General features: G+C 42.0%; 1 protein-coding gene across 3 annotated transcripts; it reads right to left on the bottom strand.

Annotated features, from left to right (window-relative positions):
• Positions 1 to 9010: 9010 nt before the first annotated feature.
• On the bottom strand, positions 9011 to 91627 carry TMEM131L (transmembrane 131 like). 3 transcript variants are annotated; one of them, XM_064148683.1, is made up of 35 exons: positions 91472 to 91627; positions 91043 to 91113; positions 83891 to 83934; positions 55719 to 55790; positions 54703 to 54826; positions 53555 to 53671; positions 51508 to 51618; positions 45551 to 45628; positions 43557 to 43710; positions 41300 to 41358; positions 40882 to 40990; positions 39808 to 39910; positions 38357 to 38510; positions 37579 to 37749; positions 37212 to 37281; positions 35070 to 35187; positions 34219 to 34360; positions 33119 to 33228; positions 30282 to 30354; positions 28171 to 28313; positions 27403 to 27545; positions 26886 to 27072; positions 25698 to 25883; positions 24001 to 24150; positions 22795 to 23414; positions 20362 to 20516; positions 19069 to 19193; positions 17380 to 17537; positions 16184 to 16369; positions 15033 to 15111; positions 13886 to 13971; positions 12519 to 12639; positions 11806 to 11894; positions 10842 to 10984; positions 9011 to 9422 (listed from the first exon to the last, which is right to left on the bottom strand). In XM_064148683.1, exons 1-35 carry the CDS (start codon positions 91593 to 91595, stop codon positions 9144 to 9146), a joined length of 4854 nt encoding a protein of 1617 aa, XP_064004753.1. In that variant the 5' UTR covers positions 91596 to 91627; the 3' UTR covers positions 9011 to 9143. The 3 variants fall into 3 exon arrangements, with proteins under 3 accessions (XP_064004753.1, XP_064004755.1, XP_064004754.1); XM_064148685.1 differs by having other exon boundaries at positions 13886 to 13968; XM_064148684.1 differs by having other exon boundaries at positions 34219 to 34357.
• Positions 91628 to 111812: the final 20185 nt, after the last annotated feature.

Here is a 111812-nt window from a genome sequence, read left to right as displayed (position 1 = left end):
GTGGCACTTTGGCCAAGAGAGCTGCTTGCCAGATCTGTAGATGGGGCTGGTCAACCAAAAGACTACTCGAATGAAAAGATAAGGACAGGAGAAAGGGACCTTTCACTCATCCCTCAAGTCAGTTCTTCAGAAAGAGCAGTGCCTTGGTTAGGCCCCAGGCTTCTCTATTATGGCAAATGTTCTCAGGTGGCCAGCGCCAGAACAAGAGGACACAGCCTCAAGCTACACCAGGGGAAATTTAGGCTTGAGGTGAGGAGAAAGTTCTTCAGTCATTGGATACTGGAATGGGCTGCCCGGGGAGGTGGTGGAGTCGCCATCCCTGGAGCTGTTCAAGGCAGGATTGGACGTGGCATTTGGTGCCATGGTCTAGCCTTGAGCTCTGTGGTAAAGGGTTGGACTCGATGATCTATGAGGTCTCTTCCAACCTTGGTGATACTGTGATACTGTGAAATGAGGTTCTTGCAACAAACCCCAAACCTGCCACTTACTGTGACTCAGGTATGTAAATATTTTTTGAGGACTCTCAAATACTTATATTTCACTAAGAAAAATAATTAGTAACAGTTAACAAACACTTTGAAACATTTCGGTAAGCCATTGTTTGGTCCTCAACAAAGTATGCATGATAAAATACTTTAAAGCCTTTCAAGTGAACAGAGAGGTTTTTGCTTTGCAGCAAACCAAACTCACCAGCGAATGTGCAGGGCACACACTGCTGTAGGCTCCCAACCTGGCTCACAAAGTTCAGCTATTGCAAGGGAAATTCATAAATGTGAACAGTGATCAGAAGGCAGAAACATTGACAGGCAGGAAAAATGTGTGTCATCATGAGTCCAGCTCCTATAGGCAACCACTTCTGGCATCTCCAACAGGTCTTCAATTTGTGCTGCATGTTTCTGCTTGTAATTGAGAACATCCCTCCCTCCCCTAAATCACAGACAGCTCAGGCTAGGCCACGCAGAGCTACAATGTTCAAGGCTGCAAGCAAAACCACAAGCAAACCCTGCATGCCAGGAGAGAGGGAGATCAGTTGTGCTCACTGTGACGTGGCAGTGGTCAAAGTGATAGCAAAACACCAGGAGTAAACTGCTCATGAGAGCAACAACCTGGGAATATTGTACAGCTGAGCCTTGCTTAAGCAGAAGATACCTGGAGTCTGCTTTCTTGCAGCCCTGGCAAAAGCATTCCATGCCAAGGGCATATGGATGGGAAAAACTGAAACTTGGTACTCAAAGTCATTAGGACATGCTTGATGTCCTTAGCTATCAGGAAGGGGTGGTTGGTGCCTAATTAAAAGCTAACAACCAAACGAAGAACACAAGCAGAGACTTTCATCAGCAGAAGCAGGGTTGACATCTCTGGTCAGCAACTGATAGTTGTTTGTGGAGAGATTGGCCAACCTGCAGGCAGCTATGGATATCAGATTGATAGGAAACCACTGCTCAGCTCCAGAAACAATTTCCACCACAAACTGTTAGTCATGCTGATGAAAAGCACGAAAGTAACCAACACAGGAAGAGAGCTTCCCACACTGCCCCAGAAACAGGGCAGCAATGAGGCTATTTTCCGTTCTCTCATGAGTGCCACACACCCTGTTCAGAAGATGCACATACACTGTCATGAGCTGAGCTGAAGGAAAGGTGAACCAGCCTGCATGCAAGTGGCTATGGCAACACTGCTGAGATGCTGCCTTGCTCATGTGAGCACTGCTGAGAAGAAAGCAGCAAGTTACTATGAGCACACTGTTGTCTTACAGGTCTGAGGAGAGTGGTGGGAAGGGTCCCTATCAGTCTCAGAATCTGGCTTGCACTCTTCAGCATTTCCTATGTTCCACTGCAAAACACCTTTCATCTAACCAGGTTGTGTTTCATTCTCTAAATCAGGACTAGCAATCACAGCAGGTTCTTGTAGAGTGCTGGCAGACAAGCACTTCACTGCAGCGCCTGAACCTTGTGTAAGGCAGTTATTTCTAGCTTCATGACTGAGCTGCTCTTCACAAACTGTACATTCAGTCAAAAATTAAACCCAGACAGCTTCCAAGCAAACTGAGCACTTTGTCAGTGCGGATGGAAAAATGTCACCTCACAGCTAAAACAGCCATACCTGAGGACAGTGGGAATGGTCAGGACACAGACCATCGCCTCCTCCAAAACACTGCACAGTGGGAGCTGGGCCTACTAAAGAAGATGAGGGCTTTTTGGTAACTCACTGAGGCATGCTCCCACCATGAGATGTCTATGCACAAACTTAACTGCAAGCCAAGCCTAGCTGCTGGTAGTTTAGCTGACAATGACTTAAGCTAAATGAGAAGCTCACCCATACTAACTAGAACAGCTCATGTGGCACCAGTTTGTATATTGGTAGGTTAAGGCATATTGGAAAACTCCAACAAGAGAAACCAGGACTTTCCTGAAAGTTCATTACAGAATGCAAAGAAATTAGAGCATAGGATGTAAAAGAATAGTAATGATAAAGTCTATATCATCTGTTGGTTTGCTAAGAGGGATAAACAGCAATGTATAAACAGTTTTGTTCTCTTGACTCACCGGCTCTGGCTCTGTCACTGTTCCTTCTCCTCTCTGACTCCTCCATGCTGTTTACTAACCTTTGGCTGAGAACGTGAGACCTTCTGGTGTTCTGTCTGTGGGGAGAGAAGAGGGTGGCATTGGCCCCTTCTGGACTTTCTTTGTCCAGGGAAGGGAGGATTTGATTTCTGTAGCGTTTCTAAATCGTACCTGATTGTAAATATATTTTGTATACATGCCTGTAAATTCAGCTTGCTGAAAAAACAAAGCTTTACCTTACTTCCAAACCTCCTGAGCTAGCCTGGTGGCTTCAGTTTTGTTTGTGGGGGCAATATCTCAACCTGTCACAACTGGGGAGGCCCCTCTCATTCCAGGCCACCGTGGTCTCTGCTTGTGCGGATTGCTGACAGCCTCCAACCAACAAAAACTCCAGAGAGGTGTATGGAGCTGCACAGAAATGCCAAATTGCTATTCCCTGCCAGGGAGGGCTGCAAAGTCCAGAACAGCCCAGGGAGCAGCTCCAATGCACAGGCAGGTGGAGCATGCAGGCCCAGCTGCCACTTCAGAGAAATCCCAAAGCTAGGAATGGTTTGAGAGTTTGTGCTGCTACTGTTGTTAGGGAAACTGGAAAAAATGAAATACAGCAAAGGTGATGGGGAAAAGTGAGCTGCATGGTGTGCAGCCCAGAGTGACAAGAGACATTCTTGTCAGGCAGGCATGGACAGACTGCTCCTGCAGGGAAGCCTGGTCTGGAGATGGAAGGAGGAGCAGCAATACTCAGTTTGCAGCAGCAGGGGAGTACTTGTGTGCGGGTACCAGCACACGGCGCCCAGGACCTCAGCCACACCACCTTGTAGGGCCAGGACAATAAATCCTTGACCTGCTCCACTCTTGTCATTCACAGCGCACAGGCCATCCACCACCTTCCCCCTGTGCTCCAGTTCTCCAAGACAGAGAACGCTGCAGAATCTCACCCAGCAGAGCCTCCTGCAGCACTGGACATGGCAACTGCCCCAGCCAACAACAGGACCTCTTCCTCCCGCTGGAGCAGACCTCTGCCAGTCCACTCCCTGTGAAGGCAGGGTGAGTGTTGCATTACCAATGGAACAGAGCAGGACTGCGCCAGCACAGCAGTCCTGGGGAAGCAGTGACCCTCAGCTCACCCCAGGGTGCTACAGAAGAGGGAGTGCCAAGTCCTGCCCTCACAGAAGCTGACAGACTTAACAAGGAGATGGAACAGTCCAGCGTTCAGCTACAAAGCGGCCACAGTGACAGCCAGCTGCCACCACGCAGCCTTTCACCAACTGCTGAAAGCAAAGCGAGTACTAGGAGAGGGCAAGCGCGGGTGGAAGCAAACTAACAGCGGTGTTCCCTGGGGCTGGGGAGCAACGCGCAGCCTGGCACCGCGCAGCCTGGCACCGCGCAGCGCGGCCGAGAGCTCACCCGGCGGGACGGCAGCGCAAGCGCTGCGGGAGCCTACATTGCTGCTGCGGCCACGGCTTCTCAAGCGGCACTGGAGTCCCCCCCGAGGCAGAAAGGTGTTGGATGCTGGAACTGAAGGCACTACCAGCCCCAGTAGAGGTGGCGAGCACCTCCTCCGCTGTGTGCCTTCCGCCCTCTTCAGCGGGTGGCGATAGTGACCCGCTCTCTTTAAGGAGCTGGCCTGCCCGCGGCCCTCGGCTCTCTCAGCTTGCGGGCTGTTTTCTGCAAGTGCAACAGCAGGCTGCTTCCTCCTCATCACTCCTTCAAGCGGCTGCAACGCTCCTGCACACCCACGTATAGCTGCAGCAGCTATAGGACAAGCCCTCGCTTGCCACCGTGCTCAGAGGCAGGAACGCCTGCAACGATCACAGTCCCCAGCTGAGCCTGCCTTGGGGGATCTGCACGGCACCCCACAGCCTTTGAACCCCACAGGCAGTAATACAGCCTGGTCTGGCCAGTCTGTTGCTCCCAAGAGGTTCAAATCCAGCTCCCAGTCCGGACTGGTGGTAGCCAAGCTGCTGAGGAGTCAAATCACTGCTTGTAGAAGCAAGCTCAACACCATACCAGCCCCACTTAGGAGCAGGGTGCCGGTGGAGCACCACCCGTTCTCACCATGGAAGCCGCAGTAGGTGCTCCTGTCTGAGCTGCAGCCTGGCGAGGGTAGGGCAGCTGAACGCCCCTGCGGCATGTGCTGGCTTTGTCCAAACGTACCTGTAAACCTTCACAAACGTGCAAGGAACGATCACTGGCTTCAGGACAGTAATACCGGACCAAGCAGGCAGGCTTATCCAAGGTGCTCTGTGCAAACTGAGGACAGAGATAATTTGGTACGCCCAGCTTCCAGTGCACATCTAAGAAGCCGCAAACTTGCTGCGAGGGGGGAGGAAGGGTGGCTGTTGCCTCTCGCAGGTCTCTTCTCGCTAAAACACTTAATGTAGTAGTTTATGTAGTATACATAGTGGGATAGAAAAAACATGAACACATGGAGCTGCCCATGATTTTTACTTCCCCAAGCAGGAGCCCTACTAGTAGACCTCTACTGCTCCACTTTTAGAGGAGATGTTTGGTGAGGGCTTTGTTCGTTTGTTTGGCGTTGGGTTTTTTGTTTGTTTGTTAAGCAGTTATTGGGTTAAGCGAGAAGTTTTCTTGTTTAAGTTACGGGGAAAAGCAGGAGGAGAAGGGGAAAAAAAGAAAAGTGGTACCAGTTCCAGGCTGAGCAGTGACACCTCTGATCATCCTACAAGGAATTTCTGGTACCAAGCAAAAAAATAGTAATTACTTTAGTCATGACAATTAAATGTCTTTAGAACAACCTCTCTAGTTTCACTCCATGATTATAACCATTTTGTTACAAAGAAATTTACCGCGGAATTATTTATTTTACCTTCCCCTATACCGCAGGAGGAAAGATTTTTAACTGAGCCCAAACCCATCTGTATTCAGCGGACCGCTAATTAAGCTACAGATGTCTCCTGATGGCAGCAATTATTTCTGGTAACCTTAATGAGCTTGTTACATTCCTTAGTTATTGTTATGAAAACTTGTATGAAATACTTCGCCTAATACTACACAGCTCCCTGGGGAATTACTTCTGATCTGTTCTGGTTTGATTAAAGAGAGTGATTGTTTTCTTTCTTAGCAATATTTCTCAAGTCATTTGCAGCTCATTTCCCTCGCCACTTGCTGGCACTTCAACGATTCTGTCCAACTTTTTCACAGGTCTTCTTTTCCACGCTTTTCTGACTTTGTTTTGTGGTGGTTTTTTTTCAGTTTGGGGTTCCGTTGTTGCTGCTGGTTTTTTTCTCTGCTTGAACTCTGCTTGTTTGTTGTTTTTCTTTCTCTTTTTCAGTGATCTACTTGGTCTAGAACATGCACATTACTTACAACGGGGACTCAGTACAAGTCAGAACCCTCTGAGGTGTTGTTTGTTGCACATGCAAGTTTGCTGCATCTACTCACACTCGTAATTGAAGCTTCACTTCAGTGCACAGAAAGTACGGACCTTCTTTAAACAATGAACAGAATTAGCAGAGTAGGCAGATAAGATGAGCACAGCTTATGTAAGTAAGTCCTCTCTTCTCTCCTACACTTTGGCATGTCCATCGAATTTTAGACCTGCAATATTGCCTGGATAACGTTCTTGTAAAGAACTTACTTATATTTCAAACCAAATAATCTCTTCTTTGTTTTTTCCCTCCATATCTATTGTGTTTGTACTTGCACTTTATTGCTCCTGAAGTCTCTTGCCATAGGCAAGGAGTGCACAGGAAGTATGTCAGTGGTTATGAGTACTACTCACAGCTCAGTGCTGATTCCAGGAGTATCAAACTTCATACAAATACATGAACTTTCCTTCAGAAAAACAAGCAATTGTGATTAAACTCCAGAGTAAAACATATTCCTGCCCAACACAATGCATCATGGAAAGCAGCCAGAGTCCAGGTTCTAGCTCCTGATCAAGCCAGTAAAAGGATTCAGTGATGAACCCATTTTTCTGACATCTAAACCAAAGGAAAGTGTAAGAACACCTTCCACGTAGAGCAGTTAAGGCAGGTAAATATAGCATTTTTTTACTATCCCACCTAGCTGTTACCTCCTTAAGCTAACCCAGCTGCATGGGAAAGTGTGATCTAGAGGTTGGCTTTCCAGAGAGCTTTCTTCCCAGAAGTGTTCATTTACTGAAAGCATGCTTTCTGCAGACATCTGCTGTTTCTGGTGAAATATTTCAAGACCTGGGATGGCATTTCTGGCTGAAACCAGTAAGTCAGCAGAGCTGATCTGATAGGTTAGCAATGCAGTGAGACTGGCAGGGCAGGAACACAGGCTGTCACCTATTCCACAATGCCTTTTCTGCTTTGCCTTCAAATACAAATAAACATGGAATGCCTCTAACATATCCCTGTCAAACAGTTCTTGCTTTCCACTCAGCCTGTGTTCAAAGGGCATTTAGTAGCATGAAGTGTGGAACTTGGTCAAGTTCACAGAATCGTTCAAATGGTGGCTGGACTCTGGTGGTCTGTAGTCTGACTTCCCGTAAGACACAGGACTGCCACCACCCCTAGAACAGGTCACATGTGGCTGAATCATGAACACCTCCAAGCACAGAGGTCACTCCTTAAGTGAACCTGCTCCCCTGCAGCACCACCCTCCAAGGCAACTCCCTCATTTTCCAACTTGAGCCTCCCACGCTGCAACTTGTGACTGCCATTTGCAGTAACGCCTGAAGCATTACTGCAAATGGCAGTAGTAACCAAAGCGTTACACAGGCTTTGGTTCTACCATCTTTATGGCTCTCCTTCAAGCAGCTATGTAAGGCTCCACAGATGTTGTCTCCTTCTCCAGGCTTAACAAGCCCCCTTGTGGAGGACATCTCTGAATTTAAGAGAGGCCTTCTTTTTTTTGATGCCTGAAAATGCTGATGCCCAGACATGCTCTGCCATGCCAAAAGGAAATGCTCTACAGGAATGGTCAGCAGGGACAGCTTGAACGGTGGATTCAGCTCTGACACAGATGGCAGCATTTCCCTGGTTGCCTTTCTCACTCCAAGGAGTGAGAAAGTGTCCCATAAGACAAAGCTGTTCTGTTTTGGAGAGTGATGTGAACTCTACTCTCAAAGAAATACTTGTTCCAGTTCAAGCTCTGTCATTTTAAACAGCAATTACAAAACTGCTATTGCAACATGAAAGCTACAAATATAAACACAATACATCAGGACTCACTCACAAAAGAAGCTCCTTAAATAAGTGCCCACTCACACTGCACAAGCATAGCATCATCCAAGTGACAACTTGCATTTTTTTAGCCAGATAAACAAGCCACAACTCAGTCTTTTCTCTATTGCCAGAAATTTAAGGCCACAAATGACATCAGCAGTAGAAGTGCCACTACTTGGAAAAGCTCTCACTGGCATCAATAGGTAGGTCCCCTATTACTGTTTGGTACAGATGTGTGATGGGTGCACTTAAACACTAGCTGTAGTTTGGTTCAGCCTAAAGAGCAACAGGCCTTATGTCCTGTGGTGAACCTGAGAGCTGGAAACCTCCTGGCTTGCATACAAAGAAGTGAAGGTGCCTTGGAAAAAAATATTTCAGAAAGTAGTTTCAAAGCCCCAAAATGCAAGATAACCAAAATAAAGACCAAGATACCAGAGCTGAAATTAAGACAACTATCTTGCCTATACTACTGATCAGCAGACAATCACTCTATGAATACTACCATCACAATGTACCCAATCTGAACTCTCCCAAAATGGTGGCTGGACTGCACAGCAGATGACTTTCTCTTTGAGCAGGGATGCTCCTCAAGATGTGAGATCCCTTACTAAGAGATGCTCCCTTGCCCAAGCTGGAGAGATGCCTTACTCAGAGCAGACCCTTGGTAAGTGACTGATAGCATGCTGAATTAATACTAAGGTGACATTACTAATCCCTGTGCCTGTTTGATATTAGTTTTTATAAACTTAGTATAAATAATTCCCTTAGACATAAACCCGTGTCCATGTCTGACATTAAGACTGGACCTGGCTGCATTTAAGTGCCATCAGTTTATAAAGCAAGGGGATCCACTCTGAGCATTGTGACTCGGTGGGAGGGTCTTCCTTACCCTTCATGTCTCCAGCCTCTGCCTGAACCACTAATCTGATTCCAACTCAATTTTCCTTTGTATGCTGAACTCAGTTGAACTTATTGAACACTGAGAAATCATTTACCTCAGTAAAACTTACTGCTGCTTCTCTCTTTTGGGTGAGGCACACTCCACTCACCCACAACCAGATGTGCCTGCTTACAGGTGTTAAATTTGCACCTACAAAGATGGTACACCACTCCAAGTTTACACCACAGAACTTGAGAAGCAACACACAGAGTACAGGTCCACAGATGCTTTTAAGAACCTAATACTGTCTTTACTCTCCAAAACAAGACAAGTTTTAAACCTGCAGCCTTCACCTGACAGTAACAGCACCCTACTATACTGTGCTCTTTAAATGCACTGAATGCTCAGACTTCAGTAAAAAAATTTATTTTCAATATAAAAGTGCCAAAATATCCACCAACATTGTAATCTATTCAACAACCAGCTTACTCTAGTAATCAAAATTGCAAGCATCTTTATTCACATTTTCAAAACAAATTCCTTTCACACATTTCCACAGTAACCCGAGTCCCTCGAGAGGGGGAAAGTTGCATTTCGATTGGCTGCTGTAGTCCATATGTCCAAGTTCATGTAGGCACGGAAGGGGTTAAACCTCGGATAGTATTCCTGCTTACACATAACTGCCTGGTTCTCCACGTGGGTCGAGTGTTGTGTCGTGGCACTGATGGGGCAGCAGCTTTCATAAACATCACTCTGAGGTGCCCAGATGGAACCGAAAAGTCCAGACATTGGAGACAAGCTTCGGGTGCTTGAGAGGTAGGGCTGCAGGGCAAGATAAAATCAGTATGGAAAACTGCAAAACCACTTGCGGAAGAAAATGTGGAGATCTAGTACTAAATGGAAGGAAACAGCATTTATGCAGACAACTTAGCAAACACATCAGTAGAAAAATACACACAAGTTAATAAAGGAATATGGTTGCTGAAAATACTACAGCAGCCTTAAGTGTGTATGTGCAAAGATAACCCTGCTAAACAAAGCCATGTGAGCTCCTCCCTGCATGGCATCAACATTACCGTGACAGGAATACAATATTCAGGTCTGGTCAGGCTCTTAAGTAAGGTAGAAATGGAAGTCACACACACCAAAGTTAAAATTAAAAGAGGAGGACACCTGAGAAATTACAAGAAAAAGTCACTTTTTTCACTACTTTCAGTACATGTTGGTACTAAAATGGGGAACTAGGGAATTTAGTTAGAAAGCTTTGAAAGCTTATAAAGAACCTCCTGGAGGGCAAGATATATTAGTCTGTGAGGAAGTCTCTTGGAGAGGGTCATGGAAGTCTTGGGACTTTTGAAGTGAATGAAACACTGAAATGTGTTGTGGGGTGAAGCTCACCAGGGAAATGAACTGAATTATCTAATGAAGTTTCCAATCCCTGCCTTCTGTGTTTCCTGGCATTCCTGAATAAGATATGAAATAAAGCCACACTGATTTTAGCAAATGGTCTTCTGCCAGTTTTGCCAGTTTGTAACACAGCAGAATTTCCACTTTTGTACTAGGCAATGTTTCTTGCTTTATTTGGTTAGTTTTCTTCTAAATAAGCCTACTGTCAATAAAAAGAAATAAATTCCAAAGTAAAAGATTTTGAACTCTGAGCAGATGAGAAAGTGGTTACAGGTAGAGAGCACCTCGAACTGAAGTCACTACACTGCACTATGGTATGACATAAACACAGCTAGTCTGGAGTGTAAGAGGTCAAGTCAGCACTGAGAAACCTGCACAGTTCCAGCTTAAATCACTTGGTTTCCTGGGGAAAAAAACCCTGTCAAAGTCACTGAGAGCAGCTGTCCATTAAGCTCTACAATTTCCAAATCTCTTTGGGGTTTGGTGTCAGTATTTTTTGTGCTTCACTCTCATCTGGAAAGGCTGATTTTGATAGGAAAGAGTCTCAGCAGACTACCTACAACCAAAATGGTTTTCCATATGTGAGATTATTTTAGTCATTTTTTTAGGCAAAAGGATCTGTTTTAGGATGTCCCAGACAAGGTCCAGTAACAACATCTATCAGCAGCTAGGAAAAAGCCAGGCCACCAATGTCAGCATCAAACAGGTACATCAGGTTACTTAAAGGATTCATGAAGAACTAATCCAGAGCAACTGGTAGAGGAAAGACAGGAATGTACTGGGAAGGTTTTGAAGAAGCACACAAAGGCAGTGGCCTTCAGTGATAACACTTACAGTGGAGTTGACATAACTGGCAGGCTCCCAGGTAGGTGGCATGTTGGGAGGTGCATTCCAGGTGGAGGGACAGTTCTGGTCAATGAAGGCTGTATTCTGCACTGCCGCAGTACCAGGGAAACCACTGGGGTAGTTCATGTTTTCTGCAGTTCATAAAAGGAGTAAGACAAAACAAGGTATTTGCAAGAGGAACAGTACTGACACTTCTATGCAGGAGCATTGAATCTTTCCGAAGTGAACCAGGCTGGAACTGACCTGAGGCTTCAGTGACTTCAAGCAGCTTCAGGGCAGCAAAGCATAAATACTTTTGTTAACGAGACTACCACTCTGTATTAGGGACCCACTAAAAAACTGCTATCAGGAGGACAGCATAAAGAGTTGGCAATCTCTCTACTGGAAACCACTCTTTATTAGTCACGGAACGTGCATGGCAGAGCCTGCCCAGGCTCCACTGCCAACACACCTCAGCTCTAAGCACCCAAGGGATCACAGTGCTGCCTGTGATACTGTAGCCTGACCTTTAATTATTGCTTAGGTAATGCTAAAGAATTCTAGGTTGCTGCCAGTGTGCTTTCTGAGCCAAGAAACTCTAGCCTGGAAAGGTAATTGGTCACAAGAGGCATTCTGTTTCACACACTGGAAGGCAGAAGTCTGCCAGAAGGGAAACAAAGAAAATTGTGCAAAGAGATTTGTGTAATACTGTGGTCACAAGCATTTCTACTCCCTGTCAGAGTCTTGTATACTGACATTTCAAGCTTAATAACACCATATGAAGATTAATCTTCTCATCCACCACATGCAGACATTGTTTATTACTACAGAGCACCCAGTCAGCTGGAACCGGTAAAGTCCACTTAAGCAATGAATGTCCAGATGTTTATAGACAAGTTCAGCCTTTTGTTCTACAAAAGGTAGGAGAAAAAAACATGCTGAGTGATAATTCATAAGCTTTATTTCATCCTACCTTCTGGGAAAGCACCATACTCATTCATCTCTACTGGACAATACATGTTGGAAAACTGGCTGTCACAAGCTGCATTCCAGTCAATGAAGCTGTCCCAAGAAAAAGCAAAAGCTGCTGTCAGAAATAACTCACAGCATTTCTGAAAACGGTTCTTAAAAGTTATTTACTACAAAGCTGTTGAATGCAAAATGTCTGTAGCTGATGATGAGGCTCTTCACATTCTGCTTGCTGCTTCTGGCAGTATTTACTCTGTGCCAATACATAATCATAACTTCCTCACTGAGCTTTTTTTTCTCCTTTGGCAGGATGAGCAACTTGTAATGACAGCTATCAGAGTCCTGCAACACCTAAGTGGGTAATGTGTGATTTGAAATAGAAGGATAGATGATGGTAGTGCAGTGGATGTGGTTTAACTTGATCTCAGGAAAGCATCTGATGCCATCTCCCACAGCATCCTTGAAGTTAAACACTGAGGCAGTATGGTCTGGATGTAGTGGTAGCAAGGTGGATTGTGAACTGCTTGGAGGAAAGAAGAAAGCTGTGCTTGGTGGAACAGAGCCTAGCTGGAGGCCTGTATCTAGTGGGGTCCCTCAAGGGTTGGTACTGAGATTCAATATATTCATCAATGACCTGGAGGTGAGGGCACAGAGAGCACTGTCAGCAAAACTTAGGAAAAAGTGTTATCCATCCTGTTTACATAAAACATAACTTACCTGTTGTGGACAGAGGGAGTTTCTTGGATCATGCAGGGTATATTATTCTCAAGGTTGTAGTTTAAACTGCTTGTCACGCAAACTGGTTGGGCAGGCCACAATTCTCCTGTTGGGTAAAGACCTAAAAAGGGAACAGGAAGTGAAATGCAGAAGAGCAGGGGACACTCCATGAACTCAGAATATCACAATGACACTTTATACTCATATCCACAAAACAGACTGCATGCTAGACAAAAAAAAACCCAGAATTACTAGCCAATCTATTTTCACACAAACCTTGACATTTCTACTTGTTATAGAAACACATGTAAGAAGTCTTGGACCAAGAAGCTGAAATTCAACGAAACAGGGCATGGAATCCTTACAGAGAATCTTTAAGTCAGGAGCCACCAACACCAAGGCTGCACTCTGCCTCGTAGCGGGACAGAGAGCGGGGAGGTGGATTTCCACTGGCCTCCAGCTAATTGCCACCCATCAGTCAGAAACCACTTCTGAAGGCCAGCTGCACGAATGCAGCAGGAACTGGGCTGTTAAGAGCCTCTCCTGGCCAAACAACAGATGAACTCGCTAGGGCAGTATTTAGCTCACAGGGCAGATATTCATTGTGCTGCTCGCTATAGACCGAGTGCCCGACTGCCCACAAGATATTTGGTTCCTATCGACTGTGAGAAACAGGCAGCTGAAAAATTCCAAACTAGCAGAGACAATGGTTGCAAAGTTAGCTCTATTCCATTATGTACGTGAGAAATATCACCGATGCTGTTACCATGGAAGGCATTTAACCGGCATTTGCATCCTACCAGACACATGTTATGCCTAGAGCAGAAGGGACAGCCAAAAGGGGGACAGATAGCTCAGCTGCCCAAAGAACCACGTGTCCTAACCAGCTTTCAAACTACACCTCACCTTCTACGAATCCCACTCAACAAATTAGCGTTACTTCCCTTTGAGATGTAAACAATGAAAACTCAACATCTTCCATAACCCAACCTCTTTCAGCATTGCTTTCAAAGGTAAAGTCCCGATTGTGGAAATTCAGAGGGAAAAACGGTCACGTCTGATTTGACACCAAGCTTCATTTCAACACAGCAACCTACGCTCCTGACCTCCCAACCACATCACTTTTGTACATAAACCTCAGCAAAAGAAGAAGAGGAAAGACAAAGGATATCTGAAATGTGAGTTGAAAACTACACGCTGTCTTCACACAGAAGAAAAAGTGACAAGGATATAAGTTTTCATTTTGCTAACTTGCCTAGAAGTGAATCAGGCCTATAAATCTTGTGTGTAAAAGTGTTTAAGTACATTACTGAAACTGCCTGATAAAGTGTGTAAAGAAAGATTCAGCTGTTAATAATGTAACTGACCTTTACTTTTGTCAGGATCTGCAGCTAGATCAGTGAAAGTGGGACACAACGTTTCAGGATATTGGGGGATGCTGTTCATGTCTCTGCTGAATGAAAAGAGAATTTAATTTCTTAAGTCTAGACACGTTTATGTTTCATAATCCAAAGCATGCAAAGGAAATTTACAGAGATGTAAAAAATATTACAGTGAACACTATGATTACTATTGCTTTCCCACTCTTCCTTGAATTTTCTTATTTTGAATTAACCTCTGCCAATTCCTTAAAGCTTTTTTTTTTCCCCAATTAAAAGCAAACTAAATGCAAAATGATTAGACTTAATAACACCTTTAATTACTCCACCTCTATTATTCAACTATCAACCCACTGCAGATTCATTCAACAGCTCTTCTGTAAAATTGGAAAAGAAGCTATGGCCCATGAAGATGAGCAGGATCTCTCATAATGTTTCAGTGCTCCCACAACTTTCAGACAGGTTTACTTTTGTGTTCATTGAAGACACATAGGCACACATGAACATCAATTTCATACTCATTGAATTCCAGCAAATAAAACAGTCAAAATGAATGGAAAGGGAACATTTTCAAGCACCAGAATACCACAGGAAAAGGATTAAATTACTTCTGCTAGTGAAAACAGAAAGTCATGAATGAGAAGTGAAATGAGGACTGGTAGCAATAGAAATTTGAGATGCTATCTCTATCACAGTACAGAGGTAGAAAAGAATGTGGGGAAGGGGGAATCAATTTTCGTGCTGTATATCCTAGGAGATTAAGAGAACAACATTAAAAGAACAACATCAACTCACAAGTGTCGCTTCCACACTGCTATTTTAAACTATTACTACTTCACTATAACTAAGTCATAATGGAAATGTAGTAAGTTGGGGAGATCTGTAAAAAATGAGAAGGGGGAAAAACAATTTCCTTTTTTCCCCAGTTTCATTTTACATTTGGAATTGTCTGCCATATTTCCCCAGTATAATCCATTTTGCATATATTTTCTCATGTACTGAAAAAGATCCTTCTTCCAACGAGTAAGTACAATTAGATGATCTCAAAACCAAGACAACAGGTAGGTATGATTTATCAAACTGAGGTTGGTGTTGTTTCTTTAATGTCTTACAGGTGTAGATTCAAAATTTTTACCTGGTATTGCAGATGTTATGAGACAGATTTAAAGTGATAGGAGTTTCAGATGGAAAATCATTTTGTGAAATATTCTCTCCTAAAGAAAAGAATGGCTGTGAAAATCAAAAGATCCTAAAAAAAGAAGCTTGCACAGAATATGCATACACACAAACAGAATGATCAGTGGTGTTTTCTCTCAGACTGGAATACCATTAACTGCATTCATTTCCAAGGGTGCTAAGTCTACATGGTCCTAAGTGTATTTCATAACTTAAAAGGGATGACTACACTCTTAATGGAGAAGTTCCTTGTTACTATCAAATTCATTCTGAATTTGAAATTACTTTTTTTTGTAAGAGATATTATAATTAGAACAAGCAGAAAAGTCATGTACATACAATTTGTTTTCTGTTAGATTGCAGGTTCAGATACACCACATTATCTTTTGGTAAGGTATGATTAGATTACACAGAGAAATATGCATGGAAGTATATCCATTATGCAAAACAGCTTCTTTGGGGTACTCAAGCCTGAGGTTACTTGGGTCACCTTGGCACTGTCTTTAAAGTTTACTTCTAGGGTTATGTCAGTTTGGACAGTGATGGCAGTGACAGCATTTAGGCTTTCAACTAATTTAATGACATTTTAAAAACCTGCATTAATGAATCACAGTTCCCATTTCTCACACCAGTCAAGTGGCTCAGGTCTTAGCTACTCATGTCTCAAATACCGCTACCCAGGTCCAGTGTTCTCGGATATGAACTGCTCCTATGCATTCCTCATTTGTGGACTCGTTAAATAGCTTCAATTTTTTAATGAGAATAATGTGATGGAACATAAACTCAAAGGCAGAAATTGCTTTCACTAGTGACTCTCCATTTTTCCACCTTTCCATGAAAATTAATCGTGCAGTTTCCTCAGTGAGGAGCCTGACACTTTCTCTGTAGCCTGACAGCTCATCTCCATCTCCAGAACACCTGTGGGTTGGTCAGGGCTTTTTGTTTAATTTTTTTCCCAAGTACTAAGTCATTTAAATCTGTCCTCGTGTTTCTGAGAGGTGCTCTATAGAAGGCAAGTTATGTGCCCCATGCCATGGTAGCTTTTTCCATTTGGAAGGCAGGCTGAAACTCTGCTCGCTACTGTGCAGAGGTGATAGCTGCAGAACTTACTGGATGGAAGAAAATGCCTGGCAGTAATCATGGGCTTTTTATCTCCATCTGAACTGCTGGTACTGCTCCAGCTTCCCCAGCTCCCACGACTGGCACGAACACTTCCAGATGAACTTCCACAATCTGAGCTTGAATCAGAACAAAACTTCTCCAAACACTTCTTTTTGGACCGTTGATAAAAGCTTTCTAAAGACGTTGAAAAAACAATAATAAAAAACAACAAAATCCCCAACACAAAACATCTTTCAGCTGAGGATTCAGTGGAAAGTCAACTGAACTCTGAACTTCCATGAATTCTCTGGATCTACTGATGATTGGACAGAAAATAGTATTTATTGATAGCCTCAGGATAAACACACCAGCCTCTAATATAAGGGGCTTACCATCTACATGATATTCCCAGCATAACAAATGCAAGTGAGGATACAGTGCAATTGGAGGCAGTAAGTCTGAAACAGGAATCCTATTCTGCTCTTTGAAATATGAAGTCAGTATGTCAAACATGAAATGTACCCTGGCTATGGGAACATACATACTGAAAGCAAGTGACAAATGCTGCAAGTAATGAACTCATATGAGTGCTAGATTCTCCATTCTCACTATCAGGTCAGGGAGGCAAAGGAAAACAAATATTGATACTTTCTTCAACCCTCCTCTTCTCAAAAGCCAGGGAAAAGGAGTTGATTAAAATACCAATGAAAAAGCAAGAGGCAGGAAACCGATCTAGTGGTGTTTGAAAAATGACCTATCTATTCTAATGGTGGCCTCTGCAGTACTCTGCTTTAGCTAGCACCAGTTGGAATTGGAACACAAAAGCAGACTGCCAGTCCTTCACTCAGGACTGATGGATTATGGCTTCAGACTGAGTTGTCTGGTCATTTGTATCACAAATCAACCCCACAGAGAAAGCACACAGAGCCCTTCAGAAGTGAGTGGGTATTATTTCAGGCACTTCATCGTGCCAGCCTGTCACAGCTTGAAAGGGTGAAAAATCATAGAACCAACCAGGTTGGAAGAGACCTCCAAGATCATCCAGTCCAACCTAGCACCCAGCTCTATCCAGTCAACTAGACCACGGCACTAAATGCTTTACCCAGTATTTTCTTGAACACCTCCAGGGCAAGTTCCTCAAGAAAGAAATAGAGTTCTACCACCCCACATTTCTTCCCCTGTTTAAAATAATTAAGATTGCATACCTGTATCTCCCTGTATGGACAAGGTCCCAGCTTTCTGGTCTGCTTTACAGTTCTCACCGTTAACCTGAGGACACCAGGCTCTTATTCCAATGTTTGCTCTTAGATCCGGCCTTTCAAATTCACTGCATATATGCTTCAGCTCACTTTGCTCAGGGACCCTAGTACAACCACACCCAGAGAAACATCTTTGTAGGTCACATTTCATCTGCATTTTTCCTTTCCAGGCACTAAACACTTAAACTCACACAACTATTGAGGCAGAATGCAGGGTAAAAGAAGAGGTTTAGGGGTCTTATTCCCTAACTTTACCAAAAACTAAAAACCTTTTCCCAAAGTGCACCATCCCACCACAGGAGCCTCCCGCTGCTCAGGTGGAGAAGCAAAACAAAGTGTGTGTGTTCAACTCCACTCTCTAATGCACATGCAGAAGAGAGAAGTGATAAGCACAGTCTAGCACTGTATGAAGATGCACATACTTAGAAAAATGTGCCTTATGTCTATTTCACATAGCATAGAATCATAGAATCAACCAGGTTGGAAGAGACCTCCAAGATCATCCAGTCCAACCTAGCACCCAGCCCTATCCAGTCAACTAGACCATGGCACTAAGTGCCAATTATCACTAGAGCAAATCTGAAGTGGTCTTGAGTTTTTGCTACTAAAACTGAACTATCTGGATCCAGTATTTTAATCAGAGAGTATTAATAGGAAATTAGTAAAATCCAGTTGTCAAGTTTCTATAGGAAGGAAATGGTTGCATCAAATTACAGTATTTTACTTCCATTTTTTCCTATGTACAAAGATGTGCATCCTGCAAAGATTTACACATGGGCTGACTTCCCACATCATGAAGAGCAATTTGCTCACAGCCCCTACAGATTTAAAACCTCCTTGGTTAAGTCCATTGACCTCACAATAAAAACTTAGTTTGTAAAGTCTTTGTAGGATCATAACCTTAAGTCAAAGGGCTGGGGGATGGCAAGAAGAAGGATTTTCTGCCCACGAGCATTTCTAACTGTTATTTTTTAATAAGAATCCAAACATTCTACATATATATTAAAAAATCAGAAGTAGTCTACAGCTGACTTCAGAATTGCATTTACACCAACCTCAGGATGGGAAGAAAAAAAAAAAGGAGTCTCAAAAAGTGCTCTCAATATTCTTTTGACCCTAATCTTGCTCTAAGCTTTTTAATCATTGGAGAAAAAACCATAAACTACTGCCTACATCTTTATTTTTCTCTTCCAAAACTACTAGAAGACAACACTCCCTCAGTTACTCAGTGTTGCAGATGATTCTCCTGAAGGTGGAACTGCTTCAGTAATTTTGTTTTCCTTTTTCCTCTGAAGAGAATACACCATGGATTTTAGCCATAAAATCACGATGGGAAGGAAGCTCATGATCCAAACTTCAGAGATGGCAAATTTCAGACTGCAACTGAGAGCAACCACTACAGTGCAGAATGGGGTGAGTCTGTGTATATGCAGAACTACAAATGGAAAAATTTACCTTGTTTTTTTTTTTTCTCCTAGTGATACTTAGTACTGCATATTCTTAAAAAGAAAGGTTCAGGCAAGGATTCAGTATCTAAAAACAGATAAAGCAATTCTGCCTAATATACTATGCAAAACCTGCAGAAACATTACAGCAGCTCTGGATTTCTTCACGCTTTGGTGAGGCAATACCTACCTTGTAGATATATTAACATTCTTCTTTTTATTTTTTCTAGTTGTTCTATTTCTATTCCAATTCATATTTGGTAAATTTCCTTCCTTCTTCTCCTGAGGCTTCTTCTTTCTGTACACATCTTCTTGCTAAAGGTAAAAACAGGAGTTGAAACAATACAATACATTATAAAATGAAGTAAACGAACTCCACTGGATTCTTCTAGCTAAATTTCTCTGAACAAAAAACCCTGACCCAGATGTATAGTTATTAATGATTTAGTGCCTTTCCACAGCACATCCTCTTTCCAGCACCATCAATTTGAACAGCTTTCCAAGACTCTGTCCTTCAAGACAACAACTGCTGATGAGAAAGCAATTTTTGAATTCCCAGTGTTAGCATTTCCCCCCTCACAGCATCTGACTTCAGAGAAATAAAAAAATAATAGGGGAAGAAAAAGGAAAGTAGTCATTAAAATTCCCAATGTGCTAAACCCAAAAAACATCTGCCAGATTTATGATCAGTTTGTGTGCAAGTTCAACAACCATAAATCCTCCTTTTCCTCAGCAGCTGGGGGTGGGGGAGGTGTTCACTTGAATTACAACTGAGGAAATTATGGGGTAAGTTAACCAACAAATATTAGCAAACTGAGCACCATCAGCCACACATGGAAAGAAGCTTGTAACAACATTTCCTAAAACAGGACTGGCTGCCTTTTCTGATACATATTCCTCAAGTACATTAAGCAATTCCTTCTCACACCTTTTAGCCATGGGATTCTCATCAGATAGACAGGAAACAAACCTAATCCAAATTCTTGGGCTTACCAATTACCAGATGAAACTCTTCAAGTGTTTTATACTGTCTGCCATGAAGGTACAGCTCTGTTTACTGTGCTCAGAAACAGGGATGAAGAATAATCCTTCTCATCAGCTTCCAAACTGTCTGCGAAGGAAGCCTGATATGCTCATCTAGGACACACCCTCCCCCCATTCCCAAAGTATGTTCCCACATCATTACTGTGGCTGACAGCTGGCATTAGATTCCAGCCTGCTTGTGCCAGCTGACAGTAGGGAAGAGTATCTCTGGTTGTGATACAGATGATACCACAACACGTCATGCTATAAAGCAGCATTAATACACAATGCACGTGGGACAGCATAACTGCACACTTCCTCATTCACCTGATTCACACTGTTTCAGATCTATGGTTACAGGTAATAGAATCTACAGAGATGTACACAGCTCTATGCGTATACATATACACAACAAAAGTGTAATTTTAGATTTGAAAAGCAGAAAGATCACAATACAAACCTCAGAAGAATTAATCTCCTCCTTTGTGCAGCATGGAGTCTCTTCCTTAGGTCCTTTATTGACTTTTTTCTCTGTGGAAGGCTTGAGGTTGATCTGCTTTTTTAGAGAGTCACAGTTTTCTGTTTCATTCCTGAGAGGCACTTGCTGGCTATTCCCTACAATTAAAAAGTATCATCAGTTTGCTTGGAAGAGAATGAAATCCCAGTCTTAACCATATTATTTTCTACCTTTCTTCAATAACAGATTTGTAGTGCTTTCCTAAATGCAGGGAGACTAACCTCCAGGCCACTGATGCTGAAAATATCAAAACCAGAAAAGCTAATGCTGCATACAAATTCTTACAGCAACTGCAAGAAGTAACTCTTTATTGACTCATGCTTGTGGGCACAACCACTCTGAGAAGACTGATAAATTACCCAGGTCCTGCTCATCTCATCTAAATTTGAGCTACTTAGGTCTCAGGACACAGGTTTGTAAAGCAGAATTTGAAGCCAGAGAATACTGGCCTAAATATTGGGTGGAGAGGAGACTTCAAAGGAGATCAAAATAAGGACAGTCTTTACTTGGTGCTTTGCTTCTCCATTCGGCACCCTCTACACCGACTATGAAGAAAGGGGAAGTGATCCTTTCTTTAGGATGAGTGCTACTTTAAAAACTTATCTTTGAGTCTCGTGAGGAAGAACAATTATTCTTGTGTAACAAACTCCAAGAGATGAAAAAACGTCAGGAAACGTGTCTTAACAACTAGATGAGTTGCCCATTCAAGTCATAGTTTTCCACGTGGGCCCTGCCAGTGCTGGACAGGACAGAATTAACTTCAGCTCTGACTAGTTTCCACTATCTCAGGTATCCAAGTTACAGACACAGTGATCCACTACCCAGATCTCAGATGCTCTGCATGAGAAATGTCACCTCTTACTGCACTGAACTGGTGATCTTCTTTAATGAGAAAGGCACACTCAAATGTGTTTATCATTTCCTATCTATCACAAACTACATCTTCCCAGCTCTGAGTCAGCTACTCTCCTCCCTCTGGAGCAGGCAGTCACAAAGATTACAAAAGGAGCCCATGTGAACGAAAATCCCAGAGACACCAGGCAGAGGCAGCTCCTCTGTGGTTCTCCAGCACACAAACATGTGAGTATCTCAGAGTCTGAAGGTATCACATGCTTAATCATGATTTCCACAGCCTGTATTCCAAGTTACTTTCCTGTGCCCATAAACACAGTTAAAACATAATTACTGATTCCCCCTCCACCTTTAATTTCATATTTCAAAGGAAAGAATAACCAACAATGCTGTGTAGGAGCACGTAAATAATCTCCAAGTACTCTCTAAGTATGAAATCCCTCTGTGATGGTTCACTCACTAAAACTCTGCCACAGCTACAGGAAGTGGCAGTACTCAGCGTTCAACGACTTTGCCAAGTGCCTATCTAGAGCCCTTGCTCCAGAGGATGCACTCTCCAGCTGCTCCTAAAATTTTGAGTTGTGAAGTTAAGAGGCAAGGTTTTCCAGAAGTTCCACAATTTAAACAAACAAGAAAAAAAAGATTACAAAATAGAGCTGTACAGTAACTAAGAGAAATCTTCATCTGCTAATTCCTACTGGGCCTGTTTAGCCTGGAGAAGAGGAGGCTCAGGGGTGATCTTATTACTGTCTACAACTACCTGAAGGGGCATTGTAGCCAGGTGGGGGGTGGCCTCTTCTCCCAGGTAATCAGCAATAGAACAAGGGGGGACAGTCTCAAGTTGTGCCGGGGTAGGTATAGGCTGGATGTTAGGAAGAAGTTCTTCACACAGAGAGTGATTGGCATTGGAATGGGCTGCCCAGGGAGATGATGGAGGCACCGTCCCTGGGGGTCTTCAAGAAAAGACTGGATGAGGCACTTAGTGCCGTGGTCAGGTTGATTGGATACGGCTGGGGGATAGATTGGACTGGATGATCTTGGAGGTCTCTTCCAACCTGGTTGATTCTATGATTCTATGATTCACAACACTCTGATGTATGCCAGCTTCTGTTATTTTCGGTGGCTTTATCAAAGGAGTTCTGAACACCCAGTACTAAACACATATGTTTGGTGACTAAAAATCAGGCACTGGATATTTGTTGCACTTGAAAAATTTGAAACTGGGATGTTTCTAAATATCTGTCAGGGGCAATTTGTTTCTTATAAGCAGATCTGTGACATCAATTGTTTTAACCACTGAAATGCTACAGCACAAGCTTTAGCTCTGTAAATGAAAGCAAATTTATGATTTCTGAAACAACTTTGAATGCAAGCTGCTCCTTAGGAACATGAACAGATAAATCAGTGAGCACACTCACACCACATCTCCTTGTCTCACACAAATAACAAAATCCTGATTACAGTGAACTCAGCAGAAGATTTCACCCAGTAATTTCAACTGACAGAGACTGAAAAAATACTTACCAGTAGGTTTCCTAGAAATTTCTTGCAGTTCTGGCTGTTGCTGAGGTGAATTTCTGGACAAGTGACTTTCAGGTAGCTTCTTGGACATCTTCACAGGACAGAACTCCTGTTCTTTGAGCTCAACTAGACTTTCTGAACTTTTAAGGTTAGTTTCCTTAGGAAACATACATGTTTGAATATCTTCTTCCTTCAGACCACATTCTGAAGAAGTATTTTTAATGAGAAGTGTATTTTTCAGTGCACTTTCTTCTTTACCCAGAAAGTTTTCTGGACGAGTTAAATTCTTGTTAACATTTATGCCATTTGCATATTTTAGAGTTACCCAGTTCTCACTGACAACATCAGTGCATATGTCCTCTTTTGGTGCTGAGATTTGGGTCTCTGCAATCTGATTTTGTTTCTCATCAGTAGCTGCAATGGCACTGCTAGCTGCTGTGTTTGGTTTCTGCTTACTGTAGTAAATTGAACATTTATGTTTCTTCTGAGAGTGGCTGTAGGTCGCAGGACTCCTCTTAGCTGCATTCTGACTTCGGCTGGACGAAGAGCCTACAGACAGGAAGCCCTTCCCTTTACCTTTATCTGAGGAACTGTAGGAATCCATAAATGTTTTGCAGCTTCCTCTGGAAAGAAAAAGAAATTATTTGTTGTTTTTTTAATCTATGAAGCCATTATGAACTGTTTTACAAGATGTTTTGTAAGAGAAGAAAGGCAGACATTGACAAGCCATGAAATTGCATGACAGCAGCCAACAATCTTCTGATTTCAGTGGGAATTAAGTGAAACTCTTAAAAGTATGTGGTCAGACTTCAAACACAGGTGTATGCATCAGTGACTATGAACCTGACAATCTAAAAAGGTTAGATATGAGGATATTAATGTATTTTACCATTCTTTCCATGGCAGCTGTTCATGGTGCTTCCTCTATTTCCATGACACAATTTTTACCTCATGTACTACTGACAACACACACAATTAATAAACCCTCAAGTTCTTTCATTTCTCTTTTGTGGAGATGAATACACACCACAACACTGAAAGCTCTCTGAAAGAGACTGCTTGGAATGCTCTCGCCTCTCAACCAGGCCACAGTAAAATTGAAATACAAACAGATAGAGAAAAATACAGGGAGACAGAAAGCATCACTCCATAATAAACAGAGTACAATAAAAGGCAATTTATAAGAAAGAAAGGAAGAAAGATTTTTACTTGTATGAATCAGAGCTGATTACATCAACGGAGTTGCTGTTCTGCTGCGGTGAAGGACTAGGGTTTGATCGCTGTCTTGATTTCATGAACTCTGCTAGAATGTACTGGGCTTGCTGGAAGGCTATCAGAATCACTCCAAGTAGGGACAGACTGCCAAAGAAACAGGTATTGGTGTCTACAATTTCCAGGAATATTCAGTTAAAGAAGTTAAAAAGCTTCCAACAAGATGTACTTTTCAAATATTTGGTGGGTAAATTTTAAGTAAGAAGACAGATGTGAAAACTCAAAATATAGTTTAAAATATCTACATTTTAATAGTACTTTCCTCTTTTTTCCCTTTTGTAACCTTTGCTTGTTACTATCTCAATAAAATTACTCAGTTGTGGGCTTCACAAAAAACAAATTATCTACAGAGAAGAAAAAACATTCTAAAAAAGCCAGGACTTGAAGATCAGTTAATCAGACGCAGACAATATACCACAGTATAATACTTATTGGTCCTCTGAGTGGCTTCTGTTCAGTCATGATAATTATGTCATTGTTTTGATATTTATTTAACACTGTCTCTTTCAGTTCCTAGACAAAATGCACCATATTTCTGAACTAAAACTCATGCTGCAAAATACCCTCTCTTTCTTTCTAGTCCATTAGACTTATAATACAATACAGATATAAAGTGATCAGAAGGACAATCTCTGCAATTCACCAAACCACCTTCTTAATCATGCAGCATAAACTTTGTCAGCAGGAAAACAGAAAGTGAAATTCCCAATTTTTTGGTTCCCTTTAACCTTCTTCCATTGTCTAGATATCTATAGTCTAGAAGACTATAACGTGGTCATTATTGTTGCTTCATTTGTACTGACACTTTCAGTGTCAAAAAAACAATGGAAGCAGAACTACTGTGAGCATCAGGATCTCAGTTAGGTATGGACTGGCCCCTGTTTATATCACCATGACCGTCACATTTACTGCTTGTTAGTACTGCAGGAATTCAGAGCTGGTGTGACAAAAGCACTGAGTAGCACCTGTGACACACACAATATTCAGTTCACCCTACGCTATGTGAAAGGTTAGCAAGAAAGACAAAGAAGAGAACATGTGCTGGAGCAGAACTCTTAATAGCTGTACAAAAGTACAGTCTTCTTCAAAGCAATTTACCACATGCAAGCAATGAGTCAGCTAACACGAGCCCATGGAGATGAGGATACACAGTGGGTCTAGCAAAAGCTAACAACAAACAAATATATTTTAACAAAAAGGAATAAAGACCTAGAAGGAAAACCAGATCCTCACTTGACTGACTTATATTTTGTAAATGAAATTCACAGCAATCTTTCAGAAATACCTAAAGATGACCTACTAGTTCACTTGATTTTATTTATGACATTCAGATGCTAGTATCTTACATGTGTATCTCTACTGCAGGGATATCCATCCCAGCCCATTTTCTTTAAAGTCTTAACATAGAAGTTTATCAGGACAAGCAATCAACAAATGCTTGACAACTTCATCACCAGCAACTGCGTTATTGCATCATGCCCATGATGTCACAGTCAACCAACAAGACTCATGTGAGACAAATGCAGCAGAAGTTCAGCCTGTCACAGCTAAACATCTAACACAAGCCAAAGTACTTGCTGATCTTTCACTGGCAGGTTGCTTTTAAACTACTGCAGAGGCCCCAAAAGCATTACCTTACAAAGAGGACAGTGAGCCTCCAGAAAGACTCTTCCCAGCTGGGTCCTGGCACCACATCTGCACATAGCGGTAACAGATGGTGTGGAAGAGTTACATTGAGTGTGAAGTGGAACTCCAAATCGGCAGCAGTCACCAGTGTAAGCTCCCGGATTACCCACGAAGATGTGAAGTCTGGAGTGAATCTGCCAGAAAAAGCAGACAGAGCTCATTTTCCCATTGTTGGGCTGAGTGTTAATTTTCTGGTCACACTTCTTCCCAAAAATGCAAAGCAACCTTGACTTACTAATACCAAGAAAAAGGCAGTTAAGTAAGTGACCACTGTCTGATTAGACTTTGATGGTATTAGCACCTAACAGAGCAAAGTCTTTGAGGTGATCTTCAAGCAGTAAAATATGTGTTTTTACTGTGCCTCAACACAATACTCCCATTACTCTAATTTTCCTTTTCTCAGGGAGGTGCACATGATCAACTCCGGCTAACCAAAACACTCTTTACCAAAAGCATGCTTGTCAAGCATACAGGATGCATTACTTCAGAAAGGGCCAGGTACTAGAGTAAGTCTAGAACAAGGCTGTGAAGATAGGGAAAGCAGAAGAAAACATCAGGTTTGTCTCTTCTTCCATTTATTTCCCTGACCCCCACCATTACTGTATTTGACTGCCATGCGTACTAGTAGAAGGCATGACCTGCCTTTCCTGTCACTAGAGGCAATACTTGGCTATTAAACCACAGGTACTGTAATACAGTAACTCTGCTTTTAAGACATGACTTTCACTCAACAAGATTTTAATAAGAATCAGTCTTAGACTATGTTAGGAAAAGAAGAACAATTCCTGGTCAGGCTTAATTATGGAATCGGATAGAGAACACCATTCGACTTTAAAAGCCAAGACAGCAACAAAGCATTTCTTAGTCTTTTATTATAACAACTCTTTTGCTTTAATTTACTACTTCATAATGCATTGATAAAGCATGTATGATGCTTTCTAAAAATAATGGAGTCTTATGAAGAAACATTGTATTATCCATTTGTTAGTTCCTAAAAAGAGGAAAGGCTTATGAAATTTATAGCCACAGCTCACCAAATTGTGTGTGCGGGTGTGCTACTCGAGTGCCTGTTACTGGAATTAATTACTTCAAAATTCCCCTCAAGTTAATTTGTCAGCAAATTTGTTAGTGCTTACACAATGCTGATCTCCCGTGATGAGTTTTGAGCCAGGAAAAATTCCTGACAGTCTAACACTTCAAATCCATATCCTTGGCAACTGTAACCATTGATTTTCATTGATGAAATTGTTATAGGAAGAGGCCCAATATTTTCTACTTTGAAGTTCTTCGTAATGGATAGAATTTGCTTGCTGTCTTTCAGTTCTTAAAAGAAAAAAAAACACAAAACCACAATTATTGTACAGTGCTTAAGAATTATTTTTGTAAGTTTATAAATAAGTTGCTGTTTTTGTTTTCAATAAAAATTCAGATGTGACCAATACTTTATTTAATAGAGACTGTTTTGCAGTATTGTATTTCTAGAAATTGTAATTATTCTCAGTCAGCATGTAAAGAAAACACAATCTAGCCTCCTCATCACCAAGCTCTTCAGCTTTTCATATTTCAACAGTCTGTTTACTTAACATTACCATACCATTACTATAGGGTAACACAGCCAACTACAAAATCAGAGACCTGTTTCTTCTTACTCACGTCGTCTGCAGTCCATTAGTGTAGCTTCTGGCACCTTGAATCGAAGCGATCCTCCTGCACCAGGTAGTCTTCCCCCTACTTTAAGCAATTCTTTGGCTCCAAAGCCTTCTACATTGACTACATCCAGAACAGTTAAGTTGTTTCTGTCAAAATATAAAAATCAAGCAATTGGCCACTAAAATGCAGAAGAAATTTGAAAAATCATTACTTTTCTCTCTGCGTGCCAATCCAAGGCAACAGTGTTTCAGCAACAGAATCACTGGCAACACGTGGATAAATTTACTCTAAACACAGACAAGGTGACACGTGGATAAATTTACTCTAAACACAGACAAGGTGACTGTAGAACTATTCACCAGTGAACTTTACCCAGTGAAGGAACAAGTCTTGTGACCACTGCCACCAGATAGCAACAGTGCCTGGTGAAAATGATTACTGCTTCCAGAAACAATCTTTTCCTCCAGAGATAACCAATGTGTGGCTCACTGGATAATTAAATCCCATCTTTACGGAGTTAGGTTGAAAATAGCAAAACCACTCAAAGTGTTGTGTTGCTCTCTCAACTCTAAATAGGCTCAGTACATTCATATGCATTTCATCGAGAACAAAAAAACATTTTAAATGACTAAAGCACAAACACCTTTCATGCAACTTTTACAAAACTGGAGGTATTCTTTCAATTTTTGGCCATTTGTCTTTGCCCCAGGACTTGGAAATTAGTTTTTTACATTGAATTGCTTCATTCTCACAACTGAAACTTTGCCTTACCTGATTAAGATAAGGGAAGACACTCTTTTGTAATCGACTGGTGTAAAAATGACACCAACTCTTCTGGTTTCCAGTGGCTGCAAATTTAGCCAAAGCAGCTCAGAACTGCATTTCTTGTTGATGAGATCCTCCTGACGTGCGTTCTGTTGAACAAAAATGCACTCCTTACTCTACAGAAAATGTGTGTTTAAAAACTCAGGGTAAAGACAGCACTACATCCTGACTTAGCACCACATAAGGTATTTTTGGCAAGGCGCAGTTAACTATCTTGTTATACAGAAGTCTTTCAATCTGACAACATAAAACTTATGTGGAATGCAGTACTTCAGTTTTTTAAAACAGCTTTTATTTATTCAGATGGAAAAGAGATTATACAATCTCTTTCATAGTCAAGGAATCCAGAAACACTTCAAATCACAATGAGAACAGGCAGTATACTGATTGCAGAGGGAAATGTGGCAGCCATTATATCCTCAGCATAAGACTTGCAAGTTTATTCAAGTGAGAAAGGGATTGTTGGCTAGTATGTTAATCATTGGAGTCACTGGAAATAAGCCACAGTGAACGCCCTACCATATCAACTGAAGACCAGAACTACCAGAAGTTCACTGAGTCTGGAAATAATATAAATTACTTTGGCTTTTTGTGGGTTTTTTTGGTGGTGTGTTTTCTGTTGTTTTTTGTTTGTTTAGGGAATTTTTGGGGTCATGGTTGATTTTGTTGCTTTGGGTTGGTAAAAACAAACAAACAAACAGAAAATATCCCTGAAACTTCCTATACCAGACCTGGAGGTCTCCTCTTAGAAGGGGTGATCAGACACCTACAGCCATCCAAAAAATCACAGCCATTACAAAATGGACTCTTGCTTGGGTTTTTTGTTGTTCGGGGTTTTAGTTTCAGTTCACACACTCAAATGCGAGCCAAACAATTCACTACACGTGTATATTAAGTGACTAGGGAAATGATGACAAACCCAAAAATGTAAAGATTAACAATTAACAAAGTGATTTGGCTAACAAGCCAAGCCCTGTCTTGTACATGCTCAATACCAATCTGATCATACATGTAACCTCTAGCTCTTCCAAGTCTCTAATGAAAACCAGATAACACACAGTAACATAACCATCTACCTCTATTTTTCCATTTGGTCAAGAGTATAGCATATGTGACTGTGGAAACTTAGTCCTAGCCATGTACTGGTGGAAATATCTTCTCTTTTTCAGCACATGCCTACAGGCTGTGATTTATGAACTGCTGTCTCCTCTCTTTTACAGCAGTTCTTACAACTGCTGCCAGAAAAGTAAGGTCTGCTTTGATTAGCATAGTAAACAGCCTTTCCTTTTACAAGGCACTAAACTTCCAACATCATCTTAAAGCATATGTACTCTATGTATCTACACAGCACATTAAAAATGTGACTGCAGCATGCCCAAACAGCAAGGAAAATATGTGATTTTCAGGCTTCTTACACAAACTAGAAGAGCAAGAAGAAATTCTCCAGGTACCTTGGATGGTACTCTAGACATCAGAATATGGCGGTATCCCTTGATACAGCATCTTCTCTACTTCTCTCACCCATGACACAATGGCTCAGGGTATAGCCACAACCCAGCACTGGTGAGGCACCGTCAGTTGTTATCACACACACGTTAAAAATGAGGGAACCAGAGGGAGTCATGACATTCCAACCTGACTCCAGCAGCTGCAGTGAGACTGAGGTAAAGTTGTCTCCTCCCTTTAACTAGCAGCCTGTGTTTTCTTCTACTAAAAAGATCATCATCTAGCTTCCAACTCAAAAGCCTACTACTTCAGGGTTAGCTTAGTGCTGTATCAGAGTCCCAATACAGAATGCAAACGATAGCCTCCTAAACACCTGCACATAAGCTTGCAGGCATGGCACAAGCTCCCTCCCTAGAGCTGTTTTCAAAACAGACTCAAACTTTGAAAAACCCCCAAAAATGAACTGCAAAGATACAAGCCTGACCAAGAATCAAGAAAACACTATTAAACGGCTTTGATTAGCACCTGGGAACAACTCAGATCCACACAGCTTAACAAAGCTTTTTCTGGTGTGTCAAACCCACTTTTCCTATCAAATTGAGCCATCTTACCTTGTGTGAACATTCGGTCAGCAGCCTGAATTCAGTGGTTGTGAAGTTAATAGCTTGAGTATTTATGCCAAACCTAATTAAAACAAACAAAAAAAAAATGAAGCTCCCCAAACTCAGTCTGTCAGCAGCACAGTGACATTTACTTTTAAGTGAAGAATACTTTTTAAACTATTTTGGCAGACGTGAAATACAGTGGAAATGTGGGACTGCTCTTTAACAGAATACACTACAAACCAGTCCAATGTGGATCCCACACATTTGGAAAGCATACAAATGGACAAGCATCTTGGATCTCTCAGCATACGATAGTACAAGAGATCATTATCAAGAAGCACAATTTCTAAGCCACACACAAAGACAAATGCCCTAAAGCTTTTTCTGCCTACATAACTGTTAAGAAATAATCATTATCAAATCTCATCACTTACATTACTGTAATATTCCTTGTTCTGCCTAGCATTTGTTTGGGACAAATTAATGTTTTGTTTCATATACTTGACAAATTGAATTCACTTACAAGCAGTTGATTATTTGCCTGAGAGCAAATTATAAGCATTTGGCATTAAGATATTAAAAACAGACATAAGAAAACCAATATTCACAGATTGGTTTAGGTTGGAAGGGACCTTAAAGATCATCTAGTTGCAACCTTCCTGCCATGGGCAGGAACACCTTCCACTAGACCAGGTTGCTCAAGGCCTTATTGTGCAAAGACATTTTAAAGAGGATTACGACACTTAAAGAGTTTGCAAACGCTGCAGCATTAGCACAAAGCTAGCAAACGGTTGCAACAGAGAATCTGTACCAGTACACATAGCTATCTGCAAGAACGTGGCCAGGACCAGGGAAGTGATTATCCCCCTGGTGAGGTCACACCTTGAATGCAGTTCAGTTTTGGGACCTCCTTTCCTAAAAAGATACTAAGGTGTTGGAGTGGGTCAAGAGAAAGGCAATGAAGGTGGTAAAGGGTCTGGAGAACAGGTCTGGTGAAGAACAGCTGAGGGAGCTGGTATTGTTCAGTGTAGAGAAAAGGAGGCTAAGGGGAGACTTCCTGGCTCTCTAAATGTCCCTGGGAAGAAGGCTGGAGCCTGATGTGTGTTGGTGTCATCTGCCTAGTGACAAGTGGTAGGACAAGAGGAAACAACTTCAGGTTGCATCAGCAGAGGCTTATGTTGAACACTAGGAACAAATTTTTCACTGAAAGGGTTGTGAAGCCCTGGAACAGGGCAGCAGGGAAGCCATCATAGAATCAACCAGGTTGGAAGAGACCTCCAAGATCATCCAGTCCAACCTAGCACCCAGCCCTATCCAGTCAACTAGACCATGGCACTAAGTGCTGCATCCAATCTTTTCTTGAACGCCTCCAGGGACGGTGACTCCACCACCTCCCTGGGCAGCCCATTCCAATGGCAAATCACTCTCTGGGAAGAACTTCCTCCTAACATCCAGCCTTTCCTTCCCCCAGCACAATTTGAGACTGTGTCCCCTTATTCTATTGCTGTTTGCGTGGGAGAAGAGAGCAACCCCCACCTGGCTACAGCCTCCCTTCAGGTAGTTGTAGACATCCCTGGAGACATTTAAAAGCTTTGTAGATGTGGTGCTGAGGAACATGGTTTAGCATTGGGCAAACGGCTGGACTCTGGATGGTCTTTAAGGTCTTTTCCAGCCTAAGTGATTCTATGACAGCTGAGGATGTACCTCTCCAGTAAACCGACAACAAATATTTGGTGAATTATTAAGTAAATGTGAGGCTTCCACCTACACTGAAGGACACCTGAGCATCTGTAAAATTTATATTATAAATGACCAATGGACCTCCAGTCACTGAACTGGAAATTCACTTCTAATTTTCTGTGACATCAGGTAAAAAAAAAAATCAACAGTTAATGCACATGATTTCTGTAAAACCAAGATCCATGCAAACAAAGAGTGTGCACATTCAGAGCAAAGGTAATTTCAAACCACTAGAAAAGTCTATGTGAAAATTGTATTTAGTATGCAAACAGATGGAGTTATTAAAGTGCATATATATACACACACAAACACACAGAGGTACGTAAAGAAGTTAGGTTATGGCAGCAATTACACAGGAATTTATATCCCAAATAAGCAAGTTACACCTAGGCATGTGAGTAGTCCCTGCTGGCTCCAACAAAGCAAACAGTCCTACCAAATACACAGTTACTCAAAGCTACATGTGACATCTAGGGGCTTATTTTATACCATACCCTTTTATACTATTCATCCAACTCTTATCTAGATTTCTCATTAGATCTTCTCATTTCTAAAACAGGAAGTTCAAAATAATGGAGAAACATTTCCTTAGTTTATTCTAAACATTTATGCTAGGGGTCCTAACTCCTCAATTGTAATTTTTTTTCTGGCTCCTGCTTCTTCTAACAAGAGGTTTTACCTATGAAAAAGCTAAAAAGCCTTTTTCTGGTGGGAAAAAGCTCTTTCCTCCTCACTCAGTCTACAGATTCTGTACACCTGGCAACCGGTTGTGCAAGGAGATGCACATCTTTAGTTCTGCAGGTTGCATCTCTCACTTGGGCACCTTGCACAAGCTTGCACAAAGCTTTGGATCTTAAAAGATGACCAATTATAGTCTACACCTGCCAGACAAACTTACAGAAAACATGCTCAATTTGATTTTATTAAGCTCCCATCATATAAGGAGCTGCTCTGAACATATCTTCCAAAATAGGTTGGAACATTGTCTCCACCTCAGTTAACACTTTGAAAAATTAAAACAAACAATAAGCAATAATCATAAAGTGTGGCAAATACATCTTTTACAAGTGAAAACAGTATCCCTAAACAGTTATACTCATTACCATTTGTTGAGCAGACTCAGTGAAGCTTGGGGATCTGGGTAGTAAGAAAGAGGCAGAAGCTGCAACGTAACTGGGAAGGATGATGGGTTTCTTAGTACGAAATAATTTACCTAAAGAGTTTGGAGGGGAAAAAAATAGTTTAAAAACTAAACACTTGAGAACTGGAAGGCAAAACAATTCAGCACTGGCAATATGATCTGCATTTCAAGGGACTTCAATCTGGTTTCTGTCTTAATGCAACATAACCATGCGTGTGGAAAACTGCCTGGAGCAACAGAACATGCCACCACTGTCACCATTTGATAAAAGAGGAAAAAAACAACCAAACAAAAAAACCCAACAGCTAGGAGTGCATGAAGAATTACATGTACAAAAACACAGATCTCCTCCACCCCCAAACAAGCCTTTCATTTGAATTTTGATTTACACAGGCAGACATAAAGAAAGCTCTTCCAGAAAAGAAGGTGAAGTTAGTTAAGCGCTACCCTTTCTGACAGAAGTGTGAAGTACAGGCAGGTTATATGCGTTACTATAATGATTGACAATTAAAAGTCATGAATGAAACATTAAGATAATTCACAGTATGTGCACATAAGAACTATTTCCATGTGACTGGTTCTGGCCCAGGCTAGGTTAGTAGTGACCTAAACCTGACGAACAAGAAAGAAACAAGTGTCAGTGTGGTTGGAAGACACATTGCTCTGCTGATCTCTTAAGTGCTCAATGTCTCTTGCAAATGTTTTATTCACTTCTGTTATGTATAAGACAGTGGCATGACGAAGGTCATCCCATAACCAGAGGCATCATTACTGACAGTACATCCTATCTCTAGTCCCAAGTTCATCTTTTTACCACAATCATGTACCTTAGAAAATGATGCAATTACTAGTTAACACCTACACTGCTTTACTCCTCTCCCTGTACTAAAATGCTGTCAAAGAATCAAAGGGATACAAATCTGATCTCTTAGATTAGATTTCAAAGCACCTATCTACAAGTAGTATGAAAATGCTAAGCATCATCAACTATTAACTGCAAAATTTGCTAAACAAGCTAACTACACATCAATTAAGAAAAACTGTAACAGCACCCATCCTTACCATACTGTTTTTAACTGCTGTGGCACTGAAGTTGAGTGTAAGGCCAGGCTCTGTAGTCAATCGTGGCAAGAAAAAGGCAAAGGACTCCTCTTTAGGCTTCTTCTGGTGAATGAAGTGAGCCAATCCTAAAATATTTCTCCTGCTTTATTGGCAAAACCAGAAAGTTTTGTTAATTTATTTTTTCCTTTCAAATAAAACCCAATACCTCTGCTATGATTTTGCCATGACCTCTAATTACATCAATGAACTTTTCCCTGAAAATGGTCTTCACAAAATCCATAAAGCTGTAACCTAGTAGTAGTGAGTCAGTGTAACTTAAGTACATCCCTCCAATCTCCACTTTTCCACTTGCATCACAACTGTTGTTTCCACAGCTCTGACACACCATCTCTACAAGAATTGCTCAGCCACAGCAACTGCCTCCTCCCCAACATCCCCAGTATGCAGTATCCATCAGGCCAGGGACTAAAATCCTAAAACTGATTCAAAGACCTTGCTTCTGAAAAGACTGCTAATAGGATCTGTTGAGGAAGGACTCATGCAATCCCATAAATGATAGAGTAAAACATGCTTTGACTGCTTCTACACTATGTAGCTGTGGTGGTGTTATTGTAGTCAGAATGTTATTTACATTCCTAAGTTTGGGCATCTCAAGTTTTTATTTTTGGCTGGCAATGCCTTGAAAGGTAAGCTGGGTGCTTGGGGTATTCTGGACTCCAGGCGTTGAGATAACTGAAGTGCATGAAGGGCAAAAATATTTGTTCTAATTAAGAATACCTCAGAACAGCAATAGTCTTTCTTACAACAGTGTAGTAGCTTAAATTAAGACACAAAACAGATTCTGTACAGACCTGCAGGCTTCTCCATGTCTTACTTTTTGCCATCTCTCATAAAGTTCAGTTGCAAGCTCAGAATCCACATCCCAGGCAGAACGGTTCAGAGAGAGACTCTTCTGCCAAAGCAGATTTGCTGAAACAGTTAACAGAGTTTTCATGTTTTATAGAGATAACATTTGGTCCTCCATTGATTTAGTCCCCAACACAAGTACACAGTATATGCAGAGGGTGCTGACACACAAACCTGCTTTTCCTCTTCAAAATAACTATGTGAGGGTATATGTGTATCTATCTATTATTGTTCATACCTGATATACTTAAAAAAAACCCAAACACCAGCTACAAATACTCTTCTGTTCTCAGAGATGTCCCACAGAGACAGCAGCTCTACATGCAGACCACAGTATGGGTATTGTACAGGCTTTTCATGTTTCAGCAAGCCCTTTCAACTGTTGCTGTTTCTAATGGCTTACCACTGAAAAGTCATTATGTTATGAATAGTCTTTACACAGAACTCTCCACTGGTGCCAATGAAGTATCATGATAATATACTGTTCTCTGCACAGTAGTAACAACAGCAATACCAGGGAGCAAAACAATTCTCATAGTTTGGCAGAAATGTTGTTTTCATTTTAGATTTTCTTTTCAAGTTGCTAATAATTTTCTCAAATTCTTAAGACCAAACTGCAAGGGCTAAAGATTAATGTCTTTTAGAAAGTTGTTAGTTCAAGCATTTTCACATAGCTAAAAGGACTTAGAAAAACAATTTTGGAAAGAAAACAAAAATGGCTTATTTTGGAAGTAATTTATTTTATAATCCTTAGCATTTAGAGTAACCAATTGAGATTGATGGTGACTGGACTAATCCAGCTTCAGGTCAGCAGTTTCAGGTTTGTGACTTAAGACTTTTCTAGCTAGCAAATGCTAGTATCCTAAATTAAAAGGTAGGTAGAATGCCTGTATGTGAAAATGTGATTATGGCTATCACTGGAATGGAAAAAAAGTAAGCAACAGGAACTGACTTGCAGCAGCAATATTCCTTGATACAAATTTTGAACAAACAACCCCCACTTGCTTTAAAGATATGTACCTAAGTGTGCACACGCATCAGTAATTCTTCAGGTCACTTCAGCTCACCTTTGTACATCTGACTGACTGCTATTGCCTTCTTCATATGAAAATACATTTTAGGACAGCATCTTCTTAAAATCACAACAGGGGAGCACTCATCTAATCATTTAAAGCCTATAGCTGCCTACTGAAACTCCTTAGTGTGCACAGATTAAAGAAACCTCACTACTCAGAATCAGCTTTTACCAGATTCAACATTCTTCAACCAGTAGCATGCCCACCATATTGGCCTAATGGTATAAAACACTGTATTTTGGTAAACATCAGTCTGGCACTTAAAACAGTTCCTGGGATTGCAGTATTTCGAGATACATGCCTCAGTTCCAGAAGGAATGAGATTCCTTCTTTCTGTTTCACACAGCAGAGCATTAAGTATGCCATTTTTATAAACCTGCTAAATGGTCTTTTGTAGAAATCCATGATGGCACTGCTGTGAGAAACAGATAAAGAGAAGGCCTGGAGATCTAACTCTGGCTAAAGGTAGGATACTGATCAACATTTCTCTTTTGTTTTCTATCAAAGACTCGACTCTCCAGACTCTGGACACATATTCACATATTCTAAGCATTTTAAGCTAGTTGAGAGGTTTATTCCACCTCAACACCTCCAGAGAACAGGCAAAGAAAGCAAGCAATTTTTGAAAACTTCTAGAAGAGTCTTAAACATTAGGTAACAAATGGGTAAATTTCAAGACAGAATGGAATTAGAGGTCTGAGATACTGCATAGAGTACTCAGTGGAGGTTACTTAAAGCTGTGTATATACTCCCAGAAAAGTGGATGTTTTTAGATGATATAGAACTAAGTACTTCAAGTGTACCTGAGACTGGATGAGGCAGTTAGTGTCATGGTTTAGCTCATTAGAAGGGTTAAGTAAAAGTTGATCTTGATGATCCTATAGGTCTTTTCCACCCTGGTTAATTCTGTGATTCTGTGAATATTCTCATTACAAGTCCTGCTACATTAAAATGAATTTTCTACAGTAAAACTACTGCCAGATGCCTAGGAAAAAAAATGGACAAGCCTACCTGCATCAGACTTTCCCAAGTAACACTGAATATCACAGTGGGCAATCACTTCAAAATGAAGATCTCCCTGCTGGAAAACCAAAACAAAAATGGTAATTGACCATGTAACAAAACAACAGGATAAATTCCACTTTCTCAGTTCATATTTTCGATGAATCACAGAGGATAAAGATTGCCTGGAGTACTGCAATTCATTGATGTTCAACTCTGGGGGCTTAACTTCTCAAGCTACAGAATGGTTTCACAGAATGGTCTCGTACTGAGTTCTTCTTTTGGGACAAAGAGTCAAACTTCTATTCTAAGAAGGAGGATGCTGCAGTTCGATTTGTAGTGCATAATAATAATTCAGCACAACTGAATACAATACCTTGGACACAGTTGAGTATATCTGCAGAGGTATTTCAAACATTACTCCCACATTTGTAGCCAAATAAATACTAGAAAGCACATTTGTTACAGTGTCTTTTGCACTGAGCTTCAAAGAAAATACATTCCAGCAGCCTGGAGGTAGAGTCAAAGGTTCAGCAAAGTTCAGAATCTAGAGAGAATCAAACAACTGAATTAGAATGGGTATAGTAGTTTTGGTGCAAGTGATACCTTAAAGAATGAAAACTTTTTCTTCTTTCGTGATTTTGCTGCTCTTGCACACATATGTGCACATAACTGATCCATCCTATCTAAATATACAAAGAGCCAATTAGATGCTTGTATCATGTGCTTATTCATAAACCAGATTTGTCTGGTTTAAATCAAGCAATTGTGCAAGTAAATTACTGGCTTTGCCTTCTAAACTTCAAAGCTCATCTATGTATTAAAGACTTCCATTACAGCCTATGAAGAAATGCTGAATCCTATGGAGCACAAATGCTTCAGTGGTCTGTAATTTGATGCATCTGTAGCTGCTAACTCAAATGAAAGCACAGTTGTGAATAGAACAATACAAAACCAAGCTGGACAGTAAATAATGTCTATTGGAAAAGTCAGCTTTTCAGGATCTGAGACTTACAGGCCTTACATATATCTTTATTTTTCACTTTATTTCCATCAGTTTTGATAACACCAAGTACTTCAAAGAACCTTTTTTGTACGACAAAGTGACATATCCTTAAAGACAAAATATTATATGAAATAACAGTAAAGCTTACCTTTAAAATATTTTTTGTTTCTCTGGCTATGAAGACTTCATTCAGTTCAACACTGAAGTCAAAATTGTTTGTAAACCATATAGACCAAAATCCTGAAGTATTACGATGTGGTTCTATATGAAACAATGCTGCAGAAGGATCTATTTCAAAATACCTGTATACAAACACAGAAAAATATTACATACATCTGAGACTGTTCTTGAGCACGAGTGTCTGCACATGAGGTAGTATTCTTGCATAACAAGATTCTTTTGAGGTTTTAAGGAGAAAGAACATCATTATTTCCTTTGGAATACTGACATAAAATATCAGAGGAAAAAATTACAAGAACAATGTCAAGGATGTAGGCAGGTAAATCACTCTACCCTCCTGCTATGTGACAGTACAACATGGTCTACCGTTCTGTGATTTGGTAGTTTGTAAGAGATTGGAAAAGACTGAAGTAAAGACTTAATTTTTTTTGTGTAACTATTCTGCTTCAGTGTCAGATTAATAAGGGTGGTGGAAGTTTTATCACAAAGTGAAAGCAGCATTTAGATGATATCTTTGATGAAATTCCTCCTGAACAAAATATACAGAACTCTTGCCTGAAGTGTCACAGGTCTGTTTTGGCAAATGACAGAGCAACAGTAAGAACCATGGAATCGCACAGGATGTCAGGGCTGGGACTTTGAAAGATCATCTAGTCCAACCCCCATGCCAGAGCAGAATCGCCGGTACCGGATCACACTGGAACATATCTAGGCGCATTTTGAATATGCCCAGAGAAGGAGACTCCACAACTCCCCTGGGCAGCCTGTTCCAGTCTTCCATCACCCTCAGTGAAAAATATTCTCCCTCATGTTTACATGGAACTTCCTATGCCCTGACTTCCACCCATTGCCCCTTGTTCTGTCATTAGGCATCACCAAGAAGAGCCTGATCTTTTCCTCTTGGCACTCATCCTCTACATATTTATAAACATTGATGAGGTCAACCGTCAGTCTCCTCCTCTCCAAACTAAAGAGCCTCAGCTCTCACAGTCTCTCCTCATAAGGAAGGTGATCCACTTAATCATTTTTGTGGCTCTGTGCTGGATTCTTTCAAGCAGCTCCCTGTCATTCTTGAACTAAGGGCCCCAGAACTGGACACAGTATTCCAGATGCAGCCTCACTAGAGCAGAGTAGAGGGGAAGGACTAACCACACCCCTTGTAAATACGTTCTAGAATGGCACTGGCCCTCCTGGCCACAAGAGCACATGAAGCCTCTTCATTATCCTTGGAATCATTCCATGACAACACAAGCTAACCTCATCTCCTAAAGTAGGGTAAAATATTGTTCTTATAGACTCATCACAGAATCAACCAGGTTGGAAGCAACCTCCAAGATCATCCAGTCCAACCTATCACCCAGCCCTATCCAACCAACTAGACTATGGCTGTCAACAAACAAAAATCCACTGTCAACCTACCCTTCCATCACAGGACAGGAAAGACAGGCTTTTAGCGTTGTAGTGCCTTCCAGCTGATTATTCTTTCTGTCAGTATAAGGACTTCCACTGTCACAGGATGCAGCTGGGTAAAGAACAGACATACAGAAGAATAAAACAGCCAGAACAAAAGCAAATCCACCACTATTTTCATATGAGTACTTGGAAGAACACTGAACCAGGAATCCTTGCCAATTCCATTTTCACACAGGTGAGCAAAGCACTTGATTGCTTATTTTCTTATTTTCAGAGGATCCAAACTTTACTTTAAGAAAAATTTCTGAATCCTACACACTTGAAAACAAACATATGCACAACAAGGCTGCAAAGAGCAACCTGACCAATTTTAACTGCATGCCCCTGGCACAGCAGTCCTACTAACTGTGCATACTGCCTCCTTTCAATAAACAGAAAAAAAGAATTGCTCTGGAAAAAAAGAATCACTGAACATATAATCTCTTCTTTCTTATTTGCCCTTTTCTACTAGGAAAAAGAAGTCCCCAGGTCAGTATGCAAGCAGCCTGTTTCATAAACGTTTGAAGTCTATGCACTGCAGTCTAGTGGTCAGAATAAGAAACAGGCTGCAGTCAGGAATGCTTAAATGTAAATCTGTGCTCTTTCACAAACATGCCTGGTCTCAGGCAAGCCTCTTCAATGATGCTGCCAAGAAATGTCATAGGAAGTGACCACCCAAGCACAATAGCCTTCAGAAAATACACTGGAAACAGAAAAATAACCACAAATTGTAAAAGGATGCTGAGAAGCACATTCAATAATTATGCTTATTGTAAAATCAGCTAACATTTTAGCAAATGTTTTCACCTTCTTCTTAAAACATGTATATCTTAGAGCCTTCCATTGGCTTAAGAGGAAGCACAGATGTGCAAAAATGGTGGAAACAATTAACAGAAAGAACTCACCCTCCTCCTCAGAAAAGTCTGGACAAGTTGAACTGGAGAACTTTCAAGGGTCTCTTATTTGCTGAGAAAAGTTACTATCTTGTAATCGAATCCTGTTTGACCATATTATCTATATGTGTGTACACACATCCCCTACCTTTACAAGAAATAGAAGCAACCTTTGTAAAGTTGGTAGACGATGAAGATAGCAGTACTGGCTGAAACTCCAGAGGTGATGTGTCTTTTGCTGATAACTGACGTATTTCCTGCACAAAGATAAGACATAATGACCCATGTAATAGTATTAACATTACTATTGTAGCTCCAGTGTTATTGTGTCTTCTTGCCAAATTTGCAAATCATTATCTGCCACTTTTTCACATCTCCTAAACCAATCTATGGATTTTTATCCGTGTTCATAGCTATGCCTTAAAAAGAAATTGCGCTTCAGTGATGGGGATTTCTATCTAAAAGACCTATTAGATGATTTGACACATTTTAAACATACAGAAGTGGCATATTTGGTAACAAAATGACTCTGTTACTACAGAGTAAGCCAGTGGCCCCACAGTTACCTGTATATGCACAAGGCTGTTCCCAGAATGCATAACGTACACATCTACTGAAGAACCACCTGTCCAAAAGAATGAATGCTGAGGTAAGTTCACCAAGAATGGATGCACTCTTGCTTTGTCAGATATTCATATGAAAAGCAATCCCAACTTAAATTTCAAAATCTTTGTGTGACAGCTACCCTGGTAAAAAGGAGGAACTATTCAATCTTGAGTTGGCAATTGTTTCCTACAGGAGTAGAAATTTCCTCGGTAGGCCTTCTGGCCACAAGGATGAAAAGTGAGTCTCCTTTCATTGTCTCCTAAATCCATGATGAAGCACAACTCCCCCCTTTCCCACAGGCTGCAAGACAGGAGGCACAGTTGAAGGGAACAAGGACAGCTGATGCTGCCATAACTTTTCAGGTGTAAAGGCCAAGCTAGCAATAGCACAAGAGAATCTAGTAAAAACTACTCTGTAAGCACACAGCTATACAAGGTCCTGGCTCACCTAATTTGCACAGCAAGCATTCTCAGGAGACAATACAAAGCTGGACCTACTGCTCAACACCTTTCGGGCTTAAAATATGAATGGTCCCATCATCTGCTAGTATAGTAACATACTGACTACAGCAACAGAAGATAAGCATAATTTAGCTGTACCATCTTAATGGCAGGTGAAAGCTACACTGGGTACCCAACCTTTATTGCTGGCAGAGCTACATTCCTGCACACAGGACCAAAAGCAGAGCACCAGGACAGAACAAGATGACTACTATACTGAGGTGGTCATCACATTTCATAGAATCATACAAGTGCAGGATCAGGCACATCTTTTCATGAGGGAGGATGACCTGAGTCCTTGTTCATACTGGAGTTACATCAGCAGATGCAGGCTGACAGAAAAGGACATTCTCCCAATTCACCAGGCACAATTTCTGATGAGTGTATTTTACTCAGCTTCTTAGACACAAGACTACAGGTACCAGCCTCCAAAAGAGGGTTCAGGAAGTTGATTCTGAGCAAACAAAAGCTCCACATACCCACAGCTGTTGAAAGCACATACTCCTCTTCAGCCTGTGCAACCTTGTCCACCTGCTGCCTGACTCTAGATGCTGACACAAGTACTGTACGCTGGCACAGCACCATACTCCCTTACTGTAATCTTTTCCTCCAGACTGTTTCTCATTTAATTATACCAGTGGAAGGCATGCAAGCACTGAAGTTTGATATATGAAACCACACCAGTACCAATGCAGCAAGATTTCCAACCAACAGCAAGTCCAAAGGGCCTACACAAGCAACCACTAAACACAGTGAGGACTCTTCCCTGCATTACATTTAATAAAAACCAGCCTTAGAAGCATATTTCCAGTACTTTAAGCATGACAAGTGTTAACAGTGAGCATCCTGTTCACAGATGTGAACAATTCTCTATCAGCATCAGAAGAAATCTATGTTCCAAACATAACAAATTGCTATCATCTTACCAGCAGTGAATCTAGGGTTAGAGTGGGTATTTCAGTTTCAGCTCTGTGTAAACATCACAGAACAGACACAAGGGCAACAGCATATACTGTTTTCACTACATCTTGAAAAGAATTTCTCAAAATCAAAACAAAAAATTTTCTTTCTAAACATTGTTGAAAATATTATTTTAATCTGGATTCTTAAGTAGTTCCTTCTTCAATCAGAAAGTCAAACTGGCAGAAATGTGTAAGAAAAGCCATTCAAATAGACTGCAAAGTTCTATAAATAATTTTAAATCCCCTGGATTCAAAGGATTTGTTCACCTAATAAATGTTGCATAAAGAAACTGCAAGGTGTTGATTGTTTGGACTGTGGAATTTTAGCTTACAAGGATCAAATGATGTTCATATCTGCATTACCTCATTACCCTACTTTCCAAAACAGCCAGTATCCCCAGTACTGTACAAACCACTCTGCCTTCACAATTCTAATATGATTAATTAATGAAGTTATAGAAATTGAAGGGCTATGACATATTTGCATACTATTTAAGCAGATGCACAAGAAAGAGGAACTAAAGAATTAAAGAGATGTAGTTTACAACTTTACCATCATCACCCTTATAAAGAGGACTGCACTTACAGTAGCACTGCCCTAAACAACGTGGTTGATAGGCTCTGTTAACTGATTTGTTTCCCCTTACTTGCAAAATTTAGCAGTCCTTGAATTTGACTCAATTTAGCACATGAAATTACAACTTAGGCATTAAACCCACGTTCTATTACAATTAACAGTCATATTCACAACTTACCTGAGGTCTTCGTTTTTTCCATTGCTACATAAACTACAAAAAGATTCTCCAGTAAGTATTGTCTGTGCTCCACAAAATCTTGTTGGGCATTTTCCATTCTTACCGTTAAGGTCATTTCTAGCAGCATTGGGTCGTCGGACATAAAACAGCAACTCTGGAGAGAGACAAAGGGACATGGTGTGTGTATGGTGGGGAAGGGAATGGAGACGATTTACCATAGTTAAGGTACCTTGAGAAGTTAATCACAGGTATTGTACATGTGTGTTTCCAGCACCTAAGTGTGAGCAAAACAAAGTAATTCAGACCTCTGCTAAAATCTCAGCAGAAACTGAAGACAGTGCAGGCAGAGACAGCACAGCAAAACCAAAGATAAACAGGTGAAAAGGACAGTGAATTTTGAATGAATGTAAACTTATAAACTGTGTCAGTCTCACCTCAGGGACTGCAAAACAATTGTTTTGTTAAATCCTGCCTTCAATAAAATATGCCATAAAAGACTGGTGCATGGGTCTTAATGGTAGGAAGACAGTTCACATTCACTGCTCTGTTTATAGTTCACTTCTACAAATCCTATGCTTTTTGACTCCATTCTTTGCTGAAGTCATTAAAAAAACCCACCATGCAGGTACAATTCTGAACAGGAATCACTGCTGCCTGGCTAGAATAATTCAGGTAAATACAAATAGGATCTTATTTCCTTCTGTAAGGAGTGGCTGCTTTTAGATAGCTGAGTTTCAGCAGCTACCAAGACACAGACATCATCTCACAAAAAAGTGAAGTCAACCAGGCAAAACAAAACTCAGTAATCAATGGCCAGTAACAAACTTGTCCCATGTCACACCATGAAGATTGCTCAACTCAGCCTCTCGTGCCCTACCAAGAGGGCTAAATTTGCTCAGGAGAACAAGAAAAACTCCACTCCTGGCACACAAAACAACTCTTTTGAAGCAGCAGCAAAACCCCTTCAGCCAGTGTGAAGTGCTGGAAGGAGGTACAGTGTGAGTAGGGAAGCATCTCTGAGAAAAGATGCCAGCTCACCATTCACACAGCATAAAAGAAATCCTCAGCACATGAAATGGCTGCCAGGAACAGAAGAGGAGGCTGCTGTGGAGACTCAAGCATAGGAATGGTTTGCCCTTGGGAAGCTTGCATCAAAGAGCAGGCAACGGCACTATGTGCCATCTCAAATGTTCATGTGCATCTCAAGCCTAGCCTTGTCCATGAATGCAATCCATGAATCAAACACGGGAGTAAAACAGCACAGGATGACTGTGACGTGTAACACACAGAAAAACAGCCATCTAGTCTGGGCCTCATAATGCTTGATGAAAGAAAGGTGCCACAGACCATGGCATGGGCTTGTATATTTCATGCAATAAAATACCTTACCAAGTACTACTGTTGTTATGAACCAATACCCATTTACTGTTTAAGGCTCTTTGAGGAGAGAGGAGATTTCGGTGACACTGCCCAGGAGGAGAACTACTGTCCTGAACCCTATGAGCTCTTGAAGGAGACTTTTCTGCTAACAAGTTTGCCTCTCCTCAGCTCTGCCCAATGCCAAGGCCACCTTCAAAGCCTCCTGAGCATGTGGCCCAGGCAGCCCAGACAACAGGCTCTCAGCTCAAGGATGTCTTGTCAGTGTGAACCAGACACTTGTGAAACATTTCTGGAGAAAGGAAACTACAGGACTCCAATCACTTCTGTACTCCATGAAATAATCACAACACCTACAAATTAAAACACAGCCTGTTGGGCTGGTTTTGAGGTTTTTTGGAGGGGTAGGTGAAGCTGCAATGTAATATATGTTACATTTAATTTATACCACTGAGTACTGTTTTACAAGCACAGATAAAAGAAAAATTCCCTTTCAAACTGAAATACTGGAAATGGTATCATTACTGAAACTTCTAAGCTCTGCAATGTGATTCTGTGAATGTAACCCTGTAAACATGGATTAAAATAAGAATACTGAGACAGATGGCAAAACATACCTTAACTTGGTGATAGGCATCATTGGGTAAACTGCATTCAAGTTGAACACGTAAGAGACTGGCATTCATAGTTTCTGCCTGCAAGAAAGTGAAGAAAACTTCAGGCACATTGCTTCAAAAGATGTTACGATATAAAATTGATTCACACACCACACCTCTGTGACTGCTGACACATATCACAGTATCACAGTATCACCAATGTTGGAAGAGACCTCACAGATCATCAAGTCCAACCCTTTACCACAGTGCCCAAGGCTAGACCATGGCACCAAGTGCCACATCCAACCTTGCCTTGAACTGCATGAGACAGCAGCACAATGGAATTTTTTTAAGACAAATACAGCAATCAATCTTAAATTTTCATAAACTCCATCGTGAGCTACTCAAACAACTATTATGATACATTATTATTAAGTATTTATAAGGCATCAACAGGAACAACCCTTATAAACTTTCACATATCAATAAACCATATTCAACAGAGCCTTTTCTGTACAATATAAAAGCTTGTTTCCTTTCTTACTGTATATTTTATTTGCTGATTGGATACTAGAATACAGTTGCCATGCCAAGAACGTAATGCTTCTTGGATATGGTTTTATATCAAAATGGACACAAAAAAACCTGTTTGCCTTTTTATTGATTGGAAAGGGAAAAGACAACATTAAATGTGCCAGTCTGTAATGCACTCATAAATCTAACAGGCCAACAGTACCAAGAAAACCAAGCACAGTTCATAAAAGCTGCCAAATTACTTGTACAAACTATTCAGACAGTGTATCTTGATTCTAAATTACCTAAAATTGGAGCAACAGCTCTGCTACTTTACCAATGCCTTAATGATAGCAAAAGTACCCACTAGTTTTGAGACTGATGTGGACACACACACAAGAGTTTCTCTTGCCATACTGAACTATATATCTGAACGAGGTATCTACAGGTTCAAGTGATCTGAGTGAGGTATCTGCGGGTTCAAGTTTCTGGAGATGTCAATGCCACTGACTCTGAAGAATTTCAATAATTTGATGCTGAAGAGCAAAACTGGGAAGAATTTTTTTTTAAGCGTCCAACATTCTATTTTGCATCTTCCTGAGACAGGCAGAAGGGGGCAGGGTGCACCTAAGCAGAAAGCAGATCACAAGCGTTTTTCCACAGAGTCCAGTTTTAAACCTACGCTGCTAAAAGGAAGGCAACCTGCACTCTGCATTCCCGATTCAGAAGAGTTTCATATCAAAATGACTGGAGTTTCACACAAGAGGGCGATGTAACATCTGCAAAGGTGGTTAGCAGCAACTCAAAGCCTGTCCCCAGCTCAGCTCTTGAAGGGGAGGCGAATATCTACCACCTCTTTTCTTTTTTCTAAATGCTTTAGTACTTACCAGATTTTGAGAGCAGAATAAAAGCCCCATTTGATTACAAAAATATGCACCACTTACTAACTTCTCATGACCATGACTGCTAGTAGAGTTCTAACAAGGCAGTAAGATTATATAAAGTACAACGTAGGGGTTTGATTTTCTGGTCAGATAAACCTTGATGCTTAGACTTCCCTTCTCAGTGGTTCTCTAGAGAACACACCAACTGTCACGGTCCTAAATAAGGAGTTGTTAGCCTTCATTCAACGCCACTGTTCAAAGAAGTTTAATAAAACCCACACTCCTACCAACAATAATTTAAAAAATGATCAGATGAATCATACTTCTACTTTTTTTTAAATTCTTTTTTTCATCTGGCATAAGGTCTACAGAGGAAACTGCTGTCACCCTGAAACTGAACCTCACAGAGCAGGCACAGAGAGGCAAGAAATGCTACTGAGATCTATTTGATGTTGATCTCTATGGGAATGTTTTTATTTCTGTTTGTGAGGCTATCTTCAAAGCAGGAAAAGGCTCTTCATTTCTGTAAAGCATACAGTAGATACATAACTGTCATGTTTTACTCTCTTACATCACTGCTAGGATGGCTGTGTAACCATAAAGAAACGATAAAGCACCTGAGAAGAAAACACTGCTAGAAGCAGAGCTCCCAAGACAAAGCCAGGACCACATACACACCTCCCAGCAATGCAAGTACTCCATTTGCACCACAAATACCACTATCTAGGAATCGGAGCACAGGACTGAGTTATGCAGCATATGTTTGCACCAGAGGTTAACTAAAAGGAGAGGCACAGCACAAGGAGTAAAATCAGCACACTGTGGAGCAGTACAACCATAGTTCATCTCTTGGTGCCTCTACTCTGTATAGGTTCACATACACACGCATACACACTCAAATCCTGCGCAAATCAAATGGAGAAGTCTGATCGAAGCCACACAAATGAATTTCTTACCAGTTTTAGCAAGTACTTACATTTACATTTTAAAGAAATGGAAGCTGCTTTAATTAAAAAAAATATCCTAAAACCTGAACAATCTGATCTGCAAGCACCCCCACTGTCCTCAGAAAGATCTGCTTGCTGGGGACAGCTGTTTAGGGAAGAAGAATTCATCAATCAAAAGATTAAGGAAGCACCAACAGGATAGCTGGAACAGGAAAGCTCAACAGCCACCAAGAAACAATGGACCCAAAGTCACTTTTCAAGGAAGAATTAATTATTCTGCCTGAGGTGCTCTGTCAATTAAGTATGGCTCTATGCAAGATTTTCACAGATATATCCTTGCACCACTATCAAGACTGCAGAACTCCAATCACTTCCTGGACTTTGTCTACAGAGCAATTAAAGAAACAACCAAAAAACCACATAAGTATTGAACAAGCCTCCCCCTCACAATGCAAGCTGATACTTCAGCCTTTCTGTACTGGACAGTACCTGGCCCTAAAGAGCTCTTTCTACCCTGAATGGTGTTAATGAACTGTTTCTGTATAATGATTCAGCAGTTTCATCAGGTCTTTTGCAGGCAGTTATCAGTATGACACACCAAGAGAACTGCTGTACCACCTTCCTTCCATACACCCAAGCACCACACTGACACACATTTGCCTCTCTGATCCTCTGTCCACTGGCACAAAACACAGCTTTAGGAGTCTTGGGCTGCTGCCAACATATGCAGTATTTCCCATGTCATTGGTTCTCTGGGAAATCATCAAAGCATTGCCTGTGTCTCCTAAGATAAGACCTTCTGCCCTGCAGATCACCCCTCTACTAACGTTTCCGATGTGTTTGTACAGCATTTTGAACACAATAAGGCAGGGATGTACCTGCTCAGTTAGTGCTATATAAATACTAAAAAATGCCCCAAAGAGGCAATTGGAGTAAAGACTACATCTAAAAGCTGGATAAACAAAAATGACCTATATGGGCTCCACCATCTGTTACAGCTTAGTGGTAACTAGCCACGGCTGGATGGCCACGTGGACATACTATGATTTTGTAGCGTTGGACACAGTTCTTCTCTCCTCCTGACAAGCAAGCCAGGAGCCTGGAAATCCTGGGATCCAGGACTACAGCCAGAGTATGGCACTCCTGAACCTATGAAAAAGTGGAAATTGTTAAAGAGTAAAAGAAAGAGGGTGAAATGCAACAGCAGAGAAGGCAACTTGGTCCTTCTTTTTCTTATTAATCACAATGATTTTTGCTGAAAAAAGAGACCTAGAAGAATGATGTCTTTTTTTACGGGTTGGACTGGATGATCTTGGAGGTCTCTTCCAACCTGGTTGACTATGAAAAACAAGAGATCTCCATACCTTTCCCTGTTAAAGGTCAAAAACAATTCACAAAGTCGATGAACTTGACAATGAAGTTCCTCTGCCACAAGAAAAAAAAAACAACACACAAATCTGCTGCATGTTGTATATTTCCAGTGGAAATATTACTGAAGAGGCAAAACTTTCACCTCTAAACCCGGGAGACATATAGTCTTTTCCACACAAATACTCTGTAGAGGCAAAATTTCATCCATATGCCTACGTATGTAATTCTGGCCATTCACACTCAAAAGACATTTTTACAAATTGGAGAAGTTGCAGAAAAGTGTTTTCCATTTGGTTAAGAAACAGACACCTCACCAATGAAGAAGGTACTACAGAGCATGGACCACTCACCTTTGCAAAGCAAAGGCTGAAACATGCAATGTCACCTACTTCTACGTGCTCCTAGGTGTGTCAGAAGCAAGAGAAGTTAACAGAAACTAAATGCGTATGTTAACAAACCAAACCACCCACAAAGCAATTCAGATTGCAAGCCAGGCACAGGTTTCCCACAATCAAAGGAATAAGAACAGGTATCTGGAGCTATGGTAATAATATCAGAACTTATGAGAAGCCATTTTACTAAGCACCTGGTAAGACTAAACAATGCTACCTTTCTGGCCTTACCAACCTAGGGTGTCAGTATTGCCAAAGAGCTTAAACACAAACACCTTTAAAACAGGAACAATAGAAGCTTTCTTACAGGTTTCCAAGCAGTATCAGTAGACTTCAGAGGTAAGGATACCATTAGCATATTGAACTAGATATCCAAGATTACAGCTCACCCATCCCATGATGCAGCTTATGCTACTCTGAACTTACACTGATATTTCAATTTCAGTTAAAAATAAACAGGGGAAGGCAAATGTGCACTGTTAAGTGTATGACTGCTTTGTTTTCAGTGCTTTTACATTACAGACTTCCATTGTATGTTTAAGAGTTGCACATCCTTGAGCTTGCACATGTAGTCAGTCACTCTTAGACCTCAGTCTTCTTTTCCTTCCATAGCTACTGAGCCTAAAATATGAACTGCACAAGACAGACTCATGCCAATTCTTACAGGATCTGGACCAGTATATCAGTAGGTTGAATTGAGGGAGGTACTTCTGGAGAGAACAGATGACTGCAGAGCAGTATTTTTTCCAAAAGAAACCCCAACTTGAGCCATAAGCTCCTCTGCAGCACTGAGATCTTGTCTACCACCTTCACAGATGAGGAGCCTGGCTCACTGCTGCAGCATTTCTGTCGGAACTGATAACGTTCAGTCAACAAAAGACTAAGTCCCCAGTTATAGCCCAGCACAGGAAAATTACACCCACAACTAGGAGAACTGAGTCAACACTCTCTCACAACTCATGTCCTGCAGTAAAACTAGTGCCAGGTGGTACCATGCTGCACTGCCAAACGTGACCTCATGCTTGCACTCTAGAGAAAGAAAGCACAGGAAAATGTTCCTCAGTACACTGTTAAGGAAAATGTCAAATGCTTCCCAAAACTGCTCTACTTAAGAATTCAGAGAACTGCGAACTAGCAGTTCACATCCAAACTTCAGACCATATCTGACAACAGTGCACCAAGTTACATGTGAAGATGCAGAGAGACATGTCACAAACAGCACTGAAAAAGCTTTTCTTAGTTCTACCCTAGCACCTTAAATTACAAAGCCAGGAAGTTTTTGGTTCCTTCACAAGAGTCTGTGTACACCTGTATGATTACAGAAAGGGGACTGGTACATGGGAAAAGAAGAAAAGGAAATTGTGCATTGTCCTCAGGTAAAGGCAAGATTGCCCTAAAACACACGTAGCAGACCAAATCTGAGCTACAAATTTTCTCAGACAGAAAACATCATGAAGGCAAAAAACGCAGTGTACACTTAGATAAAGATTGAAGTGTTATGTGCTAAGATTTTCTAAATATGTTTCCAACAAAAATGAATTTCTATACAATAAAAAAAGGCAAACTTGAAAAGATCCACTTTTCCAGCTAGTTATTCACTTCAAAAGGCTCTGTATGGCCTGGAAGACTATAAAAGTACCTGCAGTTGTAACCAAATGACATAAATAAAACTTCTCTAAATTGAAATAGTTATGCCCTTTAAATTCATTCTGCTGCAATCACACTGGCTCTGTATCATGCAACCTCTCTCCTAAAGTTACCAGTAGTTGGACTTTCCATTAATGTTTCATGTATCTCAGCAGCCTGAGGAGAAAAACATTTTATGTCTTAGAAGATTTACATTTCATCTCCATTTGAAATGTATACTGTACCAGTGTATGTGACGCCTGGATGTTTTGAATGTGTGGAAGCAGTAAGTAGGCATTTGCTAGCTGCACTCTAGGTTCCTCTGGAGGAGATGTTACAGTTCCCATTCCAAAAACCTGGTGTCAAATAAAGAAGTAATCATGAAATCAACATCTAGTATTTCAGTGACCACAGTAACACACAAAACTGTTCTGTTAATAATCTTTCCAAGAAACAGACTGGATGATCACATTAGGTTCTTTCCTAAAAGACAACCTCTACAAAGTTCCAATGTAGAAAGCATCTATACACATAAATGGTACTCAGGTATCTTCACTTACTCAGGCACTGCTACAAAACCAAAACAATTTTCATCAGAATCAGGTTATATCAAAAACTCTCTTTTTATTCTTCAGACAATTACAATACATGATACACATATTTGGCAATGGAGTAACTTCTGGAAAAACTTTGTTACTAGTGCAATTGCCTATTGAATTCAAAAGCTTTTCCTCTAAAATTAAGTAAAACAATTTGTGGTAATTTTCAAAAGCCTCCAGAACACTGCAAGATTTGCACACTGAAGATTTCTAGCACATTCATACTCCACCTCACCAAGATCAGTTTATGACAGTGAGATGCAAGATAATGGGGTGGAAAAAAAAAAAAAGAACCAACCACTAAAATCATTAGAGGTTAAGAAAAATGCCTTGAGGTTTTTCACCAAGATTCTTTTTTCATGAAGGGAATAATATAACATGTTCTGCGTTCACTGAAGATCTCTGACTACTGATAGAAAATATCAGATCAAAGGGAATATGCTTTTTTTTACAGAGGTATTCACAAAGTACATTTGACTGTGGTGGTACCACATTCTCCAATTGGGTGAATCTTCTGTACGTGCTCTTTCATAAATGTATTAGAAACACCAAACATATTTCAAGGCTCTTGTGCACTCAGAAGAACTCTAACTGTGCATCAACCACTGAAGTTATGCCTATTTTTGAAACTCTTAAACTTAACCGGAGCTGCAATCATGGGCAGCTACTCCCTCTGTTTGAGGTGCTTGGTGAAACTGTCCATGAAAGCGAGTCCATTACCGATCTTAGCTGCAGCCAAACAGGAGACAAACTGATTTTTCAGTGACACTTACAACTGCTTCTCTGCAACTTGCTGATAAAAGGCTCTAGTTGAGCTGACTGGGCAATAAATCAAAGGGTCAAGAGTGCACGCAAGGAAAGGAAAGATGTCAAAAACAAAAGGTCAGTCCATAATGCACTCTTCTCTCATCCTTGATGAAATTGTTCCTGCCAAATGCGGCATTACCTCTAATAAATGGAAGACAAATGTAACTTTTGAATTAAAACCCATGTATCTAAACTAAACTTACTTACACTCCACTTTAAGGAGCTTTCTTTTCCAGCACAGTATCAAAGCATGAGAATGGAATAGCTGGATGGTTGATTAAAGCTGGCTTTGTTTTAAACCACTGACTTCAGAGCCAGATTTTTCTTTAACAAATGAAGAAAAGCAAGGAATTTGGAGTATGTAACACCTCTTGTAACAATAAAAAAAACTCAATGTTTGCTTGAATTCACCGATTAATGAGACAATAGACAGCTTTAATGCACAACCATTAATTTGACTTACATGTTATAAGGGTCTAAATCTCTTACTCTGGTTAAAGTCTCAAATACATTTACATAAAATCCTGCAAAGCAGCCGAAAACTACCTAAAATATTTCCTAAAAAGGTTTTTCATGACAAATGCATTCCAGCACAGTGCAGTCTAGACTACAGTACTAAATGAAACCAACTAGTAGCGACAGGACCATGATCTTTTAAGAATACATGTATGAATACACTTAGTTTTACTACCACAACCAGCCCCACTATCAATAGTAATTTTTATCGTATACATATATGGGAGATCAAGAGACTAGCAAGATCAGGCAAAAACAGATGAATTGTAAACATTAATCTACAGGATTTGTATCAAGAACTCAAGAAACAAAGTCTCTATGATCAAAATGCATGAAAATACAAAACTTAGTTAAAAATAAGAGTAGTTACCTGATATGAAAGTAATCCATGAGATGAGGTATTTATAAATAATGAGCTTTCAATACTGCCTTCTTCTGTTGGCAGGAAGAGGACTCTGAAAGAAATTTTTCCCATTGCTGGAATCACCTGCAAGAGACCACAAAGAAGCTTGCCTGTTCAATTCCACTGACCACATCTACCATTCAAGCCTCACGGCCCAAGAGATAACTTCCATGCATACATTCCTATCTGTACATCCCACTAAGCAGAACCTCAACTCTGTGAAGCTTCATCTGTCCACAGTTCTTCACTCTTACTATGGAGAACAACTGAGACCACGCAACAACTTACCATATTATGGCTGGAGTTCCTCATCTAGTTCAGGTCTCATCAGTCAACACTCCTTTTTGTATGAGAAGTTAACTGTGTAGCACCAAAAGCTTCTATATCCACAAAAATGCTTTCCCACAGATAGACAGCTATCACAAGGTGAATCAATCCCCACTGAGATACAGAGTCAAGTGAGTCAAAGCTGAACTTTAGTAACCCAATATGTCTAACTGAGAGAATGTTGGCATTTATGTCTGCATGCCCATTCATAGACATAGTAAAAACAAAATCAGATGAAAACATAACAAAAACCATTTGCACATCAGCAGAGGATAAAATCTGGGCTTCAACAAACTGAGATCACAGTGATTCAGTCTTAGTATGTGTTACATGTTATAGACCATGCAAAAAATCAGAGTTAAAATAATGTTCTTAGATTATATGGTAAACATGCTCATAACTGCAACACAAAATGCAGAAATGCAGGCTTTTTTTTGAGGACTATGAATGATCATTCAAAAGACTGAAAAGTCAAGGCTGTAAAAACACCCACATGCCTGCAACTCTGTACAGAGCAGAGTAAGTTTTAACAGCCTCTTGAACAGAGAAAAACTCCTTCTCTGCTACTGTAAACCACATTTCCTACTGTACGTCTTGGATGTCTTCTCCCTTACCAGTCTAAATAGAAACAAACAAAAATAAAATGCAAGCAAGACAGAAAAAAAGTTGCAGGTCCTAGGGAAAAAACCCACTAAGAAAAAACATAGAATGAAAAGCTTAGGCCAAATGCAGCATGAAGGCCTGGCACTTGGCCATTACATAGTTTCCAAAAGTACATCAACACTCACCCGACTATGAGTAGGAGACACATGAAACTGTCTAGTAGCTGTAAACACAGAATTCACTACAACTTCTCTATCTCTACTAGGGTTGTAGGCATGCAGCATTTTAGCTCTGGGTAGCCCCAGTAACCTAAACGGAGGGAAGAGAGAAAGAAATTATTCACTTTGTGGGTACAGGCAATGCACAAAAAGCAACACACACGAATCACTAGAACATGCTGATATGCAACAGCTTCCTAGTTGTAACTCTTCTTTGGAAATGTGCCAAGCAAATTTTGCCCTTTTGTATACACAGACAAATAAGCAACATCAGGATGTGAGAGGTGCACTTAGCCAAAACTCACTTAAGTCAGCAGGAGTTCAATGAAAAAAAAACAAAACATCACAACCCTTATGAGACACAGAGTCTTGATCAAAAAAAATTAAGTAATTAAAATATTGTTTTATCAGCCAAAGCAATGATTCAGTTAAAAGCTTTTGCTTTAGCCAACACATCCTACAACCCATGATCTTATGTGGTCATCCTGTGCATCCTCTGAAACATCCCTTTAACTAACAGAGGAATCATGTTTCTTTCTGGTTATCATTTAGGAATATTTTTTTGAAGTTTTCTAAGAGAGAAACTTCTATTTAAAAAAAAAAGTATTCTACCAGTACGTTTTGCCTGGGATTTTCTGGATTTTAATTTAAGTCAAAGGAAGCAACAGGCTTCCACTCCACTAAGAAGGTCATTTTTCAAGAAAGGAATGATCAGCATGAAAAGCTGATTTGATACCCATGCAAAATCATCTGAAACATACCCAGAATGCATTATGGTTCTCTATTCCCTTTTCAGCCTTCCTAGAACTACATTCATTTTTATTTTGAAAGTACAGTTCTAACCCTGCACCCATTATCTACTGTTTCTCTTTTTTCAGAGGACGGCGTCATCTCAGCTAATGCTCTTTACCCAAATATAACCCAGTATAGCTGTGCCTGCCTGCTTTGCTATTAGTCAAAATAAAACCACATAGAATACTTACTGCATTCCAAAATGCAGAACTGATGGGTGAAAATGTAAGGCATTCCCCTTTGGAGGCATCTTTGCCGAGAAGCTGACAAAAAAGGGAAAAGAAGCCACAATTAATATTTAGCGGGTATGATGCTACATATTGCAGGGAAGGAAGATATGTTACAGGCTCTGACTTTGTATTCTAAACACATTCAGTTTCCAAATCTTCTCATACATTCCTCTGGATGCCATAAGCCTGACCTTTTCAGAAGTTTTCCAGACAACAGCACATGCTGGAATACTTATGCCAATAAAAGCACAATTAGAGAATTATCCCATTTTAGAGGCAATGCTGGCTTGGATAACCTCCCTTCCTTACACATATCCCCTCAGTCATGCTGATACACTGCTCTATGGAGCTGCAAAGTGAACTACAGACGAAACACAATTTAAAGTCCCAGGGAATGAAAATTATGCCATCATGGAGCAGATTCCCAGTCTCACCAATTTAACATTCACATAAGCACCAGTATGAGCACACCTGAGGGATGCTGAGGTAGTGAAATAAATAGCTTGTGTGGAAGCCAACATCAAAAGAGCTTGCCTAGCTGTGGCTTTAATGCCAAAGACTACTCATTTATATGCAAAAGAGTGAAAAATCATGTGAAATACAAACATCATCGTTTTTCCTTTGCCAACGACAAAATTCCCATCAGTTACAGCACATTTTTAGCTAATTTCAACACAAGTCAATACTCTGCAACAGAGTAGACAGAAATCCCAGGGTATACTTTCTCCAGTATACCTTGTCCTCCACAAGTCCCAACAACCACAGTGGCGAAAAACAAGCCCAGCACTTGTTCATTCCATCTACAGACCCACTATGATGCTGTTAAAACTTCCCCAGAAGCAATCTGCATGTTATATAGCCAGAACCAGCTTCATCTTTACTGTATGATGTCAACAAGCATCCTAGCAAGGATGAGGTTGCAAAGGGACGGATGGACTGTGGTCTAATGAGTTATCCATCTGCTCTGCACAACGTGTGGTAGTACAGTCAAATGGTCCCCACTTTTAAAATGTAGTTCTACAACACCATACTTCTAATATATTAAGGTATCTACATAATTCTGATGTATTCTAAAACAATAGAGACATCATAATTTATTATCAGTCAGGAAAAAAAATCAAGTTTATTATTATGAAACCCCACAGTTTTTATGGAAACATTTCTCAATTCAAAGCAGGAAACTGCCTGGTTGCTGTAGCAGGAGGAATACAATATATCTAGGTAGCATTTCTTGGGAGCTGCTGGAAAGTAAGAAAAGAACAGGACAACACAGAACTACAAAGTGTGAGTGAATGACAGCGTCTGATAAGTCTTTCCAACCACCTCATCTCTGCCCCAGTCAACTCTTGCCAAGAAATATTGCAGCAAACAGCACCTTCTTACCCTTCCAAAGGTTAGCCTCAGAGCTGCATCCATAAGGAAAGTCTGAGCAGCGTTGTTGAGCATGCACAAATTAAAATTACTACTGCAGTAAAAGCCCAAGGCACCTGGGAGAAATACACTGCTTAAAGGTCCTCAGATGCTTTTTTTATATGCATACACATATATAACAAAAATTAAGCCAATGAAACTTAGGCACTACGGTATCACCTTGAGCCCTATCACCGCAAGCTTCTAAATATCTTAAAGGTATCAATGAAACATCTTTTTCTACCAGAAAAACCTTTACTGAGAAGGGCAAGAAGCTGAGTGCTCCTCTGTGCCAATTCATGTAATTGGCAGCAGCTCTCCAAGTCTTACTAATCTTCCTTCTGGGGAGCTCTAGCAGCATCAGCTCTTTTCCTCTCAACCCTCACTCTCTGCAATAGGTACTCAAAACACTGACTGGGTGCAAAGCCAGCTGAGGATGTAGCAAGATGGATGTCATTTCATATGGGTGAACAATGCCATACTGTAGCAATAGTTGTAAAATGCATGGCATTACTGTTTAGTCCAACAGTAAGAGCCAGTCCTCTACTCATCAGAAGATAGGAAGAGCCCTGTGATTGCAGCCGCAGCTAGCAGTATCATGGGGCTGCAAACCCATACCTTCTGAAGAAGCCAGCCTGGACCTAGAATGGCTGAAGCTAAGCCTCACTGAATGAGCTCTGCAGGCCCAAAGCTGGCTTCTGAGCACAGAGGTGATTTTAAAGCATCCCTGCACACTGCTTCCCAGCAACTCCAGGCGTAAGACAGTGGTTACAAGACACAGCTTCTGCTCTGCACCCCACAAAACGCTGCCAAACTGCTTCAAACCTGGCCCCAACGGCAGAACAGAACACATTCCTACTGGTGTTGCTCTCATGACCCTGACTGATGGCCAGCTCCAGGGTGTCTGCACTGCTTATCAGTGGCCCCAAAGCAGCACCAAAAAATAACTTCAGAGCTGAGTTTATTCAGTGGCTGGACTACTGGAAAAGGAAATCCACCACTGTTGAGTTGGGTTTTTTCCTCTCAAGGAAGAAGATGACAAGCCAGAATAGTGGAAACAGGCAAAGGATCATTCTGCCCATCTCACCTGAACAAGAAGAATACATTTTACAGCCCACCACTACAAAGAGAAAGCGACAGGCCCAGCTACATAAGGAGTGGACTTCACCAGTGTGTAACCTCAAGTCTCTTAAAGCCAGCTGGAAGCTAGCAAAACATTCTTCTGCGTCCCCACTCTTCAAACAAAATTCAACACACTCAGATCTCTGTAGGGGATCTAACACAGACATAAACACCAAAGGCAATTCATTAAAACATTTAGAAGTTGAAGACACGTTTTAAACCAAAACATTTACTTTTGGAGATTTTTTTTTTTAAGAACTTTAGAGATTCATCCTGAATTATGCCAAAATTTCTTTGGTTGCAGACAATATGTCCAGAAAAGTATACTGGTCATTTAATGGCATCTCTCTTTTCTCAAGCAGATCAGCTGAGCATTGACTTCTGAATAATAAATTTTGATACAGCAGGTCAACTGCCATTTCAGGGAATATTTTTAAGTACAAGTGAACAGAACCAGAAGGAAACAGAAGAAAAGTAAGAAGCAAATTGTTTGAGCAGTAATAACTCAATTTGTATAAAAAAAATAGCATAACTGTCTCCATTATCAATTGGCAGCCCAACAATTCAATGCTTTTCCCCCTCTGAATCCTCACAACGTTTAAAACACTGACATCCTGGATCATACTTCTCCAGGAAAAACAGATGAAATTTTGTGGAGGTGAGGGAGGGCTCCACATGGTCACCCAGGGCAGGAGGAAAGATGGGGGATAGGTTTGTGGCAGTACAGGAAGGCTGAGTCCAAGAGACTTGCAGCTCCAGCATACTCCAGCTCATCATCTCGATTCATTGAAAACACACAGAGAAAGTGACAGCTTCTGAGCGTGCACACAATGCCCAACACCAGGGATGCTTGCCAGGGAGTAAGGTACCATTCAAAAAGGGGCTGAAGGTTGTATAAGGAAGACAGGGATCACCAGGGAAGAGAAGGATGAAGGAATGTCAGACCACCTGACAGAAAATGTGTAAGTCTAAAGCCAGCAGTTTGGTGGGGGGTAGGGTATTTTATTGGAGTGAGGGGTTTTTGTTTGTTTGTGGCTTTGTTTGTTTGCCTTGTGGTTGTTGGTTTGTTTTTTTTTGGGGGGGGGTGTTTGTTTTGGTTTTTTGTTTGGTTTTGTTCGGGGTTCTGTTGTTGCTGTTTTGGGGTTTATGTGTGTATGTGGTTTTGGTTGGGCAGTTGTTTTATTTTCAAGGGAGGATGAGCTGTAAAAGCTATATTGCCTCCACTGAGATGTCAAAGAGGTGCTTACAGTAGCAAAATAGGCATTGGAAAACATAGAGAAATTCTAGCTTTTTTACAACACTTCCTTCTCCAGGCAAGGATACTCTACTGTTCTATTGATGTGGGACTAACAAAATGGCATCTAACACAGAGAGAGACCTGTTAAATAACTAGTTGAAATTGTTATGTCTTCACTTCTACTGTTCTGTTACTCTGTTTTGTCTTCACTTCTACTGTTCTGTTACTTTTTGATATAGTCAGTAAAAATAGGTAAGCAGTCAGGTCAGCATAATTTTATGCATTCATTTACAGCTCCAGAACCTAGTATTTATATGCAATGCATATTACACACATCTGTTGCAAATGAGCAAAGACCCTTTTATTTCTCCTAAAGTCCAGCAGACAAAGATCTTTATTCACAAGAGATTTTTTCATACTTTGCCATCCAAAATCACAAGAGATCTACTTCCCCTAAAAATCCACAACAGAAGACAAGATCAACTGAAATAAAAAAACACAAAAAAAAGTCTGGTGTTTGTGTTGGGCTTTTTTTGGCATTGCTGCAATTTAAAATTTCTTTTAACAAAACTCAAAACAAAATTTAACAAAATTTTAACAAAAATTAACTGAGTTAATTAATCTAAAAATATCTTAAAATCCCTCAGCAATCTGTAGAATGAGCTCCATCTGAACAGGAAAAAAAAAGGGACACTGCCAGGAAAGAAGTTTATCCCAGCATCCCTTTTCTTGTATAGCTCCTTCAAGTCTTCCTTGCGTCTTTATTTCATTGCTTTGATTACTTTGTATTATCCTAGGGTGCAAGTTATCTGATGATTCAGACAGCAATGTCTGTAGCTGAGAATAATTGCAATTGCTGCTGGGTGCTCTTTCTTCTTCCTTTCTTGTACCCTTTGTTCTCAGTAGATGAAGAAAAAGCAAGTCAGGGAAGGCATTTTATTGTCTGGGCTTTATGGTTGCAAGGTTTTCTAAGAAGCAGCAGCAGGGAAAAAATGACTGGAATTTTTAATGCACAAGAGGTCCTATTTAAATTAATTTGCTTAGGCAGTACTATGCTATTTTTCAGTATATCAATAAAAGTAAATTTTTCCTTTTTTGGCATTTTGTCACTTTGTACATTCAGGGCAGGGATATTAATGAATGCACAAAATCAGGTTTTTAGATGTAAATGGATGCATTGTACAGGAAATCACAACTTTTGTGTGCAAACTGAAACTGAGAAAGTAAACTTTAAAACTCTCATTTACTGACTAATTTTAGATTAATTCTTCTAGACTACACCTGAGAAACAAAAAGCAGATGAAGAGGATGAGATTCACATGCACAAGAACAATTAAACTCAAATACTTTTCATAGTTCTGATTACAGCTGATGCAAATAAATTATTTTAACAAACGAAAGTAGTGAGCTAAGAAGACTTCCGCAGACCTGGTGCAAAGCTTTGTCACATTCCCCGGTCCCTCTTCTGTCAACTTTCCATTTACCAAAAGTCAGCAGAAGTGCTAAGCAGTAGTTAAAAAGATTAAACTGCAGCTCCTGAAAGACATACAACAGCTTTGAAAGCAGCATCTGAATAAATGCGGCTCCTGCATGGCTTGCCATGGCCTTAGCCCTGCCATACTCACCACTTCAGCTCCAGAGACTTAGAGGAATTCTGAAGCCACACACGAACCTAAGGCTCAGGTGATAACATATAAACCACTCAGACTTTCTATTTTTTTTTGTTATTATTTTTAAGGAAAAAAAAATGTTCAGCATTTAAAAGAAGAAAAAAAAGTGACTTCTAAACACTGGAAACCTAGAAGGCAAAAAGACTCTGGTGTTCTTAGCACTGCGTTGCTTAGAGAAGAGAGGGAGGACTGACCCACTACTTCTGAATGCTTGGGATTGGAAACCTGTAGTTAAGAACTCACTTAGATGCTTTATCAGGGAGCTGTGCTGCTTCTGAAAGAAGGCTGGTTGTCTTTATGTCCTCTGAACCGTGCTATATACTATATGGGACTGACTGTGGAAAGCACGGCAGGCCAAGATGGTGTTACCCATCAGACAGCACATGTGCACGCATGTCGGCTGTGGCTACATGGATGAGACAATTTCTCCAAAACCAAATCCCAATATTTATAGCCAAATCCATGACTTGAAGTTGGCAGGTGTAGCAATTTTTTTTTTTTAATTTCTAAAATTGGCAAAGCAGCATATAGCCAAGAGCTGCCACTACCAAAGTCCTAATAGGCTGATATCTGATTTCAAAACACAATGCAATAAAAAGGTAGATAGTTAAGCCCAACTCAGTGTGTAAAGCATAAGCTGTGTAGCATTGTTGCAAGGTGAATGTAATTTCTGATGACTCTTCCTGGTGACAAAAGTCAAATTTGGTTGAAAAAAAGTATTTTAAAATATTTGTTACTATTTTCAACGGTTGACTTAATGACAAAAATCACAGAACATTAGGAGCTGGAAGTGATCTTGAAAGATCACCTAGTCTAACAATCTCCTGCCAGAGCAGGATGGTAATCTTGAGTTTTAATTTTGTATTTCCAGTTTTATCACTTCTTTCAAAGGTGTTGGATATGCTTCAGGAGCTACGAAGTTTAATCTTCATAACTACTGCTTGGCACTTCTACATTTCATTACTTTCATTCAGCCCCTCCTGCACTGCTCTCATCCAGCAAGTTGAGCAGCCTCCTGCGCTCCTTTCCTCTCGCCCTAGTGTTTTCCATGCCATTAGCTGTCTTCCTGAGTAAGCTAATATCTCGCTGTCTGCGCTCCCTATTCCCATAAAATTCTATGATAATATTTACACCAACCCTTCACAGAACAGCTACCTAAGCCAGCAGTGCTTCACTTTTATTACAGAACTACAACAAAAGTGCAATGATCAAATGCACGGCATAGTGCTGATAAAGTCGCATTTCTCACTGGGACGTAAGCAAAAGGACATAGATTAAAGAAATAAATGGCTACTCTTCCTACCCTCACACCCAAACGGTATCCTTGAAAAAATGTCCAATAATGATGTGCAGACCACAATAAAAAGTAAAATAAGACTCAGGAAGAAATCTAGCAGAAAAAAAAGAAAATGAGCACTGAGGCACAAAGCCCTACAGCAAGCATCCTGGTGAAAAGGCTTTCTTCTCCAGATGTGCCTGTGGTTTTCACATTGAGCAGCAGCAGTAACACAACAAAGCAAGTTTAACAGCAGAATGGAATTATTCCCCCCCATAAAATGAGTCCTCAGCTTTCGAATAACTGAAATCTGCACTAAATTAAGAAATTAATTCACAATTATTTGAATTCACTTGAAATTGTTTTCTGGAATCTTCTCATAGAAAATCCTTTAGCCACCCAGATTTCAGGCAACAGCCACTATTCTCTAGAGATGGTTCAGGGAAACGACGTTGGTTTGTTTTGGGTTTTTTTACATATCTTGGACAGACAATCTGGCTAAGCAAAAATCAAAAGCAAATGAAATCAAGATCTAGAAACTACCCCTAGAAACTACCAAGCACAGACCTCGGAGAACAGTATATGAGTCAGAGAACTCAGCATGCAAATCAGGTTCTCATGTGGCATAAGCTGAACCTGCAACTGCCTGTGGACACACACAAAAAAAAGTCTTGTTTAAACTAGACTGAGAAGTATCCAAGTTATTTATTTTGGATCAGTGTATGAGGCCCACTAGTTCAACATACACAACAAACATTTTCTTCTGAAGCATCTCCACCTCTAGCAGCAAATCCCAAGTATCCTGGCAAGCAGAACATCCACCTTCATTTTCCTTTCTGCTTCACATAACTTTAACAACTGCTTATTCATTTTGAAATATTTCACAAGGAAATCTCTAAGTACTTAAGACAACAATAACTGCTCTGAAATAAAACCTTTAGTTTGTATTTCTTTTTCTTAAGCTTCTTTACTGTTTAAGAAGCCAATAATCTTCTGTTAAACTCTTAAAGTCATGGAAACAATAAAGTTCATTCTTTTAACTTACTCCCAAAACAAAATTTAAAAGTCACTTGCCTAACAGAAACACACTTTTGGCTCCTTCAGGAGCTGTAGCACTCTTTATATTTCATCTTGAATTACTAGGGCCTGGATTTCTGGAGTTATGAGAAAATATTGTTATGTGTCTTTTTAAAAAATGCTTCTAATTCATGAGTAGGTGAAATAAAACCATAAATCTCAAAGACACACAAAGCAATTCCTGCCATTTTTCCCCCTCTCTTTTTACCCTGGCCTACTTGACACATGTAAGTGTCTGCTTTTTGAAGAAGGTTGCTCAACTCTCAGCTAAAAATCACTTCAAGAAGAGGTACCACACTCCACTCCTTTGAAAGGACACACAATTTATCCCAGCTCCTGCCCAGAGTCTCTAAACTGAAGATAAAACATTTTCAAGTGAAGATATGATGCTCACAGCCTTTTTCAGACACTTGAAAACACGAACCCTAGAGCAAGAGCGCAGGGAGAAGTACCTGCAAAAAGGCTCCCAGTGTCAGCACATTGCCTTCTCCAGCTAAAAGCAAAGTGCTGGTGCTGAAATACCACCAAAACCAAATGACCATGTTCTATCCACTGTTTTCAGAGTTTTACTGAAAGTCAATTTCACAGCACAGCCCTCTGAAAGAGGTAGGATAAAAGAAGCTTAAGAAAAGCAGATGACAGACCACAAACTCACCTGCCTTGTACCCAAGGAGAGCTTACACATTTGTACTTAGTAAGTATTTAATTCTGTCTTCACAGCAGTGAAATCATAGCAGAATATTTTAGCAGAAAGAGCTAGTTTTAAGCATAGTCCTGCACTAACATAGTTAGGAAAATAAAAATGGGAGACAAGCATTCCAGAAGGAACAAACAAATACCAATTCTCTCATACCTACCTAAATCTAAATTAAATCTCTCAAGAATTACTGCAAACTTCTTTTTCTGTTCCTGCAGAGTGTCTACAGAACAATTAGAGAGATCCAAGTGAAAAACAGACTTTGCCTTTCTAATGTGTCACCTGCAATTATGTTTTTAGCTGTCAAACATTATTTTCATCAGAGACAGGCAGTTTTACTCAGAAAACCTCCCCAAGATGAAAAACAAATGGACACTTTATGTGATTTCAGCAGCAACTCTCCTTCAAGTGCTTCACTTTCACATGTTAGGGTAATGCACTGTTTCTCTGGCTCAGATTATCTGGCTCCTGCCATGACAGAATGGGGAGGCACTGGCAGGAAGCACAATGGGACTGCAAAGCTCACAGCAATAGGAAGTTACATTTTTGTCAAGTATTGCACCCAACCATTTCCTCTGTCTGCTTACAGTCACAGTCAAAAACTTCCAACTTGACAAAAACCTTTTTATGTTACAACAGTTCAGCAAAATGCATTAATGTGCCCCGTGCCTGCTGATAAATTTGACCTGCTAAATAATTACAAGTGCTAATCTTCCTATAGGAGATGTCTTTTTCTGCTTTTGTGTTACCCCAAGCCTTTTAGGGTTTGGATTTTTGGGTGGGTTTTTTTATAACGTAAAGAATACAGGCCTGCAGGATAGCTATGACACAGGTTTGCTCTTGGTAGATCTTAACAGCCCACAGGAACCTTTACATTGAGCCCATTAAGTATTAAAAATTACCCCACCATAAAAAAAAACCAGCCCCACCAAAAACCCCAACAAACAAAAAACACAACAACTACAAACCAAACACCACCACTAAGCCAGGAAAAAATAGCATTACCTAAAATCAAAGAAAAGAAAATTCAAGAAAACTGAGACCTAGGACCTAAAGAAGTAATAATGATGATTATATGTGCCTTCAATTCATTCTCTTTGGCCTGGAGAATGCACCTGAGACCACCTGCGCTGAAAAGATGCCATGGAGAAGCCAATAAGTTCATGACTCAAAACTGCAAAATTCAGATTTGACACGGTAGAGGAAAACATCAGCCTGGACTTCAAATTTCTTCTGCTTTGTGAATTTCAGCTCTAATATTTAAGTATAGGAGTATCAACTTCTAGGCACAGTAATTTACATATGAGCTTCCACCACCATTCCTTAAGCCAGCACATGAAGACAGATAGACAAAAAGGGTTCACTACGCAAAACTGTCTACAGAGTAATTTACCAGATTGCCTCAAACACTCCACATGTGGAAAGCAAACACCACAATAGACAGTTTAGATGCATTATGTAGAAAGCTATTTCAAAACTGGTAAGACACCAGGCAAGTCCCTCTGGAAAACATTAACTACATGCACCTCTTTCAGAATTCTTTTACCATGGTATCTGCTTGAGTAACACACCAAGACTACCTTTCTCAGTGCTATGTGTCAGTTTTCTATAAGGAGAAAAAGTATTGCTGCTATTGAATGCCTGACCTATTAAAAACTTAACTCCCTAACAGATGAAACTTCACCTAAAACTTTGAAGCACAGGCAAATTACCCAGAATTGAAGCTAGACATACTAACTTTCTAAGAATACCTATTGTTTAATGCCATTGAACAGCAGTTTCACAAGCCACAATGACTGACTGTAAAAATAGGATATAAAAAAATACAAATAGCAAGGCAACACTGTCATCCTGTGTAGAGCACAGGGACAAAGTTTCTTTCCCACACCACAAGGGCCACTCTCAAATCTTAAGGAAAGGTTAAGACCTAAGTTACTAACAAAACAGCCAAACAGCAGCTTCAGGCCAGAATCAACACCTCCATCACAGAAGCATCACTCTCTTGTTCACATTTTCCACCCCTCCTAGCTGGTATATATTCTATCCTCTCAAAATGTTGTGATGTCACTTAATGAAGCTCTTTTTTTTTTTCCTGGAGCAGCAACTTACTGTATTTAGACCATTTTACAGATGTGATATGTAGATTTAGTTATCAGACAGGCTATGTGTTTTCTCCAGACAAATATGTAACTTATTCCTTATGAAGAAGCTTTTAAAATAGCGATTTTTACAAAATTGGAGGCTTTTATTATTAATTCACTTTTTATTAACTGATTGTACTGTGCATTTTCATCTTTGTGTACATGCTTCAATAGTACAGTCACATATACTTACTCTCCAACTAAAAGCTTTTCCAACTTGCCACACAAAATTCCATGCCCTCTGGTAGGCAGAAAGGAGGCATCCTCTACAGCATCGGATCATTTCCAGCTCCTCACCTAAAGCCAGCAAAACCCCACGGCGTCAGGACACGGTACAGATGGCCTGCTGAATTCCCCCAGCTGCCCCTTTTGTGAAGAGCAGCTTGCTGCACTCGCCTGTCTTGTGTCACTCAGCGTTCTGGGTCGTGGTATGCATAATGGAAAGACAGCTCCTTGATTCAGTGCTATTAATAAAAGGAACCACGCTCACTGCGTATTTGTGACCTGCTCCTAAGTACCACCACATATTTATGCTTCGTTAGATGACATTGTTAAAACACAGACATGCAAAAGTTTGGATCAGAAGGTTCACACTGGCAAAATTTTGAACGCTTTGGCACTACCAGGATTAGTACTTAAAACACTCACTGCAGAAATTACCAAGTCCTCACAAAACACTTGGGATCTGTTGAAGGCAGCGCGTAGCATTTGCCACCTTCTGGCAAACAAAATGCTACAACCTTCTGCTGCTAAACAAAATAGCAATGTATGAAACACATCCTGTTTCACAGGGTTATTAACAAAACGTCTACCGTAAAAGAAACCCTCAGGTGTGTTATGGTTGGCATGTTAAGCTCTAGAGCTCTGACTTCTAGCAAGGGGCACTTTGAGAAAAGGAGTTAACATTCTTTTCCTTCAGCAAAATATCTGGGGTTTGGGCAAAGAAAGATGAGGAAAATGAGCTGAAAAAAGACATCAGGAAGTCACCTTTTGATTATTTTCTACCAATTAAGCTATTTGCAATCCAGTACTACGTTAAGACTCCACATCCTCTAGAATCTTGCATTTTCTTCTGTATTCCAAAGCCAAGAAGCTAACTGGAGTTCACCAACTTGAAAATTTCGCCTGTGAAACTAAGGGTAAAGTATCAGCAATACTATTTTTAGTTTCTTAAGAGCCTCAAACCAGAGATGTGCTTCCTCTACAACAACAGACACACTCTGCTTCTGCATTAATCACAGTATCACAGTATCAACAGAGTTGGAAGAGACCTCACAGATCATCAAGTCCAACCCTTTACCACAGAGCTCAAGGCTAGACCATGGCACCAAGTGCCACGTCCAACCTTGCCTTGAACTGCCCCAGCGACGGCGACTCCACCTCCCCAGGCAGCCCATTCCAGTGTCCAATGACTCTCTCTGTGAAGAACTTGGCCACCTGAGAGAAGAGAGCAACCTCCTCCTGGCCACAACCACCCCTCAGGTAGTTGTAGACAGCAATAAGGTCACCCCTGAGCCTCCTCTTCTCCAGGCTAAACAATCCCAGCTCCCTCAGCCTCTCCTCGTAGGGCTGTGCTCAAGGCCTCTCACCAGCCTCGTCGCCCTTCTCTGGACATGCTCAAGCTTCACAACGTCCCTTCTAAACTGGGGGGCCCAGAACTGAACACAGTACTCAAGGTGTGGTCTAACCAGTGCAGAGTACAGGGGCAGAATGACCTCCCTGCTCCTGCTGACCACACCATTCCTGATGCAGAATTTCTCAAGCTGCCCATGGGAGGAACAGCTCCTTTGGACAGGTTAGAGATGCCTCTGCAGCCCAAAGGTGTATCTAACCAAGCTCAGATGCATGTATGTCTCTCGCAGCTCCCTCTTCTGCAAGATAATAAGTAAATATAAGTGTCATGGTCCCACATGGGACCCACCAGACTTGCACAAAGTCCCACTGAAGCCAGTGGACCTTCTCATGGGCAGCGCGGTAGCTGAAGTAGGCCAGGCATGGAGAGCTCTGTCCCTTCTTACAGGCACCCACGCATGAGCAGGCTGACATAAGAGCGCAGTGCACGAGAGCGAGCACAGCAAGTGAACTCGACTTCTGGATGGGCCTCTTGTCCCTCCACGGCAATGTTTCACACCGAAAACGGGCAACAAGGCTTTGTAGAGCACACCTCTCTCCCAGAACGGCAGATGTGGCCTTTGACAAAACCAGGGAATAGGGAAGCGTTAGGTGCTGCTCCAAACCATGGTGAGGAGTAGGTAACACCTGGACTTTTGCAGTTTCCACAAGGTCATGTTTTCAACACCTCATCTTACCTTTCCACAGCTTGTAAAATTTAAGTGGATAGAGGGGAAAATAAAAAAGGTGCAAGTGTTCAAACCCAGTGCCATTCTACTTGCACACAGCATAAGCCAATTTCTGTGCCTGACCTTGAATAAAGCCGCACCAAGCACAGGACAACTTGCTGTGACCCAAGCCCTAAAGAGAATTCTTCAGTTTGGGAACAAAAGCAAAGGCGGTCCCCATCTTAAAATCTGCAAGCACTCTTTATGGCTGGGCACTGCCATCCCCTCTCTGCACAGCAAGGATTTCAGTAACCACTGCAGGAACAAACTGTCCACCAAACCCACGGACCACTGCTTCAATGGCCATAAGGCATTAATAATTGGGTTTATTTACAAGGAGAAGGGGGAGGGGGGAAATCAAAGACTGAAAGCATGGGGACCAGGGCAGAGTGGGGTCGGTGTTTGTTTTAAAGCAACTGCTCACATCTGTGGGATCAGCCACATTATCCCAGCAACACTGGGAATGCTCACAAAGGCCAGAAATGTTCCCTTTTCAAAAGGCCCGTTTAAATGCTGCAGAAACTGGGTCAGTAACAGGCCACAGAAATACCTAAGTAGGCAGCAGGCACCTCGTGGGTTGTATGCAGCAGACTTGCAGCAAAGGACTCAAATAAAAGACAGAACACACCAAGACAGAAATCAGACAATAGCTATTGAAGAAAGGCAGTTAACAGCAACAAAGCACGTCAAGCACGGGTCAAGGAGTCGGTCAAGTACAGGCCCTTCAACTCCCAACCCTCCTCCAGTTGCCAGGAATCAAGATTTAGACACAAACCAGCACATGGCACAGCACTGGCACACAGCACTAGCACGAAGGCACAAAAGCTAAGCAGGCACCTTAAATCCACAAAAGGATAAGGAACTGCAATACTACACAGCTGCTCACTTCCCAAGGGCAGTGCAGTGCTCCTTGTTGCTGCAGTCTCATCTAAAATGACTCCACAAGTTACACAATTTGTGCTTATATATGGCTAACATGTTCATCACCCCTGTGAGCAGGTCTTGACTCATGTTTGTACATTTACCAATGTGTTTATTCCATAGACCTTAGCTTTAAAATGTCAAACAACAACTTCGGTCTTTAGGACAATCTAATTCAGCAAACACACAATAACATAGGAGGTAACTACAATGTCACTAGTGAGGTCTGGCTTGCTGGCTGCCTTGTACCCTGTGTGACAGCTGACATTAAACAAACGTACAGCAGGACTGCTGCTGCTTCTGCCAGTGGTGGAGTAGAGAGGTTTGATTCCATTTTGCACATATCCTTAAAATGATTTTATGTAAGCGGACGTGGCAGTCACACAAGGTGCAAGCAGATATGAATCAGTCATTCCCTCCTTTCATTTCACTTTCCTTCTGCTATTGTGTATCTTTCATCATTAGATTGCAATCTGCTGTTGTCCCTTATCAGTTATATGTATCACTTGAGATAAGCAAGCCTTCCTTTTTCCATTCCTATCGGTATCTTTGGTTTTTTATTCATTTTTTGTATTCATTTTTTTAGCAACAGGGGCATCTTTTTTTTCCCCTTTCTTTTTAGTTTTTCTTCACAATCTTTAGCCATTTTTCCTTGTGTTACCATACTTCCCTTCCTCCCACCTCTGTGGTAATTACATCTCATTGCCAAATTCTAGTCCAGACAGGTTCAGCATTGCATCCAAGTGGTTTCTGGCACTGTATTAGATAAGATGTCTCACCAGCACCATGCACAATTCAGTGTCTGACCTACCCCTCTCCTCAGCCAGGCAACCACGCATGAATGGAGGAATCCTGTTTCAGTAGGGAACCAACATGCTGCTCTGAGTCTCAAAAAGCAGGACCAGGCCAAAGAGAAGCACCCTGTGCACTAAAGCAGATGGGAGCTTGTTACACTTCTGTAAACAACAGCTCCCCAAGAAAGGTCTGGTGACTGAATGGGTGCCCTTCGATTCTGCAGCACAAATTCTTGCCGCACCCAAGGGGCAGACTGCCAGCCACAGCCACTGCCCCAGGACGAGACTGAGGCCTGGCATCTCAAGTCTCTGAACTTGTATGAAAACTCAAGTGGGCAGGCCAGGCTCACTGTGCAAGTCAGCAATGCTGGGGTCTGAAAAAGCTACTGCATCTTCACCTGCTGTCTCAGCCTCTGTGTGGAGGGGAAACTGCAGGTCACAGAGGAAGCAGCAGAGACAGGAGAGCTTGAGCAGATGCAAGCACTCTGAGCTCTGAAATTAGGAAGCCTGCCATTCCCTCTCCCTCCAAAAAGACTGGGAGAAATGGCCTGCTCCTAAGGGCAGTTCAAAGCTGCTGAATTAAACTCCACCATTCTCCGGTGAAACCTCTCTCTCTTACTGCAGGAGCTGGAAGTGAGCAGCCTTTCACCATCTAAAGCTTTGTCTTGAAATTACTCTTCCACTGTTGCCCAGGCACCCAGCAAGGGAGCTTCTCCACAGACAATATCACATACCAACAGGTGGAGGTGGAATCTGCCTGTGTCCAACAGCCAGCTCTGGGTCACAAGGGAAGTCAACTCTGCCTGGCCGCTGTCCGTACAACACTTCTGCTAACACTGCAACATGAAGATGGGTTTCAAATGGAGTGACACATACCCATGGGCTTCACCTGCCCATTAAATGGCTGGCCTGTAGCAGATGAGTAATTAACAATTTTTTACATTTTCCTCACCAAGAAAAACCTCAAGAACATGGTGCACTTTGCTCTGGCACTTGGACACAGAGCAGCAAGGGGGTTTAAGAGCCTTAGAAAAACACCACGTGTGTTTTCATTTACTTATGGCAACTGCACCTCTCATCCAAGCATACTGCAGCAATGGAGTTGAAAGGTAGCAAAATATACAGGAACCTCAAGACCCTGGAAACCATACAAAGGAATCCTCATAAGTACTACAAAAACAATCATGCATCTGTTTTTTTCTCTCTCCAATGCTAAACACATCACACTGAGACTACTGGCTCAGAGTCAAGTAAGTGTCTAAAGTCCTTCTTTGTTCCAAGTGTATTCCCAACAGCAGCACAGCACACTGCTCCAACAAACGTGGATCAGTGTCCTAAATGCCAGATGGCATTCAAGCACATACATATGCATTCATATGGCCCAGTTTTGGTTTGATACATGACAGCTGAACCCATTTCTGTTCTCACTGATAAGAAATAAATGCCTACAGCTAAAGGACAGCAAAGAGCTCTCTAAGCCCACCAAACCCACACGCTGGAGCTCTCCTCGAGTGCTCACAGGTTAAAGAGCACCAGCAGGAAGCAGGATCCCAGGTGGCTTTTTTGCTTAATTTTGATTAATTGAAGTAGCTCCCCAGGAAAGGTCAAGACCTCAGTAAGCCAATAAACTCACAAAACCCACTAAGCATTAGCATTTGGATCCATTGCCCAATAAACACTGTCAGCTCTGAAAGAAGCATGCAGGAGCTGATGGCAGCGCTTGCAATGACAGAAAGTGGTCTTCAAGAGCTTCTGGGAATCTTAGTGTCTGTATAACAATCACATTTTGGATCCTCTAAGGACCAGTAAAAGCTTTTCAAGCATAATTTTACAGAATCACAGAATGTCAATGTCTGGAAGTGACCTCAAAAGATCATCCAGTCCAACCTCCCTGCCAGAGCAGGATCACCTATACCAGATCACACAGGAACACCTCCATGCAGGTTGTGAATATCTCCAGAGAGGGAGATTCCACAACTCCCCTGGGCAGCCTGTTCCAGTGTTCTGTCACACTCTCAGAGAAAAAAAATCATCCTCATGTTTAAATGGAACTTCTTGTGCCTCACCTTCCACCCACTGCCCCATGTCCTGTAAGCAGGCATTGCCGAGCAGATCCTGGCTCCATCCTCCTGGCACTCACCCCTTATATACATTGACAAGGTCACCCCTCAGTCTCCTCCAAGCTGAAGAGCCCTAACTGCCTCAGTCTCTCCTCCTAAGACAGATATTCTACTTCCTTAATCATCTTTGTGGCTCTGGACTGGATTCTCTCAAGCAGCTCTGTCCCTCTTGAACTGGGGGGGGGGGGGGGGGGGGGGCAGAACTAGACCGAGTACTCCAGATGTGGCCTCATCAGGGCAGAGTAGAGGGGCAGGAGAACTTTTCTCAAGCTTCTCATATCCCTTCTAATACACTCCAGAATGGCATTGACTCTCCTGGCCACAAAAGCACACTGCTGGCTCATGTTCAACCTCCCATCAACTAGAACTCCCAAATCCTTTTCCCCTTTGCTGCCTTCCAACAGGTCAGTCCCCAACCTATACTGGTATCTGGGGTTGTTCTTTCCCAGGTGCCAGACTCTACACCTACCTTGTTGAATTCTATTAAATTTCTTCCTGCCCAACCCTCCAGCCTGTCCAAATCTCACTGAAAGGCAGCACGGCCTTCTGGTATGGTAGCCACTCCACCCAGTTAGGTGTCATCAGCAAACTTGCTGACAGTGCACTCTGTGACCTCATCCAGGTCGCTGATGAATGTATTGAACAGAACTAGTCCCAGTACTGACCCCTGTGGGACCCTACTCATTTCACAGGTGACTGGGAGAAGCCTTCCAGTAAATGAGGAGCAGAAATAGGGCTGGGTTTAAGAGGTACAGAGAAGAACCAAGAACAGTAAAACACGACAGATTATTAACTGCCCATTAGATCAGGTATCAGCACTCACACTTGACTAAAAAGAGCTGCAAAATTCCCCCTCAGAATATAAATATATGTGCCACCAACAAGGCAGACAGCAGCAGATATTAAGCCAATTACAAAGCGGTCATTTATCTCCTCCTTTTCTTTGCAAACCAGAGACCACTTAATTAGAACTTATTAGAACTTTTTCTTTTGAGATGGAAGTGCAGAGAAATGTGACAGTAGAATCACTCAGGTTCTTGAAAGTCTTATCAGGCACTCTGAAGTGTGTCAAATTATTATCCTACTGTATATAAACTGCCATCTGGGATTAAATCACAACCATCTCCAAAGGTCACATCAGTTTTAAATCTCAGGACTGCAAAGGAAAAGAGATCTTTCATAATGCAAGCTCAGACACACTACCGCAAATGTCACCATCCAATCATCCAAAATAAGTTTCTAGGCTTGAAAAAAAAATTTGTTTGTTTGGTTTTTTTTCTATTTCTCATGTTTTCTTAAGGAGCATGCTTTTGCAAACATTTAAACAAAACTTTCTTGCTCAGAAAGCTCAGCTTCTCACTGAACAACAAATCCATGAACCACAGTCAACATGGCCTGTGCTTTCAACAGCACTGAACATGAGACATCATCTTAACTTTCTCACTTTTGCTTCCAGGTCCTTAAAGCTTCATGTGTCTTCACAAAGTCTTGAAGTAGAAGTTGGCTTTTAACAGGAACTTACAAAAAGCACTATTTTACATTTCAGATTTCATCATTTTGACATCTGTGGAGTTCAGGTGGGCAAGATGGCAAACCACTGACTGAAGCTCACAACATACTGCAACAGTATCTGGAGGCAGACCAGGCTACCAGAAGATGAAAATTTCATGAGAAACCAGTACCAGAGAGATACTTCTCACTCTTCTCTTGGAAAACACTTTTCCCTTCTCTCTCCTTTTCCTTAAAATTTTGAGCAAAGAATACAAACCGAACCAACCAACACCAAAACCACACACCAACCAAACCAACTTCTTCATGGTGATTGTTTTCAATTGAGAAATTCCTGTATTTAAAAATTTCTATGAAATCCATTTGTTCTACAGAGAACAAGGTCTGATTTGTACATACATGAAATATCCCAAGCTGTCCTTGTCTAATTATGTTTTCATTGCACCTTCTAAAAGTTACTAAGACACACAAAAAAACAAGGGCAATTTATCTGTACACCACTTTAGGGGGCAAAGAGAGGTGGACAGGAAGATAGGACAACTATTTGAACAGTCAGCTTTGCCTTCCTGTCTTCCTTCTCTCAGGTGGCAGCCTGGAAGTAACACAGAATGGTGGACCCCTGAGAGGACAAGCAGACAAATTATCCACACTGACCAAATTTCTCCTAGGTGACTAAATCAAAACTGTTCTACAAATATAAAGCAAATGTATGCAATGGGCACTCAGAACTGTGCAAAGGAGTCAACACACACTGCTGTCGCATGCAAGTATATTTACTAATGTCTTTCCTGTCCCCGAAGTGGATGGGACTATTCTGTGAAGAGGGGAGTAGATCATTCTACAATAGAAAGTTCCTTTCCAAAGTGGCTACTGAAAAAAGTGGATGCAAAAATATGTTTAAGACAATGTAACTAAGATGTTTCTCTAAACGTAGGCTGCTACTGAACTGAAAGGGGTACAAATGGGCTATTTGCTTTGTTTCTTCTATCCATGGTTTACTTAAGTTACTATGGCTTTGGCTAACTCCAAAATCAATGGAAAGGCTCCTTCACCCAATTAGCTGTGCTCTCAGAACCACTGCCAGGCCAGGAGCACAGCTGTTCCAGAGCACATTTCTTAGTCAAACAAAAACACGAGGCAGTACAATCCAGGTCTGTGCTACCTTTAAGTCTCTAGGAAGGCAAGAGGCAAGTAACAGCATTGCCTATAAGACTTTATTACATTGCATCACATAGAAAGTTACCTGAAATCTACTCGACATATAAAAAAGTGAAGCCTGTGTGCTGTGGCTGATGACTCAGAAGCAGACTGAAAATTCCTGAAAGTGATTTTTTTTTCCAAAACTGTTGCTTCGGGGTTTTCTACTTTGTCACAATTTGCCTATCTTCAACAGCAGAGAAACTATGAAGCTAGACACCTATAGAGAATCAACCTGCAGACTTTTCTGAGACTGGTATGTTATTCCAGACGTCTATCATTTAAATGCATAGCAGTAAAATTACTGCAAAGTAAGCCTTCTTAAGAGAAATGAAGATGCAGCTATAAGGGAAGTAAAAACAACTTATTAAAAATAGATATCTAGATAAAAAGCTAAATCTTGTGCTCCACTGCCCCCAAATCTGATTAGCCTGGGATTGACATACATTTAAAATGTACTATTAGTGCACTGAAACGTAAAAGTAGAAGCATAAGAAAAGAGTTCCTATTCTGAGTCACTTCTATTATAAAAGTACCATGTCTGGGCTTAAGAAGACACTAAGTTTACAATGATTAGGACAAGGGAAAACATGCCACAGCAGCTCTTTGCTTTTCCTTTTCTTTTTTAAACTCTCTTCTCCAAACATACAAAATATGTCCTAACATCCCCTTTTCAAAACGAGGCAGGTTAAGTTTTAACAAGAAAAATGCCACGTTCCAGAGCAGACATGCAAAACGCTCTCAGCACACAGTTGCTTAGCATTAAGAGCTGACCCTCCCCACGTGTTTGCTGAATGACTATTTCAACAGCCAGTGTCACCACAAGATCCATCTCTGCTCCCACATAGCTTTGCAGTCAGTACTAAAACACAGAACAAGAAACAAGACTACATAGGCCTTTTTTCCCACCTGCTCAGATCAGGATTGTCCTAACTCTGAAAACCATGTATTCTGAGTGGACTCTGCCCAAAACATAGGTGTGCTGATTTGAAGCTAGCTAGAATGTTTTGGTGAGAAGAACTAGATTACAGGCTGTGAGAGGGAAACGATGGTGATGTCTACTTCACTCATAGGCTTGCTGAGAGGTATAAGAGCAAGAATCCAAACATAGATAAAGGAGTCGTTCTTTGTCCGGGCTGTGGGCTGCATTTCTCTCTAAGCTCATTTTGCTTCCTAACCCCCCTGGACAACCCTCCATTCTTCCTTGGGGCACAAGGCAACATCTGGGATAAGGTAGGGGAGTGGGAGAAGGTGGAAGGGCAGTTGGGAGCCCCTCCTGGGGACTCAGGTTTCTGGGAGGGGAGTTGTGTTTCTGTATTAACTTTTGACTTGTATATTTCTGTCTATAACTGTATATACTGTAAATCTCTGCTTGTATATTGTGCTAAGCTGTAAATATAAGCTTCATTCAAATTTCCAGAGCCATCTGAGTCTAGTCTGGGTGATTTCCAAAGTGTGGAACCCAAACCACCACAATAGGCTACAGGGCCTCACTAAAAATGTGAGGGGAAAAAGTTCAGACCCCACACAATTGTTGATGTATGTGTGTGTGCCTTCAACCTTCCAAACAGGGGCACAGACTGTGCAATTGGCCACATCACCAACTACCTCCAATGCTATCACATTGATAGATTTACTCCATCCTCTTCCTACCCAAAATCCATTCACTTGACAAGGCATTACTCCCAACATAAAAGATATTCTCTCAGACCACACTTCCACAGATAAACCTGCTTATCTATCTCACCAACAGTGTGCAGAGCAACAGAATTAGCTGCATGCCTCCCCCATTCCTCTTGCACTGCAGCTGATACAGGAACAGAGTCAGCCTTGGAAGGAGTGCCACCATACAACCACCCACCCCAACAGAAAGTCAGAGGAAAGAGCAGGAAAACACCACAAAGTGTGGAGCAGAGCCGCACTGAGACACCAGCAGGCTTCCCTGGGAGCAGCACAGCAGGGATGCTGTCCTGCAGGTCTCAGGTCTGGCAACCATCCAGCAGAGCAGAAGGAAGAGACTGTGAGGGAGCACCTTCATGCCCATTTTCTTGCTGCCACAGAAAGCAACAGTAAAACCACAGAACAATCACAGGTAAGTGCTAACCTGGCAAAATTAAAACAATGAATTACTACTGATCTAGAGAAGTTTTCTATCCTGCAGGGCTGCACAAGGCAGGGGACAGCACTGCTGCAACAAAAGGGCAGGACAGTCTCTTCCTCTTGTGGTACAGAAACTACAACCGTTTCAGGCATGGTCTGGACAGAAACAAAAAAGAAAGCAGATATGCCATAAAAGGTATGCAAGAGATCTGCAGAAGAGACAGAAAGCGGAAAACGAAAGTAAAGAAATTACTAATAGAAGAAAAGAAATATAAAGGACATTAAATGTGTAAGTTTGTTTTTCCATTTAAAACAAGTCAATACACGTGAGAAAGTTTACTCCTGTAGTATGTAACCACAAATACAGCTTTTTTCACATACACTAATCTCTGTGCAAACAGCAACCTGACAGCCTCATCTGGGAGGAGACTCTCACTGCTTGCTATTTTTACCAGTATAGAAACTGGGGTAAAGACAGCCTGTGTGGCTTTCCGAGGCAGTGGAAGCCATGTGAAAGCACAAGTGTCAATTCTCAATTACCAAACCAAGACTGGCTTCATTTTGCAAAGTCCGTTTTAGGGCAGTGTACAAGCTGAAATGCAAATCAAACAGTCAATGAACTGACCATGTGTTCCCTCCAGCCCAAGTGGGCTCACAACAGCAAGGGAGATACTCAAGGTGAGGCTTGACATGGCTCTGGGCAACCTGATCTAGTTGAGAATGCCCCTGCTTATGCAGAGTGGGTTGGACTAGATGACCTTTGGAGATCCTTTTCAATCCAGACCAATTCTATGGTTCTATGAAATTTTTCAGTGCGAGCAAACAAGGCTTTAACAATTAACAGAATTACAACTGAAGAGTAATTAAATCTGGCCACACATTACCTTTAAAGTATTTCAGTTAAGGTCACCTAGGATCTACAGTAAGGACAAATGCTTGCCATCTCTTTGCAAAATGCAGGAGGATTGTTTTGTTTGCCATTCACTCCAGATCCTAGAATGCCATAGCATCGGTTCCTCACTCTGGTGTGAAACCCAGGAGAGTTGGCATAGGTCTCTGCTCTCACTTCAGAAACAAACAAATGCATTGTTGACTTATTTGCTGGCACACAGCACCAGCATGCCATGTAACATGAAAAAACTAAACTTTTTTTGTTTTACTCCCTGTAGAAGCAGACAAGCAACACAATTTTGTAGAAGGACCAATACTTAGGAAGAAACAACACACAGAGTGCACAACTGTCCCTAACAGCATTTAATGCAAAGCTCAGCAAGGCAAAGTTCATCAGTGAATCAATTGCAACACATAAAACAGAGATAAAGGATTAAAGCAGCAAGAGTTCAGCCTGCCACCCTACCTGTGCCTGGCAGAAATGCAAGGAAGGAAAAGAAGAGTAATAGTGGCAGTTCTTTCCAAACCAATCTGTTTCACCCACAAGACATGCTACAACTTTGCTATCTTCTAGCAATTTTCTTCAGTAAGCTTTTTCTATTCTAGCTTCTTCACATTATCCTGTATCCTATAGGTACTTTCATGCAAGTGTAACAGGTAGGTGTGTGCATCTCATTTACACTCTGCTACTTCTAAGGATTCTATAAGGCACATACAGTTTCTTTAGGCAGGCAGTAAAACTTATTTGTAGTCCCTTGGTAATTTGATGGAATTGTGATTAGGATGTAACAGCAGTGTCTTATCAATTAAAAACAAAACAAAACAACACAACTCCAACTTAACCAATACTGAAGCAAGTACAACCCAGAAAAAAAACAAACAACTATTCTGTGCATACTGTAGAAGTATGCTATAGAATCACAGAAGGGTAGGGGTTAGAAGGAACCTCAAAAAAATTGAGTCCAGCCTCCTGCCAGATCAGGATCACCTCGAGCAAGTCACACAGGAACGCATCCAGGTAGGATTTGAAGTGCATTAACAGAGATCTAAAAGTTTTTTCCTGAGAAATACATCTTTTTTGTTTCCCCTTTTTTAATGCAAACATGAATGTCTTATTTTGTTAAGAAAAAAAAAACACCAACACCACAACAACCTTTAAAAACAATTTCAAGCTAAAACCTAGAAAATTGCCTATCCTAGGAAATGTCTTGATGTATTCTGTAAAATACTTTTAGGAAGTGAGTTTCATGACAATTTCAAGTAATAAGCAATACTCTATACAAGCTCAAGTTGAAAGTTTTAGAAGGGTTCCTTTCAAACAGTTTAAATACTCACTGACAGTATCAAATCTACCTTTCAGCTTTTCACTTTGAAATACTTTCTCAGTGGATAGTCAGTTTGACTTTATTAAGGATATTTTAAAAGTAAATATAAATGTTGTAATTTATTTTTTTTAAAATATTTGGACATTTCTTCTGGCACAAAACCAAAGCTTACTCTTTTCAGTAAAAAAAGTGAAGGGAAAAATCCTGTTGATGCTAATCTATTTTTCAATCTTTGTTTTCCTGACTTAGCCACCACCCAAGCTACTGAACTGTTACACAGGCATACCACCAGTTCTATGCCATTACTTTCCAAGAACTGGACTGACAGAAATTATGGAACTAAACCACAGGGTTTTTTTGAAAGCTGAAACACTTCTGAAGTGTCTTAATTGTCCATCCATAGCATCAGCTTTATCTGTGCCTCCTGACTGGAGATGAGAGGAAATTGTGGCCAGCGAGAAACCGCTACATATGACCTCACAACATGCAGCAGGCTTTCTGCCCAGCCACTCTGGATTTTTCCTGAAGCAAATAACAGCATCTATTAAATATCTGTTAAAGCCCTGACTAACTTTACAGTCTGTGCACCTTAACTGCTTTGCTGTCTCTCAGGCAGCTAGGAAGCTATTCCCTTGACACTTTTACCTTCCAATTTCCCTGCCGCATTTGGATCACTATTTCACAGACACAGCAAAAACCAGAGGATTACGAGTGATCCCACTTGCCAGTAAGGAGAGGTTAAAGTGCTGGGCGCCACCTGTCACTCCTGGGGCTGCAACATTGCTCTAGCAAGAACCCATTGGGAGTTGATACCATCTACTGCCCAAAGACTCCAGTTTATGGGGTCAAACATCCTCCCAGTGATGAAAGGCAAAGTTCAACAGAAATGCTTGACTGAGCTAAATGCAACACACTGATAATCTTCCTTGCAGTTGATACCTGTCAACTCAAAGCAAAATACACTCTGTCACAGGTTAAGGCAAAAAAATTCCCTCCTAGTTGCTAATTACATACCATACTCATAGCACTGTATGGCTTTCCCTTCCTGTGGACCACTACTACACAGCACATAATAAGGGTACATGCTCCATCCACACCTTGAATGAAACAGTTTAGTCTTTTAACGTGTCACTTGGGGAACTGGATCCTCAAAGACCTTTCTTTAGAAGTCTGCAAAATCAAGGATTAAGAATGTCATATGCATGAAAGTTTTTTTTCCTTTGGTAGTCCAATGTCTGCTTCCTTGAAGGTTAAAAGCTAAAAATGTTGATAGCATTACTTGTGCACACTACCTAACAGTATTGCCCTTTAACTTGTGCCAGATTTCTGCATTTGACTCATTCTGCTCTTTCAGCAAAAGCATAATATCAAAAACCAAGCACCTGAAACCTTGAAGTTTGCTGCTGCCAGCTGAGACAAACTGACGGTCACCAGCATCAAGGAAAAACAAAACAAAAACCCCAGACAACAATACAACTTTCAGTTAAGATCTGTCATTGACTTTCCACTAACAAAACTTCCTGAATCAAAATTGTTCTGGAAAGCACCTTTTTACTGCCAACTTTCAAGTTTAAGAAACAGGTTTTCAAAGACCAAAGCTTTTTTGATAGGCTAGTCCAAATATGCATGGCTTGAATACTGTCAAACTCTAGGGCCTGAAGCAGTACTTCCAGCAACCCAAGTATCTACTGCTCAGCATTTGTTTTTCCATAGTCTGATCCAGAGAGATACAAAACAGCAGAAACCAGTCTGTGGTTAGCATCCAAGCAATCACAAAGAGCAAGAATCCTAGACTTAAATAGTTCCTAATTAGTTTCTATTCTTTCAGAGCAGCTGGAAAACCACAGACCTCCAAACCAACCATTTCTCATTCACCTCTGAAATAGCTCCTTACAAAAACTGCAATTTTGACAGTGTATTTTTACTTCCATGAAAACTTCTGTATTTGCTAAAGTTAAGCCTAAGGCAGAAATAATTAGGTAATAATAATCCACCCCTCTTGTGCACTGGCCACAAAATCAACAGCAAACCAAGAAGCCCACCCCAAATGCAATCTCTTGTGACATACAAAGTCAGTTAACAGAATGTTTATTATTTCTTTCAGCAGGCTAGCAAGCTCTCAAGAGAACCCATCAACTCAGAATTTAAAACTGATTAAAATTATTCTGGGAAGAGACTTTCTTCTTTATGACCCAAGATGCTGAACCCTCTCTACTTTCTTCAGCTCTGGGGAATACATTGAACTCTCTATCTCCATTAACTTCTGTTCATAGGTCTACTTTAAGGTGCTTTGCTTCTAGGAGCTTCATATCAAATTTCAGTAGCTTTAGCTGATTTCCCCAGGGCATACTGGCAGACAATCAGATGGAGATGCTGCAAGCTCTCAGGTTTTGCTGCTACAGGAAAAGGAAATCCCCATGATTTCACAATACAGTAACATAAACCAAGAGAATGAAAGTTAATCTGGAAAGAAACCAATAAATTCTAGTCTTCTTAACATACTTTTGCTACATTTTCTTTATAAAGTCCACATTCCTTTAGTATACAGAGCACATATAGATCAATGTTTACATATGGCAGCAAAACAGAACAGCTTAAAAGATGCACAGAAACCAGTGCCTGTTTAGGCAAGCTTCCTGCAGCAGTTCAGTATGACAATGGAAGGATGTTTCCATCCATGCAAGTGAACTTTACAAACTTTATTTTCAGAAAATGGTTCATCTTTGAAAATGAGTAATTGCTAGAAAAATCTTTAAGCACCTGAATGACAAAAAAAAAAAATTAAAAAAAAAAGTCAAGCTACTTTTTCCTATTTCCTACCTGAGTCTTAAGAAGAAGTACTTATCTTTCAACAATATTTTTATTATTGCCATTACTCCATCCACCTCCAGAGAAAAATAGACAGGTGGAAGTGTGTTTTTTTCCTTCAAAAACTACAACTCCCTGCCTGCTTGCAAAAATCTCAGAAACCACCATAAGCACAGCATTTGAGACTCCTATCTTCTGACTACCTCTCAATAAAAAGAACATTCTTACACAAACAGTGAAAATTTTTCACCAAAATCACAGCAGTCCCCATCTGAAAAATCAGAAAGTTCAGTATTTGTGCAAGGAAAACATCAGCTTTCAGTAGTTTACTTCTCTCTTCACAGGTAGAAGAGTTTAAAAAAAAAATAATCTCCATTTCCAGGTAGGAATTGGGGAACATAGGCAAGCACAAACCATCAGCACTAGCTGTCTGAAGCAGCAATGTCTCACATCCTGTTTCTACACTATCTTTGTCCTTTCCATGGATATGGGGCACAGGAGCCCTAACACAGACCTGTGCTCAGATGGCTCCTGACAGGACAGAAGGGAGCAAAAGCTGCACAAAGAAGCACTGCAGTGCAGGACAGATACATTATAATCATCCCTTTCCTGTCCTTATGCTTATCCCTTCTACCAGCTCCCAGCAAGGCTTCTGTTTTGTCAAACCCAAGCTAAGGGCAAAGACAGGAGATAAATAAGAAAAGCATTTCTGGCTAACTGCAGTCATCAGAGCACATTGGTGTTACACGTGTTTATTTCAAGTCTTGTGATCTTTCTGGCTGGCATGGCACTGAGAGCTGTACCCACATTAACACATACCAAAGGAAGGAAGTGTTTCATTGGTAGATGTCCAAGCATTTTAATCTGGATGCTCAGAGGAAACAATGTGTATTTAAAAAATAATCTGTGATACTATTTGCCCAATCCTTAAAAACAGAGGAGGCCTGATACTAGCAGAAACAGCAGAGTTGAGGCTACAATTCTGCAGAGCTTTATGATTTGTCTGATTTTAAGAAATAAGGCAGGAGATCCATTGTTCCACAAGATGACCTTAATAAACCTTTGGCTTTACACCTTCCTTACCTCTCTCTCCCCACCTTGGTGTGCACTAAGACTCTTAGACTACTTACATTAGCCACTTTTGGAACAGAAAATTACTCTCATGATTAAATTAATTACAAAATATATTGTAAAGTAGAATTAATGAACAGACTTTTTTGTGTGTAGAAGCAATGAAAAGCTAACACAGCTTAGAGGCAGCCTATGGAGGAAGATGCAAGAGGTTATTTCAGTCTTGCATACAGTGTGAGCTACATTCTGGTTTTGCTAACAAAATAATGTTAACATTAGTTGAAAAAATCATAAGCCACAGGTAATGCAAATCTAATACGCAGTAGAAAAAAGAGTTTTAGTACTCTGTCCAATCACACTTCAGTATTTCCTAAAGCAAAAACCAGCACGAGCTTCAATAACCTTGTCTTCATTCAAGTTTTGCTTACCTTTGCTCTTGTGGATGCTCTTCCACATCCTCCTCTGAATCAGCCTGACAAACAGAAAAAACACTTTGTAAGAATCTCAGAACTGCAACAGGAGTATGTACCAACTGGACACAGATACCATTTTTAACTCCCTCAAAGATGGACTTTCATGTGACTTGCTTGACACACAAACTCAGAAACCCAAAATTCCTACAGTGATTCTTTGTGATCCATGTAAGGTGGATGCTGGCCATGAATCCCATTTGAGGTTTCAGCTCATTCTGCCAAGATAAATGGCAGATTAATGTGGCTACTCCATTACTTTTTTCCCCCCAAATGTTGACTGAATAGACCTACTCTCCATTTATACAAGTGCACTTATATAGAATTCTGCTCACATACAATTGCAATTTGAAAACATTGATTGCCCTCAAACTACAGAAAGACTATTTCCTGCACTTTCAAACTATCTGCCCCCTTCTCAGCTAATTTCATTAGCCAGTACCTGAGACAATAAGATGCAAAAGGCCTTGAAATTCAGATCACATGGTAAAGGCAAAGTACCATATTCCAATCAAAGGGCAAGATCCCAAACTCAGATCTTATCCATGATTAGCAGAAATTACAGAAATTGGAAAAAGAAGACACATTAAACACATTCTTAGCTCAGTTGCTGGACCAAGATAATTTTTGAGACATACAGTTAAACTGTGCCAGCTTACAACAACCACGCTGAGCTGTCTACAGAAATGAACACAAGCACTGGTTCAATGAATTCCCTGCAAGAAATCTACTTAAAACAAGCAGGTGGCTGCTCTGAATTGGCCAAGACCTCCAGGAAAGTTTTAGGTGCAACTCAAAATGGAGCATGCCACGGCCACCCAACCTGCACTGATGAAACCAGGAACAACTTTAGGGAGATTAACATTTTTGAGGAAAAGGTCAGAATTTTCCTGCCAGGAACAAGCAGTAAGTTTTCCTAGGTATTGCTTCTGCACATAACGATTCCACAAGACATGAGCCAAAGACCCTAGCAATGAAAAGGCAGAAAGAAAACCAACAACCCCCATTTGAAATTAAAAGGGTGCTCTTTCCACCACCCCTCCTACACATTTCCAATACAAGTGCATCACAGAATAGGTCCCAAGTCAACAACTCTGACTCTAGCTCCTATTTTCATTACACACTGCAGGGAGAGGGAGGTGTGTGTGGTGGAATCAAATCACCTGCACAAATACTAACAGGGCTCCAAATGTTTAAACAGATCAGGGAGCCCTACTCATTCACTGAATGGGACAGACAGCAGGATTTCTGAAGACTTGAGCTTCATCAAGGGGGAAAAAATACCACCACACTAAGGTTGCAAATATGGTTAATTAGTACAGCTTAAAATGACATTATGGGTAATATTATAGCTAGTGTCAAAAGCTACCAGATGCCTCTAACTTCAATCTTCTGCCACAAGCAGCTGATCAAACAGAAACAGCACAGCCTTCATCATAGCATAACCAAATCTGTAATAAGATTGACAGGGAAATACAAGTTAATTTCAGGACTTGACAGTCTTCCTGTAGACCTGCCCTTAAAGAGAGTTTGGAGACATTGTGATAATTGTCCGGGATCTGCAGCACATCACTCGGCTCTTCAGCACAGACCAACCTACCCACACAGAGGTCCTAGCATCTGGCCTTCAACAGAGCTAAGCCTTGCTGTTAGACTACCAGTATAGCACAGTACAAACCCATCATCTGTTTTCCAGCTTCTCCAGACTACTTTTATACTTCCAGGACCTCAGTAAGATAGATACCAAGTAGAATTAGAAGATTTATCCACCTTCTCCAGAAAAAGCTTCTCTAACACAAGAGGTTGACAAGCTATCCTCATTTTAAATGGCTTAACTCTTCCTTTAAATGGCTTAACATCTGCCAGGCATCAGAAACCTGGGACTGTGTAATTAAAGTGCTCATTCTTAACACTAACTATCTTACCACTTATCTTCCTCAGCTTTTTCTCAAGCAATCTACAGTGCAACCTCAAAGCTAAGTCTCAACTGTGCAATGAAACAAAAAAAACAACTAAAGAACGTTTTTCTCAGACCATCATATCATCACACAAGCACTGCAGTGGAATAGGAGAGGAAGCCAAAACAGAGGTCCTAGCAGGAAAAAAAATCCCCTCTGCTAAACCTCATTCTGAATATCACCAGGTGCTTATCTTGTGCTAGAAAGCCCCTGAAAGTGCCCCTCTCATGTCACACAAGTCATGAGAGCCTGGGCTGACAGCTTCTGCATAATCTGCATGAACAACCATCCACAAGTCCTATCAGCACCACCCAGAAGCTCAGCTAGGAGGCTACAGAAGCCTTTTAGCAGCCCAAAGAGGAACAGAATTCCCACCCCAAGTCTGTCTCAGGCTTTCACACAAATCGTGTGCCTTCAGACAAACCCTGCTTTGAAGTAGGTGACTCGGTACATTCAATGTGTGCATATCTTATGGGATGTGCCTCTGTTAATGACACGCTGCAGTGCCACATATCTCTGATACAGATGTAAGATCAAGGTCTTCATCAGCTTTCGAAACTGGCAGAACAATTAACCTCATTAGCCTCTGTGCTGCACTGAAGAACAGAAACTGAAGAGAGTCACTACTACACGGGAAAAGGGGAAAAAAAAGCTTTCAGAACCAAGCAGAACTTTTAAAACCCAGGCAGCAGCTCTGTATTTGCCCAGTGTCTCTACAGACTATAATACAGTAAGGATTGTATTATCTTTCTCATGTCTCCAAAATTCAAGCATTTGAAACACTATCAAGAAAGTGAAATACGAAGACATTTATCTCCCAAGTATCTGCAAGCAAGTTGAAATATAGTCAAGGCATTTCTCTGCAGCGTGCAGGAACAGCAGAAAACACACCACACCAGGGAGATAGGCACTGACACAAAACCAAAAATTAGTTTGGTATTATTTCGCCTTTGATGACTTATTGTCAGTTTCAATTGTGATAACAAGACCTACAACCTAACCTTCATTATTTCATTTTCAATTAGTTCCTCCCTCAAAACTGAAGCAGCTGAAAGTGCTGAACATCCTGCTTTGCAGAAGCCTAATCCATCTGCCTCTGCCTTCAGATGCTCAGTAGTAACCACCACCAAAGCGGTTCTCACAGAGAGAGACACTCAGCCACGACTCTTTAATACATCTTTTAAATGATGTCCACCACGAACAACAAAGGACATTTGTGCTCCTTTCATACAGTTGAGGCTGTGGAGACAGCAGACCTGATATTCTTAGTGTGCTTTTCTTTGGGCTCTCTCCTCTCCAGCAAAACAACTTACATCTAACTGCCCCTCAGCTTTATATTGAAGTGATCCAACCTGACTGTATTTGGAGCTTTTTTCAGCTTCAGTCCTTTGACTTGGGTGTCAAGTCGTATACAAAGGAGCTTTTCCTCTGAGTATTTTAGTTAAGTATCAACAAGTTACAAACAAGCAAATCCACAAAATTGTAAAGAGTGAATAAAAACCACAACTGCTCTAATCGAGCCTCTCACATTGGAGACTTTCCCTCTCAAAATCCCACTGGTTTTCCATGCATCTCCCAACCACCAGAGTAGGCAAGACATTTTTCTACACTGAGGACAAATGATGGGAAGAAAAACAAAAACAGATGTCCTGCCACTCACCCCAGGGATGTTTCCTACAAAAATGAGGCCAAGGGAAAAGAAGAGAAGGAAAGCAAGGCAAGAGCTCTGTGGGCACCCCACACTCCACACCATCTTCAAGAAGAAAGAGGAACTAGGCACAGGGGAATACAGATACCACATCCGACTGGGAAACCCAGCTTGTCTCAAAGCAAAAGTGGAACCCAGGAAGAACATTAAAATGCTGGAGGAAGCTGCAGACCAGTGGAAGTCTGTCAACATGTTAGAGACAGCTTCTCCTCAGCTCTGGCACACAAGGCCACGCACACCCTCACTGACTGCAAGGCTCTGGGCACCCTTAAGGCTTGGCTATGGAGCAAGAGCAGAAGGTCAGCCATCTCCAAGCAGCTCTGCAGGCTTCAGAGGAAGCCGAAATCAAAAGATCGTGAGAGGGAAAAAAAAGAAATAAGAAAAAAGCACAAAATACATGCAAGAAGGAAGCTGGGAGGGGGCACACAAGAATAAACAATGAAAGGGAAGCAAGAGGAAACAGAAGGTAGAACTACCAACTGGGGTGGAGGCGCGGGGGCCCCAGGCGGCTGTGCTCCAGTATGCAAATTCATGCAGTTCACGTAGTCGAAGTGATGCTGTGAGAGGCCTCGAAACCAACTACAAATATTAAAATGCTTTGTTTCCCCTCCCTCGCCTCTTAATATAATGTCTTTATTCAGTACATTCTCTTGGAACAAAAGCATGCACAGACAACCCGACAGCTGAACAGGCTACCGACCCGTCCAACTTTCATCCTCAAAATCGGGAGGCAGCAAGGAATGTTCAAAATTCCTCTGTCACAGGCAGCTGATGATCCATGAAAAATAAGATAATAGTGCAAAGCCACAATAAAAAGGGAAAAGCATCCATCAGACAGCACTGGTAACCTGCCAGAAAGAGCCAAAAGGGATAGGCAGATAGGGCAATCTAATCTGTAGCCCTGCTCCACACAGACAGGAGGGAGGTGCTTTTTAGGAGAGGAGCATCCCTGATTTTTCACTTCTGCATGTGAAGTCCTCTCTCTCCTGAGATGCACTCCCACCCTCCTTCAAGAGGAAGCAGGAAGAACCAGATCAAGGACACTTCTCATTCTCAGATTCTTCTCAGAGACCCATCTTTAAATACAGGAATGAAGCAACCCTTCCTTAAATATTTCCTACCAAACAACATGTATTATCCACTCAACAGCCAAGTTCTTCTTAGTATATCTTCACCATTGTATCACCACCGTTGTGGCACATATATACTGGGCAACAACCCTCTGTGAGAGTTTAACTGACAAAATCTGTTCCTGCAAGAAGACAACATGGACAACCTCTTCATAGCTGTAAGCCTAACCATGTCTTTTAGTGGAGCCTGAAAACAGACAGGCAATAATTCTCTGGCAAGCTGAAGTATTCCTCTTAACAAAGAATGGGCAGTCAGGTGTTAACAGATGAAGTGGCTTTTCAAATCTCCAGAATTGATGCTAGCATCTCAGCTGAAGCCCCTTAACAAACTGTGATGGCCACCCCACAGGACAACACTAAATTGCCTTCAGACCTTGTAGATCTCATGGCAAAGTCACCTTTGACTCCTCAGATGCTCAGAGAAGAGCCATGATCAGCTACTGCAAAGCAGTGCCATTATTCCAAGAAAGCAGTGTTGGAAGGGTCTCTCACCACATACACAGAGGCAGAGGGAAGTCCTCTTTTCTCCTCCTGAAAACTGGAAAAGATGGCTTCAAATTTGGCTACAGACCCCAAGACTAAGAGGTGCTGGATAAGGCCCAAACCCACAAGGGAGAGATATACGGGCATCTAGGTTGATCTTAGAATCAAACTTTGGTTTTAAAACTTGTTTGAGAAACCTGGGCCCCTCTGCTTCAGCCTAAGTTATGTGTCAGATGCTGCTGTGGTCCCCAGGCTCAGTGGGCAAAGCCACGCAAATCAGCCAGCGCTCAGAGACTGGTTCATCTGGCTTTTAATGTCCTCCTTTTACTTCAGTGAGCCTGTTGCAACTTCGACGCCTCACTCTGTCACAACTGAAACCAGAAGACCTGTTTTCTTCCCTGCATCATAAGGCAGAGAAACAGCAGCCCCAGCTTCACCTTCCACTGCTGCAAGGACTGGGCAGAGCCACACACTCAACCATGCCCCAGGTTCATGGGCCATTCACACCTAGTCTTCCTTCAGCCATGCTATAGATGATTTTTACAAGGATGCTCAAGAACAAAGTGTTTTCCAAAGAGACCTTATCTTCTCAGGAAGTAAAAATCATGTCACCATCACTCAACTGCAGCTTCCCTACGAAAAGCAACTACAAACAACTGCATTACACAGCTCTACATCTAATGCATCTTAATGTCTTCAAGGGAAAGAATGCACAAGCAAAAGGTCAAGTTCCTTAAACATCCCTGGGCAGAGGGGGTTCCCTTAGCTTCTACCACATTTGCACTAGACAAATTCTGAACAGTGTAATACTCATCATCTTTTAATTACTTGTATACAAAATAAATTATATTTTTGTAACACCATGATACAAAATGCTGGGCCTGAAAGCCGCATAAATTGTTAGCTAGATAAGGAAAGAAAGAACACTTCTGCTATTTTCCCTATGTTAATGAGGGGAGAGTGAACACTAAACAGAGAATGATATAATGGTTTAAAATAAATAAATTACCCTCTCACATAGGATATTGTCCCTAAGGACTCCTTCTTCCTATTTACGAGCCTGGTGCCTTGAAGTCTAGGAAGGCCCAGCTCAACATATGGCAGAGTCCATCAGTGCAAGCTAAATGACTGCCTCAAATGCCATAAACTCTAGACCACTGCTTCCAGCACTCTGCCTCTCGTACCAGCCTGGCCATGCATTTCACCCTATTGACTCTGCTTGCCAACCCAGACTTTTAATAAACCTTGTTAGTGGTCAACAAAAGCAGCTAAGCAAAACAAAAAGGTGCTAGGACGAGAGGAACAACATCATAAATGATGTGTCATTTGAGGGGGAACAATGGCTTCACCTGAACGGGTCTGAGACACAGACACATTTTCACTACATACATACAAAGTATTTACGGTGCACAAATGCATTATTTTAAAAGCACAGAGAGAATACGAAAACAAATAAACCCCCCCACAAGGGAAAAAAAAAAAAGGGGCAAAAAGAAAAGGCAGGTCGAAATATCAGGCCATTGGTTGCAGCTCAGAAGGACCGGGGCAAACAGAGCGGGGAGCAGGGACCCCGGCGGTGGCTGCGACGTGATCCCCTGCCGTTCACACACCCGCCCCTCGGGCCTAAACACTGCCCCCCCGGCCTCTCAGGGCCTCATAATGGTCCCTGATTCCTGTCCCCGACTCCTCTGCCCCCATCCCCCGGCCTCGGAGGACCTCATAATGGTCCCCGACTCCTCGCTCCCCGGCCCCTCGAGACCTCATAATGGTCTCCGACTCCTCACCCCGACTCCCTGGGTCCCTATCACCACCAGCCCCAGCGCTCCCTCACCTGGACGGGCAGCAGCAGCTCCCCCTCCTCGGCTTGCCACAGCTCCACGACGCCGGGGATGGGCTTGATAGCTGCGAGGACAGAGAGAGAGACACTGCAGATGAGCCGGCTGGGCCCACAAGGGCCGAAGGCAGGAGCCCGAAGTCTGCAGACGGCAACGGCCTGGGGCGCCCCGCACCGGGACAGGCCCGCAGAGAAGCGCGGCCCGGCTGACACCGGGACGCGGGGGCACCGCGAAGCACCGCACCGGAAGAAAGGAAAGGGGATGTGACCCACGTCCCGGCTCCCTTTGTGTCCCAAACTTGCCACCGCGGCAGTGGCCCGAGGGAACGGCGGCGGGGGCGATGGCCCCACTCACACGCCCGTAGCGGGCAGGAGAGGCACCCGCGCTCCCTCCCCAGATCCGACCAGCCCCGTCGGCGCCCTCACCTTGTCCCTGAGCCTCCACGGGGCGGAAGCAGGGCAGGAGGACGTGGAAGACGCCAAGCAGAAGGTTCATGGCCGCGGCCGCGCGGCAGTAGCCGCCGTGCTGCGGGTAGCGCAGCCCCGCCATGCCGTGCCGCGCCGTGCTGCGGCTGGGCGGGGGCGATGGGCGGTGCCCGCGGCGCTCGAGGGCACGCCCAGAACGCTGCGCGGCTGCGCGCCACGCCCGCGGGCACGGCCCGCGCACCGCCCGCCCGCTACCGCAGCACGCTGCTGCCTGCTGCGCGCCCCGGCCCCAGAGCAAGGCGGGAGTGCGGGGGTCCGCGGGGGCGTTCAAGCGGAATGAGGCTAAATCAGGGTGGCTACCGCGCGTGTTCACATTGTGCGTGGTTGGGGGCGGGCGCGGCTGAGGTCCGTGCGCGATGCCACCGCGCCGGGGCTCGCTTCTCCCCTGTTATTTTTAGGATGAACACATTAAAAGAGCGAAGGAAGCGAACTAGGAGGCAGCGCCAAGAGGGAGGGGGGAGAGGGACAACCGCCCCAAATGAGCCGCGATCGTGACCCTGGTGCAGGGGTTTGTAGAGAGGGTGCTGCCGGACTGAGCGCTTGCGGGACATCGAAGGGCGCGGGGTTCGCCTGCTTTTGTATTCCTCGGCAGTGCTGCTCTTTGGGGCGCATCCCTGCTGCCCATCGGGCCCGGTTTGGTGTCGAGACCCTAGGGCCCCGCAGGTGCGTCTGCGCTGTACGACTATTTGCAAACCAGAGGTGGAGAGCGGAGCCCAGCAACCGCATGTGCCAGGCATGCGGCTCCAGCGTGCGCCTCACACGCCTTCCCAATCGTACTGTACTGCGTTTGTGCCGTTTGATCACAAAATAAACCCTCAAATGCTTAAATCGATGGGGGAAAAAAGCATTCGTTTGTCAACTGTAAAAGCTTATCCAAAAGCTTCTCCAACCCTGAAGGTCATCGAGATTGGACTAGAGGCGAGGGTGGGTCTGTGTGTGTGTGTGGAGGTGACTGTTCACGACAAAAGCAGTACTAACCTCCTCCGTAAGAGAGAAATTTTTGGCTTTTGCCAGTGTTCTGTAACAGCTGATGGCAGTGCAGTCTTGTCTCCTAACATGCTCCTCTGGCTTTGTTCTCAATTTTCTGCTCTCTGCCTGTTAGATGGGTCTTTTGTTTTACACCCCATCCCTCTGCGTCTTTAATCACATCGCACATGCTTACACACACACCAGCAGAGGAATGATAGTCCCGGTTGTATGGATGCACTCTGACACCCCTCTGCCAGAGTGCCCCAGGGCTTGCACAGAAGCAGCACCTTTTAAAATGGGGGTAGTTGGATGATTTTCTGCTGGCAAACACGCAGCCATGCCTGAACAGCTGCTTTAGAGAGAAGCGAGGTTGTAATGGCATAAACAACCCCACACAGGAGCACCCTGAGCATAGCGTGCACTCTGTAGGGAACTGTTCTTACCACTGTTGCAAATGGGCCACGGGGAATGCCAGTTAGAGCCACAGACTTAACATTGCTTTACATTTCTAGCTTTTTCTTTTTGAGTTTTTTAAAACCCGTGTCAGCATGAGCTGATGATTTTTCCTCTCTAATACTAGAAGTTGACTGTTTTCCGTGTCTGCAGAAGAGGGTCTGTCTGGCAGTACACAGGTGTTTAGAGGAAAGCTTTCCTATCCTAGATAGTTTTGAGACCGAGTTCTCAAAAACCGAGTTCAGTCCTTGATTTGAACAGGTTGGGCAAGAGGTGGCCTGAGTTACAGTCTGGACTGGGACTGAGCTCACTTGAGAGATGTTTCCCCCATGAAAAGCAAGGGACACATTTGCAGCTTTGGAAAGCAGTGGGGCCATGAGGCTTTCTCTAGTCCCGGTAGAGCCACATCAACCTGACAGCACAGCTGAACACCTTGCATTCTGGAAGATTTTTCAGATGCAACGGGCAGCACCAGGAAGAAATCGGGGCCATGATGCAGATACTACGATTGAAGAGGAGGTATGTGTTGCATAACAAACATCAGATGGGAGCTGGTGACCTAGTTATGTTCCCACTCTTGAGTTTCTCTGCATCCCTTAACCAGCAAAATATTCCTAGGACTGTCACTAATGAAATCAGATTAAATGAAATGTACCTACTGCTAAATAAATGGAGATGCTCCTAAGCCAGCCCCAAGAAGGCCAGAAGAGTTTCCACCTGCCATTGAGGGAACAGGGAAGACAAGGGAAGGAGAATACTGGATGGGTAGAACAAAAGGGAAGTAGAGGGGAAAGCTTTTCCTCCCAGGTAAGGCTTGAAATTACTTCTGCAATCATGAGAGAACAGATATTTGGGTTCCTTCAGACTGAACCATCTGAATTTATGGGACTTGGTTGTGCAGAAGGAGACCCAAGCCTCCTATGTTTTGCCATATCCACTGCCCCAATGGTTTCTGCTGCCCAATCTTGTCTTGGCCATGCTTGGTGGATGCCAGCCTGTGCTCCCTTGGTGATGGTTCTTCTCCCCTCACAGCCCATAGCAGTGCCTGCCACGAGCCAGCATGTGACAAAAAATCAAAGAATGACATAACTGTTTAGGTTGGAAAAGACCTTAACTCCAACTGTTAACCCATGTCATAGATTGATTTGGACCTGCTGCTATTCATACCATGCTGCAGTCATGCCAGTTTTAAAAAAAATATAAGTACTGACTGGAACAAAGTATCATGAGGCTTGAAGTTCAGACTGTAAGATGGGAGGTTTCCTGTCCCAGTTGCTGCTTCTATGTTCCAGGTTTTTGGGTGTTGTCCTTTGCGCTGGGATGGCAGTGGAACAAGTCAGGATGGGGGAGTAATTTTCTGGCTTGGGCTTTTGGCTTACTTGCTTCTGCTCACTGCTGCTTTGTGCTGTGCTTTTTCTGCAAATAGGCTAAAGTAATTATGCATTCTGTGCTGCATTTATCTGATTTTGATCAGTAAACTCTATTCTTATCTCACTTTTTCTTGTCTCAATCCTGATTTTTTTCTGTGTTACATTTCCCTCACTTCTGTGCTGGCTAAATAGGTTAACCCACTGGTTTGGTCTGACCCATTTTGTTCTGATTCAAACCATTACAACCCAGCACTGCCAAATGCATCACTAAGCCATGCCACTAAGTGCCAAATCTGCATCCCTCTTAAATACCTCCAGGGATTGTGACCCAACCACTTCCCTTTGTAGTCTCTTCCAAAGCTTGAAAATCCTTATGGTGAAGAAATTTTTCCTAACGTCTAATCCAACATGGAACACTACTTGCGTCGCCTTTAGGCAGCCTAGGCATCCCTAACACCAATCTCTCACCATCTAGTTATGTGCATATTAGTGCCTCTGTCACCAGCTTTCCAATTGTATCCAACCTACATTCACCAGCTTCTTGCCATTGCAGCTTAATTTTATGTAGCCTGTGGCCTCACTGAAGACCTGTCAATGAGAAGGAGTCAGCACGCAGGGCACAGCGGGAGGGAAACAAAGGCTGTGGGTATGTCCCTGCTTGTCCTCTTTGGTGATGTTCTTCCAGAAAGTAATGACTAATCCAGAGCCAACAGACTGCCTCCTCTCAACTGGAACTGCAAAAAACTGCTAAAACATTTGGATGAGGGACTTCTCAGGAGATATACCAGTAGGGAATAATCCTGCCATGTGAACCTGGCCCATGCAGCTCCTCCAGCTACCTGCAAATGTGTCAGTGGTCCTCCAAAGCTTGCAGAGTTATTGACGATGCTGTTTTCCAGCTAGGGAAGATTTTTTTTTGAGGCTATAAACATACTTACTATTCATGTGAAACAAATCCCCATGCTGGCATACTTCAAGATCTTTGACTTGTTTTTCAGTAGTAGGATGTGCTGTTGAAATATTTTTTTTTTTAACTTTTTCCTTTTCCCTTGAACTACAGGGAAAAAGGAGCTGAGTTTTAGATACAATCTGGAGATACTGCTGTAAAGTTCTGCAAATCATAAAGTGTACAGCAGTTAATGCAGCCTTAAATGCCATTACAAACCCCCATTACTTTCAGCATGGGAAAGGTTACTTTGCTTTCAAAAAATACATGATGTTTTATGGGAACACTAAGCAAAATTAATTTCTGGGGTAACTGAGCCCAGCAGAAGCCTTTCTAGTCAAAGTATGCAATCGTTTCATTTGCAGACGCATATTGCACCACGTGCGGTTAATGCCTGTCATAAGTATATTGATCTTCTGCTTATGGGTTTGCATTAGGTATAGTTGGAGAGCTGGTTTGCACCAAAGGTGATATGCTTTTAAAAAGAAAGCCCCAGGGAAGTGGTCAGCCTGCTTGGAAGCATTGTCTTCACCTTGCTGTTCCCAGCCAGATAGTCACCAATGCCAACTCCCAATTGTATGGGCTGAAATACTCCCATTACGGGGTCTGCAGCCATCTCTGGTGGAGTACAGGGCCTCTTCTCCTCCTCCCCAGCAGCCTCCCCACCTCAGCTGGGCTCTGTGTTATCAGTGCTGTGGCTGTACATCCCCACACCCACCCTGCACACCCAGAGCTGGCCCTATCACCAAGTGCAGCTATGGGCAGTCTCCTCTGATAAGGCTGCAAATCCCAAAGGGAGACTGTGGGAGGATGGCACCACCTTTACTTGGGTCATCACCTCTCCCAGCTAGCGCAATCTTCATCAGAATGGCAGCATTTTCCCAAACACCTGCCACTGGGTGACTAAGCAAATCATCAGAGGCCAAGTCCTGCTCAAGGTAAGTCGAGTCCCACTGGTCTCTGCCATGTGGCTAATGCTCCCCAAAGATCAGCCCATGGATGAGCACACAAGGAGGGAAAAAACGAGAAAGAGGAGCTGGCAGGGCACAACCAACAATTTCTGTGCTTGGTTCCCTATGTGAGAATTGAAGATAAAGCAGCCCTCCCTTTTATTCCCGTGTTTGCCCAGCTTGCTTGCTTAGCCAGCCAGCTTTCTGGAGCAGAGGTACTCCTGCCATCCCAGTGTTTGTGCAACTCCCAGAGGAGCAGGGCTGCTATCTCCATCAGGCTGCCTCCGCATCATTAGAATAATAAAACAATATGGGAACAAGAGATTCTCTTTTCCTCTTGGTGACAATTACCGTCATGCACCTCCCCCATCTCTCACATCCCCAGCAACGATTTTCAGCAAAGCTGGTGAGTGCAGCTCTGGCTGGGCTGAGCCTAATTCTTTTACAGAATTCTTTTTAAATTCAGCCTGACGAAAGCATCCAGGACAAAGCCTGCCCCGGCAACATAATTAAAGAAGTACAAATTGTTTCTAAAACCTCATGCTGGCAGGACTCTTGCAATTAATGACCACTTGTCAATGTTCAGGCTTGTCGGGAAGGAATCGCTCTCATCTTAGACACTCGATCTGGGTCAGCAGCCCATGGCCCGTTTGGGGACAGGAAAGCGAAGAGGCAGCGCGGCACTGCCCCAGTAAGCTGCTAATGACACCGTACTCATCGCTACGGATGACAAACATTGTGCTCTTGTTTCTAAGTAGAATTTTTGCCAGCTCACTTTGACTTTCTAGGCTGTAATTAAACATGGCCAGAAAAAGAGGCTGCTTACCTACCTGGCCTACTTTTTTTCATTTCTCCCAGTCTTGTGCATTTTATGTTGGAAAAACCTGCACAGTAAAGCAAGCATCTCTATGATCACAGGGAAGAACTTGATGACTGTAGGACAATCTGAAGTTATTTTAACAGTGGAGCCTATTAAAAGTCAAGGGGAAAAAAAAATCTCAGCTTTTTGTGGCATTCTGCCTCTGGAATCTCAAATAGGGGAACAGTTTTTATGTATGTATATATATCTATATATCTATATATCTGTCCCAAGCTTCACTGTGTACCAAATTAAAATAAGGAGGGATAATAAAGTGTTTTTATGTTTGAAAGCAAGGTTACTGTTGTGGTATCAATCAAATGCTAGGTAATTCAAAAAGCATGCTGACACACTCTGTCCTTTTCTTGCCCTGCTCTGCCTACATTTTTTAGCACATAGAGTGCATCCACTTGAAAGCGTGGTGGATCCTTGCACACAGCAGGATTTTGCAGTCTCCTGCGGGACCCACCATGTTACAATAGCATTCAAAGCTTTATAAGCTTCATTTAGTTTCAGCAAGCTTGTTGGAGCATTGTCTGTGCTTAAAGAGGCATTTAAAACTGAAGCGAAGCTTTGAAAGCTTCAGAGACAATGACGCTGGACTCCCTAAACCCATGAGTTCAGTGCATGATTTGAAGTGATGGCATCATGTACAAAACATGACACGCTGCTCTGAGAGCCCTGCGTTAGCTAGGCATCGGAGGGGGGGAAGCAGAAAATCTGAGGCTCATGTTGGCTTTCTATGGCTGAATATCATGCCTGTACTGAGGGGAAGAAAAGCATCTTGAATTTTTTCCACCCTTGAGATTTGTACCCGTGTGCATTTATTCTCTTGCTCTGGAATGATTTCTAAGCTATTGCTAAGTGCATTTCTAAGCTGTTACGAATAAAAGAAAACAGAGCCTGGAGTGCACACAATAAACACAAGTAGCAACGCAGCAGCTGTGCCACGAGGAGATGTCTGGCTTCTGTGACTTCCCCCATCCTGCAGTTTGCACATCCCTGGACTGAGCAAAAGGCAGCATTTAATGCAGAATTATGCTGTCTATGGGCTGAAGGAAATAGCATCAAAACAGGCATCAGTAAAGCTGTGCTTTCCCTGAAAGACACTTGTTTTTCAGTGTGTAGCCCCAGCTGTAACCATTTCTAGGCAAGGGCATGTCATTTGTATAACCACAGTTATAAACTGTGCCAATGACATCAAGACAAAAGGAAAACATCTCTTTGAGTCCCAGAAACAAGCATCTACCCTGCCCGACGTCATCTTACTTGGGCTTTGAAGGTCCTCCCCGTACTCGGGCTGTAGTGGCACAAAGTCCCTGATCCTGCCTTGTAGGATTCCTCTGGTGAAACCCCTAGCGCTTGGCTGTGGGCAGAAGCTTCTTGTCCAACTAAGCTGCCAACAAGAATGATGAAGAGAGTGAGATCTATGGAAAAATAGGAATGATCCATGTAAAATCACACCTTATGGATCAAGTCAGCTGTGTGATGTCCATAGGCAGATTGAAAGGACTGTCTGTAGCAAATGCATGCTCTAAATGCCATTTTTTTGCAAAGCTGCCAGGCCTGAGTGGGTTTAGAAATGAAACAGTAAGACAGGATTTAACAGCATGACAAATATTGCCAATGAAAACCAGGCACAGCTCGGTGCTGAGGCAGCGTTTGGAGAGCCACGTCGTGTCTCATGGGCTGTACCTTGTTTGCAAGACCACAGTATTTCATCGGGGTGCAGCTGCAGGCAAAGCTCGATGGAGTGGAAAAGGGAGAGGGTGTGAGCCACCGCAGTTACCATGTAGTTTAACTTCCAACTTCAATAGCTGTAGAAGGTTTTAAGAGGGGTAGAATATAGTTTCACTTAACCTCAGTCCAGCAGAGCTGTTTTTCACTGAAACTGAAATTAAGGAAAATAAACTAGTTGGAAGGAGATAACAGGCAAAGGAAATTTTACCCCAAAGATGTAAGGCCTCATAAAGGTGTAAAGCACTGAGAATCAGCTTAGAACTGCAGTATGTGAGAAGAAAGCTTAGCTGTTAAAGATGCAGCTGTGCCATGTGTGTGCAGATGTACTTGAGGAAGGAAGATGCACTGATAGAGAAAAGAAACAGCACAAAAATAAGAAATAGTTCAAACTACATCTAAATTGGAAAGAGTACTGTTAAAAGCTTACTGAAACACAGTAAAATATTGCTGCAGCTCCTTTCTGAAGCCCTGAAGTTCTACTACAACAAAAATAAACATGCTGATAAAATGTAAGAGAACAGCAATACCAAACTCCCTGAGAAGTGAATTTGCTCAAGCCATGCTTCAGGCCTGGCTCCAAAGCTGGCTTCCCAGCCCGGGATCTAATGTTAATAGGTTACAGATGTTCTGTAAGAAAAAGTCGAATGTGTTTGTTTCTTTGATGGTACAAGCCAGAGGGCAGTTAGGGGAACAACTGGAAACCTGGGAGTTGCAGTTACTTGATCAAATAACCCCTTTTGGAAAAAAGTTGCTGTGCAAAATTGTCGTGTGTGTGTCCCCCGCCAACACTGCCCCATTTTGAGAGCAAGTAGAGTTTCACTTCCATCTGAAACTGAGGAGGGAATTTAGGCAACTTAGAAAAAACAATGTAATGAGCACAGTTTGTGAAGTACCAGGGATTTTTGAAGCCACAGCCTTAAGACCATCTCTTTTTCTACACCCTCAGAGAAGCCAGGATCTGGCTGCTGCCTTGTTCTGTGCCAGGGCACCACAGAGCACACACAGGTACACAGGTCAGGCTTTTTAACTCACTGCTTGCTCTGTGAGAGACGTGATGAGTAGGCATCACCTTTGGGCACCCATTTTCTCACCTCGTACTTCCAAACAACTAGCACAGCTGCAGCCACCAGTTTCTCACCAAGTACCCTTCCCCAGCACTCAGTAAATTAAGGAAGAGTCTAAAGCTTCAGGGAAAAGAAAAGCCAGAGTAACAACTCATCTGACATGGAAAAGGGAAGGAGACAAGACCTAAGCTCAACCCACAGTATCAACGGCAGTCCTTTCTGGATGTCTATATTGTATACAGCAGTAAAATCCTAGGCAAGAGTTCAGTATCTCATGACAGTCCTGCAGATACAGGGTATTAAAGGCTTCTCCAGGGCCCCAATTCCACCACCAAAGAAGCCAAATGTTCCATGTGAATATGGGATGCTCCTTCCAGAGGTGGCAGGCATGGATGCCAAGCTACAAACATGCATTTCTCAAATACACATGAACCACTCACCCCACAAGAAGCTCAGATAAGGAAATGTGGAGAGGTAATACCTTGGCCTGGGTCAGAAACCACATCACCCCCTTACCTGACATGGTTGGATTTCTGGGGAGTCTCTGCAGGAGCCTTTTATATGTGATGGACCCCAGATCACAGCAGAGAGCAGGGAGGCCTAGGCTGCCCTGAGAAAACCAGAAGAGCAACACTTTACTTCCTGTGGCCAGGGATAAGCCTAGATACTTTTGTCTTTCTAATCTGCTGTCAGATGCTACCTAGAAAAAACACTGCAGAAAAATCAGATTATTTGGACATTTTAAAGATTTGGTTTATTATTATTTCCCAGAAAGCAATTTTAGGCTTGTTCATTTCTTTCAATGGAACATCTGCAGTTCCCTGAAACTGTAATTCCTGTCATTGTCTTCTGAACATGACACTGGCACTTTTATAGCCTCATTCAGGGGTGATCTTATTACTGTCTACAACTACCTGAAGGGGCATTGTAGCCAGGTGGGGGGTGGCATTTTCTCCCAGGTAATCAGCAATAGAACAAGGGGACACAGCCTCAAGTTGTGCCGGGGTAGGTATAGGCTGGATATTAGGAGGAAGTTCTTTACAGAGAGAGTGATTGGCATTGGAATGGGCTGCCCAGGGAGGTGGTGGAGGCACTGTCCCTGGAGGTCTTCAAGAAAAGACTGGATGAGGCACTTAGTGCCATGGTCTAGTTGATTGGATAGGGCTGGGTGATAGGTTGGACTGGATGATCTTGGAGGTCTCTTCCAGCCTGGTTGATTCTATGATTCCAAATAATTGCAGGTACTTTCAGTTCCTTAGGATGCACATGTTTGATGTGCAGGGCTTTACCTCAGAGCACCTCTGCCCTTTCCCCAGGGATGTGCTTGCATTCATCTGCTGTCCTGACATCCCAGGGCCATGGTCTTTCCAGGTCCCCAACAGCTATTCCCAGCAACACAGCTTTCTCAGCTGGATGGGAAGCAGTACAGCTCCAGTACAGCCTGGACGAGGAGCTGTGTGGATCTTATCAGCCATAGGAGCTGGGTGCCTGTTTCTCCATATATTACACTGAAAATGTAGCCTGCCAGGTGCCTGAAGGCCACACAGCATTGCTTTTTCAAGCCTGCCCTATATTCTGGGTAAGGCTCAAATGAAATGCAACTGCAGTGTTGCTCTAAAGGGTTTGAAAAGACATTAAACAAACAGACATCTGAAAACAACACATCCATCCTAACAAATACATTTGGGTTACTCTAACCAGTTATGTGTTTACATCCAAAATCTGTTTAGTTTCTATCAAGAAATAAGAAGGTAGCTAACGTGCAATATTGCTTTAGATTCTGTCAAAACATCCATCTGGTGGGTGCAGAAGGGCTGGGACTTTCTTTAGGATGTCCAAGACTATCATACAGATAGGTTAAATAATACTGGGTTGCGTTTCTGTCTAAAAGTGTTAGCTCTTTAACATCCATTGCTCCAGCTTTGCTCTCTGCTTTCTGAGGCATTATTCCTTCTGCTGCTGACTGCACACTTGCATTTACATGTTTTCTTATTTTTTGGCTCAGTGGAGCAAGCAGTCAGCTTTTCCCTCATTCCTGAGGGATATCAGGTTACAGCAAATGTTGTTCTGCTGCTATATACTTGCCCAGTGGCATATTAAAAATGCATATTTTCCATTTGATTTTTCTGTTTCTGAGGAGGAAGTTCTTCACCATGAGAGTGGTGAGACCCTGGAATGGGTTGCCCAGGGAGGTGGCTGAGGCCCCACTCCTGGAGATGTTTAAGGCCAGGCTGGATGAGGCTTTGGCCAGCCTGATCTAGGGTAGGGTGTCCCTGCCCATGGCAGGGGGGTTGGAAGTAGATGATCCTTGTGATCCCTTCCAACCCTGACTGATTCTATGACTCTCCTTGCCAGGGTTGGGTTTAATGCCACTTTTCTTCTCCCACTTGCTAGTTACTGTTAACAAGCAACTAACTTACTCCCAGATGTAAAAAGGCAGCCCACAATACATGCCCTGTTTAAACCTGCAAGTCACAAAAGTGCCAATTCATTTTTAACTAAGGAAGTTTCTAGTGCATCCCTACAGCTAAACTATTTTTGAGTGAATAAATCTTTTGAGATGGGCAAAAGGAGGCTGCCTGGTCATGTAACAGCCCTCTGCAGCTGCACACATTCCTGCCCCGCCGATGTGTGTTCCCATCACAGGCCCAGAGGGGCTGCAGTCTCAGCCCATGGCCCCCGCGCCTGCCCCTCGGCCCTGCCACAGCTAGCACATGCGTGGCCATGGATGAGCACCTGTCACTGGAGCTCTGGTCGATGTTCAGGGCCACATTGCTCTCAGTTTTGTTCCAAATAAACCTGAGCAGCAAGGTCAGTGGAAAACAAACCAGGAGCATGGTGCCAGCTCATTAGAGCTGTGTGCTGAGGCCTGCTAGGTGCTGAATAGCCACCTGTCTTCTTGCCCACCACTGCCATAGCTCAGTTTAGTGGTTTCATCTAAGTCCTGCAAACAAAAAACGAGGATAAAATCCCCTGGCGTAGGTCTGACTCCCCACAGGCACTACCCAGTACTGCTCCAGTAGCCTGCACCGCCATTCAGCTGCCCAGACCCCATTACCTGGCCTGAGGAGAAACCTGAATGCCACAAGGCCAACATCTGCCCGTCTTCTCCCTTTCCTTTCCCTGTGATACAGAGGAGAGGCAGGGGTTCTTCAACCCCATGCCTTCAGGTCAAAGCACAGAAAACCCATGGGGTTAACCCCAGGATCTTGTTCTCAGTCTCCAGACTCCTCAGGTCCCAGAGCAGGCTTAATTTCTTGCATGTGTGCTTTCATCAGCATAGTAAAAAACAAACAAAACAACAAACTCCTTACCAGCAGACTATTTTTTCTTGTTTATGATTAAGTACTTTGAATCATTAAGTAGAACTGATGCTAATAATATTCTTTTACAGATGTAGAAACTGTTAGTGTAAGAATCTCAAGAGGCAATTGAATCACATCGTGATTCCCCAAAACACAAGAGGAGAGGCGTAACTGTGTTTCCTGCAGCAAAAAAGGGTGAAAGTTTCAGCCTGAAAATACTTTTGTCATTTGGTAATTGCCACACGTGAGAAGGCATGAAGCTAGAAGACTAGATAGGCAGAGAGGGACCATATAAAAGTTAGAAACATGTTTCAAGGAATTCTGTTGCCTGTTGGCATATTTAATTTTCTCTTGATTAAGCATATGAAGACATAGATCACTACTCAGCGCAAAACTCTGAACTGGCTGCTTGAATTTATCTGTGGCCATATGATTATGGATGATCAAAACCAGTTAATTGCACTAAGTAATCATCTTGCCAGAAAATATGCCAAAAGTCAAAGTCAAGAAAGTCATAGGAAAAACTATTCTAAAAATATTTATATATTTATATCCTAATATGGCATACAACAGCAAAGATGATATTTCTAAAGGTCCTCCTTTTTTGGTGCGAGTAAGGAGTAGTGGAAATACCAGAATCATGGATTCCTCATGATTCATAGTCCTAGCAACCTGAGGCAGGGGTTTGCCTGGACGTACCGTAACTCCTTACCTACAAAGGAACAAATGCATCAAGGTTTTACTGCCAACTCATGAATCTTCATGAATCAAGAGAGCCACACCATTTTTCTTTGCTTCACACAAATGTAAGCATTTCAATTCCACTGACTTGGGAAAGCATAAATGTTTTTTTTTTTTAACTCTATTTAGCATGACCAGTATCTGAAGAAACAACAGTGGATGCTTGCTGCAGCTTTCTCAAGGCAAAAGAGTGCAAGCTCACCTTTACCTGTCCTGGGAAACCCTCCCACTCCAAACATGAAAACAAGAAGAGAAAAGCATAATGGACCAAACTTGAAGCTTGGTTTATTTTGGTTTCTACGTAGCTGAAGATAACAAATCTATGCTTCAAAAGCTTTGAAAGCTGATGAGACTGATTCTCAGGCTGAAATAGGACATGAGACTTCCGTCAATTCCAAAACCAGTTATTCAGAACAAAATGTACCTTGCTTTACTGCCTGTTGAGACTCCATAACCCTATCCAAGGGATTTGGGGCTCTGAAAGCAGTAGTGAGCAAAATTGCTTCCATTTAGTTTGCATATTCCTGCTGTATTCAGAACTGGGCACAATGTCTCCCGCAATAAAGGACAATTTACAATCCTGCTGCCTCTGACAACAGAAAGCTTAAGTGAAACGACATCACAAAACCTCCCTTATTTACTTGGATTCATCTAACTACCCTAGGAAAGAGATTGGAGACGTAATAAAATGTTTAGGCTTCCATGGATTTCAGTAAAACTTCTCTCCTGAAAAACTCTGAAAAAGAGACAGATTCAGAAGTGCCTTGCATGGCATTTAGCAGAGCTGTACTCAGAAGCCCTGGGGATGTCACAGCAGATGCTAAAAACCACTTAACAACATGCTGAGAGGCTGGGAGAAAAAAAGACCCATGTTGTGCTTAAAGCATGCTAGGAAAGCTTCACTAAAGAGAAACTGCACCATGGAGTAAGATCTTTTCCTTAGTTTGCAGGTAAAATGGAGGTATAAATAAAAAATAATGAAAGAAAAAAAAAGTATGGAGGTACTGTTCATGATGCTCATGGAAAGCTCTGTTCAGACTGGTGCCTTCCAGAGGCTAGGCTGCAATACAACTTCACTTTGAGTTGCATTTGACAGAAGCACATTTTTCTTCAAAATCTCTTTGGTCTCACAGCCTTCTGATGCTGCAGAGAGCTATTTTTCTCCACAGCAAGCTGAGGCTGCATCTCACATCTCTTTTCAACACACGACAGCTGTTTCTGCAGCAAGACATTACAAAACATGTAGCACTTGTTTGCAGAGACTCTTTGCATGACTAATCTCTGAGCAATCACAAGCTTTTCTCCAGAGAAGCTCCACAGTGTACAGTAGATTACCAGGCTCTGCCCAGACATCGAGTGGTCTGGCTCAAATGCATCCTGAGGCTGATATGTAAGGAGACATCAGCAATGAGGGAAAGGTGGGAGGCATGATACCCTGCCTTATGCTACCTCCCATGCCCGCTGCAGAGAGCGCTCCAGCAAAATGACTCTGTTTTGATGAAAACAAGGAATTCTGCAGCACAAAGCTTTTTATTCCCGAAGCAAAAGGTACCAATTTCAACTCAGAAGGAAGAAAGGAGTGGAAGATGGACGCTGCGAGGGTGAAATCCAGGGCACACTCAGTGGAGGTGAATGGAGACAAGAATCATGTTTCCTTAGAGATGAACAGAGTTCAAGTAAAGAGAGAATTTTGCTAGGCTGAGCAGACAATTCCTAAAAAGGAAATTATTTTCCTCTTTTTCATCGACAAAAAGATTGTTCCAGTGACAGAGTTGCCATGGAAACCAATTTGGAGAATGACAAGAAAGCATTTATGGTGCAGAGTTTATTTTAAAGGTTAGTGAACCAGCAGCATCCCATTCCCCTAACTGGGTTGATAACATGATCAGATGGCCTAAAGAACTAAGATAACACATTTTAAAGTGGTGTGGAATGGCAATGCTAAATGGAGCTACCACAGCTTCATATCAGTCTGCCTTTATGACCTTCAAAGCCGTGGACAGGGAACTCACTTAGAAGAAAGTTTCTACTAGGACACAGCTTTTGACAGGCTGACTGGCACCGCATCTCTCAGCAAACAGAAGCCAGAGACTGGTGAGCACCTCTCCCCAGTTTAATTCAATTAGTCTATCCTTTTCTTTTGTGTCATTCAGTTTTACTTTGAAGGATAGGTTTTCTCCTCCCTAGACTGAAAATTCACAGTTTCAAAATGCAAAGGCATGTGGGACTGCCCAAAGAGAAGAGGGCAACACTCCTGCTCAGCACAGTGCTTTTACATTCACATACTTTGCTGCTTTCTGTGACTGCTGCACAGACAAGGGAAACTGAAAAATGCCTGCTACCCCAAGGCTACTCTCATGCTGACTTGCACACCTTGGTGGCATATATTTTCCTCACTATCTGTGGGGAAGCCACTGAAAATAGCAACTAATGTTACACATGAAATCTAGCATACATTAAAACAAGCACATATCCCCCAGACTGTCCATCTGTGATCTACTTCAGCCCAAGCAGCAGCAGGTCATGCTTTTACATTGAGCAGGGAGGTTTTTTCCTATTATCCCAGCCCTTTGATCTCAAAAAGCCAGGAAGAGCTGTGACCTTTCAAGAAGGGTCCATCACTCTCTGAGTCTGTTTTTTTTTTTTTTGGTGTTTTTTTTTTTACAGTAAAGGGGTTAATTTCTGCCAGGGTAGCTCAAGTGCTAAGGAAGGAGAGGGTAATACCTTGCGCAGCTGGAGGTATTCTTAATAAGAGATCATCCCTCTGCAGCAGAGAATAAAATGCCTTTACAATAGTGGTTATTGTGAGCATGAAGTCACTGACACCTAAAATTTTCATTCCCATTAAGTAGCAATGCAAACAAATAAAAACTGTTCATATATATTGCCTGTCTTGAGAACGGCTTTTGAGGCTGCAAGTGATAATAGTCATCCTCTGTGAAGAAAAAGCTGGTTTATATTGATCTGAGATTCAAGCATGAGGCAGAGATAAAGGATGATATTTCTAGGGTTTCTCTTGATATATAAGGTTAAAATGCTTACTTCAGAGTAGGTGTCATGAGGCTTTCCCCTTCATCTTTAGTCTTTGCTCTGTTTTGTATTTACTTTCCATTTTTATTGCTTCTCCTAGAACTTCAAAGGCTGAGAGACAGGAGGCTGGACACATGTATTGTCTGTATTTTGAACTGAAAAGGAAAAGAATATGTGGACATGAGCTTTAAAATAAAGGGAATAGCATTCTACTAGCACTGCCACAAAATGTTTTCACACTAGGCTATCAAGAGCTTTTCAGCTTTCCAGACAGATATGAGGCTGCTCTCTGCACACAAGGAACCAAGGAGCAGTATCTCCACTCACAGACACCTGCAGCACTGGAAGAACCACCTCACAGCTCAAACTTCTGGGGCCAGCCTCTAACGGCTACAACCCAAGATAAGATGACACCTGTCAGGTGGAGCAAAGACAAGAGGCAAACTCTTGGCTTTTGCAGGATGTGAGCACAGAAGTGGATCAGAAAACAAAGTAACTTAATGGCTGCTTTTTAGAGTACTCAGAAATCAAGAAAGTAGTAAAGACTTCATTGCAGAAATGTTTCCTTTTCAAGAAGACTGATTCTGCTGAGAAAGTTCTTCCTCTATTGGCCTCTTGGCAAAATATCTTTTACTCAAATTAAAGCTGAAGCTCTGTGTCCCACCATCATTATAGTCATTCATACAAGAGGTATAAGAACCATTCAATGAGCATTGGTGTGGCAAATGAAATGCAAGTCTCTGAAAAACACTACCTTGAAAAAAATGACATTGTCAAAATAGTCAGCTTCACATCAAATGGTTTTAGTAATTCCATAGTGCACCTGCAAGCTTAGGCCTCTGATTTATGTACAAGTGACTGCTTACACTGTTGTGTACTAGTTTATGGTGGAAAAGTGCTCGCATTAAAGTACCTTTGTTCACCACTCACTTGCCAAGGTAAGCATTTATTACAGTTATTATATCAAAAATAAAGTTGTCTAGAAGAACTGAGAGGGGAACTGCTATCAAACATAGGTCTAACCATTGAACTTGCTAGTGCTTTTTAAGCAGTGAACCCTCCTCCCTCTGGCCATAATTCAGAACAGAGATGTACTAACCAACAATAGCAACCATAAATAGGCAAAAAGCTTTACAACTTGTGACTATTGTTTTGTATCTGCTGCCTACCAAAAGCTGGATGACGCAGTGGGGGATTGGTATAGGGAACATTTGCATAGCAGATCAGGAATCAATGCTTTTTGGTTTTCTGTTTTGCAAAGCTGGTCCAAAGAAGGAGGTCACACAATGCCTGCTCCGCTGGCTCAAGACTGACAAGGCAAAAACCTAAAAAGAACTAAAAATATTCAAAACTAAGTTCTTCTTTGTAATTTCCCATGTTCTGATCAAGCTCAAAGACTGATTTGCATATCAGTAAAGGGCACTGAATAAAAATCTCTCTCTGGTTCAGTAACTAGCATAAGCATTGAAGAAAGAGTAAGGACGAAAAATAAGCAACCTCAAAATGTCTAAAATAGTGAAGATGTAAGTCCTACTCAGGCATGCATGGTTTTCCTAGCTGGTACTGTCTTCTAACTAGACAGACAAGAAAAGGCTCCCAAACCTTTCTGGTAAAGAAAAAAGTCATCTTCAGAGACATGACAATGAATTTTGAACAGAAAATCGTAAACTAAAATTTGAATTATTTAAGCTATTTTTTTTTTTTACCAACTCTGATGTAAGGGCAGAACACTAAACCAGTACTTCTCTAACACCTTGATTTTGAAAGGGCCAGAACGAGATGATGAATCAAGATGCATTTCTGCTCCTGTGAGTGTGTCATTGACCAAGTAAAGCACAACGGGGGGAAATAAAAATAACCCGACTCAATAGCCATATGAAAATCTGACTTCCATCTTGATTCAAAAATGCCCCAGAATGCTAGGATCACCAGAGGCATTATTTTGCATGGTTAGTAGCAGTACTGCAAGAAGAAAAACAAAATGCTGTGATTTACTTTTTTCTTTCCCTCTCTTTTTTTCTGTAACAAAAAGGGGTGGGAAAAGGGGGGGAAATAAAAGGAGGAGTGAGTGGAAAACTCACCATTTTTCCTACTCTGGACTGCAGAAATTAGAAAACACATTTTTGCACCTAGAAATCTGCTCTCCAGAATGCCACAGAGCTACAGTGCCTGGAGGTAGTTGACATGAACAAAGGTGTCCAGGGGAAGAGATGGATCCCTTCAAGATACAGTTTTAGCACATAGGCACTAACTCACACCCTTTTCACTTCAAACACAATGTCTTCCTCCACTGTCTTTCTCTAGGAGCCATAGTTTTTAATAGCTTTTCCTTCTGAGCTTCAGCAGCAGCACAGTTCAAGTTGATCACCCCACCTGGGAAAAAAAAGGTGCCCCTTGGGCTGGTTATAGGATTGCAAACAGGCCAGTAAGATTTTTTAAAAGCATTTTAAAATGAAGTCTTTCCTGTGGAAAGGCTCTTCATTTCTCAGGACATCTTGGGTTTTCATCAAGCAACTGGAAACAAATTTGTTCAGCAGGTTTTGCTTGAAAGCTGTTATCAATAATTCCAGTGGGAATGTTTTTCCTAAAATGAATTTTTTTCTATGTTAGGTGAAATAATGACCAGATGAGTAAATTATCCGTAGTATAAAAACTCTGAAGCTATTTATGGGGCATTAAATAGCTTCTAAAATAACCTCAAGAAGTTTAGTGCTGGTTGTGGTGGGTTTTCACTCTTTTGCCCTCAAAGTCTTCTTGACATGCAATCATGTCAAGTCCAATGCTTGTCTCCCTATATGCTGTGCACTGGAAGGTGTGTGTGTGACCAGGTGTGTCAGCAAGAGGAGAAGTAAGACAGATGACTATCTGACAGACTGCTGTGTGTTGGTTTTTCAGCCTACATAGCTTCTGTAAGCAGACAGAAAAGGGAAGAGGCAGCAGAGCAATGGAGAAGAAAATGCAAAAGGGACAAGGGGTAGAGGAAGCTGAAAAGAAATGCTATCACTGCTGTGAAGGCCGATCCCTTAAGCACAGGAATATTCACATGAACACTGTCTCTAGAGAGCATCTAACTGCAAATATAAGAATCCAGTCATCTGTGTGACACCAAGGATTAGCCAAAGACTTTGGCTGTTGAAGCCACCAGATGTGCACTTCTGGAGTGTGCCAATTCTCTAGAGCAGGCAAGACATCTAATAGCTGCCTCAGCAAAGCTTTGTGTAAATTTACAGAGCCAGAAACCCACAGACTAATAACCATAGCTCCATGAGCAGCAGAAGTAACAAAGTCTGGCTGCCAAGAGACCAATTTCCCAAATCCCGGTTCCTTCTCATCAAAATGATGCACACACTGTCCCATCTCACTCCAGCAATGCTGCCAGACCCTCACATAAACTCTTGCCATCAGCAGGCACCAAATGCTTTCAGGTCTTTCACGGCCATCTTTGACATTTTTCCTTTCTCCTCCCACCTCCAGCATGCTCTAAGCTGGCAGGTGGGAAAGCAAAAGCCAGTATTTATCAGGCAGCCAGCCAGGCAGAACAGATAAATTGTGAGCTTGCACTGCAGCCCTTCAGACTAAACTTGGCTGAAATCCACAGCAAAATTTAAGAACACTGGGAGGTAAGAGGAGGAAAGAAATGACAAAAAACATAATCATGCAAGCCACACTGCTACAAGAAAAGAGGTGCAGATAAGTACCAGCCAGATCATCTGACTGGTGGAAATATCCTGTGTGACAGGAGGACTCTCAAAGGAGCTCTTGCATCAAAATTCTTAGTCACAGGTTGAGGGTTTTTTCCCATCATTTTCCCAACAAGTTTCAGTTCCAACTTTGCCACTCAGTCGCAGCATCACTGTGCCCTTAGCTTCAGTGCCTGGATTTTCCCTTTTAAAACACGTATGTTACTGCACCCTAAAAAGTAATGACATTTCAGAGGCTGCATTAACAAAAGGTTCAGCAGCTGGATTACATCAAACCCTAAACCTTTGTGGCTTGTTAGCATTTTAATGCTCTGTAAATACCACGAAAGGAGCCCTGCTTGGATAGCTAAAAGAAAAGCTGAAGAATAAGAGGTTGTTTTCAGAGCAGATTCAGTCAGTAAACTTCCATTAAACTGCTCTGGTTTCTAAGTAGATGAGGTACAAACCATTTCTCCTGTGCCTAGGTTTGTTTCACAGCGGCTTACCCAACACTTCAGCCTGCTACTGTAGTGATAAACTCGTGAGATTATTTTGAAAAGGTGGACCTCATACTGCTCCTGGCACAGCTGCAGACTGCTGAAAACAACAGCCTTTGATTTTCACGCTTTGTACTAGCAGCTCCTTTAATTATAAACCTGAATTGCAATAAAGGCCTAACCTCTTGACTTAACTAGAACAGTAGAAAATACTTACCTTACATGGGCAAAAAACCTACAGGGCAGAATGAGGGGGAAAAAAAGCAGAGAAAGACAGATACATAATATAGCTGTGACATAACCACAAGAACGACAGCAGAAGTGAGCATTTAAACCCTGCTGTTTTCATGTCAGATTGTTCAGAAATATCACAGATTCTATCTCAGGAAAGCTCTGAAGAAACTAAGTGTGATACAAGATGAGACCAATTGTTTTCATTTTTGTCATAGGACAATAGTCAAAGACATTTCAGGAGAAGGAAAGTCATTTTAACTGCTGGTGAATTTTAACTCAGCAGAAAACAAAATTCTTGGCTTCTCTTAAAAATTAGAGTGACCACACATTTCAAACCACATAAAAAGATATTAAACCATGTATGATTAAGAAAAAAAAAAGCTTGCAAAAGTGAGCAGCTTGCAAGTGTCTTGGAATATTGAACTGTTTTTGTCTCAGAAAGG

The sequence above is a fragment of the Pogoniulus pusillus genome, chromosome 9, assembly GCF_015220805.1.
Source record: "Pogoniulus pusillus isolate bPogPus1 chromosome 9, bPogPus1.pri, whole genome shotgun sequence".
NCBI classification, from domain to species: Eukaryota; Metazoa; Chordata; class Aves; order Piciformes; family Lybiidae; genus Pogoniulus; species Pogoniulus pusillus.
Note: the sequence above shows the minus strand (reverse complement) of the source record. Positions and strands in the feature narration are given on the sequence as shown.

What these genes read in the sequence shown, in the direction of transcription:
- TMEM131L (XM_064148683.1), bottom strand. Translation starts at nt 91,595, where the DNA reads ATGGCGGGGCTGCGCTACCCGCAGCACGGCGGCTACTGCCGCGCGGCC. An exon ending in GAGCATCCACAAGAGCAAAG is followed by an intron (nt 55,791 to 83,890) that starts GTAAGCAAAACT and finishes CTTTTTTGTCAG; the next exon opens with CTTCTCGGCAAAGATGCCTC. An exon ending in ACAGCCTTGTGCATATACAG is followed by an intron (nt 40,991 to 41,299) that starts GTAACTGTGGGG and finishes ATCTTTGTGCAG; the next exon opens with GAAATACGTCAGTTATCAGC.